The 120935-nt window shown below is 41.9% G+C and overlaps 8 protein-coding genes and 1 long non-coding RNA gene across 12 annotated transcripts; 4 read left to right on the plus strand and 5 right to left on the minus strand.

Moving 5' to 3' along the window:
• Window positions 1-7775: 7775 nt before the first annotated feature.
• On the minus strand, window positions 7776-21639 carry tead3a (TEA domain family member 3 a). The gene is made up of 14 exons (XM_041052473.1): window positions 21635-21639; window positions 21090-21331; window positions 15152-15216; window positions 14862-14924; window positions 14700-14762; window positions 12653-12664; window positions 12154-12264; window positions 12007-12050; window positions 11828-11889; window positions 11606-11739; window positions 11329-11499; window positions 10695-10835; window positions 10431-10583; window positions 7776-9717 (listed from the first exon to the last, which is right to left on the minus strand). Exons 1-14 carry the CDS (start codon window positions 21637-21639, stop codon window positions 9604-9606), a joined length of 1380 nt encoding a protein of 459 aa, XP_040908407.1. The 3' UTR covers window positions 7776-9603.
• A 12239-nt stretch (window positions 21640-33878) lies between these two features.
• Window positions 33879-40913, plus strand: LOC121189996. Its single transcript, XR_005894916.1, has 3 exons — window positions 33879-33967; window positions 34149-34345; window positions 40505-40913. It is a non-coding gene; the product is annotated as an uncharacterized LOC121189996 (long non-coding RNA).
• Window positions 40914-41103: 190 nt separating this feature from the next.
• LOC121189819 (adenosine receptor A1-like) lies at window positions 41104-42921 on the minus strand. The gene is made up of 3 exons (XM_041050288.1): window positions 42433-42921; window positions 41847-42310; window positions 41104-41707 (listed from the first exon to the last, which is right to left on the minus strand). Exons 1-3 carry the CDS (start codon window positions 42768-42770, stop codon window positions 41496-41498), a joined length of 1014 nt encoding a protein of 337 aa, XP_040906222.1. The 5' UTR covers window positions 42771-42921; the 3' UTR covers window positions 41104-41495.
• A 528-nt stretch (window positions 42922-43449) lies between these two features.
• On the minus strand, window positions 43450-95266 carry LOC121189849 (transcription factor Spi-B). 2 transcript variants are annotated; one of them, XM_041050330.1, is made up of 8 exons: window positions 95138-95266; window positions 56568-56629; window positions 46858-47904; window positions 46633-46667; window positions 45583-45796; window positions 45343-45461; window positions 44978-45134; window positions 43450-44840 (listed from the first exon to the last, which is right to left on the minus strand). In XM_041050330.1, the coding sequence occupies exons 4-8, from the start codon at window positions 46651-46653 to the stop codon at window positions 44533-44535; spliced, it is 819 nt and encodes a 272-aa protein (XP_040906264.1). In that variant the 5' UTR covers window positions 46654-46667; window positions 46858-47904; window positions 56568-56629; window positions 95138-95266; the 3' UTR covers window positions 43450-44532. The 2 variants fall into 2 exon arrangements, with proteins under 2 accessions (XP_040906264.1, XP_040906256.1); XM_041050322.1 differs by having other exon boundaries at window positions 43451-44843.
• LOC121189620 (leucine-rich repeat-containing G-protein coupled receptor 6) lies at window positions 65289-102039 on the plus strand. The gene is made up of 18 exons (XM_041049943.1): window positions 65289-65946; window positions 79541-79612; window positions 86464-86535; window positions 88475-88546; window positions 91678-91893; window positions 92081-92152; window positions 94279-94347; window positions 94857-94928; window positions 95082-95153; window positions 95530-95598; window positions 96034-96105; window positions 96401-96466; window positions 96588-96659; window positions 97085-97156; window positions 97727-97852; window positions 98642-98796; window positions 99446-99526; window positions 99654-102039. The coding sequence occupies exons 1-18, from the start codon at window positions 65726-65728 to the stop codon at window positions 100907-100909; spliced, it is 2907 nt and encodes a 968-aa protein (XP_040905877.1). The 5' UTR covers window positions 65289-65725; the 3' UTR covers window positions 100910-102039.
• Window positions 102040-102047: 8 nt separating this feature from the next.
• On the minus strand, window positions 102048-105160 carry ube2t (ubiquitin-conjugating enzyme E2T (putative)). The gene is made up of 7 exons (XM_041050419.1): window positions 105026-105160; window positions 104515-104624; window positions 103681-103750; window positions 103457-103562; window positions 103213-103311; window positions 102701-102784; window positions 102048-102352 (listed from the first exon to the last, which is right to left on the minus strand). The coding sequence occupies exons 2-7, from the start codon at window positions 104621-104623 to the stop codon at window positions 102236-102238; spliced, it is 585 nt and encodes a 194-aa protein (XP_040906353.1). The 5' UTR covers window position 104624; window positions 105026-105160; the 3' UTR covers window positions 102048-102235.
• Window positions 105161-106006: 846 nt separating this feature from the next.
• On the minus strand, window positions 106007-108356 carry zgc:194242 (uncharacterized protein LOC100005854 homolog). Its single transcript, XM_041050408.1, has 4 exons — window positions 108160-108356; window positions 106971-107227; window positions 106685-106865; window positions 106007-106503 (listed from the first exon to the last, which is right to left on the minus strand). The coding sequence occupies exons 2-4, from the start codon at window positions 107223-107225 to the stop codon at window positions 106307-106309; spliced, it is 633 nt and encodes a 210-aa protein (XP_040906342.1). The 5' UTR covers window positions 107226-107227; window positions 108160-108356; the 3' UTR covers window positions 106007-106306.
• Window positions 108357-108590: 234 nt separating this feature from the next.
• Window positions 108591-112764, plus strand: etv7 (ETS variant transcription factor 7). 3 transcript variants are annotated; one of them, XM_041050201.1, is made up of 9 exons: window positions 108591-108831; window positions 109036-109183; window positions 109331-109495; window positions 109581-109757; window positions 111297-111425; window positions 111598-111741; window positions 112104-112246; window positions 112341-112441; window positions 112537-112764. In XM_041050201.1, exons 1-9 carry the CDS (start codon window positions 108793-108795, stop codon window positions 112721-112723), a joined length of 1233 nt encoding a protein of 410 aa, XP_040906135.1. In that variant the 5' UTR covers window positions 108591-108792; the 3' UTR covers window positions 112724-112764. The 3 variants fall into 3 exon arrangements, with proteins under 3 accessions (XP_040906135.1, XP_040906144.1, XP_040906153.1); XM_041050210.1 differs by having other exon boundaries at window positions 111330-111425; XM_041050219.1 differs by lacking the exon at window positions 111297-111425 and having other exon boundaries at window positions 108595-108831.
• A 1910-nt stretch (window positions 112765-114674) lies between these two features.
• LOC121191293 (patatin-like phospholipase domain-containing protein 2) lies at window positions 114675-117558 on the plus strand. Its single transcript, XM_041052485.1, has 9 exons — window positions 114675-114882; window positions 114965-115197; window positions 115299-115364; window positions 115449-115661; window positions 115833-115893; window positions 116010-116258; window positions 116499-116616; window positions 117032-117154; window positions 117276-117558. Exons 1-9 carry the CDS (start codon window positions 114675-114677, stop codon window positions 117472-117474), a joined length of 1470 nt encoding a protein of 489 aa, XP_040908419.1. The 3' UTR covers window positions 117475-117558.
• Window positions 117559-120935: the final 3377 nt, after the last annotated feature.

The raw sequence follows: 120935 nt of genomic DNA on the forward strand, positions 1-120935 counted from the left end.
AACTTTTGCACACATGTGGATATAATTAAAAAAAAAATAAATAAATTAAAGTTTGTTTCACCTCAACCAGCTATGACGTTTAAATACTGGATACCAGCAGAATGGCTTTATTTCTATTGATTATATACCTATTAAGTTGCTATATAAACAAATAAACAATAATAAGATAAACAAAAAAATAATGAAAGAAAAGACACACCCCCATCCGAATGCACACAGATCAAAACCATAAACAGGCAGCCACATACATAGACAAAAATTACCATTTATAGTATTATATATAATATCTATTAGTATTTGTTATCTGATTGATGGTTGAGACAGGTCAGGGCACAAGCAGGCTTAAGTCAAATTGAGAAGACAGCCAAGAAAAGGGGAGGAATCAGAAAGAAAAGGAAACGGATGAACAAAATTTAAAAGAGAATAGGGGAAGAGAGAGGGAAAAAAAAGGGAGATGATATGAGCACATGCTCTCTGCATAACCGGATTATTTTGGCTAAGTTTCTGCAGGTGACATTTTCCCACCACACCCTTCATCTCTCTGCACACTCTGCCAAAGTAATAAATGCATGTCATGTGGGCAATGTACCCCTGACAAACGTGTGTGTGTGTTTATGACCATGTAGAGAGAGTCAAAGTGAGTGCAGATAACCTCGGGCCTTTTTGGTATACCCCTACCAGTTTTTTATTTTCATTTTAGAGAGACACGGAGAAACACAAGTCAGAGATTTGTTTGATCTACTGATCTTCAGTGTAAATCCATTCAAGCAGGTGAGATTTTGGGCTCAGGGTAAGGCTGTATTGTTTGATTAGATTTAATAGCTGAAGACCAGGATGAAAAAAGCCAAATCCCGTCTAGTTTCTAAATCAGATTTATCTGATTAAGAAGTGACTATCATGTGAAACTGAACCTCTATCCGTGCTTTTCCAGGCCTCAGTAATTTACTGATTTAAGGTGAGATACTGCCATGAGTAAGCTGTTAACTATGTAAGACTCCTGCACCGCTGCAATTTTGGCAAGCTTAAGCACCACACCCTGCCTGATGGCTTTGTGTGTGTGTCACTGTTCTCCACTTGCAGTTTTGGCAACATGGCATTGGTAAGTCGAGCCTTTGCAGACAGACAACTCTCTGACTAATGTCTGCAAACAAAAGAGCCAAAAGAGTGAGTGTGAGAATACTGGAAGTGAAGTATTGTACAGGATGTCCATAACCTTGAGTTACAGCGAGGACATCTGTATAAAGCCAGAATGTCACTCTAAAGCTTTGCCACATTTTCTGCAGCAATAAGGGTGAACACCAACATGCTATGCGGACAGGTGTTCATTTATGTTATAAAGAAATTGTTCTCAAGGTGCTGAAAGTACCTAATAACCCTAGCAAAAGATGATGAGATGAGTACTGTCACCACTGCTTTGTAGCTTGGATACAGACAGTATGGACTGCTGCATGAACATGCATGAAGTCAGAACTCAATAAAAGTTCTCTTATCACTTACACTTTGCTGTGTGTGCCTTGGAAGGCTGCCAACACATATATAATGTGCTATATATTACATATGATTTTGAAAGATCCTGAAAAGATCCACATATTGCACACATTCACACTATACACAATAGTGTACAGGTACTGTTTCTGGAGGCTTAAAAAGCAGGTGTAAAACTGTACATCAGATCATACATTTGATGTGATTGGGAGTGACAAGATAACAGAAGCTTTGTTGTTGATAAATATCAACCTTTGCCCTAAAGAAGCAGTACAGTATTGTTATAGTAGTGATAATATGTATTCACTTTTCCCTGCAGTTTGATCAAAACTTCTTGAATGCTGCACATATTGTATAAAAGAAGCACATTGTTAATATGTAATTTTCTGAATCTTAATGAATCCTAAATTGATTTGTTTGATGTTATATATACACATCAGGACTTGTGCAAACACTGATACATAACACCCATGTGTTATGTAAACATAATACCAATGTTAAGTAACTGAAGGGAAGGCATACCTGATGTGAAGTGATGTGTGTGAAAGTGAGTGACAAGAAGAGAGGCTCACTGAATGCCTGAGGGTGGTCTCTACATGACAGGGCTTCAGATAAATCATACCAAACTTTGAACTGATCATATCCACTCTAACATCGAGGTGAAACTGAGGTGACAGCACCATCTGGCAGGCCGAATGGGAACTGCAGTCTCTCTCTACAGTACCCACTGTATCTTGCACGTTTAAAATAAAAAAAATAATATATGAACCTGTGTATTGTTTGAATAGCTTGCACAATAACAAGGTATGCTTATACATGGCACTAGGCTCAGTTTAATACAAAACACATTCATTCATTCATTTTCTACCACTTAATCCGTCAGGGTCGCAAGAGCTGGAGCCTATCCCAGCTGACTATGGGCGAGAGGCAGGGTACACCCTGGACTGGTCGCCAGTCAATCGCCACCTACAACACCGAAGACACCAGGATCATCTGGACCAAAGAGGACCAGGTTTTGTAGGTGGTGTCCTGCTGCTTGCTGAGCGCAGATGAACGCTGACCCCAGGATCATCTGGGGTCTTCGGTAGGCGGGACCAAAGAGGACCAGTGGGAGGACCAGGATGCCGCCTATAATGACCGGGACACTGCCTACAACACAGAAGACCCCAGGATCATCTGGACCAAAGAGGATCAGGTGTTGCAGGCGGTGTCCTGCTGTTCGCTGGTCTCGCTGGTCTTTGGTGTTGTAGGTGGTGCCCTGGGGTCCAGGGGTCTTCGGCGTTGAAGACCGCGAACACCCCTGGGGTCTTCGGTGTTGTAGAAGGTGTCCTGATCCTGGGGTCTTCGTTGTTGTAGGCGGTGTCCTCGGCCTTTTTGGTCCTGGGGCATTTGGTGTTGTAGGCGGTGTCCTATTTCTCATGAGCCTTTTCTCTGGAAAAAGTAGTCACAAAAACATAAATGTCAGATATGTCATAAAAAAAATACAAATACAAATACTTATTTTATTGCGCCTGCTGCTCCTCTTTGGTCCTGGGGTCTGCGGTGTCCTGCTGCTCCTCTTTGGTTGTGTTGTGGGCGGTGTCCTGCTGGCAGTGTCCTGCTGCTTGCTGAGCGCAGATGAACGCTGACCCCAGGATCATCTGGGGTCTTCGGTAGGCGGGACCAAAGAGGACCAGCGGGAGGACCAGGATGCTGCCTATAATGACCGGGACACTGCCTACAACACAGAAGACCCCAGGATCATCTGGACCAAAGAGGATCAGGTGTTGCAGGCGGTGTCCTGCTGTTCGCTGGTCTCGCTGGTCTTTGGTGTTGTAGGTGGTGCCCTGGGGTCCAGGGGTCTTCGGCGTTGAAGACCGCGAACACCCCTGGGGTCTTCGGTGTTGTAGAAGGTGTCCTGATCCTGGGGTCTTCGTTGTTGTAGGCGGTGTCCTCGGCCTTTTTGGTCCTGGGGCATTTGGTGTTGTAGGCGGTGTCCTATTTCTCATGAGCCTTTTCTCTGGAAAAAGTAGTCACAAAAACATAAATGTCAGATATGTCATAAAAAAAATACAAATACAAATACTTATTTTATTGCGCCTGCTGCTCCTCTTTGGTCCTGGGGTCTGCGGTGTCCTGCTGCTCCTCTTTGGTTGTGTTGTGGGCGGTGTCCTGCTGGCAGTGTCCTGCTGCTTGCTGAGCGCAGATGAGCGCTGACCCCAGGATCATCTGGGGTCTTCGGTAGGCGGGACCAAAGAGGACCAGCGGGAGGACCAAGATGCCGCCTATAATGACCGGGACACTGCCTACAACACAGAAGACCCCAGGATCATCTGGACCAAAGAGGATCAGGTGTTGCAGGCGGTGTCCTGCTGTTCGCTGGTCTCGCTGGTCTTTGGTGTTGTAGGTGGTGTCCTGATCCTGGGGTCTTCGTTGTTGTAGGCGGTGTCCTGGTCCTCTTTGGTCCTGGGGCATTTGGTGTTGTAGGTGGTGTCCTATTTCTCATGAGCCTTTTCTCTGGAAAAAGTAGTCACAAAAACATAAATGTCAGATATGTCATAAATAAAATACAAATACAAATACTTATTTTATTGCGCCTGCTGCTCCTCTTTGGTCCTGGGGTCTGTGGTGTCCTGCTGCTCCTCTTTGGTCGTGTTGTGGGCGGTGTCCTGCTGGCGGTGTCCTGCTGGCGGTGTCCTGCTGCTTGCTGAGTGCAGATGAACGCTGACCCCAGGATCATCTGGGGTCTTCGGTAGGCGGGACCAAAGAGGACCGATGGGAGGACCAGGATGCCACCTATAACGACCGGGACACTGCCTACAACACCGAAGACCCCAGGATCATCTGGACCAAAGAGGATCAGGTGTTGCAGGCGGTGTCCTGCTGTTCGCTGGTCTTGCTGGTCTTTGGTGTTGTAGGTGGTGTCCTGGCGTCCAGGGGTCTTCGGCGTTGTAGGCGGTGTCCTGGTCCTCTTTGGCCCTGGGGCATTTGGTGTTGTAGGCGGTGTCCTATTTCTCATGAGCCTTTTCTCTGGAAAAAGTAGTCACAAAAACATAAATGTCAGATATGTCATAAAAAAAAATACAAATACAAATACTTATTTTATTGCGCCTGCTGCTCCTCTTTGGTCCTGGGGTCTGTGGTGTCCTGCTGCTCCTCTTTGGTCGTGTTGTGGGCGGTGTCCTGCTGGCGGTGTCCTGCTGGCGGTGTCCTGCTGCTCCTCTTTGGTCGTGTTGTGAGCGGTGTCCTGCTGCTTGCTGAGCGCAGATGAGCGCTGACCCCAGGATCATCTGGGGTCTTCGGTAGGCGGGACCAAAGAGGACCAGCGGGAGGACCAGGATGCCGCCTATAATGACCGGGACACTGCCTACAACTCCGAAGACCCCAGGATCATCTGGACCAAAGAGGATCAGGTGCTGCAGGCGGCGTCCTGCTGTTCGCTGGTCTCGCTGGTCTTTGGTGTTGTAGGTGGTGCCCTGGGGTCCAGGGGTCTTCGGCGTTGAAGACCGCGAACACCCCTGGGGTCTTCGGTGTTGTAGAAGGTGTCCTGATCCTGGGGTCTTCGTTGTTGTAGGCGGTGTCCTGGTCCTCTTTGGTCCTGGGGCATTTGGTGTTGTAGGCGGTGTCCTATTTCTCATGAGCCTTTTCTCTGGAAAAAGTAGTCACAAAAACATAAATGTCAGATATGTCATAAATAAAATACAAATACAAATACTTATTTTATTGCGCCTGCTGCTCCTCTTTGGTCCTGGGGTCTGTGGTGTCCTGCTGCTCCTCTTTGGTCGTGTTGTGGGCAGTGTCCTGCTGCTTGCTGAGTGCAGATGAACGCTGACCCCAGGATCATCTGGGGTCTTCGGTAGGCGGGACCAAAGAGGACCGACGGGAGGACCAGGATGCAGCCTATAACGACCAGGACACTGCCTACAACACCGAAGACCCCAGGATCATCTGGACCAAAGACGATCAGGTGTTGCAGGCGGTGTCCTGCTGTTCGCCCTGGTCTTCAGTGTTGTAGGTGGTGTCCTGGGGCATTTGGTGTTGTAGGCGGTGTCCTATTTCTCATGAGCCTTTTCTCTGGAAAAAGTAGTCACAAAAACATAACTGTCAGATATGTCATAAATAAAATACAAATATTTTATTGTGCCTGCTGCTCCTCTTTGGTCCTGGGGTCTGCGGTGTCCTGCTGCTCCTCTTGGGTCATGTTGTGGGCGGTGTCCTGCTGCTTGCTGAGCGCAGATGAACGCTGACCCCAGGATCATCTGGGGTCTTCGGTAGGCGGGACCAAAGAGGACCGGCGGGAGGACCAGGATGCCACCTATAACGACCAGGACACTGCCTACAACACCGAAGACCCCAGGATCATCTGGACCAAAGACGATCAGGTGCTGCAGGCGGTGTCCTGCTGTTCGCTGGTCTCGCTGGTCTTCTGTGTTGTAGGTGGTGTCCTGGGGTCCAGGACACTTCGGCGTTGAAGACCGCGAAGACCCCTGGGGTCTTCGGTGTTGTAGAAGGTGTCCTGATCCTGGGGTCTTCGTTGTTGTAGGCGGTGTCCTGGTCCTCTTTGGTCCTGGGGCATTTGGTGTTGTAGGTGGTGTCCTATTTCTCATGAGCCTTTTCTCTGGAAAAAGTAGTCACAAAAACATAAATGTCAGATATGTCATAAATAAAATACAAATACTTATTTTATTGCGCCTGCTGCTCCTTTTTGGTCCTGGGGTCTGCAGTGTCCTGCTGCTCCTCTTTGGTCCTGTTGTGAGCGGTGTCCTGCTGCTGCTCTTTGGTTGTGTTATGGGCAGTGTCCTGCTGGCGGTGTCCTGCTGCTCCTCTTTGGTCGTGTTGTGGGCGGTGTCCTACTGGTGGTGTCCTGCTCCTCTTTGGTTGTGTTGTGGGCGGTGTCCTGCAGGTGATGTCCTGCTTCTCCTCTTTAGTCTTTGGTGTTGTAGAAGGTGTCCTGATCCTGGGGTCTTCGGTGTTGTAGGTGGTGTCCTTCTGGTGGTGTCCAGACTGCAGTGCTGAATTTATCAGCTCCTGTACAACGCCATTGTGATGTCATCGAATGATCAAAGCCCTGCTTTGTTGCGTTAGCGCGTTTTTTTTCATACGTGACATCATCGAATGATCAAAGCCCTGCTGTCCGCGGAGGTACGGGGGGCGTGAAATTTTTGGTTGATTAGACAAGTTTTTATATATTTTTAATTTTTGGCAGAAGATGTTACCTTTCAGTCACAAATGCACACATTTAGCGACACACAGGAGCTCTCTCAAACTGGGTACTGGTTCACTCACTGCACGAGACTAGACCTGTCCCTCCAAGCCTCCTGCACACTAAGAGGAGGACCCGCCCCTTTCGTGCCAATCATTGGCACAATTAAATTGGCCTAGAGCCTGTCCCGGAGCTAAGATCCCAGACACAAGGACGCACGCTGCAATATTATTTGAAAAGGAGATACGTGTTTTTAAATGGTAGTGACACGGTCACCCTACTCACTGTACCTTGCACGTTTAAAATAAAAACATTAAGATATGAACCTGTGTATTGTTTGAATAGCTTAGTACTGAATGCACAATAACAAGGTATGTTTATACATGGCACTAGGCTCAGTTTAATATAAAACACAATAAAATATAGGCGGGGTAGGGGGACCCTGCTCCATCTCTCCATCAGTTTCGGGGTCCTTGGCCTGAAAAACGTTGAAGACTCCTGCTATAAAGCCATTAGTGTAGCGGAATTGTAATGACAAAGTCAGTCAGAGGAATTAGAAAATGATTTGAAATCACAGAAGTTACATCCCACTGGAGATTTAGTAATTAGGAATAGGGTTTGGTATGTGTATGATACTGGTGCTAAAATTAGACTGTACAGGTTTAAAAATGACACTTTAATACCTAATTTGGAGATGTTTTTTCTTGATTTAACAAAATATGTCTTGATGCATCAGTGTTAAATGTTGTTCATGTACGTACCTGTACAGGAGCCCTGCAATAATCTTAATCTGGCAAAGTAATGAATTAGATAAGGAAAACTGATTAAATAACTTAATAAGAAAACAAGATTAATAATGTGGTTAAACATTTGTGACATCTTTCATTACTTGACAGTTCAATATTTGATTCAATGATAAATATTAGTTGGTACTCTAACAGCACTGAGGCTGAATATCCAGCCCCCGCTGCTAACACATATGGAATTTCACTGAACTACGGTATTAACAGTTAAAAATGTAGAGGATTTACATATTTTATTAATGATGATTGCCTCTCTCAAGCAAGCTATCTAAATGTTACTATCAACTGTAAAGGCTACACATTTCTGCAAACACCTTATGATTTTATTGGTACAGCATAATGGCAGATTTAACTCATTGAGCAGACGTGACCAAAAGGAGTGAGGCACAGCCAACCAGAGTACACAGACAGGAAAGAAATAATAAAACAAAACACTTTTGGCTGACCATACGGTGAATATTATATGAAGGTCTTATTTAAAACTGAACCAGTCGGCTCTTACTTTCTTGATACAAAGACAAAAGACAAATCAATGTTGCCTTCCACATGGTTAAAAATGATCCTGCCAGGAGAGGGCATGATAGCGTCAAATCAGATTTACTATTAAAAAGAAAAAGGAAAAAAAAGCTAGTAGCCACGTGTGCCAAAAATCGAAAACATTACACAGAATAAAAGAAAAAAGCAAGTGTCAGTTGGATAGTTTGTTAGTGTTATCAGGCAAAAATCTACCCCAGGGCACTCTGGGTGACCTTAGTGTGATCTGTACCATACATCATTTTGTATACATCAAAAAAGAAAAAAAGAAAAGAAACACCCATCATTTATGATGTTTAGTGTAACACTTCTAGCTGTGCTGGTAAAATACAAAAACGATAGTTCATCTTTACAAAAACGAAACTATTTACCTTGTTTTGGCTTATAAAAATAGTACCATTACAAGTGTAGTGTACATGTCCTATACATCAGTGCTCTTCAGGTTAAGGCTTTATGAACCAAAGCACATTCTCATCCCAACTCATGTGGAGGTAGAAATACTGCAGCAAGCCCACACAGTCAGAGTAAAAACAGTATCGTGTCGAAGAACAGTAAAGGTAATTCTTTTATTCGAAATGCTGCTGACACCCACGTGTGAACTGAATCTGAAACTGTCGGTGAACTATTTTGTTGTTTCCAAAGACAATTGAGCCCATCGTTTTAAACACCTCCTTGAGATTTGATCAACATCTTTCCCTCCACACCATGTACCACCGGAAACCTTTAAACAGCAAAAACAATTAAAGTGACGGCTCTCTTTACACTTCGACACGGTGTTTCAAATATAAATACGGCTTGTACGTCTTTACATGTAGTGCATTATACACTCGTACTTTGCGACATGATCCTTAAGAGTTTTGATTAAACAAACTGAAGATCACAACTCCACTTTAAGCAGTGACAGAACATACACCATTATAGGCTCATTCAATTCCTACCTTACAGAGACAAAACAAACAGCAGAAGAAACAGTCATTGTGGCAGAGTTACATTAACACTGATTAAATGATTTGTTTGCCAACCTATATTCAAACTCGTCTCACATCAGTCACACCTATGACGTAAATTAATGCGCGTGAAAATTTTCCCTGGAAGAATATCCCATATTTAACTTGATATAATGCAGTTAGCCCTTTAACTGGTCTCTTTTTTTTTTTTTTTTACATTTTTAGCATATGTCTGTCAGTAAAATTACATTTCTCATGAAAAAAGGCTAATCAAAATAACTGGGATATTTGGAGCCTGACACTGAGAGATGTGCACAGTTTCACAAGGACAGACATTTCTGTGACTGAATAACGTCACAACACTTGATGACAACAATGCTAAGAATGATACTACGTTTTGGTTGAAATCTACAAAACACTTTAGTGTTTGAGTCACGGGATGTTGTAGAGGAGATGTGGGCCTAGTCTGCAGTGATGGAAATGCATGCACATCAGTCAAAAGGTGTGACTACAGTGCGACTGTTGGTCTGTTAAAACAAGGGTGTGTTTAGAGAGAAGGAGTGGGGTTTCTCTGTGCTTGAGCTGGAAATAGTGTTTATGCTCTATGTATCAAAAAGTCTGTGGAGAGTCTCTGCATGCACTCAGCGTGCTGCTAGTCATTCACTAGTCGATAAACATGGTACTGTGCTCCATGTTCGCTAGTGGACACTTCAAACACAAAGGCGATGCACAGCAGAGTCTCCTGAGTTTCTCTGTTGGACACCACCTAGCAAGAGACGGGAAAAGAGGACAATATTGTGGATGGTCAGGATTTAATAAAGAATGTGTGAACAAACACCAGTGAAAAGATAGAGAGGAAGGAAATAACAAAAGTTAAAGAACTTAAGGAGAAACTTAGGAGAAAGATATGAACTGTAGTAAACTGGTGATCTTGCGCAGTGATAACTTTCAGCTAATTTTCATGTATTTCTCTGGAAAAAAAAAACAGAAAACAAAAGATAAGATCATAGACTTCAGGAGAGGGGAAGTTGGGAAACTCTCTCTCGAACCTGCCAGGAAACCACTTGAAACTATGAATATTATCTCTGCTAAGCGTACAGCAATGTTGACTCACTAGAGATTATATTTTATGCTCAAAAATGCTTCAAGGGAAGCTATGGTCCAGTTTTACACATCAGTTACGGAAAGTGTGTAAACTTTCTCTGTCAGAGTTTGGTTTGGTAGCCTGACTGCTGCCAAGACTGCATCTAAAATTTGCATTCAATCCTGTATTTAGATTTTTTATTCTTGAATTTTAAACTTTCACGATTTAAAACATGTTTTGTTTTTAGTTTATCTTATATCACAATGGTATTGTGTATTTTATGATGTTATTCTCAGAATGGTTTTATTAGTTTTCTGTTTTGAATATTATCCTATAGTATGAGCTCATCAAGGAAAGTTACTAAAAATGTTTCTCTCACACACACACACACACACCTGTAGGATGGTGAAGTTCTCTAGTACACTGTTCATCATGTATTTCTCTGGCAGGTGTTTGAGTTTGTGGATGAAGTTGATCATGTATTCACACATGGGCGAACGATGGATGCGGAACACGTACTTTCCTCCTTCCATATGTGCATATTCTGTCTGGATTTGGGAGGAACCCACACACACATGCATCACAGTTAACAACACATGTTGATATTGTCTGATATGAAATGCTTTGCCTCTGTCAAAATAATGGGTTGATTTTCTCACCTCAACCTTCTCCACCACCTGCTTACCAAAGGAGCAGACCTTTGTTGAGACACTGATAGTGATGTTTTCTGTTCCACTGTACTGGCTGCTCACACCGTAGAACGCACCAGAACCCTCCTCGATGTCACTGCTCAGGTCCGCCTGAAACAACAGCAAAAAAGGCAGAAAGTGAGAGAAGAGTGGAGAGAAAAGAGAAGGCACGTACAAAGTCCCATTAAATGATCTGAGGAACACAAAAAAAAAACGTAAGGTGCATTTCTTGCTGTCTTGCAGAAGAGTTAATAAAGTACTTCTTTTCTTAACAAACAAGCACAAATCCAGAAGTTATTTCCTGTTTAAACAATTGCTTCAGCATCGCATAGTGTAAAGGCTTTGCTTCCCCCATGTCGTGTAGTAGCTTTTAACCTCAAACTGTAAAGAGTACTGTTTAAATAAACTAACTGATGCATTAAATGGAAAAAAATCTAATGCAAAACTAATGTGCATAATGATGTGAAAGATCCACCACTCCCTGATGATTCACTGCCTTCTTGTGATGCTTTGTGAAACTCACTGAATCCCTTTTCTCAGTAAGTCTCTCCTGGTTATAAGAAAACACCTCATCTCAGAGAGAACTCCAGTTTTGTGTACTGACCCAGAACTTGACGAGGAAGAATGCGTTGTGTGGCCCTTTTTCATACAGCTCCTTCAGGCCTCCCTTCTTCTCAGAGAACTTGTCGTAAATCTGCCTCACGTCTATGGACTCCAATACAGGGTCATTGTAGCTCGGGTTTGATGGGCCAATGTGTACAAAAAGGTGTTTATACTGTTGGAAGAAAGAAGAATTGGTGAGAAAGAGTGGACAGGGGGAAAATGGAGAGGCAAACTTTTACGCTGTTGACTTCTCATTAGAAATATCCGGATGTCTGTACCGTCTCTCTGTCTCTCTGGGTCTCCATAAAAGCAGAGTATTCCAGTAGCCGTAGTTTTGCTGAGGCGATGGTTCTGTCTTGCCATACAGGAGCTGCTATAGCTGCAGGGCGAGGGGGTGGCAGGGGCTCATAACCTGCCAAACATTTAAACCAGGAAAACTCAGTTAACAGGACAATAATCACAGCAAACAGCCAAATCGGTCAGTTGGTGTTCACACTTACTGATAGGTGCAGGGACAGGGGCTGGTAGTGTAGTGTATGGTGGCTGTGCAAAGGGCTTAATGCTGTAAATAAAGGGAAAAAAAACAGAAGAGTGGGAATCCAGAAACTGTACCAGCTTAATCATAAAACCTTCTCCTATTTAAACAAACAAAACCAACTAATCTGCCAGTGATACTTACTCCTGAGAATGTCCAGGCTGTCCTGGCATAGGGCCGGGCCAAAACTACACAAATGAAAGAAGGGAAACAGGGCAGATAGTATTACTCAGACTTCTACCCAGAAGGTAAAAAAGAACAGATGTGTGTGTCTGTGTGTTTGTGTCTCACTCTGACTGGTGAAGGGAAGGGAGTCTGGGGTTTCATTACACTCGCAGACACAATCTGAGCTGATGAGAGGTTGGCTACTGTCTGCAGTGCCTTGTCTTTGGATACCTGGTCCTGAATGAGAGAGACAAAGCAATATGCAATGAAAATGCTCCGTCCTGAAAAACCGAACAAAATTTTAGAGTCAGCAAAACTTCAAGGCCAGTTTAGACAGCAAGCCAGCCAACTTACTTCAACATGATGCAGTAATGAATGAAGACAGGACAGAGTGCAAAGCAGATACAGGGGGATGCCAAAGCAGGAGGGGCACCACGCTAGCAGGCTAGGAGAGCTAACTGGAGCCATCACCAGTATTTAACTAAAGCCACTAAAAACAAAAGAGTAATGAGCAGGATTTTTGAGTCTGGGAGAAGAACTGCACTTCGGACTAGCGGTAATGTGATGCCAGCCACAAAGCACAAAGCCTGAAGCAGAAAACTGTAGTTGTATAACCAAAACTTACCAAATTCATGGCCTATGGCAAAAAAAACACGATATCAATTAACTTTGTTACATTCAGAATGAAAGCAGGTCACAGAATCACTGTTAGGCAATAAGGGAAAACACCTTACTCACTACATAAAACTCTGAAGAAACTAAAGTACAAATCTCATCCCACACACTAAGCTCAGAAACATTCATCTTAAATTGACAGTACAAGCTACATCCTATTAATCTGTGCCGTTTTAAAGCTGAGTGCTGACATTTATACCAGGAAATATACTGACCTGGAAACCTGAGTTACACTCTCCAAATATGTAAAAGAGAGCAGCAAATTAAATGGTGCAAAAACGATGTCACAAAGAGTCTTTATTACAGAGTATGGTAAAACCACAAGAAAAAATGCTTTAACAGAAAAGATTTAAAGAGCTGAGGGAAATGTTCAAGAGCGAGAACGGGGAGGTCAGAAATGTATAACAGGAGAAAACTGAAATTCTGCGAGTGTGCACACAGATGTGGGACACGTTAAAAACACCTTGCATGTTTGTGTGTATGCAGGTCTTCACGTGCATTACTACAGCCATGTACATGCTTTGGTCAACTATGCTAGCTATTGAATCTCATGCAATTATCTGTCCAAAACCCCAAACTTCTTCAACTCCATAAACAAGCAAACATTACTGCCATGCATTGTAACAAATAGCACAAATTAGGACACAAGCAAACTCCCAAAAAAAAACCCAAACAAAAACGGGCTTTTACACCAAGCAACGCAACACACCTCCAAATGTGGACAGAAAGCAAATGAATGAGACTCATAAAGCATATAAGCAACCAAAGAAAATGTCTGATAAAATAACAATTTTGCAGCGCTTGAACCAGCCACACCACAATCTCACACCCATTAAATAATACTCTCTCAGTGTCTTAATGATATTACGATCACATCCTTTTTTGATTTATACTTCTCCATCAAGGTTTTCCAGTGTTCCTGGCCTAAATGTTAATATAGGAACTGCTGAATCACCATAATACTAAATGGTTATGTCATGCATTTAGGGATGGTTCCAACAGCCTGTTCCAATTTGGAACCGGTTCCTGGTCAGATTTGTTAAGGCCCAATTCTAATGAATCTCTTATCTAAAATTTTGTAGTTTGTATAATTTTTTACTAACAGAGAGTGCTGTAAACATATAATGCTGGGTAGTTGTTTAAAATGACCAACATCACTGATGGAAGATTAAATCAGCTGTAGCTGAATAATGTTAATTCCTTAATGGCTAATTTGAAAAGTCTGGCTGTTCTCTGGTTAATGTGCGCTCCTGCAGCTGGCGTCTGTATCCAGCCAAAGATTTTGGGGAAAAAACTCATCACTCTGTGACACCACTGTAAGACCGCAAGCAGACTTGGTGTTTTTGTAGTTCAACAGGGACTGTCGAACTGTTTAAACTTCATAGCTGTGAATCAGGACCTTCAGTATTTTGTAGAAAATAGCTCTTGAAGTGCATTAGGTTACAGCTGTTAACTGATCTCATTTGCAGATTGTAGGTACAGAGTGAGAATTATGCTGTCACTAAAAACTGAAGGTTTCTGCCTTCTCAGCCAACAAAAAGTGATAAGACATCTTACTTTATGCCTTTGCTACTTAAAAATGTTTAAAGATAAACCTCATAAGATCTGATAAGGGGTTCAAAAGGATTCAGATTAGAATCAGTTAGAGTTCAATACTGGATTTGAAATTGATCAAATGTTACTGAACTCCATCCTAACATGTAATATCATGTAAATGTGTCTATTATTAATGAAATCAAAATGTTTCGTGCTGCCTTGCTAGGGAAAATGTAGGAAAATAGCCTGACCAGGTCTCATTCTTTACACATTCTCTGTACCCTGTGGCATAAAGTAACATTTTTCAGGAGGTGCAGGTCAATTATGGCAGAACCTCCAAGGCAGGTACTGCCTTGGACAGAGAAGTATAAACCTGCTGTAAGCTCCAACAAAGTTAAGTTGGATTTGGGCCACATGCAGAGCGAAGCAGCTAGCATGACAGAGGCAGTGAGCATGTGTACCTTGAGCTTAGACTGAATCTCACGAGACTTTCTCTTGGCCAAGACTTGCAGGTGACTAGAGACCTGAAGAAAGACAGGATGAAGGAAAAAAGGAAAGAGGAAAGGAAGAGAAGAGGGGATGTGACTACAGAGGAAGGGAGAGCTGATTCAGCAGGCACCCACCTTAATGCTTGCCTGGTATTCTCGTACCCTCTTGCGTGCCAGAACCTGAATGTGACTAGACACCTATGGGGCCGGGGCCAGGGCCAGTCCCATGAAAACACACACACATTCACAGGATGATTTTTGTAATTTTGAAAAAGTACAGTCCATTAATAATCACTTTAACAAGGTAAATGGGTAATTTACAACAAAATAAACACCATATCAGGAGGCATGGAAGCTACACCCAGCAAATCTCATTTTATTAAACACATGTAGACACTTAAGTCTTCAATAACATCTGTGCATACCTGCTTGCGTGTGCGCGTCTTCCCTGTTCGTAGCTTGATGTAGCGAGCTATCAGCTCATTTCGACCTAGAATTCAGAAAGTGATAGATAAAATCAGACAGGAGCATTTAAATGCACAAAAATAAGTTCTGCCATCATAACACATTAGTTGCACACAAAACAAATGTGTTTTGCTATGACGACATGGAGTAAGACACTGGTGGGGCTGGTAAGGCCTGAAAAGATTGGTGATCCATTTTATTTAGTTTGCTTTACTTCACCCAGTATGCTGTACATTTTCAAATAGTAGCTGGGGCTTTATTTACCTCAGTGGCACTGAGAGCCAAGATTTTATTTGGGAAGGTAATATATTAGAATCAGGTCTTTATTTCTAATTTACCCAGCTCACCCCTTTCAGAATAAACTCAAAACTTCCTCCATGTTTCCCTGTTGTCTTTGTAAATTCAGTGTAATGTCCATTTCCACAGCACTGATTCCATCAGCACAGCAAGAGTCATATCGGGTGTTCCACTTAGTCTTTTTTCCCAAAAGCGATTAAGCAACCACGAATGAAACTAAACCATTCACCCTGATTTGTCACATTAAAAGTCTAGGAGTATTCCCTTTACAAGTAAGATTCTAATCTAAAAAAACATCAAGAAGTGTTGAATTTTGTTGACAGTAATACCATCAATAACATCTATCAGGAGTAGTAGAATTAATTAGAGATTGAAAACATTATTTCTTAAAAAAAAAAAAGGGGGAAACAGAGCAACACAGTGGTGAGTACGATAGGACTCTTCCATATGTGCTGTACTGATGAATTAGAGCTGTGTAAACCTAGATTACACTGTATTTACCATGTGAGTTGTTGTAGTAGGCTAAGACCGTGCTTTATTTGTTTGTGCTGGTCTTGCCCACAGCCATTATTTGAATACCAGCTTTTAAATTAGAATTTATGGTAATCAACAGACATTCTGTACATTGGGTGTGGAGATAGGGATTTGCCGATTTCCTAAAGAACACTGAAACAGAATATGGCTTCTACTTAAATTTGACCAATAACCCAGTTACATCTCTGTTAGAGCCTACCCTCAGTATCCATGTTATTACAGTACACCTAGTTAGTGGCAAAGGATCCCCTTTTCTTGGCCCCCTTTTGTTGGCAAAACCGCCATGGGTTTTGAAGCACGTAGGGCCCTATTATTTTTTATGAGCTATGGACAGAATGAGTGTTCAAAAATGGAACTGTGCAATTTTCTGGTGAAATTACTTAAATTGAGTTAGCTATAACCACTTTGTCAACAGAAAATGACCATTAATAATAATGATAGCCATAATTTTGGACCACATTTAATGATGCTTGATGCCGATGTATGACACTGGCGTGCATCCAGAGCCGATCAAATAAATGCCCAAAGGTCCCCTCTTTGTTTTTCTCTGTGGTACATTCACTAAATAGGTCTGCATGCTTTTAATTACACCAGTCTCATAAAACTACCAGTGCAACCAAGCCCATTTGTTCACTAAAAGCTAAAAAGGTAGTGATGACAAGAGTGAATGCTCTGATACATTAACATTAAGCCAAACGTAATCAGTACTTGATCTTAATTCTACTGCAACACAGTAAACCACAGAGTCTCTATTTTGGTTTGTATCTTAATCTTCTCATGTAAAATCATAACAAACCTTATGAGATCTCAAGTCCTTCATGTTTTTCAGCCTATGGGTCACAGTGACATTGAGGCTTTAAACCCATCAAATGTATATTTAGGCCGCCCTGAATTCACAGATCAAAACTGGGTATGAAGCGAAAGAAGATGAAGAATATGTGGACACTTTTTCCATCCTCAGAATGGGTTTGAAGTGAAGCCAGGATAATATGAAAGTTTAATGTGACTGTCCTTTTCTCACACACAGTAACACACAGTTGCATGGACTGTGAAGCTTTCAATTTCTGTGGCTGTATGATATTCACATTAAGGACAGCCTGTGTTAATTTAGAGTCAGTTTTGGTCTTGCTTGTTGGCAGAGCTCCTAAGCACATGGACAAGCAATGGGAACAGAGGGAAGAAAAGAGGAGAGGTCATCATATGGTTAACAGACGTCCAAAATGTGGTCACTAAAGACTGCCTGGTCAGCTTTCTTTCTTTCTTTGCCTCCCCCAGCTCCAGCCCACACCTGATGATCTACTTGTCTCTCCTTATAACCGGTGAGCAACTCTCGATTCACTCTGCTGCAGATGTCAGAAAGTTAAAGATAAAAGTGATTAAATAAAACCTTACAGACTGACTCCATGTCTGCAATCGCATATACACATGCACTAACATCATCAACATCACCATCCTTCTTTCTGGGAAGTGGTGTGATGCTGTCGGGACTTAGGTCACATCAGGCTGAGTCACATGAGCTCTGTGAAGTTACCAGAACACAGAATTCCCCCCCAAAAAAATCAACAAAAGGGGCTGACTCAGACACAGCAGTCTGATCCAATTCCCAAAACAGGACACATGCACTTTCCTGCAGCCCACCACTACTCAACATAAGGACAAATAGTTTTTCATCAGAACTCAACTCATGCTCCATTTGTTGTAAAGTGCTTAATTTACACTTTAACATGAAGAAAGGATAGGCGGTTAGGAAACATGGTGTTACATTGCAAGTATCTTTGTTCAAAAATCATGTCATTTCACGCACATTTATCTGTTTCTCCCCTCATTTTCCACATAAATGAAACCCTTGCCCATTTGCTTCCTTGTTAGAAGTAGAGATGAAATTTTCATCAAAACAACAGAGACAAAATGGAAAGCAGTGGACAATACAAAGTGGACCAAACTGCACAAACTCCAGTTTATGTTTACTTGGTCATTATTTGAATAGGGTCATAAAAAAAGCAGAGATATATCATCTAAAATTGAATTAATGACACATATTTCACTTAGAACCAGTGGAATCTAACCCTCTCAAAGCAGGTTGTGAAGAGCCCCTACCAAATATGTATTTTACAATATGACTGAGACTGTCTTTAATCCTGTCTCTAAAAGGGCATCTGTCCCAAAAGAAATTCCACTACGACCCCAAAAAGATTTGATTTACTAAGTCTTAGGCTTTGTTTGCCAGAACATCAACTAATAAAAAAGCTAGAAATAAAATGGTTGACCTCAGTGAATGTGTAAAACCTTGTCTCTGATTGAGTCTTCGTGTTCTCAGTATACATGTTCTGACTCCTAGGTTGGTTCTATAGAGAAGTATTCAGTTCTCAGAAGTAAGTAAATATGGGTCAAGATATGGGCCCAGTGAGAAAATCTATGCAGTCTACTGCTACCTGCCTGAATCTTGAATTTTTTTTTATTGAGACTGTGTCATTAAATTCTGGTAATTGCTGAGGGTCAAAAATAGTGATTCAATATGCATTACACTATAAAATGTTTATGGTATTTGTCCCTCACCCATCTCCCACCAAATGTGTGGGGGACAAAAACCCTTGCATTCTTTACAATTTAATGCAATCAAATACACCACCACTAAAAAAAAGCACTGAAACAAAAATGACCTAAGCGTCGAAACAAACCTTCTCTGACACAGTCTGAACGCACTTGTACCTATTTGTTGCAGGAGATTACACATGCTGTTGAATCTGTGTCCAGCCCTTGTTTTTACCAATGTCACTAAAGTATTAACATTCAAACAAGTAACCTCTGTTTTATATGCGTCACCTTATGAGTGCAAGAGCAAGTGACCCGTCTGCTGATCATCCTAATTTGGGAATACATGCCTGAAACCATAATCCACGGTGACATCATGCTAGCAACATATGGCTGAGAGCAAATGCAGCACAGAGACTGAGCTCAATTACGACTGGCCTAGTTAAGGGGGAAAGCTAGAACATGTATTGAAGTAAATCTGATATTCTGATACACAATTAAGTATAGCCTGAGATTTGGGATTTTGGTTATTGTAAAATCCATATGCAGTTTAAATATTTTCTTTTCCTGGTTTTAAAAGCTGCACTAAGTGATACATATTTCTGATGTTGACTGTTCCAGCTAGGTGAAATGAGCACTAAATGGCTTTAACTGCTTGACTGTGGTATCCATATTTATCCACGAGCCGCTTGCAGACATGTACTGTATTCTATAAATGCTCTGCCAATTATGAGTTGGGTTCACATTTGAAAAGGACTTCAATTCATTCACCTGTAAAACGATGCTCTTCCAGTTTGCCAATTTAGGACTTAGTAACTTTTAGAGGGCACATACAAGATAAAAAGTACAAGTACACAGCCATTTAAAAATAGTATAGGATCAGCTCTGGTTGGCTTTGGGGTGAAATCTTGATAAAATAATTTCAGCTGACAAACTGATGAAACAAGTAGTTTCATTTTCATGCTGTTATTACATTTATTTTAATCAAAAAGGGGGCTATTCAAAGTTTCTCACAATATTGTTAAGGGGTGTTGTCTTACATACTGGTTTGAAAATAAGAGACCAGTGTGTTAATAGGAGCGTTGCTATTATATTCTAAGTGTCAGCGTGGCTTTTAAATGTGTGAACATGTGTACCAGTGGGACTGTCCTTGTTTATTGAGAGAGAAGTGGGGGTGGTCAACTCAGTGAGCCCACATTTCCACAAAAGGAGAAAATGCCACAATGCTGAAACAAACTTTCCCTTTCTGTCGCATGGGATCACATATCCCATTTCCCTCACAACAGACGCTAACACATACACAAATGCGTGACACAGACTGCTGTGGGTGGGAATACCAACTCTCAGCCCAATAAATATATAAATATATAAATAAATAAAAAAACACAGGGAATGTTGGATGCCAGCCAAGGCCTTCAATATGGTCAAAATACATCAAAGCTACTTGCTGGCAGCATCCTGAACAGATCCTACTAAAAACAAACAAAAATTGCATTGCATGCGTTCATGCACTACAATGCTGGTTACACAGTCCCATAGACCAATATGAACCAGTCAATAAGCAATTACTGCCCCAGGGGAACGAGCAGTCAAGCAACTTCTGCACACGTTAGCCCTACCCTGACCAGAGATGTTGACCTGCTCTATCCTTTGACCTCGTCACTGCTGACTGCCCTTTGACCTTAAAGCTAAATAATCCTCTCCCAAAACTCCTGCAAGCAGATCACCTGGGTACAAACAAAGAGGGCTTTACAAGAAGCATCAATAAACCACTAGCTTCCAAAGTGCACGCAGCAGATCACTGCGGGCCTTTGTGGTGGTTTCTTGCAGAGCCAAAAAACATCAGGCATAAAGTTTCAGTTTTATGTCATTCTGGAAAACTTGAGGTTGACAGAAAGTGTGTACAGATGGGATATGGGGCTTTTTCTGTAATTCTGGCCCTCATTCTTATTAGTCATGTTTACTAACAAGCTTTACTGTACAGCTTGCAGACAGGGACTCACCTTAACAAATGAGCCTTCTACAGGTACTTTAAACAAGTACAATTTAAAATGGTTATCCAAATTACCACCAACCAACCATTTAGTGAGAAGTGAAAACAATAACACAAAATCTTTAATTTAAATCACTGGTTGTTTTGCAGCACTACTTCACAATATAAACTCCCACAATCTGTACAGTGACTAATTACAATTACTACTAAAAATCAGAATGCAAGCTTATATATATATATAATATACAAAAAATGCTCTTAAAACCTGCCAATGTGAGTGAATGATCTAAAATAATTTCACTTGTGGCTCCATGACAGAAAATGTTTGGCCAAAACCCTTTACAAACAAGACAAAGTGAAATCCCTTTACATTCTGTAGTTTCACATGTAAACAGTCTCAGCAGGCGTTAAACACAGACATACAGACTTCAACGTTGGCCTTTGGATTACATGTGGAAGGAGGAGACTGGAGGTGGGAGGAGATAACGGAATGACTCGATGACAACTGGTACGTTAGGATAGAAATATGTTGTGCTCCTCACCATACATCTTCCCCTCGTCTGAAAGTATGATCTTCCTCCTGCCGCAGGGAGGGTAGATGGCCAGAGCTTCCTGAAAGCTCTGCTCAATGTCTGGACTCCACACTCCCTCAGGGTCCCCGTCCAGTCCACGGTCTGCCCCATCACCCAGCCCCTCTCCATTGCCACCCTCCTCCTGCGCCCCATCAGGGCTGCTACGGCAACTCCACTCCGACGCAATGATGACGGCTCCGGCCACAACACACCTTGAACACAAAGGACAATATATTTCTAACAAATTCTGTAGGAATTCTGCAGGACATTTTAGAGAGACATGAAACAACAGATCATATACTGGGTTTGACATGATGACCACACGTCACATTTTAGCATTTTTCTGATTGGCTATTGTTATGTTGTTATTGCTATTTTAAGTAATAAGTAAGGCATAATCATCGAGGTAAAATGCAATACGAGGCCCCAACAAAAATAGAAATCATGCATATGACAATAAATATTCTGAATGCAGGTTTCAAGGCACTCTTTCTTCCACATTAAGAAAGCATTACACCATTATCTCAAATGAGAGAGCAGAGCAGTGTTTGTTTGCATAACTGATGAATTTAGACAAAAAGGCATCGCAATCAGCAAGGTTAAAGAAATTAATGCAGCTGTCACCTGGGTGTTTTGAAAACACAGTACAGCTTTAAATCATCTATTAAGGCAACATATACAAACCTTAAAGTTTATAGTTTGTGATCTGGTAATAATAAACGAAAGACATTTTTGCGGTTAGAGAGGTTTACTTTTTCTTCAACTCATCAACAGCTGGAATTCACCAATAACCACTGCTACCCACAACAATAGCAGTCTAGAAATCTACTCTGTGACTTTGATTCCTGAGAAACACTTTTGTTGTTATCCATCTGAAGATGTCTGTCAGTCCAAAACTTTTAATAGACCGGAGATCTTTTAAAATATATTATTATGGAAAGTGAGAACTTTAGAATGGGCTCTGAGTAGCACAGAGGATGGCAGGATGTCAAAGCGGAGCTGAATGCTGTGTCAGCACTAAATTTCCCCATGGTCTGAAAGTTAGAAAATATGGTTTGATTTAAAACTAGAAGCAAAAAATCATGGCAAAGTATTAGAGCCTGGAGAGGGGGACAAGGGGTTTCCCAAATGAGTAAAATGCGACAGCTGGCTCTGTTGTTGGCCTGGCTCACTGGGGTTGGGCAATGTGACAGTATATGCTACGAGAGTAAATCTACATTTGTCAACCTTCAGAGATTTTGCCATACAGCACACTATGGTAACAATCATTTTTAATATCTCTGGGCGCCCATAGTGGATATTAATGTTGCACACCAATAAGCAGGCAAAATTTACAGCATTTTTTTATTTTTATGATATTTGCACCAATGTGATGATGACCTTTGATTTATTAGCTTTTTAATTTACTGGATGAGTCAAACCCAGACATTTACATCTGGGTGTTTTCTTATCACCAGTTTCTCTCAACAGATTTATAATTAAAACAGACTATTAAATAGCTGTGATTTAAAATGACAGAGGGTTATGTGGAACACAGCTTCAGAAAAGGGCCTTACAACCATCAGCATTAGTTGTGATGACCAACCAAAAATGTTGTTCCTGCCTACAAAAGTTTCAGGAGCATAAGAATACTACTGAATCCCACTGATGTGCTCATTTTAATATGCTGAAATTAAAATCAAATCTGTGAGTTTTATGATTGAGGCCCAATGACAGGCAGATCAAGAATATCAAGAGTGGCCCTGAACTTTGTTTTATTAATCTACATCACACAGACTGTGATGCATAGACAGAACCAGGATTAACTTTGCGGCTGCTGAGAATGGTGACAGATTTCTTGGACTACAAATGTCTCCACACTTCACTAAGAGTGAGATCAGATTCATCTGAAGTTGTTTACAGCTTCCACGGGTCCAGGGTGTATTAATAGCCCTGGCATCCAGGGTTAAAGACCCGACAAGCAAAATGGCAAAACATTAAGAGGCTTGTAAATTTATAAAAACACTGACCAAGGTCAGTGAAGAAACTACCAGTTGGTCTAGCTATTAAGGTTACACCAGTAGATGGGAGATGATAGATGACAAATTGACTATAGTTAGAAATGTCGAGCCCCGTTAATCATTTTCCTTAGCCAACCGTCCTAGGGAAACTAGCTCAGAAGGTAATACTCGAGCCATATGAACTTCACAGAAGCCTGCAACATTGCCTGCCTGGGCCACATAAGGAAATTACACATTCTTTTGTTATTGTTGAAGATGCTCCAAATCTTCTCAAGCACAGGCACACATATGAAACATGAGTGCTGCCTGGTGTGTAATGTTTTCCAGAGTGTGGCTAACATGGTCCCTGCCACAGAGGAACCACAGAGGATCAGTGTGGTTGCTGAGCTTCCCCTGCTGTGGTGGGCTTATTGGACACACTCTGCACAGGGCCTTCCCAGTTTCAATCACTGCTGACGGGACTGTGCTGTTGCCATAGAGATTGGACAGGCCCTGGTGAGATGGTTAGGAAAGAGCAAAGCCTAAAAGGACATTTTGATATTCAAGGGGAGGGAATGTGTCAGTCCCGAAAGTTTTACTGTGTGTGAATTCAGCAGCTCAGAGGATGGTGTCTGTCTGATTGTCCTGACTGGATCTGATTTACCCTAATGTTCTGTTTGGCACCCTGAACACTCCATGTCCTGTTCAACAGCTCAAAAACAAAACATAATTAACCCTGTTTTAACCACCTTGATACTTGAACAGTCCCTAATTTGAGATTTGCTTATAAAGATGTTTCAGAAGAACTTAAGTTATCTGGTAGGGGAAGCTGGATACTTTGACCACCTCCCATATGAGCACGACCTTTGTCTGTGGGAAATTATAACAGATATTCGTCACCATTTTCTGGTATTAAATATAAAAAACAATTAATTTAAAAAAAATCTGTAGGTTAATCCATGATGGAAATAATCGCTAGTTGCAACCCTAGTCCAGACCAAGAGCCATAATCTGTGATGACTTAGACTTTACACTAGCTTTACACTGCTTGTATTTTAAGGTGTCACAAGCCAAAAACAATGGGAACTGGGGATACATATGATAACAAAATGGAGATCTGTGGATGGCTCTCTGGCAAACCAAAAACAGAAACTAGACAACATTACACATGTTCTTATTTGGTGTAATGTCAGTGCTTTACGTTCACTTCTGCATTTTGTCATCCTAATCAAATGTGCAAGCTCAGTTTGTGGCAAATGAACAGGTTGTACTTTGCTGATTGTTGGGTTTGAATAAGGTCAGGAAAAAAACCAAACAATATCTGAAGAAAAAAGTTGGTTGATTTTTGCAGTTGCTATTATTTCTATGCAAACCGCAGTGAGGTCTGTGGGACCCCAAACAACAAGGAAGTAAAACCAATGCCAATAAAACATAGAAGTTAACTTTGATTAAATCACTTCACTCAAACACAGATTCAACTGAAATACATTACTGACAGTAAACAGTGTACAATTGTGCATTCGGTGGCCATTTTATTAGGCACACCAGCAAACTCTAAAGATAATGTCTAGTTTTGATAGACACTGTCAGAGAGCTATTAATTTAACCATGTTTAGCAATGAGGTTGTAGTTTCCAGTGGTAGTGAAATGGACTACATTACACTGGTAATTCAACATAATATTGTATATGATATACTATACTATACTATAATATACTATATGTATATTATATTATATAACAGCAGCATAATGCAGTCCAGTACAACACCCATCTATGATCTCAATAATAAACACACAGTTGAACTGCAGTTTTAACAGAGGCTGAACATTATCATCTATATAAATGTAGAATTTGTGGCACATCTATTGTATTGTATTGGATTGCATTGCATTGCATTGCATTGCATGGGTGTAGCCAATTAAGTGGCCGGGAGGTGTATATCATGACTGGGTGTTAGGTTACTGCTGAGCAATTTGGCTTGGATTTGGGAAATCATGCAACTAACTGAGGCATCACAGCCACAGCTTTGTCATTTACCAGACTAATGGTGATGCAAAGTAAGGACCGTAATTCACTGAAGTCAGATGCGTCTCTGCCATTTTCAAGATAGCTCCCAGTGGCCAAAAGGTCAGGTGTTCAGTGCAGCGAGGAGCCAGTGGAGCACTGAGCTATATAAAGTTATGAGCTCAGCAAACACTGACAAGACACATGCACACTGCCTTCTGCTCCAGTGGGTGAACAGCAATGACATTATGATTAACCAAGCTTGATTTCATCACAGTACTTTCAGATTTCACACTGCAGCTTACTGCGACTACCACCACTGCAGATCTTTGTGGATCTTACACAGCAAAGGCATCAAGCGCTCAGCACCTGGATTAACTGAACATGCACGTAAAGTTCACGTCTTACACCAATTTAATAATTCAACCCAAAGCGCCTATATCGGAGACGAACAAAGGTGTTATTTATTTCTCCCCTGACTTCTGGAGAACCCGTAAAACCAGTCTCACATGTTGGTGAAACTTTCACAATAACAAGAAATGAATCCCATCTGTTAGCACGGAGAGGGAAAAAATGAAATCACATTCAACGGTTGGGAGCCGTTTAGCCAACTGTGAGTTGGCAAAATCTGCTTCTGATCCCAAGTGGGAGGAAGAAAAAAAACTTCCATCTATCTCGGCCTAATAGTTGTTAAAACACTACACAAAGACTTTAAAGTGTAAGGACAAATATTATTTTCTATCCCTCCGGTGGATATGTTACAGACAAGACAGCGCTAACACACTCGAGCTGACATGCTAGTTGGTTAGCTTGTGGGCTAATAATACCTCAACAAACTCCAAACTAAGTCCGAGAGACGCCTGGAAAGTCACTTCAATTGCGGCAAAAGTGACTGAGTAAACAAAAGAGGAACTCCCCGCTTAACACACGAGGCTCTGAATCAGCAAAGCGGCAGCGGGAAAATGCGAAATATGTCAAAAATCCCAAAACTTCAAGAGCACACGAAGCGAAGCAGCAGCTGCAGCGTGAAAGTTGCAGCACACAACAAAGAACTATCTGAGAGCGCACTCACCTTACAACGGCTTTCCTGCCCTGCTCTCACAGGCACACGCTCCTCTCCTTGTACTTTTGTTTCTACAGCGGTTTTCCTCACTGAATCGCGAGTGTTTCCACGGCAAAAAACGGTCGTGTTTGACAGAAAACGGCGGAATGCCAAGTATGAGTTTGGTATGAAATCAACGCGCGGAGGAAAACGCACAGAGGCGTGGCGTCGAGACGAGCACACGCAAAAGTTTTGTGGGTCCCAACGCAAACTCCTCCCATGACATCAGACTCCTGGTGGATGAGGAGAGGGATAGAGGAAAGGTGGTGTTAAAAAAGTATATAGACTCAGATATTGTGTCTTTAGAGTTTAGGATTATTTGTGCTCCTGCATTGTGATACTAAAGGATTTTTAAATCAGTCTTAAAACATTGGTCAGGTGCCCATATGAAAATTGCATTTGGATTCTTGTTGCATTAAGAGATCCATTCCTAATGCACTCCAAATAGTATTTATGGTATTTATATAAAATTATATTTCACTGTTTATCTAAAGGGAGATTTAATAGTCTATGTGAGACACATCAAGTCGATTTCTTCCAACACAACAACCTATTTAGCACAGAAAATACTTTTTTTGTATTCCAGCCAACAGTCTCTGAAGTATTATCAGCAGTGTGTTATATTATTACTAATATATTGCATCATTGTATGTTATTACTTAATGTTGTGATTTGTCAGTATCATAGCTGGATCACCAACTGGTCAATGTGGGCAACTGCCCTGGAGCCCAAAACACCCAAAGGGCCCCAAAACCCCCAGGCACTTTATCTTGGCTGGTTATGTTTATAACTTTGAACCAATACTGTGCAATATCAGCTAAGATGGGGACCTTCATTACTGAATCTTGTAGCCCTGGCCTTGTTAAGGGGCAGTGTGTCAAGGTTTTAATTTTGTTTTCTATTTCGTTTGGTTCAAAGACTGTTAGTAGTTCAGTTCGTATTGTGCTCACGCTCATATATTTCTAAATACAGTTGTGTTTTATTACATTCAAAGTAATTAACACCTGAATCCTAGGGCAAGGAATGGAAGGCTGCAACTAATGTTTTCATCATTTCCTAATGGATTCATAATATTATAAAGACTATGGTCTTGATACACTCATACACATGAAAAGTGCCCTGAGATAACGTACGCTATTATTTGGTGCTGTATAAATAAAATTGACTTGATTTGATGGTTAAGCAATCATTTAGGGTATAAAATAGTATAAAGAAATGCCCATCACATTTCCCCAAAGGCCAAGATGAAGTCCTCAAATGTCTTGTCTTGTCCAACCAACAATCTAAAATCCAAAGATGTCGAGTTTGCTATCATAGATCCAGGAAAATTAGCAAATACTTTCAAAGCTACTTTTGCTTTGAAAAAGACTTAAATGAATAATCAAAAATGAATTTGGGTCCTTTATAATAGGAGTTTAATAGTAAAGCACTTGTTTTGCTTTACTTTAAAGGGTTACAAGCCACAAAGGTTGGGGACCATTGTGACAGGTGCACTAAACAACTACAACAACTACAAACTAACTACATTTAATGAGAATTATGAAAATCATATGTTGCAGAAACCAAGGCTGAGATATGACACTAAAGAGTTAAAGCAGTTTTTTCATATCTCAAATATTCGTGCAAGTATTTTTTTGTACTAATTTTATAGTCACATTCTTCTCATAAGAAGAAAGGTCTGTTGTTTTAGTTGATTTGGTTGGTTAATTTACTTTCTTACTTTCTGTTGTGAAGTCTCCACTGATGCTTTGGCATATCACACTACATTGTCAGACTATACAGTTCATAGTGATGTGTTGGGAGCACATAGGCTTTGGACAGCCTTGATTAATGATTTACTGCACCTACGGTCTTTGCAATATGGACAAGGTGAGAGTAATTAGAAGAAAAGGCTCTGCTTATGCAACTGACACGCAATAGTGATTCTTTTGTAAAAGGAAATGTAACGGCCTTTTGACGAAATGCCACAAGACAGACAAAGGGACGCAAATGCTCTTATTCTCAGCATGCCTCTCAACTGCTGACAATAAGCTCCTGTTTAATGGTACAGATTAAAGGATAACTTCTGAACTTGTATTCTACAAGACACTCAGTTCCACTTATTTTCAACAGCTGGCGTCGGATCAGTGCTTGTCAGTGAGGTTTGATGCACAACTCTCAACATTATCACTCCAATATCTTCAAGGGTTGCTTGCTCTATCTGCATCGACATAGGGTTTTTAATGCTCTGAGCTGACTGACTGAAATGTGATTGGAAAAAAAAGTGACAGACGGGGCAAAACAAAAATCACTGGAGTGTTTGCGAATGGAAAGAAGAACAAGACCAGGCAGGACAGGAAGAATGTCAGCCCTTCTACATCCTATTGCGCTGATGTTGTCCTTGCATAGGGCCACTGGAGGGCAGTAGTACCTTAATCATGGACATTTTAGGGGCCTAGTAGGCCCATAGTTGACACTGATTAAAAAAAACAAAACAAAAAAAGTGGGTTTTTGGGTGGGATACAGCTAATAAGAAAGCTTTTTTGTGAGTGTTTTGGTTTGTTTTGTTCCTGTGAGTTTATGAAAAGTTAAGACCACAAAGGTCCATTGCACCTTTTAGCTGCAACATAAATGACCTAACTAAAATTTTAAATATCCAAAAAACAACACATATTTGGGACAAGCAAAACTGATCAAGATAATCATGGTAATAATGACGACTTACTTGTTTACTGACTGGTGACTGACAAAAGCGTCTGAGAATGAAACATACAGTAGATAGCAGATTGACTAACATCAGTTGGATTTCCCTGGTTTCTTTTTTGACATGTACAAACACGTCTAAATCTCAACCTGCCTATGCAAAATTCTTTCTCTTCTCCAGTGAGGTCTGTGGCATCAGGAGAGATCAGGTAGAAAGAGGTAGTTCATTTTCTTCCCAGCTTTTTCAAACACTTAAGACTGAAAAAGGAGATAATAATGACTATAATATCTCTTGGAATTGGCATGAATTTTAAAGAGGTCTTCTTCCTCCCTTTTTTTTTTTTTATCATTGTCCTGTTCAAGTTTAGAAGATAAATGGGGAATAAGTCTCAGTCTATCTCTTTTACCCCTTAATACTTCCCACCTCTGTCTCACTCACTCAAGAACTGGCTGGAGGGCAGACTCTTCAGTATTATCACTTTAAGCCTCCAGAGTGGTTAGGCTGCTCTTCATACCAGAAAAAGGAAACAGAAATTGAATGTTTTTTTCAGAGTTAACATGTTTCTTCATTCTTCTTTTTCTTTTCCACTTCTATGCTGATAATTTTTATCTGACTTTATATTGTAGGCAAAAGGGTGTACCTCCTGAACTGTTTCTTCTCCGCTCTTATCTGTTGAAAGATGTTTAAAATAAAATAAAATGGTACCCCTTCATCAAGCCTGCACTTGTAAATGTTAAGGTCCGTTGGAGGGGTCTCCATAAGTGTGCTGCTGGTGAGATGTCCTTGCCAGTGTGAAATAGTTCTGTAGATTAGATCTAAAACGTACAATTTTCTAATATCAAAGTAATTCACACTTAAAAAAACCCAAACAAAAAAAACATAAGGGTAATAAAATAGTATGTGCATGAAAGTGGGACTTTCATGCACATACTATTTGCATGTGCATGAAAGTGGGACTTTTTGTGAAATGTTCCACAAACTGCATTTACAAAAGTTTGCCAGTAGATGGGGCGCCTCCTCTTTCTACAGAGAACTGTACGGGATGGTAGTTTTAACCATAGACTGTATGGTTTTAACCGGAGCCAGTAACAGTGGAGCAGCAGTGAACGGTGTGTGTTTTTGAGCAGGTAATCGATTACATTGTTAAACTGCTTCAAGTCTTTTTCTATTCACTATTACGTTTACTATTACTGAGCACTGCCGGTGAACAAAAAACGTTACGTTTATGGGTACCACTTTCTAAAAAAGCACCATCTTTACAAAGTTTACAAGCTTTAATGGCTAGCTTTATCAATTATTAATATATCGTTTACTAAAGCTGTAGAGATCAGTTATCATCTCATGCTAACATTTATAATTTAGAGATCAGTCCTGTAGTCCAAGATTTTCCACAACCTGGTAACCCAAAAGTTGTTCCTAGTTTGTAACTGATTAATAAAGTATTATTAAATGATTTCTTAACCATTAACAAATGGTAGGCCTAACCCTCTATAAATGGTGCCTCATTTTAAAGTGGTAGCCCTTTATGTACCAAAATATGTAGATCTGCAAGCCAAAAAAGAAAGTTCGTTGAACGCCCCATTTGTTAGCAGCTTAATACTTGCCAAGCTTTAAATACTATAGTTATTGAGTTTTCAGGCAGGTCCAGACCCAGCAGCACGGTCCATTTGATCTCAAACTGTGCCACTGTTTTCTGTCCATAAGCCAGTTAAAGCAGCACAAGCACTGCATAAATCCACCTGTTGAAAAGCTAATGCAAAAACTTGCACTTACTATCTAAGGTTTAAAATAGTCACTTAAACAGGCCCAACAAATTTGTAATATATGTTTCTTTAGACTGAAGTGTGCAGATAGTGCAGAAGACGTCCCGACCTGGTGAGTATACACTTTAACTTTAATGAAAGGACTGGAAAAGTTTATTTTGCTAAATTGGTTGGTTTAGTTTTGCATTTTCAAATGTAAATGGTTTTTTTTTCAAGTTCGTAAACATCTGGAAGGCCCCTTCAAACTGGGCGAGCTAGTAGCTTTAAGCTAGTACTATTAGTTACTCGGAAAGTGCCCACAGCATTTATAGAAGATGTTTTATTAACTGTCAGGACTGTAAAATCATTCAATAAACAGGCCATATCCCTTTAATAAAATCACATATATTTGCAAAAATGATCAATAGGCTATTCTTGTCTATTCTTGTCCTGATCGAGCCACAGTAGCTTTCAAGACCTGTTGTATTACTTGATCAAGTTGAATGTTATTGCAGGCAAGAAAACAGCATTTGTGCGAAACCTACAACATATTTTTATTTTGCCCAGCATTAATTACCTAAGAAAATTGTTGGTTGTTTTTTTGATACTTATTATTTATATTACATGAAGAGGGATCTTCAGCAGCACTACCACTATATGTAAATATGGAAATATTCCCATTATTGGACTTTATAAACCAGAGAAATGCACACAATGTCTAAGCAATGCCTTCACAGTGTTTTAACTTATACGTTTTATTGGACTGATGATGTACTGTGCACACATCAGCATATTAATATAGTATAGTGTGTCTCTTAATCAATAATTATGATATAGGATACTGTTTCTGTTCATCAGGCACTCCTTCAGCATTACAGAATTACTTTCACTAACTGTGCACCAAGGTTAGCTGAGTAAACAAAGTTACAATACCTTGTTTGCCTGTGCACCTATGCACTGAAACAAGGCCTGTTTAGCAGGCATATGTGTTTTACATTAATGTAAATATTTGGCATTTTAAATGTTCACATGTGCAAGTTTGTCTGTACATACAAGCAACTGAGCTGCTTGTGTTATTGAGCACCCGGAGAAACGACAGAGTGTCCTTGTGTGAACTGGGTGTGAGCAATAAAACACATGGTTATCAGACACAGCTGTCAGCTACAGTTAAAGGCAAACTAACAACACAACTGTGGCACAGCCTTTGGAGACTCTGCATGATGTCCTGGGCAATGATTTGCTTGCATTTAACATATTATCCACTGCGTGTTGCTTCTTTGTAGACTCATTATAAATGCTGAAGGAATGCAACAAACTGCTCCCTTCCTGTGTGGGTTTGTGTGAAATAAAAATGGTCACTGTGCATTCAGAGTACATCTGTCTCTACAACTGTACAGAACAGTCTAGCTGTGACTATATTTGTCCTCCCCTCTTTCTCTCTCTTGCAAGGGGACAGGAGAGTCAAGAGTTGGACGACTGCCAAAAGAGGCCGGCCCCGCCATGCAGCTGAAACTTTTACAAGCCAAGCAGGAAGAGACACACGGAACGATCGAAGAAGAAAAGGAGAAGAAAAAGTGAGATAGACATCTGAGCTCCTTTCTCTCCCTCTCCCTGTCTCTCTACTCTTCGTGTCTGCCTGTCTCTCTTTCTTTTCTTACTCCTTGTTAAAGCCATACTGTATTTGCCCGCCTTCATTGGCAGGGGGTAAGTGTAGGGCTGGAGGACAGGACGGGAGGGGAGGAGAGCGGAGGGGTGGGGGGTGGGGGGCTTTGGGTTCAGAGAGTTCAGCTGAGGAGAGAAATAAATTCATAAACAACAAAGGAGACGTGACGTCAGGTTGAGGGGCTGTCCAACCTGCTGGCTGAATCTGAGCCTCCATGGAAGAACCGGATTGTTCGCACCACATTGGTGTCTGTGTGTGAGCCTGTGTACAGTATGAATGTGTGTGTGTGTGTGTGTCCATTGTCCTATCTTCGAGAAAAGGCTCATGTGGAGTTTAAGCAGAGAAGCTGGACTATTGTGGTCTGTTTTGTCTCCACGGTGAGTGTTTGAGGACTGGGAGCACCCTCCCAGTGTGTGTGTGCCTGTGTGGATTTGTGAGTGTGTGGGTTCGGTCAGTTTGAGAACTCAATAACTCAGGTATTACGGCACCTGCAGTGAAGCATGAACTGTTTCACCTGCCAAAGACTGAACAAGGTTTGTTTTTTTTGTCTTCGAGTGATTGATGTGAGTTTTAAAAGAAGGGAAACAGTATTCCTTTGCAATTTAATGGTAAAAAGTATTCCTGTTTTTAAAGAATGATACTCAACATTTTCAAATTGACGTCAGCTCAGAAGTGAGCTCTGATTGGTTGGCTCAGCTTGGGATACCCGCTCAAACGCCGGAGATTGGACCACAAGGAGGCTATACAGAATGTCGGCCATTTATGAACAGATGGAATTATGTTTTCTCTCCTAATGATTGAGGTCATCTAGAGGCGACAGCTCGCTGATCCAAAATCTGCATTGGTGTTCAACTCCCTTGCTGGTGTGAAGGGAGACCTGGGAAAGATGCCAACGGATGAAAAAAAAAAAAAAAAAGGTGACATTCTCTGAAATATCCAGCCTTCTCGCTCATTGATTCATTTAGCTGAACTCCCTCAAACCCCTCCCACAGAGGAGGGCTGACATTATCCCCGATGGAGGGAGAGGACAAAATTGAGGGAAGGATGGAGGGGGACGCGGAGAAAAGCAAGTAGAATAAAGATGTCGAAAAAGACAGTAAGTCTCCCAGGACTCCTCTTTCAGGCGAGAGAACTTGATAACAAACGCCCAGCAGTTTGGAGTTTGAATCTCGAGCGAGTTTGGGCTTTTTTGGTTTATTGATTGTAAAAAATGTGGCTAGATGGAACAATATGGCAGAAGTGTCAAGATCTTCTTGTCTCTCTCGCCATCTGTCTGTTGCTGCAGGATGGTATGTACAGTACGGGGCGAGAGGTGTGTTTTAGATGTTTGATGATTAACATACAAATTCTCAGAGTGCTCCCAGCTGCTGCCCCACTGTTTTGTGTCACCGTTTCTGCTCAAGACAGTTTCTGCGTCTTCTCTCTCTTTTTCTTGTCTTCCTGTGTCTCACTGTCTTTCTTAACTCTTTCTCTCTGACTCCTCCTCTTTCTGTTCCCCCTCTCTCGCTACAGCATGTCCCTCCCTTCCTCTTTCTGTGTCTCTACACCCCCCTCCTCCCCTCGTTTTTCTCTCCTTCCCTCTTGGCAGCAGTGCCAAAGTGGGCAGGCGGACCGAGGCAAACACAGCACAGGGCAGAGCAGAGGGCGATCCAAAGGCTGGCGAATTGATTATGTGTATGTTTGTGTTTTGAACTGTCCTGTGTCCGTGTGTTCGGGTGTTTGTCTCCGTTTTGATCATACGCAGCTGCGTGTACTGTGAGTCTATTGTGAGTCTGTTTTGGAGCTGTTTTCTTTTTCTTGTGCACTGTGTGTTTGATACTGTGGCTTGTGTGTGTTTTCTGTGTGTGTATTATAGAGCTGTGTGTGAGCAGACGTCCCTCTGTCACCCTGTGTACGGACAGACGCACTCACGCCAGTAGGAGGGGATTGTGGGAAGGGGGTGTAGCTCTCAGAGGGTGTGCTCTACTCCTCTCTTTTCCCTTCTTCCCGCCATCACGGCCCTCTTCTCCTCCAGTCCTCCGGCCCAGCCCGCCGCTCACATACAGGCTCCAGGTATTTTTCTTTTTTTATCCTGCGACACCTCTTCCCGTCTTTTTCGCTGCCCTATAATCTTTTTCCTCCAGTCCATCTTGCCCTCTTCTCTGTCCTTCATCATGGTCTTCCTCCTGTAAACGTGTCTATCGTCGTTGGTTGCCACGCCGCACTCCGCTCGCCGCCATTTTGGCTCGATGGACATAACAGGAGAAACTTTTTTGGGCTCAGAGGGACTCCTTGACTCCCTTGCTGACTATCTTCCTTTTCCTCCTTCCTTCGTGTCTTTCTGTCTTTCCCTGACCTCTTCCTCCTCTCCCCTCTCTGCCCTAGGACACCAGACTCTGACAGGATGGTAAACAGCCTTTCTGTGGCTTTTCGTACTGATCAGGTGTCTCTTTGTAGACTGGCAGGAGGAAGGACAGGCCTTCTCGGTTACTTTCTGACCTCAGAGTGTTGACCGTGCCTGAGAGCTGTTGTTGCGTTCAGGTCAGTATAAGTTTAGCCGCTGGCCAGTGTTGAAAAGCTGCACCCACAGGACCAGTGAGGCGCTTGGCAGGTCTCTTATCATCCAGAGCCGTTATGATAGGTAATACGAGGGTGGTATTTACTTTGCTTCTCATTCCCTTCACACACTGTTTGCGCTTTCTGCCACCATGAAAACGCAGATACGTGGAAGTGTGTTTGTGCGTGAGTTTTATCCAGAGGTGTGACAGTTAAAAGGTGTCAACTGTAATGTTTGTCTTGACACACTGCGTCATAGGCTACTGTAAATGATACTTTACACTTCAGGAGGACACTCAGGCAGAAATGAAACTGAGCTGGGCCAAACTGTTACGCTGTAAAGAAAAGGGCACATTGTAAAGCTAAAATGGCAGTTTGATGTCGGCGTTCTTATCCGTAAAGCTGTTGATTTCATATCTACAGTCGAAAAAGAAAAAAATGTGAAAGTAAACAGCAGCATTTATCTGATTGACGTGTATCTTCGTCAGCAGCAGGAATACAAGCATGTTATTCATATTACATTGTATGTTCTGATTACAGTCGCATGTCAGAGGCCAGAATGCCTGAAAACAAAAGCAAAATATCGCTCTGCGAATTAATCAAAGCAGAGCATAGAAATTCACCAACAACTGATTTGATCGTTCAACCCACTTTTAGCGGGGAAATTTAATACAGATTATATTATATGAAATATCTGCACATTGTATGTACTATTAGGAGTCTAACTGGACTGCTTATTGTCAGTACTGTATCTTGATCTAAATAAGGGTTGGTGGTAAGATGGCGCCTTCGTGCCACGTGTTTAAGGGAGAGTGAATATGGGCAGACCCTTTCAACATACCCCTCACAAGTCGTGGGTAAACTACTCCCAGTTCGTCTGCATCAGCCTCTGTCATTTCAAATCTCTCGACTTTGGCGTTAAGCGACAAATTAATTCTTAAAGAAAAACAAAAAGAACCTCTTTTTAAGTATATCAACATGTGACAGTGATGAGAGGAAAATATTGAGAAAGAAGAAGCTGGAGAAAAATAGAGAGAACAAGGGTTACAGAGACAGAAAGAGAGGCAGGAGTGGGAGAGCTCTTTCCCCGCCCCTCTCTTATCCTCAGATGAACTTATCGTGTTGCCTCATAATGTTTCTGAGTTTTTCTCCTAGAGGCAGTCAGGCTAACTTCCTGCATTCAGCCTCAACATAGCTGATTGGCTGATATCTTGGCTGACCGGCCGCGGTTTGCAGCGAGGCAACAGGAAGTTTCTCTTCTCATGCAGGAAGCTGCAGCTGTTTCGTCCTGACATACACCACTTTGCAATCTTGCACGCATGCTCTTTGTATACATGCACACAAATGTGCACGCACACTCTCTTTGAAAGGGCATACCTCTCTGAGTGTTTGTGTCTATATGCTTGTACGTGTGTGTGTGTGTGTGTGTGTGTGTGGCCTGCTCTGTGTGGCATTAGTGAATGCTATAACATGTGGGCGTGTAGCAACATGCCAGGCCAGGCATCTGAGCTATAAGAAACATTTGAAACCATGGTAACCACACATCTCATCAGCACATTAGCAAAAGCATAGACAAGTAGAAAAGAGGAGAGGGGACAGAGAGAGTAGATGAAGAGGAGGAAGGAAACCTTTGATGTTTATTTTCTTCATTCAGGTCACTTGCCATCTGTGTAGTTGGAGGCTATAACTAATACACCCGTGATGGTTGGTGATTGTCCTCTTTTTTGTTTTTAACTCATTCTCTTGAAGAAACCTATTCATATACAAAAAAAACACATACACAACAAACTAACCTGAGATGCCTAAGTATAAACCTAAAATAGGATTTTCAGTTGTTTTACTTTGCTTTACGTCTGTGTATATCTGTGGCTGAAATGATTGCTGGATGCTGTGATAGTCAACACAATGGTTCCCTTATACTCATGCCTTATCTGGGTCATGCTATCATCTCATCAGACACGCTGCCCGGCGTGTTTACCTAGCTCTTATGCCTGTGAGTTTAACATTTGTGTGTGTCTCTATTCCACAAAACAGAGAAGTCGATGGCGAAGGACTGGAAGAATTTTTATTTAATTACTATTTAGCGAATCAGGATAAGATAAGGCTGAGCTTCTTTCATGTTCACAGGTCAAGCAACTGTGTTGTGTTGTGTCTACCAGTGTGTGGCTGTGTGTAAGTACATGCATATGGCAGCCTATTTCAGTATACATGTGAGCATGAGCCTTGTGTGCTTGTGTCTGGTTAATGAGGATATACAGAACATCAGTGCGGGCAGCATGCCAAGTGGGCACGGAGAAGGCTCAGTGCTTCTGTCCTTCGTCCTTTGATGTAGGAAGCAGGCATTGCTTCGGGAGCATGGAAGGTGAAAAAGCAGGTACCATAAAATAACCACGGCGCTCTATTGAGGATTAGTCCGCTTTCTTGTATTTGCCAGATGCCTGGACACAGTTTTTCTCTGGAGTAGGACTGGACACAAGTAAGACAAGACATCCGTTTGTATCATTTCAACTGTGGGAATTCTTCATCCTGCCATTTATTGTGTGGCATACTTCCTCTGCCAACTCCAGCTCCCCCACTGCTCCTCCTCTTTGCCCACCATCACCACCTCCTTCCTCCCCCATTGAAATTCTGCCTGGCACACAGATACTGCCCATTCTTGGCACAAAGCTCAGAGAGAGAGAGAGAGAGAGAGAGAGAGAGAGAGAGAGAGAGAGAGAGAGAGAAACACACAAGAACCTGTACCAATCGTCTGGTGCCCCCTCTGTTGTGTCTGTGCCAAGCATTCATCCCGTCTCGCGGACCAAGGGACCAGGCAATCCAATAGGTATTTCCCTGCCTCTGCTTCCTGCGAAAATCTGCTCCAATTCTGAGGAGTTTTGTTGGCATCTGAGTGTGCTGTGTGTGTTTGGGGATTTGCTAATTAATTTGTGTGTTTACGTCGTTTGCGTTGGGTGAGGAGTTAATCCGATGAATCCCGCATCCTTTCACAGTGGAGGAGAGGACGCTAAGGCCTATTGTTTCCATGATATTTTTCAAATGAATTTTCGCATGGCTTTTTATTTGTAAGAGATGGCACAGTAGAAACTAGTTAATTCTTTTGGTGTGTTTTGAAAGTACAGAAGATTTAGGTCGATGTGGAAAGTTTGAAAAACCTGTATAATAAACACTAGGGATTCAGCTTCTATTTTGACTTAATTCTTTCAACTTATTCTACAAAAGAGCAGAATTAGTAGATATTTTGTTCACAACAACTTGTCTTCATTATTTTGTAAGTCTTTCGTTTTTAGTTTTCTTGAAAAGGCCTTTCTTTTTTATAGTTGTGGCAGTATTATAAAAATTAATTAACAAGTATTTGGTGTTGCCCGTTTGTAACAGGAGCGGGTATGGCTTCATATACACAAGTGTAAAACATCTGCTCGAAGCTTGAAAAAGATAAAATTCCCAGTGCTATAACTGACAGGAGGTTTTGGAAAACCCAACAAAACACATGTAGCTTGTCACCCAAAGAAAGACTAACATAGTCGAGCAGGAAATTGCCTCCAGAAAAACATATCCTGGTTGGTCACAGCACAGCGGCGTTACTAAGAACGGACAAGGTCCATGTTTCTCAGCTTTCATAGAAAACTGCTTATGTGAATTTACTACCAGTTAGCCATAATTCTTATGTGACAGATGCACAGACAGACTGTCTGATAGGCAGATAAGATTAACTCAATAGGCCACATTTCTGCCTTTTCTTGTCTTTTCTTCAAGATCCTCCTAGCTGCCCCACAGGCTTGAGACGCATTTATTTTGGAGCTGTTGACAGAGAAAATGATTTGCCCCAGCAGAGCTTTTATGTGCCATAGACAAAGTCCATGATCACAGACAACAGCACCCAGTACAGCTCACATGACTGACCGAGTCTGGTTTCAGTGTTTCCAAAACAGTCGGGAGTTGTGTAGGGAACGGGACGGCAATTTTTCCAATTAACCCAGAAGCACAGAATTCCCCACAAGCATTTAATGTTTAAATCCTTTTTTTTCATTCCAGGCCATGCTTAGATGTCCTGTTAAATCTTCATTAAATTGACCCGTTTCCCCCAGTGCACTGTGTCATATCATTATTAGTCTGTTCCCCTCGTCCTCCAAATACAGCTCCAGTCAGGGGATGTTTCTTGGCGACCAAACAGAGCTCGTAGATCTGTCACTGGCATGGTGGCAGAGTTGGGCATCATGCCAACACACCCCCACCCCCCTCTGTCTGTCTGGTCTTCTGTAATCAGACTAGCAGGGTCTACTGCATGCTAACTATGGGCTGGTCTGGACCAAGTCTCAGGGGTTGTGGCTGTATGCTAATTTATTCAAGCAGTGTATCTCCTAACCCCTTCTGTGTCTATCTGAGGCCTAGGTCTGGCATTTAGTCTGGCACTCATTAACCCTTCAGTTGCTGCCATATTAACCTGCTGGACCATCCCAACCTTTATCCCATAAGAGGATAGTGGCTTGAGGATGAGAAGCATCTTTCATAAATGAAATTAAGAGACCAAAATCACAATCTACTTGTTCAGTGGGTGTTCCATAGTTATGGATATTTGATTGAACCAAAATTAAACTGTTAATGGTACAAGGAAAATCACAGAGACGTGGAATTGCTGTATGTGATAATGCTTTTTTCTTTGTGAACTTTCCAGAAGTCTGATAAGAAATGTTCGAGTTGCATTCTCACTTAGTACCCGTGATAGAGTGTGTCGTCTGGGTCTGTCGGCTTTGTCTCAGTGTTTGGCACAAGATTGATGCTCGATAGAACAGCAGCTCTCCATCGTGAGACAGGGGGCTCAGGAGAAAAACCTGAAAGTTAGACCTTATAGTGCATTTAAGCAGACCTAAAATGGCCGATATGCGAGACGCCATTTTGTGTTTCCTTGTTGTGTTTTGGGGGGCAGAATCCCAGCCTTGTATTCAATCAGAGGCAGCTGGTGGAAGCCATATTTGCAGGCATCTGTGTGTGTACCTCCGTCTGAGAAGCAGCAGCCAGCCTACACAGGGATAGCCCACTGGAATGAGCTCAGTTTTTGGCAAAAACGGAAACGAATTCCTGGCACAGAGTCGAGCAGTTCTTTTTTTTTTTCTCTCTTTCGATCACATGCCAGAGTCTAAGGAAGCCAGTGAGTTGTTTTGGTGGGCTTTCACACATTAGTGCTCTCACTTTCCGATGTCTGCTTACCGTTAAATTATTTGTCTTTGATTTATTTTAATGGAACGGATTTCCTAAAGACATTCAGCTCTGCAACAACAACAACAAAAAAAAGCTTGGTTGATCGGTGAGGATGTGCCAACATGCAAAATCTCCCAGGGTCTTCTATTGTTAAGAAGTGATAAACGGTTTTCCAAATCTTGGTAGTTGAAGACTTGTTGTCATGAAGCATGAGCAGTTTTTGCCATAAGACGTGGTTTTGAATAATTTCCAGGAACCAATTTAAACAAAAGCAAAGAATCAGACACAGATATAAAACTGAAAATACGATTACACGCCGTTCTGCAGGGACTGAATTTGAACGCATCAGTCGAAAATTTTACATACATTTAAACTTCTAAAGTGACAGTCCTATCCAGTTTTATCTTGCATGTTTTTTACCGAAAAGACTAGTTAATTAAGATAACCTCTCTCTGTCTCTTTTTCTTTGTGCCATTGCAGGAGTATTACCTTTGAGGATCTTTGCTGCTGAAGCAACATGGATGCTGTCCTTGGGGCTGAGGTAGTAGATTGAATAGTTGTGGGGTTGTGTAACCTCTTTTTGAGATAACTATACAATCTACTGTCTTTCCCAAGGAGACAGCTGAGTCAGCCACTCGCCGACTGTCATCTCCAGATGGGCAATCATGCTGTCCAATCAAAACATAAGCTTGCAGCAAATGAAAATAATGCATTATGACAATTTTTTTTTTTTTTTTTTTTTGCTAGAGCAGGTAAATTAGCTGTCATGTTCCCAAACAGGTGAACGTGTGGTGTGCTTGATTTGGGCTCTGTCAGGGTGAGGTAGTAGGTTGTATAGTTTGGTGGGTGGGACTGCACCCTGCTCAGGTGATAACTATACAGTCTATTGCCTTCCCTGAGGAGTTCGCTGAACACTCAAAATTCAACACACTCTTATGCAAGTATCACTTTTATTCTTCAATATCATAAAACAGATCAGGTACATATGTGCTGCAAAGGATTAGTGCTGAATTGATTTATCCTGTCACATGACTTGCTTAAATATATGTACATCTCAATAAAGTTATGCTTGCCTCAAATCAGTTGTCCAAAAATCAGTGAATGAGGTCTTGAAATCTGTCTGTATGTCATATACTGCGTTCTGATGCTTTCTTGGTTTGTGTACAACATCAGCTGTTGAGTTTGTTAGTGTAGAGCACCCTCTACTGGAGACACAGGAGATAGCTTTGACTAGTATGAAGTTTGCAGATCAGGGTTAGGCAACCAAATGCTATGGCGGACTGGAGTATACAGGATTTCATTCAAACCAAACTCTAACTCGGGATTTTACAAATTCAAACAATCACAAGCTGCCTGGATTTTCCTCAGCTGACATGGTGTTCTGTGATAAAGTCTTAAATGGTTGTTGGACATAGTGATGGTCAGATTTTCTTGTGTGAGCGTTCCATGAACTCAAACTTGTGGTCCTTTGTTAGGGTGCGGTCTTCCCTCCTGATGCACACGTCCCTGTGTGATTGGCTTGGCTGCTTATTATTGATCGCTGGACTTGCTTGTCCCCATGGCAACAGTTTAGCCACAGCAGAAATCGTCTCCATATTTGCCTGTAGGCCTGCTGGATCTTTGGGATACGGTAGGCATATACTACAGGGTTGATGGCTGAGTTGGCATGAGACAGGAGAATACCTGGAAAATTGGATTTTTCACTGTCAGATCTGGTAAGTACTGTGACTATGTTAACAAATCTCAAAAGAATATGAAAACACAACAAAAAGCACACAAACTGTAGTCTGTGTAAGGACTAGTAAGGGCTAATGTCACCTGCCTGTATAGAGTGTCCCCTGTGTCACAGCTTGAGGACCGTGAAACAGCAGCAGACAGTTCATCAGGTGCAGAGGAATCCAGCAGCTGGCAAACAAAATGAGAACCAGAGCCAGTGAGCAGGCCAGCCTCTTCTCCCTTAGCAGAGAGGCTTGGGCTTGGGGACAGCTCTCGTTTAGACGACCCTGAAGGCTCCAGAAGATTCGAATGTAGAGGAGCATCATGACCAGCAGGGGCGCCATGACACATCCCAGGAAGTTGAAGTAGACCATGAAAGGGAGGGAAATAACAGAGAGGAAGGTGCATGGTGTAGAGATGAAGGAAGAGGAAGATGTATTGGTGGAATCAGATGTTAGAGAGGAGTAGTTGTGCCAGCCAAACAGAGGGGTGAACCCCAGCAGACAGGAAAGTATCCAGCACACAGACACAGCCAACCATGTGCGCCTCTGTGTAGCCAGGGCTTTGTATCTGAGAATAAAACAGAAAAAAGCGATGAAAGAGAGAGGATTATATAGATAAATGAAAAATCAAGCATGGTATCCATGTAACTTTTATACTTGTATACCAGTGTTTGAGAGTGCATACCTCACCTGAGTGGTATGTGTAACCTCAGGTATCGGTCCACGGCAATAGCTAGCAGTGACAGCACAGAGGCCTGCGTCAGCACGAGCACAACACAGCTGAGAAGCAGGCATATATCAGGGGTCAGACTCACCCAGCCATCCAATACTACAGCCAGGGGCACAGCAGCTACACCCACTAGGAAGTCAGCCACTGCCAAGGAAACAAGGAAGCAGAAGGTTGGCTCCCGAAGGGAATCCCGGATACCAACACAAACTGCACACACCACCAACACATTGCCAAGGCAACAGGCCACACCAATCAGCACTTCGAGTGCTGTGTAAACCACCCAGCTCCATTCAGCCATTGCTGAAGATGGAGAGCAGGGAAGACAGAGAAGCAGTGAAGTCTGTTTGAGCAGGTTTCCTTGAAGGCTGTGGACAGGTGCAACGAACTCCACAGCAGACTGAAATCCAACATAATCCAGAGTGTTTGTTGTTCAGATAATATATTGCTACTTTCAGCTCTTGGCTTCAAATGGCCAAAAAAAGCACAGAGGAGATGCTTTTTATATGCGAACATGCATGCGCATCTGTGCGCACACACAACAACGGGTGTGCACTCCTCAGAGACACCATCTGTATTTCATCAGTGAGTGAAAAACTTTTTCTCACTCTAAGAAATGTGGCTCAGTAGCCTTAGAGGAGAGAACTTCTAAATGAGCCATGTCACATTTTTCACACAGCAGGTGTGTTCGGTATTGGCAGTGGTGAGAGACTTACTGAGATAGATAAAAATTGGAAAAAGCTAAAGTAGCAATACCACAATGTAAAAGCACTGAATAATAAGTATAACACAAAGTATAGATATATTATCAGAAAAATAACTGTAGCAAATGAATCAAAAGTAAAACTGAATTATTAATTGAATTATTGTTATTGATGGATGTTATTGATGCATTAATGTATAAACAGCATTATATAGCTGTAATTGTTTCAGCTAACTTAAAGTACTTTATTTACTGGTCAGTAGTTTGATCTATAAGCTGTCATTGCCAAAATCTTAATCTTCAGGGTAACTAGTTTCTACAGCAGTTGAAAAACGAAATGCATGATACAGAAACACTAAACTATGAGTAAAGTGCAACTACATCGGAATTGTATCTAAGCTTAGTACTCGAGTAAACGTACATAGTTACATTCCACTACTCATTACTGCAAATATACAAGGACAAGTTAGAGACAGTTAACTGAATAAAACTTCGGCGTTGAATTATGTCCTGCATAGTCAGGAATGACAGTCCATTGCCCCTGCGTCATTTGGTTGTAAGCACATATGTGTATGACCCCATCATTTGACTATGAAAATTACATTGATTTACTTTGGCAATTTCACAAAAGAAAGTAAAACTCAGCATCTCGTGTGTTCAGTTTGTGTTCTCGTGTGTGAGGGGACTTTTTAGATGTTACTGATTAACAGGTCTGTGTTTAGTGGCGGTTTTTCAGTGCATGCTTACTTTGCATACAATTTTGGCTATGGGTGTGTGTGTGTGTGTGCTTGTGTGTGTGCTTGCTTCAGTTTATAAGCACATCTGTATTTGCTCAGCTGATATGCACTACACAGTATGTATTTGTATCATATAGGTAGACAGACGGGTAGATAAATAGATAGACATACAGACAGCCAGACAGATGAACAAGAGGTTAAAATGTATCAGATATTCTGAAAATATTTTCAGATTTATTTTACCTAAAAGACACACACATCATGTTTACACAACCTAATTTTGTGAAGAAGTTTCTAAAATGAGAAAATCCACAACTTTTATTTTAAGAAAGTAAGATTTAAGTTCTACTTATAAAGTAGATATAATGTAACAACCTTTTAGATTTACTTAATTTTTAATGCCAGCTGACTTTTCACATCACCATTTTCTAAAGCTTGCATTCTCCTGTCAATATCATCATTTCTGGTTCGCCCCTCATAGTAAATCCAATATGGTTCTGTATCTATACAAACGCTCTGACCGACCGTGTTCCATCTTCATGTTTTTCAAATACTCAGTATTCAGTTGTTTCTGCATGACATAGAATTAAAATCAGCAGAAAGGACACTCTTCATCATGCTTCCTACACTGTATTAGAGTCTCCTTGTAGGCCTCTCAGTGTCTTCTCGTCAAATCGATACGTGAGCTTCCTCTTCACCTTCTGAATCTCGCCGGTGCGGGAGTAGTTCCTCAGCGCCCGTGCCATCTTCTGGTAGGTCATGGTCTTGCGATTCCCCTTTCGTCGGCCCCACAGCTGCGCCAGGCGCTCCTTGTTTTGGGAGGAGAACTGAAAGGTGCCAGAGGAGGACTGGACCCACCAGATGCAACTTCGCATCGATGGCGTCTGGAGCATCTCGAACAGGAACTGGAACAACCGTTCCTTCCTCTTTCCTGCTGAGGAGGAAGGGGATGTAAATACAAACATGAGGTCACAATGATTCATGGATGTGCGTATGTGTGTGAAGATGCATTTTTTCCCCCAGCTGTGACTAAACAACGAGTAGTGTTATATATGCATGTGTTTATACCTGACAATGGGGCCAGAGGCAGGGAGTCTCTGTCCTTCCTGCCTCCCCTGTCAGAAGATGGTGATGGTGAATCTTGGTATTCCTGATACTGGGAGCTACTGGATTGGGAGTCTGAGTCAATGTATGCAGGTGCCTCATAGGCATACGTAATGTGGTCCTGAAGCAAACACATATAAAACCTATCAGTAATTCATAGGTGTAACCATATCCATAAATCATGATTAAAACCAATCACATTTCATGTGTTAGTCTAAATTCAGTCTCAAAATGCCAAAATATGATGCACACGGTGATGTTGTAGTGTTCAGCTATGAAAGAGGTAATTAAGCTTTATTTTACATAGAGATTGAGGTCCTTGAACTCACCCACTGGTTGTCATGGGGACTAGGCCAGACTGGAGGTGGGGCTTGTTCCTCGTATTCCTCATTTGGAGTGTGAGAGCCACAGTGCCACTCATATGCATGCTGACCTGACCAGCTATTCTCTGTGGAGAAACAGGCAAAAGATGCAGTGAGACAAAAGATGCAAATAAATAATAAATAATAAAGCACCTTCATTGTTGGCATCATCTTTTTAATCATCATTGCCGCCATCACCACACTAACCTATGATCCTGGTTCCCTGGTGGGAGTGCGTGTGCGTTTGTTGCCCCATGGTGCCGGGAGGTGATGCAGGTGTGTGTGCAGGCTGGACCTCCAGCGAATGCTCCTGCAGGTACTCCTCGATGACCTCCAGGTCCACCTCAGGGCAGGAGGAGGGAGCTGCTCCGCTCCAGGCCCCCCGACCTCCACTCAGCCTGATCTCAGTCACATAGGCCATCTGACAGAAACAAAGAAGGGCAACAAGCGTCAGAAACAATACACACACTAGGGTTTTGACTTTGGCTTGTTTGTTGTGCGATGCTGGCAGCCAGGAACATTTTGTGTGATGGGTGGCATTTATCTCATGCCAGTCATAGCCTAAGGTGTTGTTATTATCTTCACACCCACTGTTTTTTTTTTTAGGAAAACCCACTGTTGTATTGTTGTGGTGCACTATTTGCTCAACACTCATGTACAGTGAATAAGTTTGCTCAGAGATCTGAAGACCAGGGTTGCGCTCATTCATCAATTTTAAATGAGCTTTGACTTCTCTATGAATGATCCATTATCTACATGATGTTAAAGATCACAAATCATTCTTGTGATATGATTAGTAATTTTTTTTCTCATCTAGTATAGTTCTGTCAACAACACTCATTAATGACAGTGAGCTGTGTGAAATTTACCCTGATCCTAGCTGTGTGTTGTAGTGTTTGTGTTTTGGAAATGAGCCAAGCTACAACACCTTGACCATGTGTCTTTTAGTTTGACTGGCAAATTATATGCAAGTGTTTGTTCCCTCACTAGCACAAGTAACATTCAGGTGACAACGCTGTGTGGTTTAGCTGCTATTCTTACAAATAACCTTTTACCCTTTGCCAATATGCATCTGTTACAGTTAACAATTTCATATTTTTAGAGCAGACTATTTCTGAAATACACATAAAATATAAACAGCTTTCTTCATCTGTCATTGGCTAACTTGAAAAAAACAAACTCAAACTCAAATGACGCTCCCCCTACTAAAAACCTAATAAAAATCAACTTACAAATATCATGAAATATCAGACTCACCGTCTCCATTTCTGCCAACATACTTAAAGGACAATCTGTAAAGAGAAAACACCCTCATGAGACAGCAGAATCAATCAAAATCAAAATTCACAATATGAACAGAGAAGTGAAAGAAGCTGTCACACATACTTCTCTAACTTAACAGACACTGATAGGCAGTCATATGACAGCAACAAACAAAGTTAGAGCATGAAGAAATTAGTCCACTGAAGAGGGTAGCTGTACCTTGTTGAGTCAGAGGTGTACTCCTGTGTCTGGTGCAGTGAAGTAGTATCCTCGGGCAGTAGAGGGTGGAGACATGAGAATGTGCTCACCTGTATGATGCTCCACCTTGATGTCACCTCTCTTATATAGTCTTTGAACACTTTTGGCCAAGCCCCTTTCACACTAACGTATTGTAAGGTGGGAGTGGTTTACAAAGGGTAAAGGGTGATTCTGGCTATTGTTTCTTAATGTAATATTTTATACATTTATACATTTTATTTTATTTGAGTCGAGTATTTGAGTTGAGTTTATTTCATGGAATCAAAACCTGTGGTGTATCTGTGGTTTCTTATCATTTCATTTGTCACAGTGGAGATACAGAACTAAAGAAGATAATCATTTTACTTGGTGTTTTTGGCTTTACAATGCTGTTGGAATCAAACTTGACACACTGTTACAGACAGACAAATAGTTTAGTTATAATTGAATATAGGGAGTGGTGAGGATGGGATGAAGAGGAAAGGCATGTGGAGGATGTTAGAGAAATGTATTCCTATGTATATGGTCTAAATAAATACGGAGTAATATCTAAAATGTATATCGAAAAACTGGAGACACCATGTACCCCAGAAGGTGAAAGAACTAATCCTGGACTATAATAGCAAGCTCAGCTTCAGGGTCTCCTCTGGCCTGCTGACATTTGACTGGTATCAAGGGGCGCCCCATCTTGGTGACCCTCTTTGGGTTGTGTTGATGATCATGCTGGAAATCAGCAGAAACAGCGCCAGGGCCATCTCAGCAAGTCTGTATTAAGGCAACCATCCATCAGAGCCTTCATGGACAACTTCACAGTGACAACAACATCAGTAACAGGAGCCAAGTGCAGGGATCACTGTGAGGAAAGGGAGGAAGTGGAGGGCAGCCCTGGCAGTCCAACAGGAAGAAGCCCGGGCTGAAGCACAAGGCTCTTCTTGGGAAGGTTGGACTTGGAAGCTCGGTGTCAACCCAGTATGACACTGCCAGCATGAAGGAGAGGCGGAAGCCGGTGCCAGGAGAAGGCACGTGCTTCTGTGAAGGAAGAGCAAGCTGAATGAAGTGGGAACAGGGGATGGTGTGGAAGCAGGACATATGGAAGTGGAACCTCTGGAGACACTTAATAATATAATATATATAAACAGATATCAGGACATTTAGTAATATAACTTCTCCCATTAAGATATATTTTATACAATTACAGCTGAGTTACATTTTAATGTCTTTCATGATCTGTTAACATACCAGCACCTAGTTACGAATGCTTCACAGGAGGCATTAAAGCTGTTGACAGCTACATCAGTAAACACTTACATCTGCTAACAACTACACTACAGTCTGTTATAACCATTTTTAACTGTATATACAGTGCTTTTAGATGCTACATAGGGGGGTTAAATTAAAATGTGAGCCCTAAGCCCCCTCCATCAGTTAGTGATAACATTTGGCTTTACTGGTGTTATCGTAGGCATATGCATCATCAGCTACTCTTGGCGTGCTATGGACATGTACTCATCTGAGTCCTGTGTTGAGGAGAATGGCTCACTAAGGCTCACACTGTATACCCACCCAGTGGTCAATTCTTTGAACATAATTGTGGCTGTGATATACAATATGTTTCAGTAAACTGTGTAAATACGTGGGGGGGCGGTTACATAAAAATTGAATTGTTGTTCACTGTGATTAAGCAAACATTCACAGGTATTGCATCACACTCCAGGGAAGGAAGGCATGATGTCATTCATAGTTCACTTTCGATACATGCTGCTTGGTTTCTTGTGAGTGAGCATGTTCCTTTTTGTTGATGCTGCGTCTGGTATTACGTACATTCCAGTACACAACTGGCAGTGCAACAAGTGTTTCTGCAGGGTGTGTGTAGCTGAGTGATTTCCCCAAATCTTTCTAGGTCTGAGAGACACAGACTCTAATAGTGAAGCAGCAGGGATATTGTAGTGTTATACATCAAACTTGTCAACCTTACTGACTCAACGAGCATGCTGTATAAACAGAGGTGGTAGAGGACATCCAACGTATGAGTGAGGTTTGGAGTTAAATGAAGCACTAAACCAATTCAGGTACTTCTACAATGGCCCTCAGTGCTCATATTAAAGGTGATTATTCAATCAATGAACTAGAATTACAGCCTTGAATCAAAACTTTGTCAGTGGCTGAATTTACTTTCTATTCAACCATGATGTTTATTTAAGATCTTCAGTTGAAAGTACATATTGTAAAAACCGATGGCTGGAACTGTCCTTTTCCTGTACATTGGACAGTTCTGTGTAAGGTTACTCAGTTTAACCTATTTTCATGCGAGTTTCTTCAAACAGTTCAAAGACATGTCAGTCAGGTCAACTGCAAGGAGCTTTGTGTGAATGTGTTAAGCCTGCCATGGGCTGGTGACCTGTCTCAAGCATTTCCCTGCGGTGCATGCTGGGATGAAACATTGATTGATTTAATTTAACCTTAAGAAATAAAACAAAACAGATATGAATACTAGAAAAAATACCTTTGATACAGGTATTTATAGTCTGATAAGCAGTGTCAAAATAAGCCCAATTGTAGTGCAAGTGGCCTGTGACCTCCTTGGAAATGGATGATATATAATGCGTATATAATTGGAGAGGCTGTGGGTATTTACAACCTACATTTTATTCCTGGGCTATCATCTCAACAAGATAAAAACTCGAATTATGCTTACAGGAATGACATTACTAACTTTAAAAACTGTCAAAGTTTAGAGTGGCAATCTACCACTCTGAAATATTACTGCAGGCCCCCACACAGTAAACCTGTCAAAGTATACAAGGAAATAATGAATGTCATGGAAGGTCAATATATCAAAGTGTATCAGCAATTACTTTGTTGGTTTACAGACTTTAGGAAAAAATAAAATGAAATAAAATAAAATAAAATAAAATAAAATAAAATAAAATAAAATAAAATATATATATATATGTATGTTTTTTGTACTATGCATTTCTTTCTTTCTGGTTCTGGACTGTACCTTTAAAAATGTGTCCAATCCTACACACTTATGAGTGAAACTCAGAAAATTTACTGAAACAGCACAGCAGCTGAGCCAATAGTGCGAGTGATTTTCCCCCAGTGTGACAGGCTGACCATCTGTCTCTCTCTCTCTCTCTCTCTCTCTCTCTCTCTCTCTGGTTGCACAAACTGCCATGCCATGTGAAAGATTACTGCTTTTCTTTAAGCACATTGTACAGTTTTGTTTATCTTGTTCATGTTTGCTCATGTGCAGGTCCAAACCATGAGAGCCTACTGCATCCAAATATTTAGATTCTGGTTTGATTGATAAATCTGATCACAAACTCACTGATTCGCACTAGATGTTTGTTTATGTGACTTTACACTAGGCTGTGGAGTCATTAGAACTCAGCGAAACCTGTTGAGCAAGGTGAAAAAATGATTTCCGTGAAGCATCAGGAGTGTTTACCGTACTTGATGCACATGATGTCATACACCCTTTTTAACCCTCATGATCCTAAAATGTATGTGTAAATCAGATGAAAGCAAATCCATCAGTCACAAATTAAACCAAGGAGTGGGCCATAATCTTATGAAGTGTATGAGGCAAGGCTGTGGTGAGACATCAGTTATTGCGCCTAATATTTGCTTACACTATGAAAGTTAAAAATATAGTGTCCATTAAGGCAGATATTGCCATCCTCCACCCCCTCCACAACAGGTATCATAAATCTCTTTTATTAGTTTTTGCTGTCAGGACTCAGCCTCTACATTTTTTTTGTTTTGTTTTGTTTTGTTTTGTGAATCTGACATCTTGCCAATTGCATAGGCATAATTTCCTTGCACAAACATGCACATGTACACATATAGTAATAGCAAAATCAGTAGCATATTTTACATCACCTGTCAAAAGATTTATTATTGTGAATTTCTTATGTCTTTGTCTTAACAATAACATAGCTAAATAATACCAATAGTAATACCACTACAAGTCCTAATTCTGATCCACTACCATATATTCATACCCATATGGTACCAATAGAAATACAAGTGCCAATTCAAACACTAATATCAATACCCATACAGATGCCAATACCAATACAATCACAACCACAATAGCAGTAGACAAAGTACAGTAAGTAGCAATATAAGGTCTAGCAGGATCTACTACAGTACAATAATTAAATATGGAAATCTGAATAAACCCTGACTGGTCCTTCACGTCTCGATCATTGTAGTGTGCATGTGAGAAGACTGTGAAGTCTTTCTAATGCCTTTGGTTGATTATTGACACTGACTGTGTGATTTAAGGCACAGTTTGTCATCTTTGGATCTGAAAAAAAGAGTTTTAGTTTTCTTGCTGAGAGTTAGAGGAGAAGATTGATACCACTCTCATGTCTGTCTGTTAGTTGTATATGTTGTTAATGTATATGTTAGTTAGTTCTGTAAGGCTACAGCCAGCAGTCAGTTAGCTTAGTTCAGCACAAACACAGCTAGCCTTGCACTATCCAAAGATATCAAAAATCCACCAACCAGCACCTCCAGCTTTGTAAATAATGCATTATGTCTTGTTTGTTTGTTTAATTCTTAGCAGGGAGACTCAGGTTTTGCTTAGATAGGCCAACTGGCTGCTCATGGAGGCTTCAAATTCACTCCACAGATACAGTATGAAGGTATGAATCTTCTTATCTGACTCTTGGTAAAAAAGTGAATCAGCATATTACACAAGGTGTTGAACTATATCATTAAGGACAGGGCAAAAATCTGGGAGGGAATCTCATCTCTATCCATAACAAAAAACAGAGGTAATAAAAACGTTGGCAGCAGGGGTTGTGGAAGCTAGACTTTACCAGTAGGCTAAGAGAGTTTACATGAGCTGCCCAGAGCCCATCCCCAGTAGTAGTAGTGGCAGGGGTAGTGGCAATACAGTAGTAGTAGTAGTGATAGTAATTACAGCAGCACGTATGTTTAGAGGTAGTGGTGCCAGTAGTGGAAAAAGATGTTGACGTATAGTAACAGTAGAAGTTGAAGGCGCTATAGTCAAAGTTCTTAGTTGTCAAAACATAAAGACAGTCAGGAGCTTTATAAAAGGACTTGATAAACATGTTTGGAAAAACCCTCAGCGTTCACTAAAACAGGTGACGGTTAGGATTCCTATAACTCCACTTGCACCTGGAGGATTCAGACAGGGTGATAAGGCCAGAGAGACATTGGACCCTTGCAGTAAGAAACACAGAGTGGCAGGTGAAACCTGAGAACTGTCACTTTACCATGGCATGTAGGTATTACACTTATCTGATTTGTGATTTTGGAACTGCCTTAAAAAGGTTGTTAATTCTCCTTTATAAGAATAAGAGGGGAAGTCTGAGCTAAAAATAAGAGTTCGCTTCTAAAAATAAACTAAAGGTAGTAAAGGGATTCACAGAGGGGAGGGTGAGATTTAGAGTTTGATTTTAAAAAAACCTGTGGCAATAAGCGACAAACAAATGCCTAAGATATTAGATCACGCTGTTTCTTCAACACATGAAACATTGCTATTATGACTGGCGCAGCTAGTGCATAAATATACTACATTATTTCCCTATATTAACCTCTTTAGAGACAATCTACAGGCACTGTCACTTTGTTGCTATTACTGTTCATTTTAACTGCATTTGAATAATTTTATTGTTGCTGAGCATGCCTAACAGTGTATATGTGTGTCTGTGTGTGAGAGAGAGAGTGAGAGATTTGATCAGCTGTCTACATGTGGTACGTCTGAGTCACCTGTGATGTTTAACGGTCACAGGACAGCAGGTGAATTGAAAAACTGACATGTAACTACACAACACACACGTACAAACATTGCTGACCATTAGTGTGTGAAGTGTTGCAGCACTTAAGAAAGGGTTTTTATTTGACTTATCAACATGGCCATCAGTTGCTGATGAGTAAGGTGAGGTGTGTGTGTTTGTGTATGTGTGTGTCCAGGTGTAGTGGGTTTACAGTTATAGCCAAACCCTCTAGATTAGTGAACATACGCAAATCACCAGTACACATTCAGGTTACTGGGAAATCCCCAACACCTAGAAAAAAAAAAACGGTGTGTGTGTGTGTATGTGTGTGTGTGTGTGTGTGTGCGTGTGTTTGTGTGTGTGTGTGTGTGTGTGTGTGTGTGTGTGTGTGTGTGTGTGTGTGTGTGTGTGTGTTGGGGTGTGTGTCAAGTGATAAGTCACAATCCCCCCTTGAGGGAACACCAACATGTACTATATTGAGTGGAACTGCACTTAATGTATGTATTTATGTGGGACTGGTGCTAAACCTGATGATCTGAAAGATAAGCAGCAGTTTAAAAAAAATTTAAAAATCTGTTTCATGTTCACACCCATGGGCAGGGCCCTAGAAGAGGCCAGGTGAGTCAGATGCAGATGAACAATCTGGCAGGTGAGGAGGCAGTTGGACATGCTATGGTGCTGGCATATGTACTGTGTATCGGAGACACAAGCAAGTATGCAAAACCTGAGGTTGACCCCCAACATCACCACCTCCACCGCCTCTATATCACTCTCACACACTTTTGTCTCTCTTTCTTTATCTGCCTTTTCACTGTCTATGCATTTCCACTGCAAAAATATTACTTACGTATTTACTTATTTAAAGTTGTAATTTTCAATTTTTTTTAATGAGTTTGCAAGTTGCAATTTATTTATTTATATTTTTTAAAGTGCTGTACTTTCTACAGCTTTATTATTTTTCAAGATTTTTATCTTAATTTAACTACTGTTAACCTTACAGCAGGCACATAAATGCATGTCATTTACAAATGGTCACTAGCAGTGCAGTGGCTAAGTGGTCCTGGCTCATGAGGACAATATACATCACTCAAATGGGAATGCTGGAGATAAGGAATGGGATTGGGAACTTGTGGGACTTTGCATTCCCACGGAATACTGTTTGTGTCCTCCAGTAGGTAGTCCTGCAATCTATGGTCTCAATAAACACTCATAAACCACACAGACACAGACACGCACACAAACCCAGAGACCTTATCGGAATAACACATAAACTCGAGTGCGAAGACTGTACATAAATCATCTGTTTTCACAGTGAGATAAGCACAGACAAAGAGAACCGGAGCGAGAGAGTGAAATTTTATCTGCGCTTTTAGGATAAAACATCTCCAAGAGATTTTCCATCTTACTTCCAAAGAACACAATAAAGGGCCTGAGCCTGATGAGCTATTTTGAAACCAGTCCCTGTTGCCTGGAGGAAAGCCCACACACACCACACTAAGCGAAGCCATGCATATTTCTCTGCACAACTTGACCAGATCACGGTGTATCCTCCTGCTGGAGGCCCACACCTCCACTTCACAGCTGTTGTCACGAAGGGAGGGTAGATGAAAACAATAGCTGTCTTCTGTATCAACCTCCCACATCTGAACTCACTGCCTCATTAGCAACAAACTCACACGTAACATCTGTTTGTTGTCCTGCTTTACATGGTTTATGAATCTTTCAGAAGGTGATAGTGCTTCAACTATGATGTGAAAATTACAAAACAAAATGTTTTGTTGTCCTCTGCCCTCTCCTGTTGTAAATTATACTGATAGTGTAACATTAAAAAAAAAATTCTACTGTGTGAAGTCACAGACACGAGCAAATCTTGTCCCACACAATCAGTCAGTTCCCAACTGAAAAATGCCTTAGTATTATGTTTGTAATTTTTTCTATTGTAACTCATGCACAGCCTTGATAGAGAAACTTGCATAGAACAAAAAACAAAAATTGTTGTGCAATTACACGACATAGAATTTGACTGATTTTGAGTAGCTGCTAGCAGCTCTGTGAGGCTGCACTGAGGCACAACGGTACTTTGAGCTATATACTAATGTCAGGATGCTAATACTCTCAGAGTGACAATGCTAACATGCAGATGTTTAGCAGGTATTTGCCAAGTTTACTGTTTTATTTTAGCTAGAATGCTACACAGATGACTGCACAAAATTTCATGGCAGTCCTTCCAGTAGCTGTTAAAATATTTCACTCTGGGCCAAAGTGATAGAACAACTCATATTATCATCCCTAGAGCCATGCTGCTAACAAATATTAGCAGATAAAAAACACATTTTATGCAAAAAGCATCAATTCAAACTCATCCCACAATAACCATTTTCTCACTATTGTTCTCTTTCAAGAGGTCAACTCCTGAATATACACCTCAGAATATAAGATGTTTACTCTTTGGACTTGGGGGGGATATTGTGTCTTTCAAATGAAGTCTTAATTTGCAATTGCAAGCCAAGTAGAATTGCAATTCCTTCTTGCTTTTGTCAAACTGTGTCTTAAGTCCTCACATTTACATCTTAGGTCTGACACAAGTTCACATCTTTGCTGTAGGGGGCTGCAACTGAAGAAAACATAAAACACAAATTACATCTTGGGAAACAGTTGTTAGAAAGGGAAGGAAAAATTCCAAAAGGGACATACCACAACAACGCTCTCAACAGTTTTACTTGATAGATGTTGAATCCATGGAAACTACATCCAGTTGGGGTTTTTTTGTGCTGTGATTTTTGCACATTTAGGAGTGTCCAGTGGAGCCAGGATACCTGTGCCTGACTGCTCTAGAGACAGCTTGTGATATTATGGTAGGGTAAAAGCTTCCTCTTTCCACAGAAGAGCACGTCACTGTCTGAGTGAATATCGGGTATTTATCACTTCTCCTTTGCTGAGATTTTCAAAGGTCAGAGTGTGGTCAGCAGAATGAATGACAGAGCCGTTTGTGTTCATGAGAATGAGAGTTCTTGTGGTTTGAGTTTTTGTGCCTAAACTGCAGTAGCTGAGTTATAGTGCCAAAACCATAAGAGTAACTATAGCGCTTATAAAACATTTCTTAACCCCTCTTAGACTTTATCATGCATTATTGTTTTACAAAGCTGAATCACAGTGGTTCTGGTGATTTCTGATTATTAATTAGGACTAAAAACTCCTTAAAAACTCCTTTTTTTTTTTTTTTTTTTTTTACCAAACGATGCCCTTTTAAAGCACGTGCACTTACTGCAAAGTATGCTTGAAATTTGAATGTCAAAGTTTCACAAAGCCTGATTGGACAGTCTGGAACTGAAAGGGATTCCCCATCTGCACAACCAGCAATAAACTTCTGTATATGATGCCAATAAATACAATTTGTTATTTTTCAGAAAGACCCAGATCACACTGCACACTAAAATGCCACCTCAGCAGAAAGGGACAATTGTCCGAAGTAAGGGAAGGAGAATTCTCACCAAAGGAAAATCACAGATGTAATGGACCCTGAAGGAAGGAAAACAAGAGAGAAAGGACATTCCTTGTGAAGAGGGTGTAGGTTTACTTGTTTTTCAAACATACTGTGTTTGGCATTTCTGCACTGCAGTGTTTGGTTACACATCTGCAAGATGATACACAATAAGATAAGCTCTGATGCTGAAGATTGGCCCTTATGATTTATTGGTTCAGGGTCAATAAAAACCTCTGATTGGCTGCAAATTGGGTCAGTAATCCAACAGTAATGTGCACTTAACACTAGACCTTGTATGTCTGAGAGGAAGGAAACTATTTGTAGTTCCCAGTTCACTGTTTAGAGTTCACTGTTATAAAATTTTTTACTTGTGCATTTCATTCAAGGTCCATATTGAAATCAGTTGAAATAACAGACTGTATATGGTTGAAACTAGTGATTGCACTCTATACCTGTGACATTTGCAGTCAGCCAGTCACTGCAGATGACGGTGGGTCTTTTTCCACAGCTGACACTGTCAAAGAAGGAAAAGCACAAGTATTACTAATAACATCAAGGACGGCTCTGTTCCATTTGAGTGTCCCAGTAAGTCATGACAGTGTGACAGTGAGTCAGCATGTACAACACCAGGACCGGAAAACAGAACAGCTAAATGGAATTTAGTCATCATTGATTTCATTATTAACACTTGTGCTTTCCTTACTCTGACAAGTCAAAATGGCATGCATGAAAAAGGCCTATTGTTTTTTTTTTTTCCAAATGTCTCTTATCATCTTTTGAAGGTGAAGTTTTAATGAACCAACACAGATAACTTTAATCATTTTTGGTCAATGTGACCTCTTCTCAGACAGCACTTAATTGGTGCCTCCATGACTTTGCTGTTGTTGTGCTGTGTGGAACAAATTACACCTGTATCATTCTAATTAAATACAAGTGGAGTTTTGGAGCCACATGAGTCACAGCATAGCTCCATCCATCCTGAAAACACCTGTGTGGGTGAGTTTAAGTCACTCAGGATAAGACTGTCTATCATTAATGTTAATTATGTATTACGGTTAATGACAACATAACCTTCTTCACGAAATAAGCCCTAGATCTATAACAAAATTATTTATAGGCTCACAGCTTTCGATTGTTGAGATTTTCATACTTACTTCATAGTCAGTTTTTTTTTTCATTTTCAATTAACAAACTGCTGGAAAAGAAATGTGTATACTTGAGAATACTTTTACTTGGTTGAATATACATTCCAGGTTTTCACTAAATTCATACGACTCATAAAGTCCCACCAGATGGGCACAAATAAAACATTTGAGATTGCAGACACTTTATCTCATGGGACTTCAAAGAGCTCTATCAGTGTCCAATGTGACAGCGTTACCTGTGAATTCAACAGCGCATTTACTGGCAAACATTCATGAAGATTAATAATTGTGGCTCATGTCAAAGTCTTGAACATCATGGGAGTTTTAACAGTTCAGTGTATTAGCATCTTGCAGTGAGACAAGAGGGTTGTCGCCATCAGCTGGTTGTTTCGTTTCTGACCTGCTGCACTGATGCTGTTCTGTCTTTTGGCTGAAGATGGCGCCATTTCATCACCTAATTCTAAATTCAACTCCCATAAAGAGAAGATCACACAACAAGTAATGGTATGATTTAATAAGATTATTGTAATCATGCTCTCTGTGATGATAAGTTTCATGCTTCCCAGGTGCCTAATTTTTGCTTTAATAGCTGTAATTCTTCAGCTGCTGCTATGTACTTTTCAGATGATTGGAATTCTCTGAGGCTGGTGTGAAACCCACAATAATAAGGCTCCTCTCTTCATCTCTCACTACATTGTGTTGAGTCTCCTGCCAGTCCTATCTAGGTTCTGCATGGATGAGACTCTATGGAGACAGTCCAATACTTTCAGTCACTGTTAACATTCCACATTGGTCTCCCTCCTCACTGACACGGCTGATACTATCATGCAGAACTGGGACTACAAAGACAGCGCAAACATTCATCACTCACACACATGCATGCACAAGTGCACATGAACACACACGCCCATGAACACACTGCTGCAGAATTCCACACACACACACACACAGAGGCATGATTAAGCAGCCCTTGCCGCAGTGATCACTGCTTTATTTCTAGGTCAATAAACTTTTTTATAGATAGTATGTAGTGTACAGGTGTAACAGTCACTCATACAAACACACACACACCCACACACATTGACAAAAAACTCAAAAACACACACCTCCTGATTGCAGCGCCAGTGGCGTCGCTTAGAATAGCATCAAACAGAGTGGAGCGTCTCTGTCTTTGGCAATGTACAGGTGCAGACCTGTCTGCTTTAGTCAGCCTATTTCACCATATTAACCCTCGTATATCAAACTGTCACTGCAGAGAAAACAAGTAGAGAGGAGATCATAAAACAAGAAAGCTTTGTGCTGCATAAGAACTATCCGGACTTTATTTCTGTGTAAATAGTTTAAATAAACAGTACTCAAAAAATATTTAATAAAATATTACATTACTTAACCAGTCTTAGTATACTGTATTATCATGAAGGAATCATTGTTTTAACTCGCATCTTTGAGTTGAACAGACTTTAATCCATCAGTTTTTATCCTGGACCACACCCCTTTATCACTGAAGCACTTTGCCAGCTCCTAATCGGTTAATTCACTCAACTTGTCTGGGCTTGTTTCATGGCAAAGAAAACAACTGCCATGTTCTCTTCACTGCTCTTCAAGTTGTCGGTCCGTATTTCACTAAAGGCGCCTTCTCAGCTGAATTATCTGCAGTCAAAAACGCTATCATTTTTCTCTGTTTAAGATTTTGTCACCATCATTGAACAAATTTGGACCCATTCAACTGCAATGACGTTAAGGAGGTGACACCATTTACTCCCTTCATGTTTTCTTTTTTAATATCCTAAAATTTGGTTAGTTCGGGCTTTATTGACAAATTGCTTCAGATTTACTTAGGATTGAATTTTAATGTGGCTAAATTACATTCTACATTCAGTATCAACATATTTAAATAATGTTAGCCACTTTCAAATGGTGCTTTTTGATGCTTGGCTGTTTATAATGTTTTTAAGAAGAATTCTTTGATTGTCTTTCCCTCTGAGCCTGAAAAACACATTACAGAAGCGAGGTTGCTTAACTTCAGCGTCGGCTGTTAACCTTATTACTTATTTTTATTTTTGTTGTTGTGGCGAGGACTGAAGTTACCATGAGTTAATGTGGACCAGTGTGCAGTGCAGTTATCTGTGTTCTGTCCGTGTGTCAGGGGCTTCCTGTCATTTCTGGGGAAGGTGCTTCTAACTTCTTCAAGAGAAGCTCTATGAGTAGCTTTAATTTATTTTATTTTATTTTATTTTACATTTTCAGATGTTAATATTCAGTGAATCCAGTGAGATTATGCCAACAACTCATTGGTTCACCAGTAAAATGATTGTACTGTTTACAAAAGTAAACTGACCCTATGAAATAATTTTTTCTGGTCTAATTTGAATGCCCTCATACTTGGAGTCTTGGAGTCCCCTGCCTTAAAGAAGATGAGGCCCAAAACCTGGCTTCTCCTCAACTAAACCCATAACCCAATGTGCATCAAAGGCATTTTAATTTAATTTAGCAAGTGGTGCAAAACCTGGGTACAGGTGAGTTGACACCCAAATTTCAAAATCTACAAAATCGACATCCAAGTGTGTCATGAATATTAAAATATATAGAACACCTGACAGTGGAGTTTGTGGTTACAGAGATTTCATGAGAGATTTAATTAGAATTTTTATTATTTTCTTATTTTGGCTGCCACTCTTCACACACTTCACATCGATTAAATCGTCACTGGTGGGAGAAATAAATTACGCTGCCTCTTCTTCTGTCTCAGCTGAAAACACTTTGGTTTCTTTACATGCTCCTGTGTACAGTCCACAGTGTGCAGTGCAGGAGGGGCTCCCTCTTATGTTTGTTGTTAGTTAATGCACCAATGAGAGTAACAACACAATGAGATGAAAAACATTTGCTGCTAGTGATTTACCCTCTTATAATACTGATTTCATGTATTATATTAATATAACATTTTCATGTTTTACTAATGAAAATATTAAGCAGTGTCTGAAACATAATCTTTTAAGCTTGAACATATTTTAGATTATATTTAAAGCTGTGTCTTGTGTACAGCATAGCTACAAGATATTATAGGATATTATAGTTAACATCTTCCATTGTTGGGCTTCATGTCAACATTGTTTGCGCAACCAGAAGATATAAAGAGTCAGTCAGAAGCTTTTAAACCAAACCGAAAACTCCATAAGAAGCTACCCAAATCTGTAACCACTGTTCTGCTTTGTATACAAATATCTTTGCTTTTACTTTGTTTAACTTAAACTTATCACTGACATGATGTATGTCACGTACTGTTGTATCTAATTTCTAATTATGTGTTCCCTCCTGTTTCTTCAGTTCTATTGACTGCAGATGAACATTAGCTTTAAGAAAACTCTGGTAATGAAAGGAAAATAAACACATAAAGAAATTGCTCCCACTGCTGTAATATAAGGGGAAATCATGTCTATCACCATTCATCATTTTTAAAGGTCACATGAGGTAACTGTGAAATTTGATATAATTGTGACTTTATCTGGATTACTATAAAAGACACAGTATTGGTGAAATGCACATTTCCCAATGTGTGTTCCAAACCTCTGAACATCCATTTAAGGTGAGGAGCTCCAGCCTGTGAGTACTTTGCTGAACTCCATGACTAACCACGTCCCTTGAGGCTTGCTATTGTCCCATACAAACACAAGAGAAAATACCTCCACCACCTCTGTTTTGCCCAGTCTCCAGCACCCCCTCCTCTACAACCCCTCCCCGTACCCCACCCTTGCATCCTCATTCCCTTACCTCATCCCCCTTTCTCTGCTGCTCTTTCTTTCATTCATTCCTTTCCTTTGTACTGTGAGATGCAGAGAGGAAGAGGGGGGCGGGTGGGAGGGGGGAGGGATGGAGTGAAGGAGAGGGACCTTTTGTTGGCTTTCAGGTGGTTTCACATGAAAAGCCAGAGCACACACCTAGGTTGCCGCCACCGGCGACCCAGCGCGTCTCACTTGCTTCCGCTGAGTATACCTGAGTTAGCCTTCAATTGCCTGTGCAGTTCAGGCATGCACAAATACAGACGCAGGCACATTTGCGCATACAGGAGCGCACAAACATACACATATGTCAATTTTTGGTATGAGTTTAGGATTGGAGAGGTGTTGGTGTGCTGGGGGAAGGGTAGGGAAGAGGTCTTGGGGGTGGGAGGTTAGGGTGTGTGTGTGTGTAGGGGGGTTAGGGGATGTAGGTGAGGAGGTGAGGTGGGATGGAGTGTGTGTGTTGGGGGGTTGATTGCACGGCTACTTTCTCTGTTCTCTCCCTGAATGGACTCTTGCTGCAAGGAGCTCAGGTAGCCTTGTGTGTGTGTGTTGTGTGTGTGTGTGTGTATATATATGTTTTATTCCCTGGTAGACTACGGTGAGTGCTCTCAAGTTAGTGTCAGGTGTCAGGTAGCTACTTGTCTTTGTGTCTTCAAGGCTGCCGTTGCTTGGATAGTGTTTACAGCCCAGAGAGCACAGCAGAGAGGGGGAGGATGGGGGAGGAGAGGGGAGAGAGCACCGGCTTTGATCTGATGCAGACTGTTTGATAGCGTGTGTGTGAGTGAGAGAATGAGTGTGAGAGAAGGAGAGAGAGAGAGAGAGAGAGAGAGAGAGAGAGAGAGAGAGAGAGAGAGAGAATATGAGTGCACGCATACTTTTTCAGTGGCATGTACAAATGTCTGCACACTTGCTAACAACTGCGTGTGCGTGTTCGAGCCATTCATTCAACGCAGGGCCGGACCAAGCCTGATTTGACCCACTATCTGGAATGTGTGAATTGTACACTATTGACACACAAAGCTCATTAATCCCTAAAGTGCAACATACACCACGTAGAGGAGGCTCGCGTCATTTGTCGCACGTCATTTGACACATTCATTGCACAGCAGATGCGTCACACAGATAGAAGCAGTAGCGAGGTCCAGCAGCTGGGATGTGCCAATCAGAGGAGAGAATGTAATGAAATTGCTGCTTCTCTGAAGAACCGATGTGAATCGATGTTGGGAAACAGGACAGCGACTTACGGTGACAAATTGTCAAGATGCTACCAGTGTGTGTTGACTTCAAGGCATGTTACAGAGCATGTTATCATAATACATACAACCAGTGAGCATCACCAGACAACACCACAACATCAGCACAGCCTATCAGTGTCGCACTGTAGAAATGATATTGTGCCACCAAAAAGACCCTGACGGTGTTAAGGATTCAAAATTTTTTTCACCTCTCATGGTATCAGGCAAGTTAGGGACATACACATACCCTGCTTTTAAGAGCAGCTGCTATGTAACCCATACAATAAGTGTACTAGATAACATCATAAGACATAAGTGGGTTTATTCTACTCTATAAAAGTATAAAAGCACAGAATTCCCTTAGTATACAATATTGCCTGAGAATACACGTCTTTTACCAACTATTTTATCAACTAATTTCTCTTCCCTGTCTGAAAATGCTGTGTGAAATTAAATCAGCTGCTGCAGCGTTAGACAGACGTGAGACTTTGCATTCTCTTGCATTGCAGAAGACTGGATTACACCGACTCACATTTAACCCTGCACACATCCATCATGAGTGTGTCAGAACAGGTGCAATGAAAACGAATCTGTAGCTTATTTTTCCATCAGTATGGTGCAGCATGCATGGTTGTGTGAGTACTTGCAATTGAAGGGAAACAAGCATAACACATTTCAAACAGAGGAAGAGAGAGGGAGACAGACAGAGAAAAAGACAGAGACGGGCAGGAGACCAGACATGCAGGTTTTTACAGTATGTGTGTTTTAGGGCTCCCCCAAGGCCAGACAATTAAAGAGCATTTAAAAAGATGACAGAGCTCTGCGCGCAAGAAAGGGAGAGGTGGAGAGCCCAGGGAGTGGAAGGGTTTGCAGGTGTATGAAGAGCATGTGCGTGTTTTTGTATATGTGCATGTGTGCCCCTGGGAATGAGTGTGTGTGCTGTGTGTGGGTGTACTGTAAGATCACGCAAGGTGCTCCAGTGAACAGTCTGTACACATCTGCAAAATCCATAAAACATCACTTGAAAACAACTCACACAACATTTTCAAACTGACAATAGACAGTGGAAGCAACAACAGACATACCACTACAAAGTGGAGGAAAAGAAAGAGAGAGAGAGAGAGAGCAAGAGAGAGAGAGAGAGAGAGCGAGAGAGAGACTATGTGAAGAACAGCTCTGAAAGAGTTTTTGTGGGGCCATAACAAAGGCCCCTCAGAAAACACAGTGGCATAGGAATGTTAATTAATTAATGAGAAACTATTCAGCCTACAGAGAATGGTGGAGAAAGAAAGACAGAGAAGGAGAGAGACGGAGCGACAGACTGGCTGGAGGGGCAGACAAACTCAAACTGGGTGCAAAGATAAATTTTATCTGTGCAGTTTTACGTTTCGAAAAGCACGGTGTGCACTTATTCTTGGTCCAGTTTCAATGCAGCTATGCATTTTCTCACGGCCTGTTCAGGGAAGTTCCGCGTCATAAATTTACACGTTGCATCTTTGTTCTTGGCTTTGCATGTGCACATTTGCATGCACATAAAACTGCTGCTGCTGCCGAATAAAATCCTCAGTTCCTCAAGCCTCAGATTTCCAGGAACTAGGAAAACAGCCTTGTTGTCCACATTGACTACCCTGCATCTTTGAGATAATCCAGTGGGGTTTAAAAACATTTTATGAACCCAAGTAGTTGTCAGATTTTATCAACTTACAGAAGACCATGTAAGCCCTCTAGTAAAACATGAAAGTCACCTAAAGTGGAGTTATGAGGTATGATTAAATGCTAACCCTATCTAGGATTTCTGCTAAATTTCTCAAATGTTTTGTGATAATCAGTTGGTACAGTGTTTTACTGCAACATTTTTCTTTCATTGGAAAATTCTGTATTTCCCCTCCCTACTGCAGCTTTTTACTGTTGGGTACTTGCTGCCTGATTTAAATGGCAAGCCAGTTTTTCTTTCTTTGATCTCTTAAAACTGTAGAATGCATCATTATTCTATACAAAATCTGTTACTTACAGGTGCAGAGAATATAAAGCTTAGCTGTGTAACGTGAAACAGAGCTGAATAAATCCTGTTGGAGTCTAATTTTACAGCATTCCTATCCCGCTGTTTACGGGCCCTTTACTGAATCAGGAAAAGCTCAGTTTTAATTGTTAATATTAAGTCTACACAAGTGAAACTTACGTGCTGTACTAAGAGAAACAGCAGAGGGATGAGATTATTTTCAAGACTGTGGAAATTCTTTGAGTGAGCACAGATAGACTGTGAAATACAGATAGGCTTTAGCCCAAGGCAGCTGACACTTCTTCACAAATCCACACTCTTCTCTCTATAGACTGGAGTGTGTGTATGTGAAATGGATATGTGAACTCCTTTGCGCCGGTCACTCACAATCTGTTATTTTCTATGGGTGTCCATGCATGTGTGTGCATTTGTGTGTGTGTGCGTGTGTGTGTGTGTGTGTGTGTGTGCAATCGCGACATTCCAGCAGCAGAAACCTGAGAAGGTGTGACTTACGAGACACTGGATTCTGCTCTTTCTGGGGACTGAGGGGTGCTGAAGTGTCAGAATTCCAATTTCCTAAAAACAGTCACTCCCAGACGCACACTCTGACCCTCTGCATCTCTCTCACACAGCCAAACACACTCTGTTGCCTTCATTCTTATCCTCCAGAGCTTGCTTTTTTCTCCTTCTCTCTCTTTCAGCTGTAAACAGTGTCTCACTTTCTCTCAGTTCCATTCATAAGGTCCCACAAGGAGAAATCACGTCTCACACCACTGTACTGTATTGATACCCCCCCTCTCCTTCCCTCTTTTCCTTCCTCAAACTAAACACTCACTCGTTCTCTTCACAGAGAGCTACTAGGCAAAGTAAAACAGGGGAAAGGAAGAGAGGGAGAAAGAGAGGGAAGAGTTTGAGAATCGCGGGCCCCTCCTACTTTCCGGAGATGCTCCAGCCCATCCCTAAATTGCGGGCCAATGAGGGTGGCTCATTCACAACTCATGCAGTCCTTCTACAATAGGTAAGGAGAGAGAGACAGAGAAAGGAAGAGATATATACAAGGACAGAGAGAGAGAGAGAGGGAAGAAGGAAAAGTGACTGTGTTTGGGGGAGAAAGACAGTGAGAAAAGAAGACGGCAGAGTGAGAAGGAAGACAGGATAGAGGGGACAGAAGTTTCACCAAAGTTAACCCCTGGAAATAAAAGTGGTGACTGGAAGATAGAGAAGAGAGATGAAGAGGTAAAACTTGTGACAGGGACAGATTTACAGTGTGGACAACCTGCACAGGAGACAAGGGCAGTAAGGGGCTCTTGAAGAGAGATATTCAGAAGAGAAGAAACATTGGAACCTCCTCATTTAACACAACTGACTCTTAAGACATCAGAGAGGACAAAAGAGAGCGTGACAAGACAGGAGATCCTACAGGTGTAGCTGCAGACAGGTGGGCAGTCAGACATGTTGCCTGTGCTTCTGCTTCTCTGTGTGGCTGGAGGAGTTTGGGGGTCCGCCCCTGGAGTGTGGGGGTACGGACAGATTCAAGACAGGCAGGGGCCGACGGCATCGCTGTGCCCGGCTCCGTGCCAGTGCGAAGAAGATGGGATATTCATTATGGCAGACTGCTCGGAGTTGGGACTATCCTCTGTGCCAGCCAACCTCAGCCCTCTCACCACTTACCTGTGAGTACCACACATTACTGTTAAAACAATTTGGGACTTCCGGGGTGTGTTCTCTTATCCTGTATCATCCTCACCTTTCCACCTCCAGGCCTCTGACTGTGTCCTGACTGTTTCATTCAACCCAATCATTACTTTCTTGTGTTTCCACTTTGTGTGTTATCCTGTATCCTTTCCTTTGATCCCCAAACCTCCTCTCATTCATCATGGTTGAGTGCCAGTTGGTTTCATATGAAAAATGAAAACGTGACTGCCAACAGTGAGACTGGTAGCCTTGCTCTTTCATTTGTAAATGAAAAAAATATAGTCATATAGATGAAATTTCTCATTCATGTTGCTGAATTATATTTGGGATTTCATCCTCTTTTAAAAATAGAGCAGCAGGCAGCACTCAGTTGGATGCGTGACCAGGAAACGGTGGCAGAACCCACATGTAGATAAAAACGGATAGGGTCAAGTAGGAACGTGTGTGTGTGTGTGTGTGTGTGTGAGAATGTGTGTGCTGACCACTATGGCAAAATTACTGGACCACTTCTTTCAGTGTCAGGTTTCTGAGCACCAACTGGAGACCCCGCGTGAGAGTGTGTGTGTGTGTAATTGAGCATGTGTATGCCTTCATGTATATGCATGCGTGTGTGCATATACATGAAAGTGTGTAAGCTGCAGGCACATGACACAAGCATGTGTTTGTATGTGTGAATGAGGAGCTGTTTGACACACAGATGTTTAAATGTGTTTGAGGGTTAATGATCAGTTTTTTTTCCACATGCATGCATTTCACTGTTCTATGATACCAAAAGTCAACAATAACAGATAAGAATTGTTGGCATTCGATTCAGAAAACTAATTTAATTCTCTATTTTCTTCTTTCTTTTGATAAGTGAACAAAATGATTTCTTTGTAGATTTGTGAGCTGTGTTTGTTTTAGAGCACATGATTTTAACAAACATACTATAAATACCATAAAATACATGATTATTAACATTATTCATGAATTTTATTAGAATGAGTTGCAGGAATTAAGGCCACCATTAAGGCAACATCAGGAATTTTTAAGGGCAGTGAGAGAAGCTTTAGACATATATTATGTAAAAGACAGGAGATCTGAGCAGTTTCTTACACCACCCTGCTGTGGCTTACAGCCAGACCTTTTAAATTGCTTCACTGTGTAAGCCTCTGAGGACAGATTACAGACACTTTGTGATAACTGATATTGAAGTGATAGAAGTCAAAATCCAGGAAACAGGGTGTGATAGAGCAGTTGCTCACTGGAGGCTCTACAAGTATTACAAGAGTGGAAGGACAGAATTCAGAGGAAGCGAGGAAAGATCAATAGTTTATGTATCAAACGACTTTTAAAGAGACACATAAAAGACATCTCTTCTTGACTGATGCCTGACTCTTCGGCTTTCATGGGAGCCTACGATGGCCAGATTTCACTGTGTCCATGTGCAAGTTAAAACACATGCAGAGTTTATGGTGGTGAAATACAGTCTCTAACTCCATCCAGGAATCACTCTACCTATGAGAACATCAGGCGGACGGTCCAGAAACGGGGCATGCCACACAACTAAGCCAGCGTGCGCGCGCGCACACACGCACACGCACACACACACACACATACACACACACACACACACACAAAGGGGGATGAATCTGAGAGGGATAGTGTTGAGCCTCTGAGTCGTCCTCTAAAATAAAAACAGTGATGACCTGAGACTCTCTCTGCTGAAATCTACACTGCTCTTAACTGAGCCATTACAGCCATACAGACACAAACACACGCACACACATATGTACACACAAACACACATCATTCCCTACAAACACAAGAGTAATTGTTCATTTCCCCTTGTTACCTAACGGTGGAACTGGACCAATTAGTGAGTTTGAGGGTTGATTTAGAATAAGATAAATAAACTCAGCGACCAACCGCATGCACCCACAGTTTCACAAACACACACATACACAAACACACATTACTGCACTGCATGAAGAGAGAAGAAGGGAATGTGGGACAGCAGGAGAGATGCAGCAACAAATTAAGATCCCGCACACAAGAATCACAGATTTCTCTTTTGCCCCAGTGATAAAAATCATCAAACACAAACAACATCCCCTCCCAAACCCTGCCCACATAATGCACTACATACACACACACACATAACCCAGAACTCAGCACAGCAAGCTACAGTTTCTCATTTCGTCCTGGAGTGTAAAAGGTTACAACAGCGGAGAGCCGGTCCAATCCCCACCAGGATCTGTCAAACCGTCCAGCACGCCCCGCTGTGCTGTGGAGGCTGGATTAGCCTCCCAGCACATACTGTAGGCTGCCGAGGTCACAGGGATTTGCTTGGGAACAGTCCATATTACAAACCACATCCACACAACGCTGTGAAAGTTTATGACATCATTCACCCGTGTCATCGGAGAGCTCTTCAAAGTGAGCGCAACTCTACATGCTATAGTGACCAAGAGGGCAATCCAGGCAATGCATGATTCACTCCATTTTCTGGTGTTTATTTGCACGCTTGGACGACCCCCACCACCATCACACACGCACACTCCATATATGTAGAAACATAATTAAATCGTAATCAGAAAAAACAAACAATCATATCATAACACTGTGGTGAATGCAGATGCAGAAGGCAGAAGGAATTTAACTATTCGGAAGCAAAGATGCTTCGAGCGGCTCAGAGCAAAGTGGGTAGAGATTTATGACAATAATCTTTTCCGTGGGCAACGCGTGAAATGAGCTGTCATGTGAGATGCTTTGAAAGCCTTTCTCTTTGATATCAGATTAGAGAGGAAAGACACTGCCCAAGGGTGTGTGTCTGCATGGCTCTGTGTGCATGTGTGTTAAAGTTTGTTGAGTTTGAGAACACTGTGTACTGTATATACATCAGGGATCAGTGATGTCTTATGTGTAGCTGCAAGGAAAGTAACTTGTCAAAGAAATGGCTTCACAGTGACACCATAAGTAGGTTCACAAATGTTAGCTGGGAGCAAATGAATTAGTCAGCTGTCCCCCTGATAGAATTATACCATTTTAAAACCAATATTTAATCATGATGAAAATAATAGTGTATAATAATATGTTCCCAATCTGGCTGGTGTGATATCCTTCACATAGATTGGAAGGTTTTCAGGTGCTCATGTTTACACATCTCACACTTCCCTCAGTGGTCTTCACTGTGTGCACATGGGAGTGTAAGAGGAAAAGAGTGTGTGTGTGCATTTGTATGTGAGTCTGGGGCTGGAGTTGAGCAGCGATTAGGTGATGCTTTGTGGTAGCGGTGAGTGCGGTGAACTTCTAACGGTGTTTTGGCCAAGGCCAGGAAACCACAGCTCGCGCATTACCAGACAGAGGAAAACCAAGGAGTGTGTGAGTGCACGTGTGTGTGTGTGTGTGTGTGTGTGTGTGTGAAGACCACCCAGACTGCTGAGGGTTTTTTTTTCTAGCCAGTGGAGGTGAAGCAAGAAAAATGGAAGGAGGGAAGATGAAGAAAAGGGGCAAAAAAAAAAAACTGACAAAGAGGAAGGTGAGGATAAGAAATTGGTGACAGAAAAATGTGTATTGGATGTATTGGAAGATTTTGAAGACTCAGTTGAGGTTAAGCAGGAGTGCACAACCCCATACACACATATACATACAAGCACACAAAAACACACACACACACACACAGTACATACACGTGCAGGAGACAACATCCTGCCTCTTTGTGGTGGCTGTGACTGTAACAGTCGTGTGCGTGTCATTTAGCCATTATGTGGATGGAATGATTCCTATCATGAGCGACCGGGGGTCACACTGTAAACATCATGTCTGAGAGAGACACACACAAAAAGAGGGAGAAATTGTGAGGGGTGGGGGGGGAGGGAAGGTTAGAGCGGAAAGAATGAACAAAAATAAGAGAATTGCAGAGAAAGGGGAACAGTGTATGTGCATGTCTGTGTGTGTGTGTGCTGTCAGTGGAGGGTCCTCTATACAGCAGCTATCAGCTCCAGCATCAGTGTCCTGGCTCCAGGCGTCTATGGTAGCCCCCCGCCTCAACTACACTCCCCTCCCTTGGCCTATCCTTCTTCCCCCACCTATTCTCCTTTCCTCACCTGTTTCCTCTGGCCTCCTTCAGTTAGAAGAAGAATCCATACATTAAGTGCTTGAGTGTGTGTGTGTGTGTGCGCGTGTGTGTGTCTTCAGAGCAGGTGTTGAAGCTGGTCATGTGGCACTAAGTGCAAATGTACAATCACTGATGTGCAATGTGCCTCTTAGAAATCCAAAATGAATGTATATAGCTCAGGGCAGCAGGCTCAGAAAAGCCAAGGGTGTGTACCCAAGCCAAATGGTGTAAATGTTTTCAAGGTGTGTGTATGTGTGGATATGTGTGTGTCGGTTGGGGGAGGAGGTGCTTTGGCTACAAGCCAACTAACTGTCAGCTGTGATTAGAGTTAGGGAAGAGAGTTACGCACCTCTGATTATAGAGAGGAAGAAAACAGTGACACATGCGATCATAGTAAATCTGTTCTGCTTAAAAAGTTGGAAAAAGAAGCACAAATTTGTTCCTTTCTGAGTTCGTTCTTTCACTTTTTTCCATCCTTCATTCACTATTTTGTTCCTTCCCACAAACTTGATGTGTTGCTCTCTCCTAGATTCCCTGGAGGCTCCGTGGTGAACACCAGCAGAAAAAGCCACTTCCGCTTGCAACAAAAGTGATATTTATGCCAGAGGGGTGTTGGAGAGCAGGGATAGGCAGTTAGCGTTGGGTAGTGCAGTGGTTTGTGGTTTCCTGAGAGCAACCTGGGAGGCTTTTAAATGTCGCTCAGGGACAGACGGCAGGTAGGCAGGTAGAGGACAACAATGGAAACAATGACAATTCCCTCAGGAGTGGCAGGCAGAGAAGAGACAGAGGCCATAGTGTGCACTACCGCTCCATATCCTGTCCTTTAGAAAAAAGCAGAAAGCAATCACGACACAAGATCTTGAAGGGAACTAGGGTGGAGGAGGTGGAGATCAAGGAAGTAAAGTGGAATACATCTTTGGGCTGTATGTGCACTGCCTGAGCCTGCATGTCACAAGCCTATGTGGACTAAACACAACAGTGGTTGGTATTAGTTGGGGACCGACCTATTCTCCCTGACTGAAGATGTGAATCTGTATGTTTCGTGTGATAGCAGCGTGACGCAAGTATGACACGGGGGCTAGGAATTTGCTCTCTGTGACGTGTGGTTGAAGGGTGAAGGGCTGCTTCTGACTGAGAGGATTCAGAATGCCTGCATGGCCCAGATTCCTATTCAGCCCCTTTCCAACCCTGGGAATCCATGGGAATGTACGTGTGTGTGTGTATGTGTGTGTATGAATCTGTGCAAGTGCACTAGCCCTCTCTTTTCCACTACAGAGAAGGCATTGTCCTATCCTGCGCCAGGCCACGACAAATGTCCCAAACTGTCCTAGTCCGTATACATGCATATGTGTAGATCTACGCGCATGTGCACCCATGGCCCATACGAGCTATCTTTTGTATCGGTATGTGCTTATGGACATATGCACATGCATGAGACTAGTTGCTTCTTATTTCTTTCAGTTTTCACCAGACAAATACCACATTTTCTTAAAAGGAGCAAATTGGTTTAAACCAAATCCAGGATTTTATGCCTCCAGATATTCAAAATCTGTTCAGCTTTCTGCTGCAAGAAGACGCTGTTTTTCACAGGAAACAAGATCCTCTTTTACTGTTGTTGCTCCTTGGATTTTAGATGAGGCTCCCACAGTCTCTTTTTTAAAATAATCTTGAAACTCACATTTTCATAGGCATGTTTCTCATGTTTTTGTGAAAACTTCCTACATGGGTGTTGATAGCAATATGTAGCTCTCTAAGTAGCCTCCCTCTGTACCTCAGCATGTGTCTGTCTGTCTCTGTCTGCCTGTCTGTGTGATCGCTGGCCAGGCCTGCTGACTAAAGTGGCTCATGTGGGGCTGGCAGTGTGCAGGTGATGACTAGTAAGAGCTAATGATACTTAATGCCCTTTCAAACAGTGTACACACACACACACACACACACACTCACACACGCATGTACCCACACATGCATGTACCCACAAGACCCTCATGTACACATTACACACAAGGAAACACATTGCACAAGCATGGATGTATGTACAAACACACACTCACATGCACATACTGACTTAATGATGGTTAATGCCCTATCCAATCCCCCTGTGCAGCATCAAAGCATCCCGCTGATACAGCGATGCTTGCAGGGATTAGGTCGGGAGAATGGACCACTGGGACGGGAGTTAGCTAAAGGGAACAAAGAGGCAATCACAGACACACTTAAATGTCACACACATGTGCACAGACCTCGGGGCAGTCACACACACACACACACACACACACACACACACACACACACACACACACACACACAGACACACACACACACACACAAAGTATAGCCAAACGTGGGTTAACTGCACAGGAATGTCCAGAAAGTGGAAGACGGGATGTAGAAAACAGAAGGTGAAGGGATGAATAAAGAAAGGAGAGGAAGAATGATCAAATCTTTTTCAGAACTCTTAATTTCGGAGGGTTAGGTTAACTGACCTGAATGCAGAAACAGCAGTCAGGTCACTCCGATGGCATGAGGCAATAGTATTACTTCTTGCTACGATTAGACTTCACAGGTGTATTTTCAATCTGCTGTAAAGGGAAGCTGGAGGGAATTCTGCCACTGCAGAGCCTCTGCAACTGCAGCCAGACTTACTCATGTCTCTATTACATGTCTGAGAAGGAGCATAAGAGGAAATCTGGACTTTTTACATGCATGGCAAGGGGCCAAACTAAATCTCTTTAAACCAACAGCAGCCACATGTCCTCATTGGTATGGGGTAAGATTTCATCGAGCGCTGATCTAAGTTCAGTTCTAGATGTTATCCGTGGGTACTGTTAAATATATGGAGCAGATGAGCTGATCATAGATCTGTGAGTGCAGCAGTTAAGGAGGAGTGAGCCAGGAGTGGATTTGAGCAGTCTTCTAACTAGATCCAGTGTCCTCCTGTTTCTGCCATTCAACCAAATGAAGTCATAATGGAGCTTGACACTAATACTCATCGGGTTTCATTTACTGTTGTATCCACTGCTGAGAATCTGCCTTGAATGAGTGTGCAGGGAAAAAACACCTCTGTAAGAGATACCTTTTCAGGATGTGTGGAAAAGTGGTGAAATTTGTAACCGTCTTCCACACATCAGTGGCATGTGTTTGTCCTGTGTTCTTGACATATTTCTTTTATGTGGCTAAAACTGTTTGCTTTGATTTAGAAGGAAACAAAAAAAAAAAAAAAACATTCTCTGGCACTTGTCATGTAACAAACATATATGAAAGCCAGATAAAATATACATGCCAAACAACAGATTAGTGGACCATGGACAGGGCTATGAATGCCTCTCTGCCTTCCAAAGCTATGTCCTACTCACAACAGCTGCCTGTCAGTCCTGTCCACATGTTGGAGTTAGTTGTATGTTGTGTAGCGCCGACTGTTCCAACACTTCCTGTTCCATTACTGAAGTGCTTGACCTTTCACCCCCCTCCCCTCTGTCTCATGATAGGGTGTGTGTGGGAGGACAAGGAACGGACATAGAGTGTGTACATGCACGTGTGTATGTGTGTGTGCGGTATACCAGGGTATGAATAAGTCCCAGAGGGCATGAATATGTTTCCCATGACATGGCCTCAGACTAAACAGCCGCTCTCTCCACCCAGACATCCGCCTGTCATTCTCCGCTAAACCACAGTGAGCGGAAAAGGGCACAAAACATGGGAACACAAAAACATAGATGCATCTCTCTTTTCTGTCTCGCTATCTCGTCTTTTCTCTTCCTCCCTCCCTCTCTGTTTTTCTGCTCCTTTGTGGCTGAGTCCTCCCCTTGGCCCTCCTTGTCCAGGTGAAAGACTTCTCCTCGCCCTCTCCCTCGCTCTTTGTGCCCCATGAATGAGAGAAAGAAAGAATAAGAGAGGGAAAGATAAAGAGAGAGTGCCTTCGGACACAAAGGGCAGTGTACCCCTCCCAGGAAGTCTGGGAGAGAGGGAGAAAAAAAAACACATCTTTAGAGGAAGGAGGAGGGTAGGACAGCATTGTGCCCTCCTTCCTGACTCTTTATGTGTTTGTGTGCGCGTATCTGTGTGTGTGTGTGCAAGCTCATGTGTGACTGCGAGAGAAACTGAATGCCAAAGCAGTCAGTCTATTCAGATAGAAAAAAAGCAAACACACTTAGACCTCACCCTCACTCACAGTACAGATACGCATTTTCTCTCTCCTTCCAACTCACACACACACACACACACACACACACAAATGCACACAACCATTTAGGCCCTCTTTAAGGCGGCGCCCGAGCATTGACTACCAGTTGCATTGTGTGGCATAAAAGATCCTCTTTCATCGTGGCCTTAACTGTTTCAAAGAACTAAGCGGAGAGGATCAGACTGGCTGAATCCTACTGAAGACATTACTGTCATAGTTACTGTAAAAGACAGCCAAGGTGTGGCTCAAGCACCGCTAGTGCAGAACTCCTACCCTCTGGGCAAGGCTCTGGTTGTTGATTTTCACTAAAGGTCTATTACTCTAATACTCCTCACAGGTAAGCCGCTTTCAAAGGCATAAAGCTTACTGCCATTATTGGCTGTTTGCTTCGTAAGAGTCTCCACCTGAGAGAGGGAAAAAGGGATTGGCAGGGAGGCAAGAAGAAAGAGAGAGAGAGCAGAGGAGGAAGTGAGAAGGAAGACCTCAGGGTATAGCTCTTGTGAAGTGATTCTGTGTGTGTGTGTGTGTATACACAGTATGTAAGAGAGAGAGTTATGAAAAACATCCTTCTCAAGGGCAACAATGTAAGCCCGTTTGTTTACATGCCTTTGCCTGAATTGTTATGTACAATACCTGCATGTAATTTTATGCTTGAACAACATGCCAGAAACTTTTCCATACTAAGTTTTTTTCCTCACTTTGAGACAATGGAATTCTTCAAAGTCAAATGTATCAAGTCATCTCTCCTCAGGCTGCTCCTGGTCAGCTTTGTCTGACTGACACAGTTGAGGACTGATGCTAGAAACAGACACCTGACTGCTGATCACATCTGTCCCGGTCTGAGGGTACATTCACTCACCAGGGTGGTCCATCATCCACCCCACAAAAGCCAATCGTAGCCTGGAGTGTGTATGAGTGCCTGTGGATGTAGCGTGGGCGTTTGTGTGTGTGTACATCTCCGAACATAAACAGGGGTGTTTTTCATATGATGTGGCCAGTTGTTTTGCTGCGCTAAATCACCAGCTCTTGTCAGAAATGCTTCCAGTTTGAAATTGGCTACAATGGAGCTAGGGGCACATTCACACCCACACACACACTGCCTTTGATCACAGAACCGATAACATACTTCAGTAGTTCTGTTGACGGTGAAGAGGAAATATGATAAATCACATTATTGTAACTACCGGACTGTGTAACCCCATGCTCCAGTTGAAATTTGAAACAGAGATGGGGAGAGAAAGAGTGAGTGTGAGCGATAGAGTGGCATAAGAGAGAGGGAGAGAAAGGGCCAAAGCTGATGAATGGAAATGTACCTCTACTTCTTCATGCTTCCGTTCCCCCCTTAAGACAAGCTCCTTGCCATGGTTACTCTAGTAATCACAGCATAAAGCAGTCAAATATCCAGTGCTTTACCTTTCTTCCCATGCCAAACCTTCCTCTCTTACATTCACATGCACATAAGCATGCACACACTTTGGAGAGGAAAGACTTAACGATCTATCAGAGCACATTGTGTATCTGCAAATCACGGAACAATGGAGGGAATAGCAATGGAAAAATGTCCATTTCTTTATTTTTTTCTCCTCCAATTGCTGCAATATTGGCCTCAATTTTGCACAAGCTACCGTGCTTAAACACACAAATTACATGCACGCACATGAAAATCTAATTCCACTCAAGGGAAACAGAGAGAGCTCACTGGGGGCTTTGTCAGTCATTGTGCAGATTCAGAGCAAAGGGAGATAAAAAGAACAGTTAAGAGGCACATTTGTGAGTGTGTTTGTTGAGGGATGAGCATGGGTCTCCATGTCTGCATCCTTTGCTCCTAATGACGCTCAGTTCGTCATTCAGCGGCAGACGGAGATCTGAGGGGAGGAGATGGCCTGTGTGCCTCTGTCGGTTGAGAGATGTTTTGTTCTGCGAGCAATATCAGGCTCTTTTCTTGACGCCGCGATGGCCAAGATAGGGTAAGGCAGTTCCCTACTGAATACTCACATGAAAAATAAAGAGTAGAAACCACATAAACTTCATTTCTGCCCCTCATACACACACACACACAGACCCACAGAGCAATCCATTTCCATGCCCCTGCAGCGTCCTTGTATGATGTGGTGAAAGCGCAACCAGGGACTGTACCCACCACATCTGCAGGCTCACTGGAAAACAATAGGGGTGTGAAAATGAGCGACAGACATCTTACCACACACACCGCAGCCACCTATAAATGGAAAAAATATTGCTCTGCACACACAGACACAGATACTGACACACACACTTGCACTCAGTCTCCCTCTCTCTCACAAAGGACACACAAACACACACTCAAGACATTAGAGATGCCCATAAAATGGGGACACAGAAACGCCAATTCTAATTGTGAAACTCCCATATGCTGTGGAGCCTGCAAAATCTTTAACCGCTCTCTTTCTCATTTCTTTTGTGGCCGTTTATTTGCGTTGAAAATATCTGCACGTCACAGCGCCAGCCGACACAATGCACATGTGGTAGTCATCAATCATAATTATCATGGTTTAAAAAAGCCACAGCTGTTATTTGATTTTAAAAACAAGCCATAGTGCAGCGCCTTCCAACGATACGTCAAGTTGTCAGCGGAGGCCTTGGCCTGCACAGCAGAAATGTCTCTCTCTCTCTCTGGCTTCCCAATGAGCTTGTTGGAGAGCACAGCCGAGCTGAGCTGCATTCAACCTTTCTCCATGACTCACCACTGTGTGTCTTTATTTTTAAACATTTTCTCTCTCCATTGCTGTGTGTTTATTCTGTCTGAGTGAGGCCGCTGTTATGGACTTCACACAACGTTTGTTTATGGCTTCTTTAATCAGGACCAGATAATGGAGAGCTGTCTCTATCTGTGGGCGCATCCCCAGAAGCCGGGTGATATGTGTGTGTGTTGCTATGCTTTAATGATCATTCTTGTATGTTCCAATAAATATTTTTCTCAGTAGCATATTAGTACACAGACAATGAATAGGATTAAGGTGTGTATGTGTATTGTTCATGAGGCCCCATGTGCTTCCTGTGTCCTGCGTGATGTCACCCAGTCTTGATTATGTCAATTTGTTTGGTGTTACTGCTTGCCGTGTCATTTCCATGGCAACTTTGTTATCACTTATATTTACAACTGACTTTAATCAAGCAGCGGTGCATGACACTTGTTGCATTCATTCCCAAATTACTGCCTGGAGCCCGAGCAGATTGTGCCAGAAAATGGGACCGACATGAAGCATATAATTTACATGACATCACCACAGTATTTCAGTGGAGAGCTAGGCTTGAGGTCTCATGATAGCATCCCATGTCAGCAACAGTGTTTGGTCATCACATGTAAAAAGTAATAAATTATATTATTGTCACTATGATAGTAGTATTGTGTTACATTGCTTAAATAAGCTGATGAGGTGGATTTATCATGTTTACTGTTTTGTTAGTTCAGTCATTTGTCATTTACTAATAACTGCTAAATTTTAAGTATGATCTGAGGAGAACCTACAACATACATTAGTAATGAGGCTATAACATTTAAAGGTGCCCTGTGGAGGTTTTCATGTAACATGGATTGGATTGCATTCAACTTTTCACATCAAACTCGACTGTCTGTATGTTTAAAGCCTTACAAACAAGTTGAATGAATATTCTATACCCCCTAAAACATTTGAAAAGCCTTTATAGAATTTTAGAGTTTTAACACCAGCAGTATTAACTCTGACTTGCAATCCCCTTCGTCTTCGTCTACCAGCACCAGATATCAATATGCATCATTTTCTGCAGTTGGCATAAATGTAGATGGAAGATGCAAGTGATGAAATTGGGAGATTAATTCCTGACTTTGTTCAGTTAAACCATTTTGTCCCTCAACACTGATCGAAAGCATCCGCCCTGCATATGTGTCCTTGAGTAACACCTTGAACCCCTTTCTCTGCAGTCAGACCTCCCAGGAGGGGGGCATCCATAACAGGAAATTCCCATGCGAGGAAACTAACATGCCATTATCATGCTTTCATATGGAAAATATTCAGTGTCAGCGGAGGTTATAAAAAGAATACATAATTATCTGACCCACAAAATCTCATGGCAAGAAGGACACGGTAAAGATTGCAAGCTCATCACATGTTGAGAACATGCCTCCTCCCACCACATCCCAGGATCTAACACTAAACGTTATCTTATACAAGGGGACAAACTGTTGGCATAGTAGATTTATCATAATTGCTAAATAAGACCAGCAATCGAAATACCCAAATCTGTGAACAGAGCGTTGCTGTGCAGTTTTTTCCACATCTCCCCTGAAGCTGAATATAGATCATGCCTGCGGATAGATCCATCCAGCCCCCCGTCAGCTTGGCTGCCTTGACAAACAAACAGCCAGTGTGTCAAAACTCCCAACTGCGAAGGGCTTCTGAGAGCACAGTTTACACTTGCTAGCCCGGTGGTCTGGCTTTATGAGCAATGGTTAGTGTCATACACACACACAGACACACACACGCACATACAAGCCTCACTCTTGAAGACTCATGCGAGACCCCAAGGGCTGTGAAAGCAAAGAAGGGGTGACGTAACACCTCCTTGCTTTCATTGTGTTTATCAAACAGATGACCTTACATGACTGGGGCCACAAGGTTATATATGTTTTCTACCAGAGGCTGACACATAAGTTGCCCTTGTACGTTACGTGTGCGTGCTGAATGTGTGCGTGTGTGTGTGTGCATGCATGCATGTATCCGAGCATCCTGCACCTCACCCTCTTTGACCGCAACGCAGCTGCGTCAACACTCACCCCCCAACACACCCTCTCACGTCAGAGTGTGTGTCAGAGAGACAGAGAGAAATGGAGTGTGTCTATGTTACAGCTCTGAACAAAGGGGGAAAGAGGTGGTCTCCTGAGAAACCTGTGGGGGGAGGAAAAAAGAGAGAGCGAAGGAGAGGGAATGAGAGATAGATATGGAGGGAGACTGAGGGGTCAGATCTAAGAGTAGGTAGAGTGAGACATCTGGAAAAGAGAAAGAGTCACTGGGACGCGGAGGAAATTACAGCTGCCCAACAATGATTCATTGGGGAAAATTCTCTTCTACATCTCCTTCTCCTCCCTTTCGTCCTCCAGCCTTTCTACATAACCCTCTAACCTCTCTCTGTGTCCTACTCCCACTCTTGATGATTGATCGCCACATGAAAAGCATTTAAACATCTGTAATTTTACATGTCCCGAGTACCTTAAAAGAACATCGATAAGGTATACATTGATACTTTGATACTGATGCTCCCTGTTTTCTCTCTCTAGGGATCTGAGTATGAACAACATTAGCGAGATCCAGCCCAGAGCCTTCCATCGACTGCACCTGTTATCAGAACTGTGAGTACAAAATTATTGTCCTTTATTTATTTATTTTTATTATAATTAATATAATTAATAAACCTCCATCGGCACAGTTCACTCATGACAAGAAACAGTCATTCCCCGAGCCGCTGATATGTGCAGACCTCGGTGATGGGGATTGATGACTCTGGCCTGCCTCTGATCTCTCCTACCAAGAAACTGCCTGCAGCAATACGCTAGTATATCGTGGGATGTCTGCATACAAGAGGGAGGCGAAGGCAACCTGATATTCACTCTGAGAGTGGATATATGGTCCTTAAAGTGTTTAGAGAGCAGGTTCTGTGCTTAGCATCCAAGCCGTTGCTTTCTTGCCCTCCTTGACTTTGTTTCAGCTGGACAGCTCAGCAGGAGCCGTATACACGTAGACACAAGTCCTTGCCAAGACAAACACACACTATAGGAGAAACTCAGGACAGGATTGGGGAAAATCAAAAGAGCAAAGATTTATGTTTTTCTTGTTTGTAGCATCAAGTATTTGTTTAGTTGGTTATCATTAAAAATGCTTTGATATAGGTGCTGAGACACTAAATGACACTAAATGAGTTAAAAAAAAATAGGCATTAACGGTTGGACTTTTCGTGACTAGTAACCTTTTTTTTTTTCTACAAGAATATGTTGTCAGTTAACATAAATATGATTTGAATCTGGGCATATCTGATCTCAAAATAAGCAAACAAGACTAAGAATTTGACTCTGCCACTGTGCCAAATTTCTTGAGTTCTACACTCTGTGCTACAGACACAGTTTGATCAGCACTTCACAAAGTAGAAAGTATTGGTTTCATTCTCATAGGGCTGATGAAAGAACACACGTTTTATCAAAATTGCAAAACTTTTTGAACACGTTTTTCGGTTGACCTCACCGATATCTGATCTGACCGCTCAGCAGAATTCGGCTAAGTCTCAGTTTGACAAAGGCTGACCACAGATTTGCCCTAAGGGTGTGAATGTGTGTGTAAGTGTGTAGTAATTCACTGGGGCTTATGTGAGTATGTAAGCCTTCACCTGATTCTTTACTTCTGAAGCCTGCAGTGTGTGTGTGTGTGTGTGCGTCTGCATAGAGTGTTTGAACAGTCCGCTGTTTTCTTTGCTAATTCTTGCAGCTGCAGCCTGTGAGGCATGAGCTGATGATAATGAAAGTAAAAGGTTAGCTGGAAAACCATTCAGTTGACTTTGAATCACAGTCAAACTGGATCTGAAGAGTTGAGGCCGCATGTAGTTTTGTGACACCTTGAAGTTACAGAATTCAAAACTTTGATTTACTATCACTGAATTTACAATCAAGTGAATTGCCAATCTGAACTTTCGCTGTCGTAACAACAGTAAAGGTCAGATATTGCTGATGGCGTAATAATCAGAACCACGCAGTGCAGAGTGATGCTGAACATTGAGGTTGACATTTGCCTGCATTGGGGAAAAGGGGGTGGGGGTCTTGGATGCAGCTCCACCTGCAGTGTTTGTCCAGAGACAATCCTCCCACTATTTTACAACCTCGTTGATCTTGCTTCCTCTGTATTGCTCTCATGTTCTGACATTTTATGGAGACGTTCTTGTGCTTTGTAACTCTTCCAAGGAGGATGTTCCTGCCCCAAAGCCAATTTTTATAGCCTGCTGACCATTTCTGGAGACATGCTGTGACGGTGATGATGTTCGAAGGAAGGGAGAAACACATTTCTGGCTCCCTGGCCTCTGTCTAGAATGTTTAGACTGATGAAGCATGGTAGGTTACGGTAAACACATTATAATTACAAGAACTTATAGCACTTAGAAAACAAACTGAGGCTCTAAACACAAACACGGTCGGTTTGAGAGGGAGTGTTTGATGTGGGTCTACAGCACTTGTTGGGAGCACAGGGAGAGGCAAGGGCCAGGCATGTTGTGACTGGTAGAGTGATAAATTGTTTGATGTTGGGTTCTACCTCCCTGCCTGCCCTCCCTCCCTCTATCTCCTTCCTTTCCAATTCATTTCTATATCCCACCATCTCCATTTTACTTCAGGCTACTGCAAGCTGTAGTCGCTGCCTTTGATAATTTTTCTACTTCTTTGCCCCTTTTGGGTGCTCTCCACGTTCTTACAAACCAAAACAAATCTGATTATGGCAAGAGGTCTGGTTTCATCCAGTTTTACACTCTGGGGAGAAGAGGAAATAAATTCTCATGAGCCATATACAGAGTATCTTTCTGAAGCACTGCTCATAAATGTAAATTGTATCACACCGTCTCTCATCTCTTCGTTCAGTTCTCACCTCTTTAGTATCAAAGTGCAAACAGCTAATCCCTTTGAACCTCAAATAAGGTGATTAAATTAGTTCACAAAGCAGGTAGCAAATCTCACCAGGCTAGACCTCCCTTTGATTCTCTGTGGCATTTATATTGAAAATAAGATGTAAGTGTAATCACCCCGCCCTCCAGCCCTTTCTCTAAGTCCTTATTTCTAAATCGTATTCTATTGATCTCAGATGCCTCTTATTAAGGCTTCATTTAGTGCTTTGATCAGTGAATTGCCTCCTAATTCAAATACACAAACCTGCACGCAACTGTCAGTCAGACGGGGCATGAAGAGAGGCGGCTACAAGGCATAATGCGTGCCTATGGATTAATGAGAGGGCAGCTATGCCCACGCTCAGGTGCAGACTCCGAGACTGTTTTCTCATCTACCTGACATTTCAAAGACATCCACTCTCGTCAAATGTGCTCCTCTAATATCAAAGATGAGCTGTCTATTATCGGATATAATTGCAACTTGAAACTACCAGTGTGTGGTTTTAGGCAAAACTGTCCCCGTAGAAGCCCTTCCTGGAAATTACTTTAGAAGGCGACAGTGCGCTCCGCCTATCACCATTATCAAAGTCCATGCTGTTCGTACCTCCGGAGATCACGTTTCACTCCCCTCATAATCAACCGTTTGGGATGAGTCTCTCATGCTCATCTTATCATTATCTGCAGCCATCACTCACCTCTTAAATACAGAGCTGAAATCAGGCTATTTGAAGTGGCCTGGCAGTTAAAACAATCTCACTGGATTTTTTAAACAACTGTCAGTGTTGGCTTTGCTCCTCTTGAGACATATTATTGAAGGATTTTAGGAAAGATCCTGCAGCCATCTCTCCTGTAGAGACAAATGATCAGGCTGTTGAGCTTGTGCAGCAGTATAAATATCAACACCTTTATGTAAAAGCTTTATTCTTGTTTTATTGAATCTGTCCTCACATTCTCCTTTGGTACAGGTCACTTAACCTCAAAACTAGAAACAGATTGCAGGGTTTCGCAAAAGTGTGCATCAAAATTGCAGGCACGACCTTGAATGACTTAACTCATCTGTACAAAGTTGGGACTTTGAAGGGGGCCGAGTCAATCCTGGCTTATTCTAGTCACCTCATGTTCAAGAAGTAAGATAAGAGTTGCAGATAAAGTCTGCCAACATACAGGACAAATAGTCTTAACTCATTTGTCCTGGCTGCCATTTGCCTTTTAAACACCTCAGTGCAATTTTTATGTTGTATATATTGTCCACTTGTTTTTGTCTGTCTGACAGTCGTGTGGTTACCGCTGAGTATACAACAAATTGCTCCTCTGGGTTAGTAAAGATGTCTTTGATCCTTGATTCTGAGTGAATGTGCGTAGAATATGGTGCTTGCTCCTGTAATCAGCTCAAGACTGAAACTCTGATAAATTCTGTCCTGTCGTCAGCAGTATCCTCTAACTCTGGAATATCCATACAGCCAAGGCTTCTCCAGCCCTGTGAGAGTGCACTAAGGTGCTCTCCAACTATCACATAAATGAAATCCAAATGTAAGAGGAGAGAAGTGGTGAGTGGAGGCCAGTGCTGCCCTGCTTGTCTTCCCCTTGGTGATAAGATTGTCTGCTGATAGGCCAGGAGTATGACGTAGGTGAGGGTTAAGGGGTTACAGTATTGGCTGTTTTGATACTCCAGGTGCACAACACATCTGGGACTATCTAGGTCAATTAAAACTTTTCCTTTTAGTGTTGCCAACATTGGTTTTTGTCTGCTTGTCTCTTTCTCTCCTACAAACATGCACCCACATACACACCCACGCACACTGTTTGCACATGTCTATATTTTACTCCAGTAATTTCAGAGGTTAACACCGGGTTAAGTGGTTGACCCTCAGGCTGGACCTCCGAACAGAAGGAGGGATAACATTTCTATTGATGGACCAAGGGTGAAAAGGGCCATGCATGCATATGTACTTACTGATACACCCACACATGAACTGCCCTCTCTCTGATAAGACCTGTTTATCCTCTCCATCTTCTTTCATCATGGACTCCTATCAACCAACCTGGCCCTGCTGCCACTATGATGTCCTATCACTACCTGAGATAGGATCACAAAATATGATGCTGTCTTTGCTCTCTAGGTCTTTAATCCATGTTTTTGTTTATTATTTTGAGGCAATAGGATTCAGTGATACATGGGATAATCAACAGTTGGTATGCTTCAGTAAAACAATAACTGATCAGCAGGGATAGCAGGGTGGTCTCACTTTTGTTACTGGCTGCAACCCTCCCACTGTTCTCCCATACGTTTGAACTACACCGGCTTCTGTTATTTTATCTGTGAATCAGTTCAATAGAGCAAAATTATGCTGAGGTGGAATTTTTATCTACGCAGTCCAATGGCCAAGAAAAATTCTAACCATCCCCAAATCAAATTAAAAGAAAAAACAGTTGGAGCCACGGTTTGACAAGAGCAAGGCGCCTTTCATTAGAATGAGATTGATGTGGAACGACTAGGAGGCTAAGTGCGGAACATTCACTCATACGTACGATCATTTACACACGCGTACACACATAAATACACACACTGATATCATGGAAACAGTTGGTCAATGGCAACTGCTGGTGTTCTGTTGATGTCTATCAAGAACGTCTGAACATTTCTTTCCTTTTTCAATATCCATCTTCACTTTCGACATAATTATCCATTTGACAAATGAAGTCGGCAAAAGAAGCATGATTCCACTCTAATGCTCTTTTGGCTCCAATGGTGCTGCTAATAGAGAAAGGCTGGGTTGGCAGTACGACATGCACATCATACTATGGCCTTAACTACAATGTTTGTTTTCTAAAACTCTAAATTACTGGCGCTCCTTATCCCCCGATAGAAAAGACATTTATTTTTCTTTGGTGCTACCTATATCTTTTTTCCGTCCAGTGTGTCTGTAACCAATCATTGCATTTGAACTGAAACCAAAAGAAGGCACTTAGGGGTCTTTGCAGAAAAAGGCTTAGATCTATTTTACTGGTGTCGGGACCTCAGCAAGGCCTATTGAAACAGTTACCTCTGGAAAAGTAGCTATTGAAATGCTCCCCGGTGACCAGCTTGTGCAAAAGCGGAAACTGGAATGGTATTGAAGTAGCAGATCTATTGTCCTCAGAGGGACAACAAATGGGCAGTATACAGGTTTCTTTATGAGTGAAAATCAGATCTAAGAGGAAAATGAAATCCTTTATCTCGAAACAAGAATGAATATTGGAATTTGAAGGGTCAAAGTGCGGCAATCACTACAGATCAACTCTGTCCTCAATGCCTTTCATCTCTGAGAAAATATTGAGACATCATGTGGTGCAGTCAAAGTCTGTTTGAATGAGTTTTGACTGTGGTTTGAGCGGCATAACTAAATGCCACCATAATAGCTTGGATAACGATCAGTCCATTTTGTATTCTAGTATGCCGGTGTGGGTGTGCATCTATGTGTATATGTGGGTGGGTGTGTGGTTGTGTTGATAAATATGAGCTCTATAAGAGTTCTAAACTGGGCTGAGTGTGAGATTTGGCAGGCGCAGGTGGGGTTGTGTGGTTTGCCACTGCACAGTAATCAGCCTGAGACGTGTTGACATGAGTATCAGATGTCAGAGGGAGTTTGCTGGGAGCCCTCGTCCATTACCATCTGGATGATAGTGGTTTGAAAAGGCAGACAGTGCTCTATATCAATATTTCAATATCCTAGCACCGATGGAAAAACTCAGCCAGAGGCAGGGTGCTTAGGAGCAGGCTGAAATGTCAGGCAAATGTCACCTGTTGAGCAACGGTGTGAGGAGCAGGATGCCAGTAAGTAACTTTTAACTTGTGTGTGTGTGTTTAATAAAAGTGGGTGGTCTTGAGCTGTGAAGACCAAATCTGTGTTTAAACTGTGCTTCCAGCTCATGACCTTGAGAGTTACTCTGCTGGACTGAATGTTATTTATTTGGACATCTTATACACACTCACAAATGACCATTAGGTGCTGTGTTTGATAAACAAACTGATTGGATTGCCTGTGTGAATGTGTGTGGTTTTTCTCCCTCGCTGTCCTCAAGGCCCCTCAGAACAAGCCTAATTTACCTCAAGGACATGGAAAATAGCACATGCATTCACACTGCGCACACATGAGCTCATGTGCAGATACATAGTATACACCTTACTCCATACACACACATAAACACACTCACATACGCACAAGCAAATATACTTTGACGCTGCACTTGTTGACCCAGTCTCAGTCTCATTCAATTCACTCTTTACTCACTCATCAGAGCTCCCAGGATTGGTTAAGGTTTCAGGGTGTGCTTTGGGCCAATAGCAACCACACTGAATGGAATAGAATATTGTTATTTGCATTCTGCCCCAACAGTAACCCCGAAGCAGGAACTCAAGGATGAAGTCATGTCACAGCTCAATCCAAAAACGTAGAATAAAGCAAAAGGCAAAACGTCTCTCAAGAGACTTGTAAATTTTTTGTGTATGTTCTTATATTTCATTTCATACATTTTTCACTTTTATATTTTGTTCTCTCCTTTTTGATCTCTGTGTTTCTCTTCTAGGCGTATCTCAGGGAATCAGCTGAGGTATATCTCAGGCCATGCTCTCCAGGGTCTCCACAACCTCAAAGTTCTGTGAGTATCCTCCTCCTCCTCTCTCCCTCCCTACCCCACTCTCGTGGTTCAGTCCTTATCCCAGGTGGATTGTTCCACTCCAGCCTTTGGCGGGGCGGGGTGGGGTGGGGGGGGCTCCCGCCTTGAATAAAATACACAGGCCATGCACCATTAACTGCAGTTAAAGTTTATGGGCTGGGGGAGACCTGCCCTGCTTGCTGCTCCTTCATTCCCAAACAAGCCTTGTTTCAGTTGCAAGCATACACACACATACACACCCTCACAGGTGTAATGCAGGGACCTCCCAGTCCCACCACCCACCGAGATTACAGTGACAAAGAAATTAACTTAAAAAAAAAAAGCCACTCAAAGCTGTTCACTTAACACCTCATTTCTCTTGGTGTATTCATAGCCTTATGATCCATGGCCACCAACTGTTAGCGCTGCTGCAAAGTATTAAATCACAAAAAAAGTGCAAAGCAACCATAAAAACCATAGTACCTTCTGACTTGTGAGTGCGGCATCTAATGAGTGGTGGATATTCTTCTAGTGGGTGCAAGACAAGGGTATTAAGGAGGTTTTCATGAGCCTTGGCAACCAACTCAGTTCCTTTTGGACCCTGGCTGAGAAAAGTTTGAGAAGCCCTGCCGCAAAATATAAACCTAGCTAGAGAACTGTGGTTTGTAACTCGAGGGAATCTAGGGGGATTACCAGGCACACAAGTCGATCTTCTTTCACCTTATGTTGTGAAACTCACCAAGACAGAATGAATGAGTGAACCAGCCATGAATCCTGGGCTATTATGTCATTACTGCAGATGGACACACATATTCTGAGTCCTTACACGTCTGCAAGCATTCATGGTTCACACTATAGCACCCAAGCAAGCTTTGGACAGTCTTACTGACTTCAGAGCGGCTGAGATGTTGGTTTCCTTCTTCAATATGTTAGCTAAAGTCAGGCCATGTGAAACACAAATGGACTGCAGACCTAGTGCGGGGTAACTGCAAGGTCCCCGCTGACTCTCATATACCTTTTTATATACAGTCAATATAACAGACACACATGCACAGACACAGAGACAGAGAAGAAAGGTTATGAACCCAGAGTGTAGTACAGGGAAGATCCCCATGGGGAATTTCTTTGAAAAAGGAAAAGACTCAATTCAGTGTATTTATCATGGCATTGTCATCCCAGTGGAAACATTCCCCTGATCCTCTCAAACCTGAGCAGCATTTTTTTCTGCGCAGAAACGATCATCATGTCTTACACAGGGGACTGGTGTGAAATACAGTGCACTAAAGTACGTGACACACGTAAATAAATATATATATATAAAGAAATATAGATAAACAAGGCCCTTACAGGAAGGCACTTGTAGCCAAATAAATGAATGCAAAATCAAAACCTTAGACAAAGAGGCATCAAGATTGTTTCACACTCGCATATAAAAAATATACAAAATTCTTATCATGTATTAATCTTATAGTAAACTCAGAAACCCAGACTACTGTGGCACCATGATGCCAAGACAAAGGCATAACGCCGCTGCTGACAGCGACACACTGGAGACTATGAGCCTCGTGTGCTAATGTCAGATGACTGGTCACCATACAAACTTTAAAGGGAGGGAAGGAAAGAGGGAGAGAAAGAAAGAGAAAGAGAGGGAGGGAGAGGAAAGAGAGAGGACTATTGTTTGCTCCCCACTTCCTCCTTGCTTTTTGCTCCATTCTTCTGAGAATGACATCAGCAGCCCACCCAAGGAGCTTCTCTTTTTCTTTTCCTCTATCCTTCATTCTCTGCTTCAAGCTTTCACTGGCCCTTTCCTTCTTGTGTCAGATTTCCCTCACTATGGAATTATTTGTTCTGCCTGATGTGCCCTCATGCACCCCGCGTACACTCTATCACCTACAGACATACAGTATTACCTATAACTTAATAATCTGTATGTGCCTTTCAGAATGCTACAAAACAACCAGCTGGAGAGACTTCCTGATGATGCTCCATGGGACCTACCCAACCTACTGTCCTTGTGAGTCTCTCTCTCTCTCTTACACACACACACACACACAGACTAATCATGCTACTCTACCTCATCCAGCAGGGAAAGAAACATCCCCTGACCACCCACCCACACATCTCAGCTCTAACCGCAATGCAGGTATAGAGTACCACTGACATATTACAGACCGTACCCCAACGCCGGCTGCAATAGTTCTTCATTCAGCTTTGTACTGCCTGATGGTAGGAGTCACAGCCTGACTCTGTCAGTGCAGTTCATGGTAGCATCTGGAAGCCATGAGGGAAACAGCAGACACTGCAGGCCAGGGAGAGCATCTCCAATGAGCTGTGAAACAACCCCATTTTCCATCAATTCCCCCTCTCTTCCTCCTCCGCTCCTCTCCTCCGTTCTTCTCCCACCACCCACACTGCTATCCCCCTGGCTAATGAGAGTGTTTGGTGGCTTAATTGTCTCATCTGTGGGGTCAGTGTACATTTGTATGTGTGTGTGTGTCAGTGTGCATGTTTTAGGGCGGGTGCGTGTGGACCACCTCTGTAATTCCTCACCCCTGCCCGTCTCTCCCAAAATTTGTACCGCACACACTCTCCACATCCCTGCTTTCCAAATTAATAATTCTTTGTAAATATCTATAAAGCCATTTCCGTCATCCCACAGACACACTCAAATTGCTGGAGTTGTAACATAGGAGGGGCGTGCACATGTAACTCCTCTACCACCTACGATGTTTCCCCGTCTGGTATAAAGCAGGCCTTCTCTCCCTTAATACAGTCACCAAGCCTGCACACACACACACACACACACTGTACACACATGCTGTACTCACAGGCAGGCTCTAAAACTCAGGCTGTCTTTATGCAAATGTGCGTATGTCTGAATTAACAATTAACTGTCACGATAATGTCTCTGTCTGTCTTCGGTCTGTGAATGTGAGTGTGTGTGTGTGTGTGTGTGTGTGTGTGTGCGCACAGGCGTGTGTGTGGTCTTCTCTTAATTTCTTCATATGAGATTGTCTCAAGTACTGAAACACACACACACTGCACACACTGAGCCAGTGTATGAAGACGCACCTTGTCATTACAGTAATGATAAGCCCAGCGGAGAGAGATTACTGGAAAGGCTTTGGAGAGTGAAGCTTGTCGGCGCCTCTCGCTGACATAAAACACACCAGGTAAAAAGAAAGAGACACAGCATCTGAGTCAGCTCTCGGGTTTTAAATTGGCATAAATGTATAAAGGAGGCTTTCATCCAAAATAAATCATGACTTAATCTTGGAAAAGAATCCTTTTTGTCAGCAGAGAACTGAAACTGGGTAAAAAAAAAAAAGTCTCACCATTTGGAACAAGCTAATTACAACACACAGTGTGAGAGCTGTTATTTAGTTTGATGCCATTAGAAGCACACAGACGTGTTTCGGGTCCCAACCCACAGGTTAAGCAACGTAATCACCACTGATGAGTTCCATAAGCTGCATTAAATCAACCTGTTTTTATAGATTTAAATGGAAGTAGTGAAACGTGCTTCTCCGAGTTCCCCGTTGTATAAAATTTTGGCCATCTGGAGAATTAAACCAGTGGAGGCAGGTTTACAGATCTCCTGGATCATTTAAGAGAACTTTCTCTTTGTCTCTATTTCTCTCTCCTGTAATCGTACCTTGGACTTTGATGTGATGGACAGGAAATAGTTGCTGCTTTATTGGCTTCTGTGGAACATTCCTGGTTCTGTCTGGACCTTCTAGAGACCTGGCAGGTCCACCCAAAGGAGCAATTATTATTTTGCCCTGGAGAACAAACCAGAAAGTTGAAGGGTCTTCCGTAGCTTTCATCCTGTGATTTGGGTCAGGGACAATGTCCACAGTTGGAGCACACAGGATGCACAAGGACGATGTTTAGCACTGAAAAAAAAAAGTGCTCAGGAAGTAGAGAAGATGAAAATTTCTTGAAGCTGTCTGCGCGTGTGTATACACACATTCATGTGTATTTACATGTATGCTGGAGGGTGTTTCTCTGTGTGTGAGCATCTGCCAGTGTATACAGTTGCCTCTCCTGATGGAAATTTTCCCTGGGGAGAAAAACCCAGAGTTCAGGGTTCAAGTTCAGATTTCACTTTGATGATGCTGTTTGTTTGGTGAAGCCTCTGAGGGGTGAGGAGACTGAGGAGGAGCTGTAGCGCGAGAATCAAAGAACCTCAGTGGAAGATTGATAAGGGAGGATGTTTGAAAGACGAACAAGAGTTAAGGAGTGAGACGCAAAGGGGTTTGCAGTGGCTGGGATTGCATCAATGAAGATGTAAGAAGAATGTGAGTGTGAGAGGGGCCGGGGGGAGGAAAAGGAGATTAATGAATGAGAGTGAAGGGCCAAAGAAAGAAGAATAGCAAGAGGAAGTGGTCTAAGCTTGTCAACTCTGCCCTGAGGGGATCATTCATCACTACGGACAGTGTGTATGCATGTGTGCATTTATGTGGGTTGTGTGTGTCACCGTACATACTCATTGCCTGTGGGGTGAGGACATTGAGTGAGAGACAAAGGAGACAGAGGGGACAAAGGTTGTATGGTTGAAGAGATGAAAATGCATGTGTGTAAGCATATGTGTGTGTGTCCAGTGTCACAAATTGTGTTTGTGTCTGAGTGGTGGAAACGTCAGGGACCAATGGCAACAGCGAGACATGGAAAGAGTCGGGAAGGAGTGAAAGAGGGAGGAACAGCTGAAGGTGCATCTTTAACTGTTCCTCCCCTCTTCTGTATTTCCCGTTTTCCAGACACTGAGGGCCGAAGGCTTTACACAACATAAATAAAGCAAGGTAGAATAAAACAGGCTCACCGCAATCGTTCCTACACGTTTGTGTCTGTGTTTTTCTCATCTTACATTTCATACATGTCTGTGCTAGTGAAGCTAAACATGGCTTATTTAGCATTGGAATAAATCATAATGAGACACTTCTAAGAAGCTGCAGCAAAGATGAAAGAAGCAGAATAAAGGATGTGTAATTCTCATAATAACCTTCCTGTAAGCCAAAGTGTTTCAATGCCATGACACACAACCACTAATGCGCGCACAAGCATGGATAAACATGCACATAAGCAAACATACTGTACTTAGACTTGGTGATTATCTCGCTAAGCTCAGTTCCTCTCACCCTGCAGGCGTCTCGATGCTAACCTGTTGTCTGAGGTTCCGGCTGGGACCTTCCGAGGTGTTCGCTCTCTAAGACACCTGTGGTTGGATGACAACTCCCTAACGGAGATCCCAGTGACGGCCTTGGACTCTCTGCCCTCCCTGCAGGCCATGACGCTGGCCCTCAACCAGATCACACACATCCCAGATTATTCATTCACCAACCTCTCCGCCCTTGTTGTACTGTAAGCGACATCTTGATTTGTTTACCTAAAACTCTCCTGAGTGTGGGTTTTCAAGTTACCAGAGAAATTATTTGTTCCTCTAACTTAGAACAGGGCGGTGATGACTGCAGTGTGGAAATGTTTTTCAGAAAGTTTTTTTTTTCAGAAATTTCTGATTTGTTGTAAAATATCTGTGGCCTTTTCGCAGGCATCTCCATAACAACCAGATCCAGAGCATGGGCGCAAGATGTTTTGAAGGTTTGCACAGCCTGGAGACACTGTGAGTATTGCACACACACATACACATACTCACAGACACTCACATGCACACACACATATGCTTTTTGGACAGTGGTTACTGTTGCAAATTACATATAAGATACTTTAACAATCTTACACACACACACACAAACCCACATGCATGCTCCGAAATAATTTAATTTCATAGGCCCAAATGACTACCTCCTCTGTTTCCCCAAAACACTAACTCAGGCATAGTGATGACAAAGTATCAGCAAGTATCAACATTCATTTGATATAGTAGTGTTTACAACAATCACATAGCCTTAGAATAACCTCAGTACATATAAAAAAAACCTCCCTGAAATATAACCTGAAAAAGGTAATATAAGCAAGAGCCATCAATTAATTCAAACTGTGTGCCTGACTACAGCCCTGCTTCTTTCTGTGTGTGAGTTTGTTGGTGTTGCTTGGAACACCTGAAATTAATGTCTTTTTATAAATCATATGTACCAAGTGTGCCAAAGAGTAATGAAGTGTAGTGCTAAATCGTAAAGTCATAATGATTAATGTCCTGGTAATTTCAGCAGGTGCTTGATCGTTCCTCAGAACCACAACCAACAAATGAACGACAGGAATGTGAGGATGAAAAGCTCCTCTTTGATTACCTTGAAGTAACATCAACAGATTCCTCTGTGTTTTGTAAAAGTAATTGCTGAGCAGTGCTGAGGTCAAATATTGCTCATTGTGGCTTCAGGAGAGTTGTTTGAGTGTACGTGCCGTAGCTTCAATAACTAGATCCTAACCACACCGATGTGGAAACCGCAGGAAAACTGACACAGTCTTATGAAAGAGGTGGCGAAAGAAAGCAAGAGAAATTGAGACAGGGCAACTGTGTCTCCTGCAAAATTCATGGTGGTCTGATGAAAACACGCTTTCTGGCATGCTGCTTAACAACCTGTTGAAGTGTAAAAAACTATCCGTTCCTTTTTTATGAGCATATGTGTGGGCACATGCAAGTGTGTGCAGATAAAGCAAGTACTTCTGCCTGTGCACCCCTGAGCGTATGGCCAGCTTAACACTCAACTTAAAAGCCATTATCCATGCTGGAAAATGTGAGGAAACAAGGTGTAAGTCAGGGGAGCCATGGTTAAGGGGATACGAAGGGAAACTGGAGACTTAGAAAAAGAAGGATGGAGCTCTCTAGACCAGAATAGTGTGTGTTAAAGCGTTTGGGCTGTCAGCGGTGGGGAGAGACAGATGATTCAGCGGGATAAGATGACAGGTGTCATTGACGTGGGGATTGCGCTGGTATGAGGGGTTAATCTCTCACAGCGGCCTTGCTTATGAGAAATACGAGAGACCATCTGCATCACCAGCACCCTCCCCAACCCCTAGTGTGTATTATAAAATCATTACTACGAAGAGCCGTCCAGAGGACTGCTGGAAAACACAACAGCATACGCAAACAAGACAGAGCAGAGCCAGACAGACTAACATTTCAAAACATCCACTGAAAAACACACATACCTATCAGTGCTTCATCAAAGGCATTTTTGCTACTTTAAAAGAATAAAAACAAATCCAGTTGAGTGTGACTTAGTACTTTTAGATATCCTTTGACCTGTATGGCTGAGAATCTTCAAAGATAGCAAGCACGCACACGCGCATGCATGCACGCCCTTGCATATGTCCTAATTTGGTAAAAGTATGCATATTTTTCTAAAGTGTATATTTGCACAGCCATGCACACTACACACGTCTCATGCACACAAGCACATCAGCAGTACATACTTACATACAGACAAGAAATACAGTAAGACCCCTTCCTGCCACCTGCATACGAGCTGTGTCAACTATAGCAATGGTTGTTTTGATCCAGTGTTTCCTGGGAAACTAATCAGACACAGACCTAAATAATCAGGTCAGAGCAGCAAAGTTCAGGGGTCACATTCAAACTTCGCACTCTACAGCTGTCTGCCTCTCAGAGTGGAGAGGAAATGGCAACGCATACGCGTGCAATCAGACACACTTTCTCACACACAGAATTTCACATATGGATGAATTATGATTTCCATTGCAGAGATGTAAAACCTCAGTCATGCCTTGGACTTAATGTTTCAATGCATTTAATCATGAGTGTTTATCTTTCTGCTTCTCTCTCAGGGATTTAAACTACAATGATCTGCAGGAGTTCCCTGTGGCCATCAGGACACTCAGCAAGCTTCAGGAACTGTGAGTACACACACGCACACACATACGCGAAAACACACCTGCCCGGCATGACTATCATGGTTGCGTTATCCCAAGTAATCCCGTTAAGTGATTTTAATGTGGCACTCGGATACAATCTCTCTCGCCCTAAGCAGGTGCTGGCTACACACCCACGCTCCCGCTCGCCTGCACGTACACACAGACGCACGCACACATACACACAAACTATGTTTTCCCTCAGCTTCAGCAGATGTTCCACAGCGTGCATATGTGTCACAGATACAGCGTATGTGTGCGTGTTTACATCTCATGTATCCAAAAATGTTTTTCAGCTGTGCAATGGCAGGTGCAACATGAGGACATACGACTTGCCTCTCACTCACAAATGCACTCCACCAAACACACACACACACACACACACACACACACACACACACACACACACACACACACACACACACACACACACACACAAAATCAGACACATACTGATAGACTGTCTGACTGACAGTATGTTTTTATATTTGCAGGGGCTTCCATAACAACAATATCAAAGCCATCCCTGAGAGGGCCTTCGTGGGAAACCCTCAGCTCCAAACCATGTGAGCTTAATGCTTACTCTTAATTCTACAATGTGCACATATTAGATAAACACATCATTGCTATTTCATGCCAACATTGTGTACAACACAACTCCTTCCCAAAAACAAATTAATCTGAAAATGTCCAAACCTATTCTTCTCTTTTTCCTGCAGTCATTTCTATGAGAACCCCATCCAGTTTGTGGGAAAATCCGCTTTCCAGTTCTTACCTAAGTTGCACACACTGTAAGTATGCGGTCAGTAGAAACCATTCCAGTGAGTTAGCCCAAACACTGTTTAAATCATCCTCTGTCCCTCGCAGTGAGAGTTGAGTGGACATGTGTAATGGCCTACTGAATGATGTTGTGTTAGCGTATTGCTGTGCTGTGCGCTGATGTGGTAAGAGAGAGTGTGTTGTAAGAACATGTTGAATGGTGTGACTTATGATGTCTAGTGAGACAGCCAAAACAGCCTGTGTTGATGTTGGAGGAAAAATTTGATGGCTGAAATGAGCTGTTAGACAAGGTCTGTGTGCACACGCATGTGTGTGTGTGAGTAAGTGAGCGAGAGAGAAAGAAAAAGAGAGAGTTCTCTGATGGTTTTTCTCCCCGTTTGACTGCAGTTCCCTTAATGGAGCAACCCAGATTCGAGAGTTTCCTGATCTGAAAGGAACCACCAGCCTGGAAATTTTGTGAGTGTCTCCTTTATCCCCGTACACACCATCAGCACCGCAGACACGCATAGTATTATTTCACTGTATGGCTTCACCGCATACAACAAGAATGCGAGAAGACGCTTGGGTTGAGGACAGAGATACAATCAGTTGAGTCCACATACGTGGGAGAAACAGAATGAAGAGAGATAAGAAGAAGGAGAGAGAGACACACAGAGTGCCAAGAGAGAAAAAAAGAGAGAATATGTGTGTTTTAGGATTCCAGGAGAGACAGGGAAAGAACAAGAGACTTAGAAAAGAGATTGGGAGGGGTAGGCTAGTTATGCCAGCCAGTGACAGGTTTGGCGAACCTTTACAGCTCCCTGTCTGACCAAGTTAGACTCACAGAACTGGGGGATCCTTTCGCTTGCTTGCACTTCAACAATGATCAGAGGATTCTCTTTTTCTCTATAGGACGCTGACTCGAGCTGGTCTCTCAGCTCTCCCTCTGGATCTATGTGAGCAGCTGCCTCGCCTCAGAGTGCTGTGAGTACATAGACACAACTTGGGGGTGGGCGGGGGGGTTGGGGGGTAAGAGGTACAAAACTGATACACAAAACCCAACTGTGGAGAGTTGTGCCCCCAAGCAATCAATCGTACAGTCACTTCGCTATGAAATCCAATCACCCCAAATTCCCCCCTAAAATATAATTGTCCTGCTATATCGCCTTGCTCACACAACTGACTGTTCACCCAAATAATCCTGTGACCCCAATAATTTCCCACGCTATAAATCCACAGCTGGTCACTGTGTTTATGTGTGCTTTGTGTATTGTCGTAGGGAACTGTCTTACAACCAGATAGAGGATCTGCCCAGTTTTTACCACTGCTCTGCACTGCAAGAGATGTGAGTATTTCAACCCCTAACAGAACCTCACACACATATTCATCAAAATCAATATTTTTATCAGTGTCCCTCCAAATTTTCTATTTTACCAATGTTTGCCTATATGCATTTACCTCAACAGAGGGCTACAGCATAACCAAATCAGGAGGATAGAGTCAAGAACCTTCCATCAGCTCACCTCTCTAAGAGCACTGTAAGTCAACTTTTGTTACAATTGTACATTTTCTCCAACTTGTCATGAATTATATTTCTTAGAAATGCATTGTCTAGATTAGTGGTTCCCAACATGGGGGTCAGCACCCCACCAAGAGGTTGTAAAATATATCTGCAGTTTATCAGATGATAAAGACAGTAGGAGAGAAGAAGCACAAATCATAATTCTGCTACACAAAATTGTTCCTCAGATTTTTGCTTTTTTTCATGTGAAATACTACATAGTTGAACACCTCTTCAGCGGTCAAAAGCCAAAAAGGTTGGGAAGCATTGGCCAAGACAGAACTATGTACACTTATGACCCATTACTGTCATCTAGTGGTGATCAAGGTGCAACATTCAGTGTGTATTTCCAATTCCTTTCAGTCCATTTCAGTTCGCTTTCTTTTTTTTTTTTTTGGCCAGTGATCTGAGCTGGAATATGATCGAGTGGATTCACCCCAATGCCTTTGCCTCGCTTCACTCTTTGATCAAACTGTGAGTAAACACAGACACATGGCAGTCACTATGTCTCTTCTACATCTCACTTGGTCCTTCAGCAACGTCACTCTTTTCCCACAGAAAGAATATGCCAAAGCATGCCAAATTTGTGTAACTTTAATTAAAGTTAAACTGTGTGTCAGAGCCTTGGCCTAACACAAACACTCCTTTTCTAAATGTGGCTGCCACAGAAAACCTGTTGTCTTTGGCTGAGTCTACAGAGAATACTGATATGCATTTATTGTTTGAAAAACCTCTCCGTGTGGCCAGGAGGCTCATCGCAGGTCATGCCAATACAAACTGCTTTATTGCGTGAAGACTGGTTGAAGTATGCCTAGCTAAACAAGCAGATAGACTACATCTGACAAAAAGTGTTATGTGGAGGGAATCTGATAGGGAGCCTTGTCTGAACAGTTTAAAACATCTAAGAAACAAGGTCTTTTTGTTACCAAGGATCCAAGGGCACTATATCTGAAATGAAAACACATTTGTAAACACTGGCTTGGCCTAATCTGACACTCACCCCCTTCTGTTTTTTTTCTCAATTTCTTTCTATATTTATCTCAGGGACCTGACTGAGAACCGTCTCAGCTCAGTCCCCATTGCAGGTTTGGGTGGTCTCACCCATCTCAAACTGAGGGGCAACACAGATTTATACGAGGACTTCAGTCCTGATCACTTTCCCCGTATGAGGTAACACAAACACACACCAACATGCATCTTATTCTTTGATACTGGGTGTATTCCCCAACGTGAACTTTGCATTTTGGTTTCCCATTCACCAGAAATTGATTTAAGATGATAACCTACCCAGGTGTGTGTCCTGTGGCTGTAAGGAACATCTGTCCCATCCCTTCAATTATCCTTCCTCTCAGAAGTTTCTATTAATATCTTCAATTTACCAACAGCAACCAAGGTTGACAATGGACTAATTACAGTGTATCCCTGCAAGCCATTCCTGAATTGAACTCAAACAATGAGGAAGCATTTGTCAGCAGCAAGTAAATTCTTGTTGCAAAGATCCCTGAAGGCCTGGAAAGGGGCAATGAAATAAAAATGGAGAGTGAACTTCAAAGGCATAGGAGAAGGCAAGTGATCAAGTGGCAATGTTAGCATTACTGTAGAACATTGTCCAAAACAGAACTCCTGGCAGACAGCCATTTAAAAAAGAACTGTACATGTACAGCAAAGGTTTGCATACAACCGTGCACACAACAGACAACTTATCCACACTTAAGAAAGCTAAATGTTTCTCCAAGTGAACCTGTCCTTGAAGTTATCCAGAAACAGATTCATAAGCATTAGAAGTTGCTTTAATACAGTTCCAGATTTTATCTAAAAGCTACACTGGTAATACTCAAGCTCACAATAATAGGAATATTACCCGAGTCTTAAGGTTTTGTTACACATACACATACCATCTGTTGTAGCATTGTTTTTCCTGGCTCAATTGACAGTACTGTTTCCATGTGTTTATTACAGGGTGATAGAGATGCCTTATGCCTACCAGTGCTGTGTATATGGATCCTGTGATAGCTACAAGCCAGCCAGTCAGTGGGATACAGAGCAAAGCAACACTGATGAAGACCTACACAAGAGGACTGTGGCCATGTACCCTATCCATGTTGACACACACTGTAAGAATGCACACACTTACAATATCTGTGTGAGCATATATACAGTATAAAACACACATGGCACACACCCGCCACGAGGGGAGAGGCGATAGACGGAAATCTGAGCCCCATTTGTCTGTGCTCACTGTTGAATAATTGACACAAACTAGTTTGAAACATGTCAGTGCCTTGCTGAAACCACAGCTACCTGGCAGCTGACACATTCTTACACTTGAGTGTTGACCCCTCCATGCATTCCTGTGGCAGGCATAAAATATAAACACCAATAAACCAAAATTAAGTTGAAATTAAAACCATTAAATCTACACCATTAAAGCTGAAAATAAACAATTGCTGGGTGAACCAGAAGGTAACAATAACAAAAGATGATTAAACCACAGCATATCACTGATTAAAATTTATTCACCTTTAATTGTTAGAAAAACAGTCATGATAATCAAAGTTCATGCAAGTGCCAATTATCTTCTAGAAATATTTTTTCTGTCAGCGCAAAAGAATGTTAGATCATCTCCCTTATTACACCAACCCCCTGCAGCCAGTGCCACACACAATCCAACATGCATATACTGTGCATACACATGCAGAATAAGCTGGCAGAAAACCTCACACAAGCTAAAACAGACTCTAACCTAACAATGCTTTGTTCCAGATGATCCTGACCTGGAGGAGTTCCAAATGGAAATAGAGGAATCCAAACTACAGACCAGTGTCCAATGCACTCCCACGCCAGGTAACTCAAATTACACCTTCAGTGATGTGATCGAGCTTTTATACACTGGCGTGCAGATTGTTTTGTGAAAGGAACTATAAGAAACCATTCACAGTTCATCTATAGTTACTGATTTGTATGTTTGCAGGTCCTTTCCGTCCCTGTGACTCTTTGTTGGGCAGCTGGCTGGTTCGCGTGGGCCTGTGGTCTATCTCCCTGGTGTCTCTGCTGGGGAACTCCCTCCTGCTCCTGTCCCTCTTCGGCTCACCTGGCTACCTGTCGCCCCTCCGCTTCACTGTGGCCTGCATGGGTGCTTCCAATCTGCTGACGGGCGTGTGTACGTGCACCCTGGCCCTTGTGGATGCTCTCACCCTGGGAGAGTTTGGCCTCCATGGTGCCCGGTGGGAAGGGGGTCCTGGCTGTCAGGCAACAGGATGGGTCTGGGTGTTTGCATCTGAGGCGAGTGTGCTGCTGCTGACTCTTGCAGCTGTGCAGTGTGGTGTAAGCGTGACATGTGCCCGCGCCTATGGGAAGTCCCCATCCCTTGGAAGTGTACGCACATGTGCGCTTTTCTGCCTCACTCTTTCCCTCACCCTGGCCTCTCTCCCACTGGTAGGAGTTGGGGAATATGGTTCCTCACCTTTCTGCCTTCCCTCACCCCTACCACCCCCATCCTCTCGACTGCCATCCTCCCTAGGCTTTCCTTTGGCACTCATTATGATGAACACCCTGTGCTTGCTTATAGTCACAGGTTCATACATTCGCCTTTACTGGGAATTACTTAGGGGGGAGTGTGAGGGCTTGTGGGACTGTGCCATGATCAAACATGTTGCCTGGCTGATATTCACTAATGGCCTCCTCTATGTACCAGTGGCTTTCCTCTCCCTCTGCTCCCTCTTGGGTCTCCTCTCTCTGGGGGAAGAGGTGCTAAAATCAGTCCTCCTGCTTCTCCAGCCTCTGCCTGCCTGCCTCAACCCCCTCCTCTTCCTCCTCTTCACACGAGACCAATCACAGTTTTTCTTCTGGCCTCGCCCCAAAGCACGTCCACAGCTACGCCGGGACCGCACCCTGGACTCACTGGTTTCTGTGGAGACAGAGAAGAGCTCCTGTTCTGATTCGTCGACACAGGCATCACTTGCTGATGCTGATGCTCTGTACAGTGGGGGGTCCTCTCTCCAACCCCGTCTGGATCCAATCCGATTTTCCCACTGCTCCTCTACCTCCTCTGTTCCTCTAATCCCTTGCCAGATACCCACTCCTGCTGCCAGAGATCGAGACAGAGCGACAGAACGAGGAAGCCAGAACGACGATGAATGTCTGAGGAGTTTGGATCAAGATGTGATTCGTAACACTTGCCCTCTGTATCACTCTACCAAGACTCCCTCTCTCACTTCTCATCCATGAGCCTCCAAGCTAGCTGCCTGAGTACCTGGGACACTATGGACATTCAAGGACCATAATCGAACAGCAGCAGCAAGACCAGCTCTGGGTTATTAATCCTAAAGCACCTCAGAATGAGTCCACAAAGAGACAGTAGAGTTGTCTGGAGAGGTCTATGAGAACACAACAAAGTGCCTCTGAAAATGGAGAGTGCAACATAAAGTTCCCTTCAAAATAAAGACTATTAAAGGAAAGACCACAATACAGCATGACTGTTAAAATAAAGGACAATTTCAGACACTACTCAGAGGACTCATATGACAAAGAAAAACTGTTAACCACATGGAAAAACTCAGCATCAGACAAATCAGTGGTTTAGCCAGGGGGGGTTTAGATAGAACCAGTAGTGTAAATGTTTATACTGAAATGTGATCATGAGACATTCAATTTAGAGGTTACAAATTCTTTGGTTATATTTTAAGTGGAGTTATCTATCCTATTGCTAAGGCCTGTTTCAAACAAAGGGATTCATCATCAAACACACCAGGACATTTCACCAGAGTAAGCTGACATTTTTCACGCAGAGAAATGTTATTGTCTGATATATTTCTCAGCAACTGTGATAACGGTTATAAAAATGTTATTCTTTATGTGGCAGCAACAGGAAATTGAAACAGAAAACAGTTCGCACATACAGTTTTATATGGTTTACATGATTTCATCTCAACTATGCAACTCTGCCCAAAAGCAGGCAAGCAGTCATACAGACTGAATGGGATGTAGCTATCTTTCTACAGACATTAGAGTAGGCTAGCAATATGTACATACAATGTAACTACCTCTGAACTAGCATGGTATTGACTCACTACAGCCTTATGATGTTTGTCTCCCTTTTTATATGATAAACAGCAAATATATAATTTTTTATGTTAAGAAATAAATCCTTAGTTTGTAAAAAAACAAAAAACAACTTGTCTTGCTATTTAGGATGTACATACTTTGTATACAACTGGTAAGCATATATTTGAATAAAATTATTATCTTCATACTGTATATACATGAACCACTCTGCTTATGCAACTATTTTGAAACATATCCTCAAACTGTGCAAGAAATCATGGTCTTTTGTGTAATATATTAATAAAGTTAAATGATCAATAAGTGCTTCAAAATAAACTTTAATATCACAACACAAACATAAACATATACATATAAATATGTAGATATTTCTAAATTAAGAAGAGGAATATCTACACAATAAATGGAAAGAAGTATTAGCACTCTAAGAAAAACGAAGGCATGGTGGCTCTGAAGAAGAGGGACATGCGGCTCCAAAAAGTGAGGTGGAAACTACATACAGGTTTTCTTTGCTGGCTCCTGTGCTTCTTGCTGCGCACTGAGAGCCTCTCTTTTGCGGGATAAAGTTTTCTGATCTGGAGTATTTTCTTTGTTGCCCTCTACAACCCCCTGGACAGAGACAGATATAAACTATTTCAGACAATGACACCATTGCTCATCTATGCTTCTCCACATTCCAAAACTGAGAAGTATTAAATATATAACTGAATATAACAGGCTGCATCATATTGTTGCAGGTGAATGTTAAATTACTGGACAAAATGATGTAAAGGGAGCACAACACCACCTTGTGGGTAAAATAAGCCACTACAGACAACTAATACAATAACAGTACATAGCCATGAACTACGTGTCAATAATCACGTAACCTACTAAGAATAATGCAGCCTAGCGAAAGGTTAGTACACAATGAAATGAAGAGGAAAACTATTTTACAACTGCACCAAAGTGACTTACCGTGTTTTTCTGAACAGCATGTTCTTGTGTCCACTTTCTTGCCTTCTCCATGAACAGCTGTTTGTTGTATTTGAACTCTGATGACTGCATTCAAAAAATGTAAGCGTCTCCTTACAGTTATATATACGTTGAGGTTACACAATTGTTGATTGCACGACTGAAATGCTTTCTACTGAAATTTTAAAACCGCGAGAACCAGTTTTTTTTTTTGTCGACGAGGGTTAAAGGTTATTTAAGTGGTTAAGTAAGTGATTCCAGCATTTATTGAACCCCTGATAAAAATGCATACTGACAGGAGTATTCATTTCCATATACAAATTTTAAGCATGGTATTATTTAGTCCTCAGCCATTCTAAAGTATCTAAAACACTTTTGATAAACATCTATTGCCACATAGAGATATTGGTATCACACTATTCACGAAAACAAATTAAACCAACACATTGTGATCGTGTCTTAAAGTTATGCTACTCTAACAGGTAGTATGATATGTGTGGATGCATGCGACTTACTATATCAGCCATGAGTGGGTCATCTGGATTGGGCTCAGCCATGAGCAGCTGAATGGAGGAGAGGACTGTGGAGATGTTCAGGGAAGGCTTCCAGGCACCCTGAATAAAAATAAACATATGTAAGTTGTATATATCAAATGATCTTTGATAGCAAACAAACAAAACCAGATAAAATAAGAATATATATATTTTTTCCGTTTGTTTTGTGCTTGAAGTATTAGTATACACAGTATTAGTATACAACCTTTGGGGGAAGTTTGAGAGCATCGTGGCAGATACGTCCTGAATTGTCAATGTTTGGATGATAGATGGGGGTCAAGAATCGTATTTTGGGAGGCTCAAATGGGTACCTACGAGAGGAAAACAGCAACTAAGTCCAACAGTAGTGCAGTAAGGGTCTTTAATTGGTAAAAGTAAAGAAGGTAAAGAAAACTCCTTCATCAATGTCAAACCCTGGAGAATATTTACCTCTCTGGAACCTTGACCTCCAAGGAGAAGAGTCCACCTTCATAAGGAGTTCCTGTTCCCCCGACTATCTCTGTAAATAAGGGGAACAGACAGACTTACCATCCGGTAGACAAAACAGATATTTAGCTTGTCATTTAAAAGTATGAATCTGTGAACAAGTGCATGACAATAAATAAAAAATAATGAATTACTACGTCTGCAGAGACAGAGAATTACATTCGGGAGTTTTATTCACGTGTTTCAGACACTACTGTCCTGTTTTACTGGTTACTGTCCTTGATGAGGCCTTATGATGAGCAATGTGAAATTTGGGGAAGGTTTTCAAATGTTTAAATGATAATATTGGAGGAGGCCGTTAGTGGTGCTGTTTAACTGTACTGGATTACACAGACAGGTGCTGTTATATACCCTACCATCACTGAAATAAACAGGATGGACAGTGGTCAGCATGAGGCAATACCATTCAATAGTAAAATAAATAACACACTGCAGCCTCCAAAAAAACATTAAGTTGAATTAGCACATCTGTGAGTGCAAATGAAAACTGAATATTATCACCCTCATGAGGGCCAGGTTTATTGCAAGGCTGTTGTATTATACTACACTAGATTTAACTAGGTGTACCCAATAAAATGGTCGCTAAACGTGTAATGTATATTAGTTATAACGTTATTTATCGTCTGATAACATAAATGATTTGTGTCTCTGTCATGCCAGACGGAGTGGATTTATTCACAGACAAAATGCCATGTCACTGATGGGAAAAGGTAGGCTGTACTAACATACAGAGAAGCGTTGGCAGTTTTACATTCAGTGACAGAGAACACAACGTACGTGCCCGGAGGTCGTCTATCCGTTCCTCCGTTTGCCAGCATGTTATTCCGGGAGGTGGCTCGGTGCTCAGCATCTGAAGTTCACGCTTCAAACGGGATGCCCTCTGCATTCTGCAAAGCGGAGAATAGAGTACACAGTTGAACATAACAGATGTAATTTTATCTATTAAAAACAAGAGGGAGAGATTCTGGCCCCATGCTGGGCACGTCTTAGCATTAGTTTAGCTTATACAATTACATGTTTATTGGCGTTTGATTCAGATGAAAAATATTTGTTAACTTGCTTGAGGATAGTTCATTTAGCATGTTAACAGTATTCCATTTACGGGTGTTAACATTTACCGGTTACCCTATTAAGTTAACCTTAACAAATTAGCTAGCTGCCTCCTTACAAGCCCACTGTGATTAGCCTAAATAACATTAGAGCTATGGATACATGTCAGTGTTTCTTGGTAAGTGCAATAACCACACCGAATATCTTGTTTACTCGATATTAAATCACATTCGCTTACTTTGTTTGCCTTGTTAAAGCCTGTTGTCCACTTCACAGCTGTTTAGTTTAAGCTAAACTTCCAACCGACGTTACTTCTTTTTTAAACGTTTTTCAACGCGACGTCTCTTTTCGGTTTTCCCTCTCTAACTACGTCATCAGCACCGCCACCTTCTTCTTCTTCTTCTTCTTCTTCTATTGCTTTAAAACCCGCGCACGATCGTCCCCTACCGTCGATCTAGTGAGACAGCAGCTCCTCCTTTCACGACTATGTTCAAATGGACAATCAAAACGATATGAGCACAGTTTCCTTTTGGTGGCATTCGCCTCAGGTCCCACAAGCCGAGTCAAGAAGCCTATAAAGATGAATTCGGCTCTGTATGTGTCAAACAAAGTCCTTCTTTAGGGACTTTACCTATTTGTCTACATCATAGGGAGAGCTGAAGGCTGACACCAGACATCAAAAAGGTATTATTATCCTGTACTATTATCACATGGCAAACAGTCCACTGTTTCTATTCCTAATCTTGTTTTTTATCCAGTTTTCCACGTGCAGTGCAATCACCCCTTCATGCAGTTCATCTGCATATTTTATTTTCCATTTTTTATTGTGCAATCTGTATATTTTTTTGGTGTAACATGGAAACGTACAATTTTGTGCAGTTTTATCAGGTAATATAACATACGATATATTCACTGCTTGTAATCTGAAACATTGTAACCACACGTATAGCTCCATTTACTTACCTTTTTTTAACTTTAACTTTCATTCTATTCAAATATTATAAGATGATATATTAAGATGAATAAAGTTCTCTAATAAATGCACTCTAATAAATGTTCTCCAAAGAAATTATTCCAAGCAAGCTGCAATTTAAAAAACAAACAAACAAAATAAACAAACAAAAAACAAACAAACAAAAAAAACAGAAAAAAGTTCTTGTTTTACACATATGAAGAGTTGGTTTCATGTAATGGACACGTAACAGAGGCACCATGTTTATTGCTTTGAATATTAGTTTAATTATTGTTCATCGCTGGAGAAATATGACAGAAAAGACGTTTTTTTTTACAGCACAGATACATTTGGCATATTACAATTTATGCTGACATCAGAAAATATTTCATGCAGCTCCACACAGTACAATATAGTGTAATTTTGAGTGAAGTAGTTAGATGATACACTTCTGATTTTGGCTTTGTTTATCATGATAAATCACAATCTTTCCATCTTGAAAAGGACCGGCCATGGAAAAACAATGTAATCATATAAAACCTCACAGTGAGGTAGAGTACACACATCTCATTTTAAGGCAGTGGCGTAGATAGCCTGAAAAGTGATGTTTTTGTGCTGTTTGTCCTCCATTCTGACATCAGTGAAGCCAGAGTCTCTCAGAGCTGCCATGTAGGCCTCTGGGCGCCAGTTCTCCCCTGGTATCGCTCTCTTTGCTGCCAAAGTAGCCACACGGAACAGCCTCAGTGTGGTCACCATCAAGCCTCCTGGGAGGGTTCAAGAGGCAGAAAAATAATTATATTTGTGCATAGAAGCATTACTAAAAGACAGTGTTTGCTCAGACAGTCAAAACTAGAAGGTAGTAAATATCCAGACAGGGTTTCATTTGAATGATGAACAATGCCTTGAAAATAAAATTTGGCTCACTGTTACACTGTCATATCCTACCTGGTTTCATTACCCGGTGTATCTCTGAAGCTCCCTTCCTGAGGTCAGGCCAGAAGTAGTAGCAGTTACAATGAAAGACTTTATCCACAGTGCTGTCTGCTAGAGGCATTGCTGCTACATCACAGTGGTGCAGTGTCACTTTCCCACTTGCCACGAGTTCCTTCACTTGCTCACTTGCCATCTGTAAGAGAAGAACAAGAGAAATATTCTACTATTCCAAAAGTGAGTAATGTTCCTCCTTCAAATACAATGTTTTGTGTATGTGTCTAGTTTATTCACACCTCACCTGATGCATGTACTCTGAGTAATCCACCCCTATAAGGTGGCCTGTGGGCGCTGTTAGCAGTTTGGCCGCTGACTGCAGACCCAGACCTGGGCCATGACCCAGTTCCAGCACTGTGTCCCCAGGCTGGATTCCACACAGCTGTACAGCATTCTCCTCAAGGACCTGGTTGTGCACTGTGAGCAGTTTGCTGACCAGCCACCCCACTACTGATCGTGTTGGGTGGCCCAGCTGTTTCCCCAATTTTTCAGCCCACATCACTGGAGAAATATGACAGAGGAGACATGAGAATTTTATTTACAGTTGGCTACTAAACTATTTCAGGGGTTTACAACCACACAATGTAATACAGAACATTGGACATAATAAACTTGGTGTGATCACTGTACCACTTTTTCCCCCCTTAACAAACAATAAGACATAGAAATAAACATATTTTCAAACCCCAGTTTTTCCAGTCCAAAATCAAAATTTGGATTTTAACAGGCAGTTATGATCCAGGTACTTCAACCTGCACATTACCACAAACCCTATAAAAAGGGATCAAGGTATGGGGGCATTATGATAAAGATTTTCATAAACTAGGTTGGCTGAAACTTCTAGATTAGCTTTTGTGTAATTCTTAGTTGGACTTTGTTTCCTTCAACTTCCATAGAGTCAATATTTGATCTGCTTTATGACCAAACAAAACCTGTCAGAGATACTACTTGCAGACTTTGGGTAGGCTGTTGTTTATTAGCATCACCAGTGTTATTATTTTTGTTGTTGTTGCTGTTTTTTTGCTGTTATGCACTTAATAATAATTAAAAAAAAAAAAAATATATATATATATATATATATATATATATCTCGCCAAGCCTCCTCTCCAGTAAGAGGGATTTTACTCAGCCATGGGAACGGTATATGTCCAGTTATGTTACCGCAGGTATTTCAGCTGATGGTCAGTAGTTTACCATAGTGTCAATATATAGTCGATGTGTACATGACCAATGCATGCTTATAGGCAATGGTGCAATACTTCTGTCCAATCTACAGACTTTGGTATTAGTGGAAGCGTTTTTTTTGTTTGTTTGTTTTTGGTCTGGAGAGTCGCATCGCCGTGAACTCAAGTAAACTTTGTTTCTCTACGTTGTGGCTGCCTTATTACAAACAGGTTTCTCTTTGGTGCTGCCAACCTCGATTTACACCTTACCGTCGGTCGTGTACTCAGATATTCGTGTGCTCCTAACCGCAGCAGGTCAGTTTAGTCTTCCTGTAAGTGGAGGAGGAGGAGGAGCCCCGAGAGGTATTTCGGTCTTATCGGCGCACGCGCCGCTCTGCTCTTTAGTATTATTCACTTTTTAAACTTAACAGTTTTTAATCACCCACTTTCTGCAGTTTACACTGTTCTGCATTCAGATAGGCATATTTAACGAACTAAAGTGCGAAAAACAATACAACAGATGTTCAGCGTACTTCAAACGATTTATTTATGCGGCTGTGTAATTTATGCAACGCTCTCCTACTGTATATGCTGCTGGATCGCGCTCTAATCAAGTGCAGTCAAATGCTTTAGGAAACGTGTTCTGCCGTGGCTTCCTCCAATCAGCCTGTTTTTGCGCACACCCCCTGCAAGGATTGTGTTTCTTTCGTTTTCATTTCCCGGAAGGGTCCAATGTGAAAATAGTAGAGGTTTATTGCTTCGAAAGTTGTTAAAATGGAGTTCGGAGAGGTTTAACCTTAAGTTCTTTTTTGTTTTTTTGTTTTTTTTTTTGGACGAGTTTGATTTGATGTCTGCTTACAAGGAAATCATCCTATGTTTTTTTTGGTACACTAGATAAAGGGCATGTCAATGGAGAACGTTTCCCCGTCACCTTTGGTCAAGGTAACAAGCCGCTTAACTATGTGTTGTCTTACAACAAACAGGGAGCATAACTGCATTTTTTTTAGAAGAGGTGCTTTAAATTGTGACCATTTGTTTTTTTTGTTTCTATTTCGTTTAAAATTCTGCTCTGTGCTGCTTTTTTTATACTGCCACTAACTGGTGAATGTATGTGTACTAATGGGCATGTGTTGCTGTCTTTTGCAGCAAGAAAACACAACAAACAGTCCTTCGTCCATAATGCATGGAAGGCAGGTCAACATTCCTCCCAGTGTGCATCGCTCCCCCCCTAATCAACTTCCTTTGGTCAGTCCTCCCACTCAGGAAGACCTGTGGCATCTGCCAGGACGACTACGTGAGTCAGACTCTCTTCTCTGTTTATCATATGCTTTGTTTACCTGGAAGATACTACTCCAAATAACATGCAATGATCGCAGCAGTCTCTACCACAGCAAACATCACCAATCACTGTCTTTTTGAAATATGCACATTCATTTTCTAGGAATAAATCCATCTCTGTGGGATAAAGAGGATGTTGCCCACTGGCTCCACTGGGCTCAGAAGGAGTACTCACTGCGCCGGCCAGAGAAGGGGCGCTTCGAGATGAACGGCCGAGCCCTGTGCCTGCTCACCAAGGAAGATTTCAGACGCCGCTGCCCCAGCTCAGGTAGAAATTAGTGTGTATGTAAAAAGCGAGCATGCTGGCTGGATTTGTGCCTGTCTTCTCAAGTGCACTCCCTGGTTTTCTGTAGGTGATGTTCTGTATGAGATCCTTCAATGTGTGAAACAACAAAGGAGGAGTGTTGTCTGTGACCCTCAAAATACATCTCCTTCCTTGGGAAATGGACACAGCCAGAGTCCAGCCAGTGGCCAGATCCCCTCTCAAAGAGTCCAAGAGCCCCAGTCTCCCACAGTCAATGACACCCAAGGTCAGTAAGTATAGGTCTGAGTATATATTTCTGAGCATATTAAGAATCAGACAGAGTCTGCTATACAGATACATATTGATATTGATACATTTATATATTGACACTCCAGTTCTCAGTAAGAGAAGGTCTTTATTTGTACAACACCGTTCAAACACATAGGTAGCTCACAGTGAACATTTGAAAACACAATAAAAAGGAAAATGAAAGGAATTAAACTAGAATAAAACAAAGATAAAAGATCTGAAATAGTTCAGTTACGGTGCAGAAATAAGATACTGCCCCAAATTCAATAAAGGAAATAAGTGCAGTAGGGAATTCTATCACTCAAAGGCACTGGAGAACTGCAGTTTTTATATTTTTAGTTAGAGTTTTTTGAATTAGTTTTATATTTGAAAGTTGCAAATGTTGTGACACATAACAGGGGTAATGTGTTCAGTTCTCCTGGTTAAAACTAGTTAATAGTTAATCAATCTAAACGTATAACCATTATACACAGGCAAGATCTGGACAGCAATGTGTCTATATAATGTACAGGTCAGATTCTTTTGCACTATACACACAGGATAGTTATACAGAATCAAAGAGCACACACAACCGCCCGGTTAGCTCAGTTGGTAGAGCACGAGACTCAATCTCGCGGGGTTGTGGGTTTGAGCCCCACTCCGGGTGACACTGCCTCCCATAGGCCTACCACCTGTGGGAAGTACTGTAGGACTTCAGTGCATTATGGACGGGGCTGCAGTCGCCCCCGTGACCTGGGCTTGGACCCAGATAAGCGGCAGATGATGACATGACAAGTGCACACACATAAATAAACAAACAGTGTCTACACACGTGATTGCTTGAGTTTGTTGCATTTCATGCAGGAATTCATGCTCTTTCCTCATTTGTGAGGACATCTGTCGCCTTCTTATCCCTAAACTCCAAAGCCTAACCCTCAACCCATATGCAAGTCAGACTAAACTGTAATTTGCCTTCCATTACATTTTTTCCCTATTCAAATGAGGACCAGGCTAGTTTAAAGGATTCCATTGCTTCACATTTAATGAGCTAATGTTTTGTACGTAAAAAGTTTATTTGCAATTGCACCCATCAGATACATGTAGAGGAGCAAAAAGCGCCTTATTTCCTTATAAAATTGCATTAAATGGAAAGTCTAAAGTACCAGCACCTCAAAACTGTGCATAAGTGAAAGTATTTTCCACTGGCAAGGACTTTTTACCTTTTATTAAAGCAATACAAACTCACACATTCCATGTTTGTCCCGACCATGAAAAAGGTGCTTTCCATTATAGGAAGCAGAATGTGTACCAGCAGGTGTGTCACGGTTACCTGGAAACCATTGATCTTATAACTCTCCAGTCCACAATAATGACTTTGTTCTATGCACTGTATTCGAGTGATAAAATGGCCTCCTCGTGTTAAACATTGTAATAGCTTTTACTACACCCATAAATGTAAAATGTCCAGGCATCTGTAAAATCACTTTTGCTTTCAGTTTAGCTCTGTCTCACAGTTCCTCATACTGCTCTCTCACAGTTTCCCTTGCTTTCACCAATGCTGTGTCGGCAGCTATCGTAACCGCTGTGAGCTGCCAGCCAGAGCCTCTGTCACCTCTCAGAGATCGTCCTTTGATCTTTTACACTTACCCTGCTCCACTAACACATAGTGGGTATTTCAAACTACTATATCATCACTATATCAATTATTGACTGTGATGTATGATTTTCTGTCCCTCTCTCTTTGTTGCCCTCGGTATCATCCTCTCTCTCTCTCTCTCTCTCTCTCTCTCTCTCTCTCTCTCTCTCTCTCTCTCTCTCTCTCTCTCTCTCTCTCTTAGACGGATCAGCAGCTGTCTCTACAGTGCCCCATAGTCAAGTTCAGTGTCCTCTTCAAACAGAGAGCTTTGTCCAGGCGCCTCTCAACTTGTCCACTCGAGAGAAGCCAAGGAGCTCACTGCACACAGCCAACGGCCGCATACCAGGTACTATTACTTTAATTTATTAAGAGTTGTGCTGCAGTGTTCACTGGGAAAATATACAAAAATAAAAGCATTTTGTCATTGGAAAAGGGGAAGCAAAGATCTGTTTTAGAACTGAACTTCCTTTTTGAAGATTTTTGACCACAAGGGGGCAGAAAAACTCATAGATATATGTCTTTGACACACAATTACCTTTTAGACATGAGACATCTGCAAGACTCAGACCAACATATGTGTGAATGATGTGCTCTTCTTTTCCAACTAAAGATGTTATGTCTAATATTCAGCATTGGCTCACTGTGTGCACCCTGGTTTTTAACTTGCCTTGTTGTAACATTATTCTTTCGTCATTCAATCATTGCCAGAGTGCAGACTGCTGTGGGACTATGTGTATCAGTTACTGTGTGACGACCGTTACCAAGAATACATTCGATGGGAAGACCAGGACAGCCTGGTGTTCAGGGTGGTTGACCCCAACGGACTGGCGCGTCTCTGGGGAAACCACAAGGTGAGCACGTAGGTCTGTGTGGCTCATCTGACAAGGAAAACAGCTGCAAATAGTGTCACGCAGGCCCTCAATGATGTGTGATGCCTTTTTACAGAATCGAGACAACATGACCTATGAGAAAATGTCCCGTGCTTTGCGGCACTACTACAAGCTTAACATCATCAAAAAGGAGCGAGGACAAAAACTCCTCTTCAGGTGTCTGTCCCTTTCTCTTTCTCATACACTGTCTGTCTTTTCTCCACAACAGCATGCAAATTCATTGTTATTGCCTCCTGTCTTGCTCCCCTCAGGTTTCTGAAACTCCCACAGGACGTCAGGAAACAGCAGGCTGAGTCCGCCGAGTCCCCAGAACACACTCCACCTCCGGACAGGGACTTTGCAGACAGCAGTCCACATGAGTTCAGTGAGGACCGTTTTGAGGTCTCCCCTGATCGTGTGTCTCCACAGCTTTCTCCAATTGGTGCTCCTTTGAGATAGAAAAAAAAACTGCATTTGGTTTACCAAATACAATACAACAACACAAATTATTACAGGATAGAAGGGAGATTGCGGTGTATTTCTCTTGTGGTTTCAGCTTCAGAAAACAGTCCATGCTTATACAGGTTTTACAAAATGCACTATTTGATGTATTGTCAGGAATTTTGACACTGTGAGATTGCTTTTCATTTTGCTGTGAATCAATGTGTGTATTACTATGATCAGAACGAACACTAATATTAAGGGACAAGGAAGAAATCACATCAATGTTCAACCAGCAAAATAATCATCAGAACTTAAATTTCTCTGGCTTGCTCACCATAATTGCAGTACTTATTTTATATACCAGGCTACGTAAATCTTGCAGGTAAGTGGTGGAAATTACAGCAAAATTGTTCCAGTTTCTTTACGGAGTGTTCTTAGATAGGACAAGGCAGGGATGATTATTCACAGTTATTTTACAATAGTTCATGCTTCAATAATAAGTGTTTGTTTGTGTTGTTTGTTGTAAAGTTAAAATAACTGGGTGTTTCCCATAGGCTAATAGCAATTTTCTCCTCGTTTGTAAAATAAATATGTCTTTTAAACATATGCTGCATATACATATACACTTCCTCATCGGGCAGTCATCACTAGAGGCCCGGCCCAGCCCAGCCTCCCTCTGTTAGGGTAGGACAGAGTAGGCGTGGCTGAATCAGAGCCAAATTACCAGTTTTAAATTGATCACTCATCGGCCGTTGGATTAACAAATGGCAGATGTCGATATGTGTCAAAATGCCGAATATCACAGAAACAGAGCGTGGTTATCAATACATTTAGTTTAAGTTTATTTTAATTGGTCAATGCTCATATTATTAAATTACTTAAATACTGTATCATGAGATGAAACTTATCTGGGAAATTTGGAAACTGCAGAGAGAGATCCCAGGGTGAGCTGTACAGCACAGACAATCTGAAAGACAAAAAAGAGGTCAAAACTAGACAGTCTCTTTACTAACATAGGTTTGTATTTTTGGCTAAATGTATCACTTATGGTGTTAGGGAGCTCATAAAATGTAGGCAATGTGAGGAAAAACACACACATGCACAGTACTTCTCCTCCTGTAATCCTCATGTCAAAGCTGGTATTGGCACCTGCAGGTGGTGCTGTAGTAGCATGGAAACCAGTGGCTCAGCTGCTGATACTTATCAGAGCAGAAATTAGGACATTTGTATTTGTTTATTTTATCAAGTGAAACCAATGACTACTTTCCTGGAAGGCTTTATGTCTCATTAATATAGGAGAAAAGTATGTGTCTTGTTTCAGAAAAAAGGACAAAATAGGATAAAGAACCAAAAGAGTCAGATGATGTTTGTTTCCTTGATTAGGTAATAGATGAAAAAAAAGGCAAAGTTGAAAGGTACAGTGAACTTAGATTTTTACATTTTCCAAAGTTAAAAACTTTGTTGAAACTAATAACATTCAAAATTTAAAAATCTATTGGTCAGTTAGTTACATGTTCAGCTTTTTTTGTCTTTCTGTCTATGCTAAAAGCACTAAAATAAAAGGCTTGTTAAAGAGTTTTTGTTGATATATACTTTTGTTTATTTGTACTTTTCGTTGATTAGTTGAGCATTTCAAAATATCTGGAGATTTTTGTTTATTTATTGGTATCATGCGGAAACCAGTCTGAGATAAGCAAACCAAAATTGTGTTAGCTTTTAGGAACAGACCAAAAGTCATTGAGAGTTTTGTATGCTATATCACGTGGGCATGACCAACATGGTATGTCTAATTGAGGTTTGGTTATTAAGACTGTCAGCCAGTTTTCAAGAGATAACTCATCTCAGTCTGCTTCAGCTCAGTCTTCTTTCAGAAGACAGAAGAATTTGTGCCACAGCACAAATACTTTTCACTAGCTAAGATAAAAAAACAACAACCTATAACTAATAACTGAAAAGCTTTAGAAAAATGGCTCCAGGAGTTTCCAGTTGTCATTACGGTGAAGTTCCTCTGTCCATCTCCTTCTCTGGGTCTGGATTCATGTCCACCTACCAGTTAGGGGTTGCCCAGTGCTTACTAAATTATGCACCCTGGATACTGCGCACAGCACCTTGTGTTCTTGGTGCATCTGCCGGATCTCTAGTAGCAGCTGCTGTGGTCTGTGAAATGAACTTAAGTAAGTAACTTTATCATTTGTTCTAAATCTACTTTGGTTTCATGTAATTATTATTTCTGACACCAAGTTCTCTGCCTTACAGTTACCGTTCGGGATGAGATAATGAAATTTGCCAAAGAAATGAAGGCTTTTACACTTGGGCCATTTAACCCCTCAGTCAACTTGCTCCACTGGTTAGAGTATGTTCTACGGAAACATCTTCCTTCTGATGCGCATCAACTGGCCAGTGGTCGTCTTGCTGTGGCTATGACCCGCCTGACTGATGGCAAGTCAGTTGTGATGTCTGAATTTCAGTCCAAAGAGGATGTAATACAGGTGAGTTTGCACTACAGATCCACACCTTGTTGATTTTTAAGATCCCTAAGTAGTTTGGAAACAAAAAATGAACACTTGTAATTGTTGTTTGTTGTCCTTAGGCTCTGCTGTGTAGCTGCTTTGTGCCTGGGTACTGCGGCGTACTGCCTCCTGCCTTCAAAGGAGTAGTGAGTATTTGATGCCCTTCTCACAGACTCATTTGCAGCACATTGTTTAGTCTGTGTCACAATATGTGTGATTTTATCTTGCAGCATTATGTAGATGGGGGTTTCACCTGCATGCAACCTGTACTGCCTCGACCCTGCAATCACACCTTGACAGTGTCTCCATTCTCTGGAGAGATAGACATCTGCCCCGCAGACACTCCTTGCATGTGGGACATGGTAGTGAGCGGAGCCACCCTGAAGGGCAACATGGCCAACAGCTTCAGGATCATCAATGCGCTTTACCCCATGGCTTTGGAGGTCAGAGCAATGTTGTATCTCAAAAGATTTTGAACTCTCCATGTGCAGATTTTTGTTCTCAGCATATTAAGCTGAGGGCTCTTGTCCAACAATAACACTATGAATAAGACCGGCTGAAGGATCATTTTGTAACATTTAATTTTGTTTGTGCGTTGTTCTGTCTCTCTTTAGACACTGGAACAAGCCTATTACAGTGGCTACAAAGACGGCGTTCATTTCCTTCTGCTCAATGGTGGGTCAAAGTACAGGGGAAATTGCAGAATTTAATTCAGTTTATTTTTGTTGCATGCAGACTCAAACTGACCTACTTTCTCTTGTTCCTCTTTCATGTCTTTCCCTTGTGTGCAGATCTTGCTCCATATTTGACAATAAACAATGTATCCAAAGGGCCACTTAACTATAACCAAGCTAAAATGTTGATGCATCTGGACACCACCATAGAGGAAGAGGAGGAGATGGAGGTGGAAAAGGAGAAGACTACACTGACATCTTTCAAAGACAACAAACACATGCAGACGTGTGACTCTACTGAGCATGAATCGACTGGAAGTCAAACAATTCAAGAGCCTCCTCTCCATTTCGACATGGTAAAAAATGGTACGGCTGGCATACACACACATGCACGTACGCAGGCATGCACACAAACACAAACTAAACTGTGTTTTACAGCCTGTTCTGATTTCTGGTTCAGATGAACAGAAAAATTATTCCACGAAATCACAATCTGTGTATTTTATGAGATTAAGTTAAATACAGATTTAGAAATCCACTACTTCAATCAGTTAACTATATTTAGTTGAACGGCTTTTTATTGTCAAAAATTGTTTTGTGTTCCAGTTCTACTGAGCAATGTGGTGACTTACCTGAGCATGTTTGGACTCCCTGCGAGAATCTTATCACACCTACTCCTTCCTCTCATGCTGTCGTTTCACGTCATACCCCAGGGCAGGCAGAGGTAGGAAATGCATTGAAAAAGCATTCGGGCTGTCAAAACTGCTGAGGACACAGAGATTGTGTGTGCACTGAAACTTTCATGTTTACTTCTGTTTGTCATACTTAGATGCAAAGGGTGAAAAGTTAAAAACTTTCTTTTGTTCTCATATTTAAAGGAGCAGTTTGACATTTTGGGAAAACACAATTTACTTTCTTGCCAAAGTAAGATGAGAAAATTGATGCCACTCTCGCAACTGCCCAGCAAATTTAACACTAAGCCAGCAACTGATTGAGCTCTTTACCTTTCCTTTAGGTTAGGGTTAGTAAAGGATATAGCTATGATTTGATTATTCACACAGAAAGTCTAACCTCTAATTAGCAATGAGAAATGCAATGCGACTTGGTGTGTATCACTATGTCTTTTCTGTCTCCCCCAGATTGGAATTGCTGTTCAGGCAGTCTCCAGAGTTTGTTTTCTGGGCATGGTATTTCCTGAAACACTTTACTGTCTTCACTTTCAACATATTTGTCTGTAGCCTCAAGAAAAACATAAAGGACAGGTAAGACAGCACAGCATCCTTAATTAAATTGTTATCCCAGAAACTGTGTTTAATAGCTGGAACAATCTGACTTCAGTCATCTCTGGATCTCTCTTAGGATCTCTCTCTGGATCTCTTTTAGGGTCATGCCCATCATCTTCCTGTTGCAGTGGCTGAAAATTCAGGGACAGTTTCAGGCTCTGCAAGAACAGAAGAACTCAACAACTTGCAATAAGTTTTCCTCCTCTGCCCATTCAGAAAACATCAAATGTGGGAATCTGCACAGACAGTTCATTACTCCGTCACAGGATTACAAGAAACCAAAATTACTGTATAAGTAGAGAGAGCCATTGACTTTTTTTTAGTTCAGCAAGCAGAAATGTAAACACTGTATCCTTTGTACATCTGGTCACATGTATTTTGTGTTAAGCCCTTTTGTGTCCATCTTACCAGTGACCAGAGCGTCGACAAGTCTTGAAGGCTGAGTTTTGTTTTACTTAGATGAGGCTTTATTTTATCTAAGGTGGTAAAAACGTTTCTGTTTTTTCCTACTTTTTAAATTGTATCAGAGTGCAGACCTCCACTAAAGCCTGGCTGTGGTGGTATTCAGTTCTTTTATAATTGATACTGGATTGGATTGGATTAGATTTGCGGTTAGAACAGTTACAGAATGTGAAACTAATCCAACAGACTTCAAATTAGCAAGCAACACTAGACTTAGCACAGAAAAGTTCCGTGAGAATAACTGGTGTTTACTGTGAAGGTGGAAAAGGGTAAAAAATCAGGGGCTAACCAAAATCTGTTTCTTCTTCCTGGTAGTATGACTGTGCAAACATTGTGTGGTCACAATTAAGCCATCAGGAGATATGCTTGTTTGGAAAATGAAAGCTTGGCCCGGTGTGACACTGGATAATGGGGTCTTGAAAATCAAAGTCTCTGGCTCTGACAACGAGTCACTACATAACATCCTTGGTGGAGGTATAACTGCTTACTTAGGTTATGTTACGTTAACTGTAAAACTGTGCATCCTTCTGTTGGACCTAAACAGACTGCTGATGGAAATATATTTATAGGTGGTTAATCAGCTGATTTGTGTGTTTAAAAAAAAAGAAAAAGTAATGAATCCTAACATTTGTATTTGAGTGGAGCATGTCCAACAAAACACTTAAGGATTCAGTCAAGTTGCAAATTTAGCTGCAGGGCGCTTGTCTAGAGTGTTCCTAATTTCATTTTCACATGAGAGGTGACAACTAGTCCTGTGATGTGCTATTTGAACACTGCACTTCTTGTCCCCTTGAGTGTAAGCATTCACATCAACCATCTTACTGTACACTAATCCACTGCTCAGCCTCACTGGCTCCTGGCATGTCCTCATTTCCTTTTCAGAAATGGCCACAGAAAAGTATAGGAATTCTGATGAACGATGCTGATGTAATGAGTAACTATGCGCTGTGACACTTTCGATGATGCTGTCCTTATTTGTCTTGAACGATGTCTCTTTATTGTTGCTGTTGATAGGTATTAACTGCCAGCCCATGCTTGCAGCCACTCTCAATTTGAGACACCATTAGCTGTCAGTTAAGTATCTTTTAGTAAACATCTCTATCTGGATTCAGCCATTCATTTAGTTACAAACTGCTGCCCTACAGGGCTCTCAGGCTCCTAAATCCATTCTTATCACTGCTTTTAATGTCTTCTTCAAACATTCTTTTTTTTTTTTTTTTAAAGGCTTTCATTTAATTTTATCTACTTGTTTTATTGTTTTATCCTTTTGTGGAGCTCTTTGTAACTTAAGAAAAGTGCTATATAAATAAAGTCATTAATTTAAAGTTGTTTTTTTTTTTTTTCTTGTTTCCATTTCTTATAATTCTGACTTTTGACTGTGACTGTGTCTTGGCTGATTTGTTGTTTCTTAATATATTTACAAGATGGAGCCTTGAGCAAAGTGTGACATGTTACAGCTGGGGTGGGAATTAAACATGTGGTGTGATATCAAAAAGTCTACCAGATCTCTCAGCCAAGCCTGGCCTGGAGCGTACACATCAAACAAACATTAATACATTGTGTTTTCTTTGAACTCAAAATTCAAGTCCATTCATCTGGATTCAACTTTGTACCTGCTGTCTCCCCTGGCTGCAGTAAACTTTTCAGATTAATAAAAATGTGAAATACTGAGATTATAACGCATAAAAGAAAATAAAGTGTTTGAGTTGATTAACAAGAAATTCCACCACGGTTTTGAAGCTTTTATCAGCTGAATGATGAGAATAGACATATATCATTCTGCATCTGTTTTGCATTAGCTGTTTGATGAATAGAATAGCTGATCACAATCCCACTGAAAGCACACTTTAAAAAACATTATAGACAGAAGTATTGATCATGGACAGTAGAAAGATGACAGGGTTAAAGACAGAGAAAGATGTTTTGATTAGGTCCCCAGGCAGGCTTGAACTGGGGATATTGCTGCTCACAGTCAGCTCAGCACATACTCACTTGATCAGCTAATCCACCTTTCACACTCCTGCCTGAATGGCAACATGTGTTGGCGCAGAGCTGGGACGAACCAGTTGATATCTGTCCTTTTCACACAGATGGCCTGTTACCTGCGGAGAGATCCTCTTATATAATGAGTGTGGATGGATCATACGGATAACGCACACATCTGCTGCTGTCCTACACCAGCCACTGATCCAGCCAGTCAGCTGGCAACCAGCTGACTTTGTCAAGACAGAGCGGAAACACAGGTTGGTGTCTGTAAAACTGAAACATGCTGTGCTTTATAAGTTCAGGATATGCAGAAAAAGAACAGACTGAGTCAACTAAAAAAAAAGTCAAAACTTTAAGAAGTTTAATTACCTCTCCTCTCCTCCCCAACTATCAAAGACCATAAAAATTTCATTTGAGGAAATGACTGACAAGGCTAAAATTAGAGCACTGACTGCTGCCAGTCTCTTTGGTGATGAGACCTCTAAAAGCACGACCTTTTCACTAATCCGCCTGGCAACAGGGTGAACAGAACGTATTTAAGTGATCTGACGGCACATGAGCAGGCTGACATTTGTTCCTGGTGTGTTTGTCGTAATTTTTGATTTTCAGAAAAAAAAAATGGTGTGGTCTGCTTTGTGTGAGAGAGAGCAGAGAAGAGACAGACAGGGAAGGCTGGCTAGTTTTATACCGATAGAGTGTCACGGCCTCACCTTTCTTGATCAATGGAGATGGAGCACCAAGGAAAAGAGAGGATGACCTTTGAGATGATGAAGAGGAGTTGTGACCTTTTCTGCTTTATGACATGCAGAAACTGTCTCCATCTGATAGTCAAGCTTTTTTTTTTGTCCTATCAGATGACAAATGCACAAGGGGTCAGATGGGGACGAGGCCGGAGGGGTGTTGTTTGTTTCTGATTGATCTAGTTCAACATGAGTGAGAGACAAGAAAAAAAAGGGAGAGGAATTCAGAAATGGCACGAAGTGATGTAACAGCGAGACCTTAACTTGGTCTGTGATATCTGATGCACACAGAAGGCCTGACAGTACACCCTGAATACTCTATGCTATGTTAATAAACTGGGTCTAATTTTTCCTCTGGGACTCCGGTGTTGTTGTAGAATCTGAAAATCAGTTCTTGTCTAGCACAGATGAGAGTTTGTACTCAATTGACACAATGTTCACATTTTCCACAGATCAACACACACCGCCTGTGACTAACACAGGATGCACATGTTTCCAATCAAGACATCGAGACGACATTGCTTTACTTGGTAATGATTTTCTCTTGGCTTAAGACTAATTTGCCCTAAAAA

Source organism: Toxotes jaculatrix, chromosome 2, assembly GCF_017976425.1.
Source record: "Toxotes jaculatrix isolate fToxJac2 chromosome 2, fToxJac2.pri, whole genome shotgun sequence".
NCBI lineage: Eukaryota > Metazoa > Chordata > Actinopteri > Toxotidae > Toxotes > Toxotes jaculatrix.

Bases quoted from the DNA above. Each gene is read 5' to 3' on its own strand.
- tead3a (XM_041052473.1), bottom strand. The intron at 15,217-21,089 runs GTGAGGAGCACA...TCTGAATTCTAG, and splicing joins AGACGAGGGGAAGATGTATG to GTCGAAATGAGCTGATAGCT. The intron at 11,500-11,605 runs GTACAGACATCC...TTCTTCCAACAG, and splicing joins CCCAGAGAGACAGAGAGACG to TATAAACACCTTTTTGTACA.
- LOC121189819 (XM_041050288.1), bottom strand. From the start codon at position 42,770: ATGGCTGAATGGAGCTGGGTGGTTTACACAGCACTCGAAGTGCTGATT. The intron at 42,311-42,432 runs GTGAGGTATGCA...TTTTATTCTCAG, and splicing joins AGGTTACACATACCACTCAG to ATACAAAGCCCTGGCTACAC. The intron at 41,708-41,846 runs GCAGGTGACATT...CCAATTTTCCAG, and splicing joins ACAGGGGACACTCTATACAG to GTATTCTCCTGTCTCATGCC.
- LOC121189849 (XM_041050322.1), bottom strand. From the start codon at position 46,653: ATGTTGGCAGAAATGGAGACG. The intron at 45,797-46,632 runs GTGAGTCTGATA...TGTTTCTGTCAG, and splicing joins TGTTGGCAGAAATGGAGACG to ATGGCCTATGTGACTGAGAT. The intron at 45,462-45,582 runs GTTAGTGTGGTG...GTTTCTCCACAG, and splicing joins CCAGGGAACCAGGATCATAG to AGAATAGCTGGTCAGGTCAG.
- LOC121189620 (XM_041049943.1), top strand. From the start codon at position 65,726: ATGTTGCCTGTGCTTCTGCTTCTCTGTGTGGCTGGAGGAGTTTGGGGG. The intron at 92,153-94,278 runs GTGAGTATTGCA...CTTCTCTCTCAG, and splicing joins TTGCACAGCCTGGAGACACT to GGATTTAAACTACAATGATC. The intron at 97,853-98,641 runs GTAACACAAACA...TGTTTATTACAG, and splicing joins GATCACTTTCCCCGTATGAG to GGTGATAGAGATGCCTTATG.
- ube2t (XM_041050419.1), bottom strand. From the start codon at position 104,623: ATGCAGAGGGCATCCCGTTTGAAGCGTGAACTTCAGATGCTGAGCACC. The intron at 103,751-104,514 runs GTACGTTGTGTT...CCTTATTTACAG, and splicing joins GATAGACGACCTCCGGGCAC to AGATAGTCGGGGGAACAGGA. The intron at 102,353-102,700 runs GTAAGTCACTTT...GTCTCTGTCCAG, and splicing joins ATGCTGTTCAGAAAAACACG to GGGGTTGTAGAGGGCAACAA.
- zgc:194242 (XM_041050408.1), bottom strand. From the start codon at position 107,225: ATGTGGGCTGAAAAATTGGGGAAACAGCTGGGCCACCCAACACGATCA. The intron at 106,866-106,970 runs GTGAGGTGTGAA...CTTCTCTTACAG, and splicing joins ACTCAGAGTACATGCATCAG to ATGGCAAGTGAGCAAGTGAA. The intron at 106,504-106,684 runs GTAGGATATGAC...GAACCCTCCCAG, and splicing joins ACACCGGGTAATGAAACCAG to GAGGCTTGATGGTGACCACA.
- etv7 (XM_041050201.1), top strand. From the start codon at position 108,793: ATGTCAATGGAGAACGTTTCCCCGTCACCTTTGGTCAAG. The intron at 109,496-109,580 runs GTAGAAATTAGT...GGTTTTCTGTAG, and splicing joins ACGCCGCTGCCCCAGCTCAG to GTGATGTTCTGTATGAGATC. The intron at 111,426-111,597 runs GTGGGTATTTCA...TCTCTCTCTTAG, and splicing joins CCCTGCTCCACTAACACATA to ACGGATCAGCAGCTGTCTCT.
- LOC121191293 (XM_041052485.1), top strand. From the start codon at position 114,675: ATGGCTCCAGGAGTTTCCAGTTGTCATTACGGTGAAGTTCCTCTGTCC. The intron at 115,365-115,448 runs GTGAGTATTTGA...TTTATCTTGCAG, and splicing joins CTCCTGCCTTCAAAGGAGTA to CATTATGTAGATGGGGGTTT. The intron at 116,617-117,031 runs GTAGGAAATGCA...TGTCTCCCCCAG, and splicing joins ATACCCCAGGGCAGGCAGAG to ATTGGAATTGCTGTTCAGGC.